The 144179-nt window shown below is 43.6% G+C and overlaps 4 protein-coding genes across 5 annotated transcripts; 2 read left to right on the top strand and 2 right to left on the bottom strand.

The window, feature by feature from the left end:
• Positions 1–61026: 61026 nt before the first annotated feature.
• LOC122395954 (DNA fragmentation factor subunit beta) lies at positions 61027–87563 on the bottom strand. 2 transcript variants are annotated; one of them, XM_043393961.1, is made up of 9 exons: positions 87496–87563; positions 87282–87410; positions 86610–86684; positions 75097–76978; positions 70597–70698; positions 67399–67528; positions 67048–67259; positions 64863–65470; positions 61027–64689 (listed from the first exon to the last, which is right to left on the bottom strand). In XM_043393961.1, exons 4-9 carry the CDS (start codon positions 75151–75153, stop codon positions 64530–64532), a joined length of 1269 nt encoding a protein of 422 aa, XP_043249896.1. In that variant the 5' UTR covers positions 75154–76978; positions 86610–86684; positions 87282–87410; positions 87496–87563; the 3' UTR covers positions 61027–64529. The 2 variants fall into 2 exon arrangements, with proteins under 2 accessions (XP_043249896.1, XP_043249895.1); XM_043393960.1 differs by lacking the exon at positions 86610–86684 and having other exon boundaries at positions 87282–87530.
• Positions 87564–91490: 3927 nt separating this feature from the next.
• Positions 91491–103572, top strand: LOC122395516 (elongation of very long chain fatty acids protein AAEL008004-like). Its single transcript, XM_043393135.1, has 4 exons — positions 91491–91896; positions 100733–100810; positions 100887–101158; positions 102470–103572. Exons 2-4 carry the CDS (start codon positions 100762–100764, stop codon positions 103001–103003), a joined length of 855 nt encoding a protein of 284 aa, XP_043249070.1. The 5' UTR covers positions 91491–91896; positions 100733–100761; the 3' UTR covers positions 103004–103572.
• A 4234-nt stretch (positions 103573–107806) lies between these two features.
• Positions 107807–118113, top strand: LOC122395889. The gene is made up of 12 exons (XM_043393801.1): positions 107807–108169; positions 108238–108428; positions 108501–108581; positions 108652–108835; positions 109451–109775; positions 113943–114140; positions 114907–115004; positions 115334–115524; positions 115618–115707; positions 115794–115850; positions 116046–116288; positions 116351–118113. The coding sequence occupies exons 1-12, from the start codon at positions 108109–108111 to the stop codon at positions 116507–116509; spliced, it is 1878 nt and encodes a 625-aa protein (XP_043249736.1). The 5' UTR covers positions 107807–108108; the 3' UTR covers positions 116510–118113.
• Positions 118114–120050: 1937 nt separating this feature from the next.
• On the bottom strand, positions 120051–135889 carry LOC122395580 (elongation of very long chain fatty acids protein AAEL008004). The gene is made up of 6 exons (XM_043393266.1): positions 135764–135889; positions 122933–123040; positions 122599–122870; positions 121976–122159; positions 121786–121901; positions 120051–120555 (listed from the first exon to the last, which is right to left on the bottom strand). The coding sequence occupies exons 2-6, from the start codon at positions 123027–123029 to the stop codon at positions 120310–120312; spliced, it is 915 nt and encodes a 304-aa protein (XP_043249201.1). The 5' UTR covers positions 123030–123040; positions 135764–135889; the 3' UTR covers positions 120051–120309.
• Between the last annotated feature and the right edge of the window lie 8290 nt (positions 135890–144179).

Here is a 144179-nt window from a genome sequence, read left to right as displayed (position 1 = left end):
CGGGCGGCGGACACATTTTTAATTAAGACAGTTTCGAGGCGTAATTAATTTTACGACGGCGCTACCTAACGACCGGTCTTCTACCTCCCACCTTTGCTCCCTCGTCTCTTCTTTTCCCCCGGTGCAACCCCCCCTCGGACGCTTTTCCGTCGATTCCGGCGCTCACCGCCAGAATCTCCACTTTCCCCGCTTTTTAATAACACTGTTTTCCGTCCCCGACGGCCGTATTATTCCTATCTTCGCAACTTTCGGGGAACACTTTGTCGCGCATCTGGACGCGCTCACGCATTGTTCCGGGCACCGATTCGCCCGGGGAAACTGTTAAGGGAGCCTGATAAATTCCGGCAAAAACGTCCGGGGAAAGAAAGTTGGGACAGATAAGAGGGAGAGAAGAAGAAGAAGGGTGGGTCGCGTATCAACCGGTTATTTTTGACTTTTTATCTCGCGCCATCTTCCAAGCGCTACAACAACGAAGAAGCAGGTCAAAGCATAAATTACGGCGATTTCTCCGCGTCCTCCACGGAGGACTCCGTACTCCGCGCCATCCATTCCCTCCGTACTCCGCCGCGCCACTTGCCAAAAATCGAAGCAAACTTTCATCCGCGCCCCCGTGGAACGTTCCCAGGGATTTATGGCCACCACAAATTATGTGTTGCTCCGAAGAAAAATGGCTTCTCACCGAGAGACGTTGGTCTCGCGAAACTTCCCTTCGCGTTGTTTGATCCGGGACGGAATTTCTGAGGACACCGGGCCATTTTCCGACGGGCGAAAACTGTCGACGAATGGCTCGATATTGCCGGATCGGAACCGTTTTTAGAAAGAATTAACGACCGCGAACGACGCTTAAATCGTCGGATTCCCTTCGGTCCATTTTACAAATCCCATCCCTGTCCAAACCACGCGAAAGGCTCTTCCACACTCAACTTCCAACGGTTTATCAACACGGCTAATGCCCGTGATGCTATTTCAGTCTGGTTTTCGTCACGCATTTAGTACAACCGCCGCACTCTCGCCCATCTCCGATTCGGTTTTACGCGCCATAGATTCCCTGCTGTATCGCACTTGTTACTTCGCTAGATTACTCGAAAGCTTTTGAAACGCTAGATCACGATCCGTTGATTGCAAAATTACATGGCTTTTCGCCGCTCGCGATTCGCAATTATCTCCTTCACAACCTGGTCATTCTTATTATTTAAATAACAGCGTCGGGGAACACCGTTTCCCGACAAACCTTTGTTTAATACTGTTCCACGAATGAAACAGTACTATTGGCCACGAGGCTCTAATTCGTGGTGTAACTAGAGCAAGCAGATGCCTATGGTCGATTGAACAATTATGTACAGCATTAGAAATCGTGACCCGAAGATACGCCAAAGGCTATCGGAACCAATGTATGAACGTTTGAGCAAATGCATCTTGTTGGAAATGCTGGGAATCAGATTTCGATAATACGATACGGAAAACAGGTGAGAATGATCGTAAATAAAAATCGAGGGTACAAAAAGTGAAAACAGATCTCGTCGGAGTAACGACGCTAGTCCGTATCTCGCAGTTTTATCTTAAACCGAAAGAAACTCGTCCTCCACGCTGTTCTACTTTATTATTCGAGAAACTTCGTCCTACTTCCATGTTCATTATTTCCGTCACCATTCGTCCCGCTAAAATCCTTAAAAATCTTGGTCTTCGCCCCGAATCAGCTTGAAATTTCGCTGTCGCGAATCTGTGCCGCGCCGCTCCTCCAGTCTTCCTACCCTATATTCGTCTCGCCATCCACCTCGGAAACTCCTCTTATCCCAGTCTCTAGTAATTTCCCTCTTCGATTATTGCAACATTGTACACGGTCTCTCGTCTTACCTCCCGCGTACAACGTGTCCAAAATTCTTGTCTCCTCGGAAAGTCTGTATCAACTCGAGGCAGGGATGCGACCCTCCTTTGTCGCCTCGTCTACGAGACTCTCAACATCGATTCCTCTTATCTCGCCGAACTCATCTAGCTCACGGTATTCTGTTTCGCAGTAGCTGCACGTTGCAGGACTCATTTTCCTCTTTTTTTTAGTTTTTAATTCGTACGTATATTTATATCGATGCACGCATTAAGTTCAACATTCTTTCGAGGAAAGTGGTTTCACTGTCGACTAACAAAGGCCGTGGATAGCGCAGTTCTCGAGAAAATATTCCCCCCGGAGGCCCCGTCGAGAGAGTGGACTATATAATAATAATACATTATAGATTAAAACGAAACACTCTGTATATGGTAGCGAGCAGCTAGCACGCGTCCCGTAAACAAACCCCGATGTTGTTCGAAGGAAAAAGTTCATCGCTTCGCCAGGGTGTTTTTAACGATTCACCCTTTGTAGTCTCCTTACGACGCGGTAACGGATTATCGTTCCCGCCCGGTGAAAATTTCAAGATAAAAAGAGGAGGAAAACCTTCCGGGGAAACCGGTGGTAGAAGCGACGGGAAGAAAGCGGGCAGAACCGCGGCTCTATATTCGCGGCGAAGTTACTGTATTATGCATAATAATCTACGAGCAGCCGCCATTGAATTAAAAACGCTGGAAGCAGCTCCGAGCAGCCGTCTACGCTGCTCCGTGCACCGAAATATATAAAGCGTATTGACGTAGACTGCGAACGATAAGATAATAAGATCAGCGTCAGCGACTGACCTGTCTGCATAATTTTAGCCGGTCGTTCACCACCGCGGCCTTCCCACCACGAGGAACCACGATTAACGGACGTTTAAGTGACCCCCGCCTACGGAGGGGACGTCAAAAAGTTTCTGCGATAAACTGGAAAAGGCTGACAACAAATACTATTACTCTTCTGTTTCGATACATTCTCCATCGATCTTCGAATTTATTTATTTCTTCGGGGTGCAAAGTTTGGGCTGTTTTTCCACACCATAGAAGACTCCCAACATCGATTTTCCCGGAGGGGTGCGTTATCCTGCAATTTTCTCCACGCTCGACTTTTTCTACTCGATCGACTTGCTTATTAGGCGATAACCGGTAGATTAATCACCCGCCCACGACAAAAATTGGTATTCCTAGTCGTAACGAGCTACACGCTAGAACCATTAACGCCCAGCCTCCACCTTCTTCCGCCTCATCCTGGACCGTTCCTGAATTGTTAACCGGTCAGGTGCAAAGATAACACCGCTATTAGTTCGATATTATTTAATATAATAAATTCGAGAAGCTTTTAATTTTAATCCTCGGAGAATGAAACATTTTACACAGATTTTATTTTTACGTATAATAAACAGTTTGTAATAATCTCGTTTTTTCGAGAACGAAAGTTACTTTCCCGCGTATATAAATTTATAAATTCCCCGGTAACCACGCGTACGCGCTGTTCTTTCGGGGGAACAACGTTACGCGGCATACCTTAACGTTCCCGGGCGTTGTATTTTTATTATTTTCGCCGCAGCTTTTACGGTCACTTTCGAATTCCGCGCGGCCGCTCGCATTTGTCTCGTAATAACCGTTAAAAGCTCTAATAGGATTTTATTTCGTTCTCCCCGTCCTAACGCGCGTCCCTCGCGTGCTTCCTGCGAAAGTGTTTTTCAACGCGGCTGCTCCCCGGAGCCGATCTTCAGTCGGAAGTTAATTACCCGGGCGCGGAAAATATCTACGAGGAAGACGCACAAGGCTTTTCCTCTTTTCTTTACGGCCAATTCGGGCGAAATAACGGCCGACGGTTAGTCGGTTTATCCGACCATTAAAGAAGACGACCTGTTAACGGACGCGCGCCTCCAGCAGCCGCTGTCCAATAAATGTCCTGCTAAACACCAGGACTCGCCTTACGTATATATTCTGTCATCCCGGCCGCGAAACATTATTATTTTCCGTCTCGGGACGATGGATAACGAAACCACGATACGATCGTCGTCGCTTTATCTCTCCCCGGGGGGAACGTCCGACTTCGACTCTCGTAAAGTTCGCGGAGACTTCGTTCTGTTTCTTCGATTGCTACCGGAAGAAACGTACAAAGCACCCAGGGGTGACTGGACAAAGAGGAAAAACATATTTCAAGAGTCCAACGAGCGAAACGTTCGCGAAACAACTCGACTCCAGAACCGTGTCGCGTATCGACTCGAAGCTTCGTAGATACGAATACGAAATTATAGTAGTCGAGAGTTTGAGTTCAATAAATACCAAAAACCAAAAGAAAAAGACGAGAAACTGTTAAAAGCGTGCGGCGATTTACGGTTCCGCGTTACCCGGAAGACGTAAACTTTTAACGGAGAACGGTAATTCCTCGCTTGAGGAGGGAAACTTGGGTCTGCCAGTTTGCTTCAACCTCCCAGCTGCTCGCGCGAATTTAACGACGAAGTCGGTTTTTTTACAATTTCAGAATTACTATGTTTATTTTCTCCCCCGCCTAGGAAACAATCTGAATTATGGATACTCGGTTTCTCGAATCTCTGGAAATTCTATCCGAAATCGCGGAATTACGGTAAGCCGTAATTTCATTTTCTACGCGATCCATGCGACAGTTTCTCTTGCAACGCAAACATAAACAGTGAACTGCACCTGCATCGTTCGCGGACCATTGGCTATAATTACCACGGTAATGCTAGATATTGATACATTTGGCGATTGCTTTGATAGCGAGGCTACGCACACATTCCCAGACCGTCGGATCCATGCATATTGCGTTGCACTTCGTGCAACAATGTTGATACAAACGAGTCAATCGCAAGTACCGCGAACGGAGAAGAAACAAAGAAACAGTCTACCGATCGCGGGGGTGGCAAATTTATCGCCGTCGGTTGCATAGAGCGACGCGGTCAATGTTTCGAGGTCTTTTTACGGCGTGGCTGAGAAATGGCAAAACGGCCGGCAGTTTATCACCGTGTTTCGCGTATAGCCGGCAGGTCGTTGCCAAGAGCGAAATGCAAGCGCCAACAGGAGCACCGAGGTCCTGCAGGATAATATTTAGTATTCCCGCGGCGTCGACTGTCGTGGCTTATAATATTTCGCGTCATATTAATATTCCAGAGGGATGCCGGCCATGCAGGCAGCGACCGGGGACGAGGGCGTCCTGGACGAGCAGGACGACCGGTGCAGCCATTGCAACTGCACAGTGCCGTACCTTCAGCGTCGACGTCGAGACGCCCGTCCTCTGAAAAATGAACGAACCCCATCGCTCGAGAGGAACGGACCGAATTCACGTCTGGTCGATCTTGAAAAGCACGAATTAAAATTCGTTTTGCCTCTTCATTGATACTCGAGGATTGAAACGAAATAAAAAATGTTGCATAGGATCGAACGTAAAGAAGATATAGTTTTGTGATGGACGGAATTCACGTCTGATCGATCTTGAAAAGCACGAATTCAAATTCGTTCTGTCTCTATATCAATACTCGAAGATTGAAAATAATTTCTGATAGGATTGGAACGAAATAAAAAATGTTGCATAGGGTCGAAAGTAGAGGTATCGTTTTGTGATAGACAAGAGACCCTGTGGAGGGAATTCGATCGGCTCGAACGAGACCGGTTAATTAGCGCCGTGTAAATAATTACACGCAAAAAGGGCAGGGACAATATTTGCCTCCTAATCCGCAATTCTTCTTTGCGCACTCGACACGCAACAAAGCTGGAATCACCAACGCGCAAACATTATCCAATCGTTAAAACAACGGATCAGTCGCTTTTACCGCGATGTGCAATAAATCGCGTCACCCCCCGGTGGGCGACGAAAACGCGAAATCCGCGGCGAGGTAACGAGCCTGGGCCGAATCAATTTGCGCCAAGTGGTTTGCAAATGAATCGCGTATCCTGGCGCAAATCGGCCGTGGCAAAGAACATCGACAGGTCCCGGAGAACGCTGGGCTGAGGGGGTGCCCCACCCCCGGCGTGATTACAACCGCTCCGTCTCAGATTATCACTGTTCCTTCCGTCCGTGTTCTGTCTGCTTCTCCTCTCGGCAAACACCTACCGCCGCGCCTCCGAGGCCCTGTTTGAACGTGTCTCGTGAACACGTGACGATAACGTAACGACGTCAGGGTGGTTTAACGGACGGGAACGACGTCTTTAACGGGGCACACCCTCCCTCCCATTGATTTTCGAACGAACCGTGAAACCCATTTTTACGTCGATTCTTTTAGAAATAAAACTGATTCTACGCGTAAAAGTAATTAAAAAATATTCTGGATACCTTCTGGTATTTGTTTTATTCGCTTGAAAGTATCATGTCCTTCAGACGGAAATTTTATCATTCGAACAACACTTTGCCCGTCTCTGATCCGAATGATGGTTGTCGCATTATCCTTCCCGGGCTATTCGAGTAGAAGGACAGAGTCCAAAAAGGGACGGGGGAAGTGCGATTCGTGTTTCGTTCCGGATTTCCTGGCGGTCCCGAGAGAAAGGTTTGCCTAACGGAGCCCCGTACTTAGCCTTTCGATGTCAGGATAAGCAAACTTGCAACAGACGGATTTTCAATTTAAAAAAGACCTCTGAGAAGTTTATTCCTTTCACGTTTTCCCACGGATAAAAATCCAAAGATATTAAGAACCCACCTGATCCAATTTATACCAATTAATATTTGTATTGACCTACGAGCATCTATCATAGAAAGCCTCCGTATTTTCAGTTCTATAACAAAAGCTCTTGAAGTGAAACAGAAAGAGAATGAGTTAAGAACGGTGTCAAATATTTTCGCGAGGTTATCGTGGAGGCTCGTAGTGGCCCGGCCGAAAGCGATCCTGACAGGAAGCACGCGAGCCGCTCGTTATTTCCCTCAATCAGCCCCTTCCTTCTTAGCATCGCAATTATCAATTCGGGATCGTGACGCGGATCTAACCGGCCGAAAATTGATTCCGTCGCGGCGTTGCGCGACGCCTTTAACGAGGGAGAACGAAGAACGCGGCGAAGACGACGGAGGACGCCGACGTCGGTTGCCCGCGACCAGAACGGAGAAAGCGAGAGAAACGTGGGCGGAGAGATTTAAAGGGAGACGAGAGCGAGGAACGGAAGGGACCGGCCTCGCGGTAGACGAAGCCATTTACGGCCACGTAAGCGGTTTCCATTGTCTATGGAGGTATAATGGAGTAATCTCGCGGTGATGCGCCGCCACCGAGGCCGATATTCAAATTACGCGCCTCTTACAAGTATATACACGGAACCGCTATACCGACCCTTCCGGTCAGGACCGTCGGCCACGGCCAGGCACCGGAATATATACACTACGGGTTGCTCGACCAGTGCCGTAACTACGAGACCGGGGGGCCTCCGCGTTTATCGACCGGTAATGCGGTGACCGGGCTAATATACAATTAGCGATATCACGGCGTAATACGAACTCCGCCGCGTCTGTGCCCGGGCTTCTGGAGTCCGAGCTATCGAGTTTCCGCGCGCGATCCAGTCACGAAACCGGCCACCGTCACCGACGTTGCGCGAAGCAAATTGTTCGGACGAATATTGCACGATACACACACTACCGCTCCAGGGGGGGAAATCGGTTCCAGGCGTTGAAACTGGAACAGCGATACGAACGTTTGCCGGCCATAATCCCCGATGAAATAACCTACGTTCGCGTGCTGTCCCCGTTCGCCATTGTTGGACGACCATATTTGTTGTTGCTCGGATTACGGTTCTCGTTCGACTGGCAACTGGCTTCCGGGGAGGCCTTTGTACTTCTTGCGCGGGCAATTTTTTTATTTCAATTGTGATCATTTCACCGGTAGAAATTGTTAGGCATAGGGTTCTACGATTAGCCGTCAGTCATACGGGAGCTTTTTTAAAAGGAAAATTTACTATCGATCTCATCGATAGATTTACTGCGTCCACGCGAAAAGAAGGCTAGTCTGTGTTTATTGGCCAATGCGTGCAGTAGAGTGGGGATGTCATCTTTTCGCGTGAACACAATAGATGACGAAAAAGCGACCCTGGACAATATTTTCTGATCTTACTACGGGAAGAAAAATCGCGCCGGTCGTTAACGAGTGTTTGTCGAAGAGAGGCGGGTATTCGATGGTTGCGGCGATGCATCATCGCACGTCCAGAGTCATAACGTGACGCGTAACACGCGGGCACATCAGTCATTTAGCCGCAAATGGAATCTGCTTCCTTCCTCTTGCAGCGTTTCCGCGCCTTGTACGCGGCATTTTGTGCGTCCGCGGTGCATTGTGCGCGCCTGTGAATGCGGTTATTCGTCCGGCGGACGAAAGGGCGAGAGAGGGCGGCGGTAACGAGCCGCCACCGACCATAGGCATGCCCCTTCCAAATTCGTAAAACCGCCCGCTACAAGCCGCGATGTTAATTGACGGCTCTAAGGGAGGAATATCAATAACGGTCAAGTCCGTTTATGAACCTGTAAATGTTGTTGCACCGCGACGGGTTCATCAGTATTAATCGCGACCCTGATACACCATCAACCCCCCGTCCCGTGATTTATGCGCCCAGAAATTTCAAGGAACCTCCACGAGAAACAGACACCATAGAAACTTTTCGAAATTGATCGTAAATACTGTAGAAATGGATGTGCCCTTGTGAATGTTTATTAATTGGTATGACTGAGGAACGTTTCGAGTGAATCTATTGCAGAGTGAACGCAGCGTGGTTTGGTAAGATCAACTGAGGTGTGAAAGAAGAATGTTAAGGACTTGAAATTATCGTGTGAATGGAGAGTGCATGAATCATATCCTAAATTGTTATTTTTAAATGAAGGCTGGGTACAGCTTATTCTAAATGGACTCACAAAGGCTGCACTGGTTAAGAGATTGAAGAATATAGGTGCTACCAAATATTATACACTATACCACTATACCAAGAGCAAACTTTTCTCATTTCGTCAATACATTAATCTACGAATAAAAATCTACCGACGACACTCCGTCTATTTGCAGTCTATCGAATTCACGGTAGTACTTTATCCTCTCTCGAAAATTGTTTCGAATTAATCTCGAAGAGGGTACGGACGCGCTGAAAGAGGAAGGTGGATCACCGAAAAGTCTCGATCGCTTATCCAGCTCATTAAGGGTAGGCCGTCGCGCGGGGCGTTTACCTAATTTAAATATTCCTCCGGTATTGGGCTCCGGAGAGTTTTCTAATTTAACCACGGGCGTCCCCTATCGATTCCCCCCTTCCCTCCCGCCGCATCTTGGGACTCGTTGGAGTCCATTAAGCCGCGGAGGAAACGCGGGCGAAGGGAGAAGACAGAAAACGCGCGGATTCGACGTCGCGAGGTGCCTTCTTCCTCGGCGAACAGTTTTCCGCAGGGGTCACGTACGCTTCTCGCGTCCTCCCGTGAAATTTTTCCGCCCCGGGAGCTTCGATTCTATCTCGCGTGCCCGGCCGTGTGAATTTTAACGCGCCGGCAAATTCTTGCTCCGGGTGAAAGTTTCGTGGGAATTTCCGGCCCGGGCTCCGTGAATGACAAGATTTCAGTTCCCCGTCGTTTCGCCCCGGGTTTCTTTTCGCGTCTCCACCCTTGCCACCACCCACCCACCCGTGACTTGTTGATCCGACAAGTCGATTTATAATCCTTTAACGCGCGACGTCATCGACGGACTCCGGAACAAGGGAGGATTTCGCCCCTCCTTTTCCCCCTGTTTTGGTAGCTTCTTCGCCACTATGCGACCGTGAAGGGTGGACCGGTTTGCAGAGGGCAACGAGAGAGCAGGTATGCGAGTTCCTGAAAAGTTTGGGTCGAGCATTTTCACCGGAATCGGTTTTGGGATCTCGAGACGATCCTGGAAATATCTTACCATCTTGCACGGTTGCATCGATCGTTCGTTGGATTTATAAAACGTTTCTTCCGTCCCGTAAAAAAGTTCGATGCATCTAGGAATGCGGAAAGTTCGTAGCCAAGGATTTTGTTGATATTTAACAGGGTCCCACGGCCATTCAATTTACGCGGCGCAAAATTGTTGATTGCCAGCGGGCATCCTAATCGCGTTAACGCGGGTTTGCGGTCGGGGCGGGGTCAAAGATCAACGCACGGCCCACAAAATAGTTTAAAAGTTCAAGAACGAAGCCACTTCGCGGAAAAAGAGTTAACGGCGACGAAGGGATTAGCTTGTCAGCGGTAGTGAAGCGATCTCATTCGACGACGAAAATTGCGAATTATATACCCCTGATACACTTTTGTTAGGAAAGCGTTATTAGTGTATTAACATGGCCGCGTTAATGATGCCGTGGTACGTACCACTTTCTATGGTCATGTAAACGTAATAACGTGCATCAACCTGGATAGAGGCCTCTCTGCCCCTCTTCGATGATTAATATCGAGCGCTGTCCGACGATAATACTGTTACACTAACGTTACAGTACCTAATTATTCCTACGGCCTCGATGGATTATTTTCTATCGAATGAATAACCCAAACGCCGTGCATTGTTAAATTGTCGCGGATCGAGCGGCCCCGCGACCGAAACCTACCCGTAGAGCCGCATGAATATCGATACCGCTATTTTACTCCTTGATGCACGGTTTACGCGAAACAAAACACCTGACCGTTCGACGGGCAAAACGCTCGGTAATTTCGATGTTACGGGGCTATAAATTAAATTGAAAATCCTCGAAATCACGGTTTACATCTCAAACACGGGGACGCGCGCGGCCATCGAGCAAAGAACCTTTAAGAGCACGCGAAAGAAATTAAGGAATTCAATTTCAAGCATCAACCGCCCCGGAACTTCTCCGAGACTCGGACTCTCAATTAATATGATTAACTTTCGCGACGGTGCTCGCGTTCTGCGACTGTTTCCCTCGCTTCGTTATACGCGTAACAGATATTGGATAAGGATAAGGTACACCCGGACCCTTTTGCGCCAGGACAGGCTGTGCCAAAGGCAAAGAGGCGAAAGAGCATCTCTGGGGGCCGATCGGAACCGAGCAAAACCTCCTAAAGCCACGCTTCCACCGAATTTCGATGCTTCTCAGACTTTGCTCGAATCAAAAACTGGGTCGAGGATAATACGCCAGCGAACTTTCCAAACAAATGTTTCGAACGCTCTTTGGGAGCATTAATGTTATCGCAAGGAGGTCTCAAAACGTGGATTAAAATATTAAGTTGATAAATTATAATATTGTTTGAATGATAATTTATGTGCAAAAGGGTTGAAGGATTGTGTGCTTTAAATTCGTTTATATAATTATACATTTGCTCCAAATACTACTTTGTTTAATCCTACAATATTATAAGAGGATTCGTAGATGCATGGTTGATCACGAGAGTTATTTTTTTAATTTTGGAAATTAGTTTGAGGGGCTCGAAGGAGAAAGTCGAACAAGTGGGAACGCGGCTATGGAGTTCTCGGACTCGCGTCTGTACGGACCCTTACACGCGATCAGACTTCATAAGCAAAGCGAGGCTCCTCCAAGTCTTCGAAAGCAAACAACCTGGCGTTTCCCCTCTTTCTCAGCCTTGCACCGTCTTTGCCCCCCCCTCGTTCGCAATCGTTCCTCTGTTAACTTCTGGTTTCTCGTGCTTCCAGCGTTCGCCCTCGGGACCCACGAATCCTTCGACCTTAAATCCTCGAACACAGATGCCGAGGGTGTAGCGGCGCACGCCCCGCCGAAAGCAAATCCTCCCCGGTATTTTATATTCACCTCAAATCATGCATATTTAATAACGGAAGCGGCTCGATCTGCTTTCCCTAAGAGTTAATCGCGCCACCGCTGTAAATATCCTCGGACGAGTCTTCGTCGTTGTCCCCTGTTTCTCGATTCTCTGGACCACCCTCGGACACCACCGATAATTTATTAGTCGCCCGAACCACCGTGGGGGGGTGTACTTTTAGTAACTACGAGCCTCGATTGCAGAGTAAACAGGAAAATATATTGCTTCGTTTATCAAAAGCTGTACAAATGAACCACTCTTTGCATTGGAATTTGAATACTCGAGCATTTCCTCTCAGATAACCCAAGCTCGAAGTCGAGTTGCAACAATCAAAGAACGAGGTGTGCGAAATTTGATCGATCTCATCAATCTGCAACTCTCGACCGAGGTGATTACGATGTTTAACGAACGATATTAAGTTTCTTCCAGGAAGAGTTGGAATGGAAATACGACGTGTAATGAATTTGTGGATATTAAAGTCTGGAGTTTATCGATAACCGTGATACCGATGTTTTCGAGCGCAGAGCATTAAGAAGTATATGTATGCAGAGAAAAACGAGCAATTCTCGATAAACGTCGAGGCTTTTGCGAATGACAAGTTCATCGTCGTTTCTCACGTGGAGCGACCGGCACAAAATTAGAGGGAAAATGTGACGTATGCCGGATGTAACGTGTCGAACTGTCATCGGGAGCACGTCTCGCTCGAACGAACCTGAAGCTCGATCTATTTGTGAAGCTTGTTCGCGCCTGTGGGGTCAGTTAGACACGGCGGCGCACAAAAGAGCCGATTCCGAGGCGCACAACTATTCCGGACAAGAAAAATGTCATCGAGCTGTTTACCGCCGACCCGTGGAAGCTTTCCAACGAAATAGCAGCTGCTCGACTTTAGTTTTCCGCCGACTGCGCGAGGATCCGACCCGAAAACGTCCTCCTTTCGGAGCTCGGATCAGCAAAATATTTACCTGCATGGGAAGCTGATAAAAAAGAAACTGGTTTGTCGATTCTATCTCTGAAATTTTCGCGCGCAACTCTGTTTTCGAACGCGAATTCACGGAAGTGGCAAGATGGCGACGAGCACACACGAGTACTAATTAACTCTTCGGTACGCTAGCGCTAAAAATTATAACGCGGTTGCTTCGAGATTTCCCTGACCTCAAACGTAACTTAGGCAAATACAAACGGCTCGCGTTCATTTTCTTTTTCACGTTTCAATTTCCCGGACTAATGCGTTCCGGGGTTTGTATATCGCTAACGAGGGAAATACGTTATACGTATTTACTGGCGTTTGAAACCTTATTTTACGATAGAACGTTTGCCTATTGACGTGCCAATCGTCCGAATTTGTTTGCGTTATCGATTTTGTTAGAAAATTAGCGACTCTGTGACGAGAGAAAATAGATTTTTCAGGTAGGTAACAGCTTTCGACTTCGATTGTATGTATTTATTTTTTCAGAAAGTTCATCGACCATTGCACTGAAAATTTGCTCGATAAATAATCCGTGAGTACAAATAGTACGTCCATGTCAAAGTTTGGTACGCGTATATAAATTTCAGCAACTATGTTTACTTTAATCGAGATGAGTTACGTCGGTGCTCCACTGGGGATTTGGCGGACCCCACAGTGTCCTTGCTGTATGTACACTGGCTCAGAAAACACTAACAGTGCATTGACAAATGTACGGTGACTTGGGCGAAAAGTATACAAAAGATCGGACGAGATATCAGGTGCTACTCATTTACTAAACTCTCTGTCGGAAACGAAAGATTCGAAGATACGCAAAATTGGTTAATTTGTCGGTTTGTTTCCTACGTTTGTGATGTTTATAGAGGATTACAGACTGTAAATTATCAATTCTACTCTGCTGTTAACGCAAATGCGTTCATACTCTACAAACGAACGCGAGCGTATCGAAAGAAATCGGCAGATGTTCCGTCGAGCATTAATTTGCATACGCAAACGGTGCAGAGGGACAACGATACGGTTTGGGTTACAGCCGCCGGAGCAAATCCTATCAGCGTTCTCACGGTCCGGATTTGACTTTGCCCAACTTACTTGCTTACTTCTATGCCCGCTTTCGTCGCGGCGAGTCGCTCAAGTTTTCTCAAAGACGACTGCGCGTCGCGGGTATCAAAGGAAGTCTCGTTTTAATGAAACCCAATTATGCGTCGAGGTTGCGAGACACGTCGGAGCGGAGTTTGCTTAAACAGACGTATCCGGGACAGCGGACGAATAATTCGTTGAACTTTGCGAGACTGATCGCGATCGGAACACGACCAGTCTCGATCCTCCTTGCCTCCTTGCCTCGAAGAAGCTTCGAATTAAAAAAAAAATAAAATTTACCACGCGGAATCTGCGACGCTCGAACGCAAAGTAGAAACGTCGTGTCCCGCGGGGAAACGGGAAACGCAGAAAAGAAATTAGAGGCGAGAGAGGCGGAAACGCGGGAACCTTTATCAGCCTCCGGAGGCGGTTGTTGGTCGGGGGGTCGAAAAGTCCGGCGGATATAAGCAATGGATAAGAAAGTATCGCGGGGGCTCTATGAAAAATGCAACGCTCGAGTTATCGTCGACGTGAATTTTTCATCGGCGCGAGTCGAGCGTCCCTCGTCGCCACCTTCCGTTTCAGCCAACCCCTTCTTTTTCCCCCCCTCCCTATCTTCCGCCTCTATTTTTTTTTTCTTTTTTTTGCTCTCAACCCGACCACTTTCTTCCGCGAGACGGGCGAACGGGAGGGAAAGTTCTTCAAGTGACCCCCGTCGACGAAGAGGGAAAACTTGGACCGGCTGTGACAAACCCCCCTTCTCCGGAGAACGCAGCCGCGCGATTTCGCGTGCCCGTGCACACGGAAACCTACTTTCCGAACTGCGATACGCCGCGCGGAAATTCCTCCATCCAGAAAGCGTCGCGAGATGGAAACGCGCGACGACGCAGCGCCCGGAAATCGCGGAAGCGTCGCTAAACTCCCGGGGTGAACAACCGGCCGCGATACGGGCAACTTTCGTCTTTTGGATTCCGGGAGAGCGAGGCATTCAGGATCAGGATCCGTTGTTTCCAATTTCGGTCGAATCCCGAGCCACTCTGTGGCCATTTTACGGAGGGGGAAATCTTCGCGAACGACGGGACTGCCTTTCAGTCGAAAGAGTTACACGCTCCACCGACTTTCGACGCAGACTGCGAAGAACGGTGCTCGGTTTCAAACTCTGGACAACTTCCGCGTTATACTTTTTCCGGGGGGGACGCGTTGGATCGACAAAATGAACACTCTTTACGTTTAATCGATGGAGGATCACCTTGGTCTAAAACGTATTCTCTATTATTAAATGCAATCTTCTCCCATTTATTAGCTTATCGATTCCTGATGCAAAAAAATTAGTTAAAAACGTCTGAATGAATTCCTCCACACGGTTGTCGTTATCGAATTTTTAAAGAATTTTGTGGGGATCGAAATAAATGGTAATCTATGCTGGTCGTTTCTGAACCCTGTTAAATTGTAACTGTCTCAATACGCTTCAGCAACTCAAAAATTGATCTGAGCTTGTCGACTGCTATTTCTGAACCGTCCAACACTCTAAAATAAGGTAATCTCAACTACAGGTCATTTGGAATTCCCGAAACAGTGTATGATCGTACCTGATCCGGCAATTACTTATGATTTGATCTAATAGAAACCGAGTCATCGTTGGAGAGTTTTTAATAAAGCGTTCATCGGGCCAGATCCGCGCGAGTTCTTTTCTTATTCGAGGTGGAGGGACACGAGAGTAAAAATACTCGGTCGGTCGGTTTAATCCCGAGACAGTCCTCGTATCTGCAGCAGTCATCAGGGTTCCATCGAAGGACCGAGGCTTTGAAGGGTGGCTTCAGCCTTTAAGCGCGAGTTCTCGCGGAAACGTCGCTCGCAAGAGACGAGCTAGATTTTTAAACGATCGTTCCCCGTCGCATTTTCGCCCAAGAAGCGCGGGAGCAGGCACTTGACTTACGTATTCAAATACCTCCTCGGAAAGAGACATTATTGCGTAAGATAATTAAACGGAGTCGCTGGAATGGATAAATTAAATCGTCTACTATTCCTCGGCCCTGTAATTAGTCGTCTACCCAAAGTGCACTGTCAAAGAACATTTCCCGTGCTCCGTTATCAGGAGACAAGCTGTTAATTAAGTGGACCGTTCACCCCCCACCCTACGTCTGTCGCTGCAGATAACACAATCCTCGGATAACGGGAACACTTTTGTACAAGTGTAAATGTTCGATGAGGTAGCCATCGCGAGGAGATTAGAAAATCCCGATGAGCGTAGCCTGCTAATGGCCGCGTTAAATGGAAGTGAGTAATTACGGAGGAAAGGAGTCGTTGTCTCGCGAATCGCGAGCGTACTTGATTCTCATTGGAAACGAGGAAACCTCGAATTTCTGGGGGTGTTAAAAAAATAAGAAACGAGGGTGGACAATCGGACCGATTTGAATATAAAGGGTGGATCGAACGGTTGATTAATTCCTCCGAAAGCGAAGATTGAATCTTGCCGAAGAAAGCACGGTGTGGGGGGACCGTTTCGTAGGATTTAATGGGTCCCGGATGCGCGCGGTAGAGGGAAAACGAAAACGCGATAGAGGGTGGAAGAGCGAGAGAGATTTGTCGCGAGCATCGGAGATTGGACGCACGAGGAGAGGTCACGGAAGCAGAGATAGGAGAGGTTCGAGAGAGGCAGATAGGAGAAATTGTACGGGGCGTGGACGGGTTATGTTATCCGTGCGTCTCGGGATGCGCGCCGACATTATTTCGTATCTTACAGGACACTTCGGGCAATGAGGACGTCCTGCCGCGTGCACGCTGCCGGAATCCATAACGAGGTCTTATCTATCTTAGTCCGGCTCCGCCTTTCTCACTTCTTCCCTTCCTCCGTCCCTTTTACTTACTGCTGCCCACCCCCCTACCAGGGTAACCGGAATGCACCCTGGATCCGACTCTACACGTATTTCCTTTTAAATTACAATCCTTGATGGAAAATTTTGCTCCGTTGTTTTGGACCCTCGAATGTTATTCTTAATAAAGAACCCGAGAATAGTAACCGGAGTTCCGAGATTAATTCATGAATAAAGGAATAGTAAAGGCGGCTGAAAGAGGGTCGGTTCCTTCCTCGAAATTTGAATTCTGTTATTCGTAACCAGCGAATCGATCTGATTTCGAAAGAAATTAATTTTTACGGAGTCGCGAGGGATAGAAAAAACCGCGTGAAAAAAGGCAGCTCGGTGTTTCGCCTGCATCGATTAACGCGGGACGCGCGATGCAGTTTGCCAACCGGGGCACCGCGTAATTGCGGGATTCAGATGCAATCTGCGCGATACGCGCGATTTACCCCCTATATTTCATCCCGGCGCGGCTTTTCTCGCGCCGATCGGCGAACAATTTTTCAAGACAAACGAGCGTCGATTACATCGCGACAAACATATTTCCGTACAAAGGATCGGACGCCATTTCTCCCCGCCGTTACAACGGTAATCTCTTTCGAAGTGGCTCCGAGAGTGGACCACGGTGACAATGAGAGAAAAGGTATGCGAAATTCGATCGCTCCATCCATGCACGAGTCTCGTTCCCGCTCGTACACGGGGTGTATTTATCTGCAAGTGAGCAATCTTTTGGGGGAGGCGATTCGGGGCGACGGAATACGACTTTGTTCGACGCGTGAAAAATACTCGAGACTATAATAAAGTCATGAAGTGCAGCAGTTATGTGACGATTATAGTTTCGAAGTTTCAAATTCGCCCCTTGAATTGTCTATCGGCGAATTATACTACTTTGAAACAATTGGACTGTGTTTGTCAACTCGGTAATTAACACAGATGCCTATAGGGAGACGTTAAAAAGAAAATAACATGTAATCTAAACCTAACACCGAGTGAGTTTCATCTGCTCTTGCATCTGAAAGTATGGCGAGCGTTTCTAGCAAGATAGAATGATCAATTTCTATCAAAAATGAAACGCTGTCTTTAACTCCTAATTAAAGTATTAACCGCAGTGAAAGTTTTAGAAGTACAGTAATCCTATTATATTCCGAATGAATATGTCTTTATGTATTTTGCATAAACCCAAAGAATAATCTACATATAACAGATTTTTTATCGGTCAAAATTAAAAAATCATGCATTTAAGGATTAAAGAATCTGTTGTATAAGTGAAAGAGAAAGATGGGCCCAACAAGTAAACTGAGATCGAGGTTCCACTTAAGGGTTGATAATCGATGGGAATTTTCTGTATGCGTATCCCTTAAAATGTGACGCGAGTGTCGGGAAAGGATAGTCGGGCAGCGAGTAATCGCGAAGGTTTGGACGATTCCGCGCCATTTCCGGCGAGTTTTAAAGCGGGGCATGCGCCGGTTGGGGAGGTTGGCTACTGTACGCGCCGCGGACCGCTAATAACAAACCTCGCAGGGTGATTACACGGCGTGATTTCGCGCAGATTGGACGAGTGATTAATTCTTGCGGACAATCCACGCCGCTGCCTCCCCGGCAGCCGCTCAGTCGACCAGAGCCCACCCGTTTTCCTCTGTTCGTCGCCGCCCTCTGTGGATTTGTCGCTCGTCCCGACCCCCGGCAAGGATATTTTAATTCCGAAGCGGCGGCGGAGCGGTTTGAAACGGTTATTAATTCGTGTGTCGAGGGTCCGAGCGTCGGGCCAGCCGGCAGCACGGGGTTCGTTCGTTCCAATGGCAAACGGGAGCAACGGAGACGGAAAGGGAGACGATGCTCGTAAAAACAACCCCATTGTTATCGCCGTCCCGTAGCTCGTTTCGCAGTGGGCGGCACTCGCGTCCAGGGAAAGAGAAAGAAACCAGAAGCAGAATTTCACTGCTCCCACGAGTTCGCGAGTTCACGTGTGCCCCCAACCCCCTCGAAAATGTAATTTTTTAAAAACAACGTTCCCAATGACTGATTTCCCCAAACGTAAACAGCGCGTTAGCAGTAACAAATATCCCACAGCGCATCGAAACGAACGTGTACGCGTTTTAGAGCGATTCTTTTAGATTGATTAACGTCGAGCCACCCCTCGAAACTGTTTTGCGACCCTTGCTTGCCGTCTCTGTCGCTCCCAGCGACCGGGAGGGGCAGTTCGTTTCGCGACGACAGACTCATCTCCGATTTTATGCCTCGTTTGAGGGCGCACCGTCTCAACCCCTGCCTCCTCCTTTGCTCCGCGCCCCTCGGGGCTGGTCGGGTCCAACCCTCGTCGCGGCACCGCCACGAAAATCACAGACCACGAGACTCGCGGCGAATGGTCTATTTGGTATTTAAATAAGCGTACGTGTACTCTCCGCGTCGTCTCGCAACCGTACGGCGCAAGTTCACCGAGCTTCTTTTCAGGGAAACCCACCAGGGGGGAGGGCTCGACCCTTGGATATTTATGAGCCGGGAAAGGGTACGGTCAATTACACCGTCGTCGGTAAATATGCTGATCCGAATGACGCGGGGCGTGCATCGGGGAAATAAAAACAATGATAAACGGGGAACGAGGGCGACCTGGCACGCGTTACGCTCGTTCCACTTGCTCGTCCACTCGTGCGTCGAGCACGACTACTTCATCCTGAGAGCAATGATACAGGAAACATTACTCGATCCCCTATGATTCCAATTTTGATAATTTATCTCTCAAGAACGATCGACGTCTTGCACTATCCATCTATTCGGTTATTAAATTTTTCGTTGAGGTATCGTCGCAAAAATAAAATAAAATGACTCGAGAATTATCCAATTTCATAAACAAGACTGAATTGGCGCACCAAACCATGTAAAATGTTCTGCACAACCTAAAATTTGCCTAATATTAATTTCTTTTTCCTGCACCCTCTAACATCATTCTGAACGTGCTATCCTCACAAAAATAAAATAAAATAACCCAGACCTAACTATCGAAAATCGAGAGTCCTATGCCCGAATAAGTCCAATGTAACATCGTTTTACAATACAAAAAAGAACGCACTATTACCTTGATATTTACTTTTAAGGCGAACTCAAAAATAATGCAAGCTATGTTCGAAACGTGTGCAAACGTGAACATAAAAAATAAGGCACGTTGGATTGTTCGAAGCTCGGAACGTTGAATACAGTTTGACGTGTCGCCGATTCCTGCCTGAAGGCAAAACCAGCATGCGTGCGCTTTTAAAACAGTTCATTGTGCGTGTCTCGTCTTTGTAACTGTTGTTTACATCTGCATTCGAAAGAGTTGATAGGAAACTCGATTCGATTACACGGGGCGTACGCACAAAAGCCAACACCGCGATGCTTATAAAACTTGCAGCGCGCGGCTAACGTGCAATTTTCACCGTCGGCGAATATTTATTTTCGAAAACGAGACGGCCAGAACACCGTCCCAGGAACGTTGATACGTCAGCCGCCTGTTAACCCTCGAATAAAAATTAATAGGATCGCGGTCGGAGCCCGGGCGATGCCTTATAGTTTATTTCACTCGTGCCAGCTTGCTGGTAGCATCTCCACTCGAGCCTGTTACGCTAACCGCGTTTCTGCCTCGAAACGAGCTTTTCCTGCCACTTTTATTCATAAGCGTGCAAAGTTTGAGAAGCTATGGCCGGCAGGAGCAACTCGCAAGGAGTTCGCCCGCGCGGCTCGTTAAAAACATACCGATGAACAGATTACGAGAGTTCAAGGGAACCTACCCCGGATCGATCTCGCATCGGGAAATGCGATTCCTTTGTTTAGAAACTTCCCCAACGTAAATTGAAACACCAATCTTTCTCCTCGAAATGCATCTGCTTTTCGAATTGTTCGTTTTTCAACCTCTGGAAATATTTTCTATACTCTTAAAGTCTTACAATGACGAATCTGTCTCGTAACAATCATAAACCTACTCGACATCGAGTTTTATATATTAAAATCAACACACTTTTACGTTCACGAAGTATTCGTAAAACAAATCTATTATTTATTCTTGTACGAATAAATTTAAACAGAATTGAGTAGTATATTTTTGAAAAATGATTTGGAATTAAATCGTACATCGAGGGGCAAAGATAAAATCGACCAAGAAAGTAAACAAGAATGAGGTTGAAGCTATAATTCGATTCCCTACGAATGTATAAACCGAAATTTGACGATTCGGTATTAAGGCGGTGCAATAAAAATTTAGTACACGATTCTAATTCGAGCACAGTTGTAAAAAGGAAGCTTCGACGGTCCTGTTTCGCCGGATAGCGTTTTTAATACCGTCGGGAAGCCTTTGTGAGAGTGCAGCATAAAACGTGTAACGTTTGTAAGGGACGCCCGTAAAAGGAGAAGATCGCGGATAAAAATATCGCCGCGGAAATCATTGGCAATCGAAACGATGGAGGAAACAACGGTCTTGCGGGGGCCCTTGATTCGCCGATTTCGCCGATAACGGAAGCCCTTGAAAATAAAGTTGCCAGCTTCTCCAGGGAGAAACGACCGAGTCAATATTGTCTTCCCGTACTAAGCTCGGTAAAGTACACCGCGATCCAGAAAGAGAGACAGTGAGAGAGAAAGAGAGAGGGGGTGTGGTGCTCGTAGGAAACTTTATATATCCCGGTGCGTAGTTGCGAACAAACTTGACAGAATTCAACAATAAGGCAAAGTTCCGTCTCTTCGCCGTTTCCTTCTTCGGTCGGCTAAAAATAAATACGACGGCCTCATCGCATCCCCGACAAAAAGGGACTCCCGTTCGATCATCCCGAGCTACGGCTTCGCGCGACCAAAAAAGAAAGATCTCTGAATCATACCGCTCCCTAAAAAGTACGACTAGAAATATTCGAACGCGTCTCACGACCGTACAGGACGACTCTAGCGACCGGGACCGGGGCCATTAACCTAAACGGAGGAATATTTATAATGGTCTCACCCTTGGAACAGAGTTATGAGTGGACCAAGAGATTAGAATCGCTCTGTATCTTTCGAAAGATGCTTCTCTGACTTCTTCGAACCGTTTCGACGTAATCTGGGCGGCTAACCATGGTTAAAAGTGTCTTCCTGTCTGTCTAATTCGGGCATGTCACGCCACGGATTAGCATTTCTTCGTTTTCTCAACAACATCCTCTGAGAGATTCAATACTCGTTGTTTATAGATCTTTGGAGTTTATTTAAAACAGAATGGAGTTCCTTACTCTTTAGTTCCAAGGACCACTTCACATTTTTAGAAAATTTAACAAGACTCCGTTTACGTTCTCGTTGGCAGTAGCTCTAACTTTTTAATTCGAGAAAGGAGCGATTTTTTTCGGCGTTGGAGCTGATCGAACGTTCGAAACTTTCTTTTAATCAGAATTTAAAGTCGAAACGCGATTGAGGTGAATCGTGTACTTTATAATAACGCGACGGAGGGCCGAGTTTGTCGCATTCTCGGTGGACGGTAATAGAAACCGGCGAGACTTTTCGGAAGTATGTAACTTTCAGTGACTCGACTATGGCCAGGATTAAAGTCTCAAGTATCCGCTGCTCGACTGTACCCGTAGACCCTGGTCCCGCGATAAAATCTAATGAGACGTCGGAGAGACTCGAGAATCCCGGCGACCAACTAAATTACAGATTCTCTGCCTTATATCTTTTTGCCCGTCTAACGTTCGACGTTCGACCTTTTATTAAGGACCAGGTTCCCAATCGATTTCTCAATTTCGCCCCCCCCTACCCCAGGGGGAATGTTACTCTCGCGACAAGATCGCCTTCTTTTACCGGGGAAATGTTAATCTGCTTGTACTGGTGTTTCGACGATCGTCTAATTTGCTCTTAGATTCATGGAAACATCTTTGACGAATTTTATCCGCCCTTTTTTCTAACATGGGATCTCGTAAAGTTTCGTTCAATAATTTTTAAACGTCTCAAAATCCGTTCTTCGTACATGTAATGACACTCGAAGAGTATAAACGCCAACCAGTGCTGTTATCTTGCGTACTAATTGAATTCCAGGTATTCGAATTGTTTACGGCCCCGTCCGTATCGACGAATACAAAAAGGTGGACGCGGGGTGGAACGGGTTAGCAATTTTTGCGTGATTTTTCGTCGGAATATTTCCGACGCTGTTACCATGCGCGTTTACGTTCCCAATTATTTCGACAATGTTGCTCCCCGTGAAATCAAACACTGTTGCTTAATATTTAATAAATTAAAATGAGGAAAGAATTCGGAGCGAGCAATGTGAAAATGAAATTTTCTAAAGATAGTCGTCATTTTTTCGAAATGTTCGACTTTAATATCAGCGAATAAATTATTTTATACGTTATGAATTTTATGTATTTATGAGACGTAGTAATATGACAAATAATATGCGAAGTGAGTGGAGAATGTATGCCATAAATTAATAGAATAATATCAATAATTTATTTTGTATAAGTAGATATATTCCGCATACATTTAGCTCGTATTTTTCACCCACGGATACGTCATAAATACGTCAAACACGCGGACTGCCGATAATTAAGTAAATGGAGACTTTGCCTCCGTCAGAGTTTGACGAGTACGAATCGAATGTTTCGAGAATTTTCAGTCGAATTCGGAAAAGAGAGATTGATATTGACAGAAATGAGTGAAATCGAATCCTGAAGCACGTTGTATGGAGTGCTGATGGTACAAAAATGAAACTATTACTGAAAAGACAATGATGTACTCCCCCTTCCTTAAAATGGCTCCAAATTCACAAAAAGGTAAATTTGAACGCAGGAAAATATACTCCAATTAATTGAGCTATGCGTTCCTAGCAAATTGCAAGGAGATTTCTTCTCAGATTGAGCTTTGCAAAATTGAGCAAAATTGAGTACCTGGACAGTAAAACTGCCCTCAGAGCGTGTGTCTAGGAAGACATTGATATCAAGCTGTGTATAGATAAAGAGTTAAAACGAAACTCAGTTCCTGAAGTTTCTTTGAAGTTCGTATTTCGCAATACGCAGCGTTTGGAGCACAGAAACGGAATCGATCCTAATGGGAATAATGGAGGAGGGGAAAAGGTTAAACGCCGAATTCTCGGATGAGACGAAGCCCGAAAAAGGATTGGCGAGGACCAACGTTTACTTGGGTAAGAGAGTCTTTTGTGAGGCGATAAGAGTCGAGGACGGAGAATACGCCCGCATGGATATATCGTTTTCCTTTGTCAAATGTTCCAACGATGCACGGCTGGCCGGCGTATCGTTCGCATTAGCCTCTTTACGATCGATTAATTCCTCGGCTGCGGAACAAAACATCTCGCCGTGTGAACGATCTATAAAGTCGCCAGCGGCGGTCTCCGTCACGGGCTTTTGTCGACACGCGCTTAGACGACAAAGCGCGCGATAAAAATACCTTCATAAAAACCGCGATCTCGCCCCGGCCGACTGGCGGCTCGATCTCGAGCTTTGCGGCTGAATTTCAGCCCGCCCGGGGAATTTCCTCGCGATCAGCTCCGACGAAACTGAATCACACGCCTGAATGTCGTCAAACGTTGGTCCGTCGAGCGACGCGTCTGTTTTCCCGCGGTGAAAACGCCGTGAAAAACGATTTAAATTAAAATTCCACGACGATCCGCCGTGAATCTTAACGGCTACAATCGCGCAACTCGTCAATCTCGATCCGTACTTAAACTTACGGAACTCGTCGATATTATTGTCGAATCTGAGCTTCGTAACGATTAGAATAAAAATACATAGTAAATTTTCATTCTTGTTGTATATACAATACATCGAATAATATTTGCCCTTTCAGTGCTTTGAAATTACCCGCCTGGACAGAGGGATTGAAAAATTATAATCAGATACACTGGAAGATGAAAATATTTGTAACAAATCTCTTGCAATTACTATTACGTTTCAAGCAACAGAAGCGATCTAATAACAATTAAATATCGATAGAAATGCTTAGAACGCCATGAATCGATAGTTGCCACCACGCGACTCGATCGTAGTAGCAAAGATGGAGGGTATGTGGCGCGTTTCGTTCGCGCGAGCCCCGCGCGAATTATCGGTGCACGTAGTCCCGCGATTCGCGAATTAACGAGGCTGGCTCACGGGCTAATGAAAACGTACAGTTAAATTAGCAGCATCGACCATTTGGGCCCCGGCCAAGCGTGTAATTTACAAGCACAATAATTCCGGCGCGAAGTTCGAGGTGGAATTACCAGAGAACGGTTCGTCTTTCTCGCCAAGGTTACGTGTGTACAAAAACGTGGTCGCTCACCGGCTCGACGATCCTGCGAGAGAATATACCCAAGGTTGATGGAACAAGACCGTCCGTCGAATCCTCCGATGGTCGATGAAAGGTAGCCAAACAAAGGTCGGGAACGTTGTACGGTAAGCACCAAGGTAAACAGACGTCGATCGTCACGTGCCACACAGAACAACGCACCACGGGAATCCTAGTCGTGCCGATTATCCTTCGCGTAATAAACAAAACACTGCGTCGGTCTCGCGGTCCCGATTAGCTCTCGACTCTCACTGAATACACGTAATCACTTTCTCGCGTTGGTTTCGAAAACTTCGCTGTCCGAGTGCAACAACTACGGTCAGTTATTTTGGCGGGTACGCGGCGCCGGCCGCGCCAGCTACGGTCGCACTACCCGGTCGCTGGATTTTTTTATCGTCGCAGCAATTATCGATCGTCGATCTGCGCGCGTGACCACGACCGTCGAGGTACGTAGGGCCCGCGGACACGCAACTCACGGGCGAAAAGTTTCGTCGTACTCGGTACGGAATGGCGGCGACCGAGAGTAGACAGACACGAGTCGGGCGAGCGCGTCAAGAGAGAGGAAAAATCGACGCGAGTGGTCGTAGGCACGAGCAGCGAACGACGAGAAGAGGTCGAGAGAGAGGAACGACCGACGGCGGCGACGGTCGCGTGGTATCGATTCGTGGCCGTGGAAAGCCGGCGAGGCAGTCGAGATAGAGAGAGCTTTTTCTTCGCGTTCCCTCCCTCTTTTCCCCTGTGTGCTCGTGTGTGTCCTCTCGCTCTTCCTCCCTCTCGCTCTTCGTTTCGAGCCTCGTGCGATGCGGTCGGCGCGCGACTCCAGCTTTGTCGCGAGCACGTCAAGTCTATTCGTACCCGAATTTCCGCGCGTCGTCGACGCGACGTTATTTACGATAGACTCGCTCTGTTGCCGTTACCGTTACCGTTACTGTTACTGTTAACTGTTACACGGACTACGAGTGCGAACAACGTGCGTACCGATGCAACGCGTACGTGCCACAGAAGACAGACGCGTCTCCCTCGAACGTCCGGGTCGGACTGAGCGCGGCGGGGCGATCCGGACACCCACGGAGGCGTTCGAGGTACCGACTACCCCCACCCGGAGGAGCCACGCTTCGGCTTTCCCAACCCTCGTCCAGCCTTCCCCTCTCCAGACCCCTACCAACCCTAGCGATGGCCTTTCGACGTTACTCGTGCCGCGAGTTTTCGAGCAATTTTACTTTCCCCGAACCGTTAATAAATATAACAGAGAGCTGATATTGCCCTCGAACTAAATTTTACACCGGCTTTTCTCGTGTTTCTTTATCTATCGAGGCGCCACGACCGGAAATACTCTAACAGACTGGTCACAAAACTCTATATTTTATATCTCTCCAGTGGTTTATTGGAAAATCGTGGCATCAAATTCGAAAAAATTGTTGACAATTACGATTGATAAATTTAAGAAACCTTAACCCACGTAGCAAATCGGATAGAACACGTTCAAGGTTTTGTTCTGCGTTGGGCAAAGTGTAATCTGATCGAATTTGCAACGATAACTTCTACGAAATAATTGCACTATGCTTCCCTTGTAATTACACGATAGCCATCGTGTAATATCTGTACAATCATAATCGTAAGTCATGATTTGGGTTAGATTTAATAACAATCTACTGCTGAATCTTGCCATATATGTATACAGGATGTTCGACCACCCCTGGGAAAAATTTTAATGAGAGATTCTTGGGGCCAAAATAAGATGAAAATCAAGAACACCAATTCGTTGATTGTGGCTTCGTTAAGAAGTTATTAACGTTTAAAGTTAATTAATTTTCGTCTTATTTTGGCCTCCAGAATCTCCCATTAATAATAATAATTGAGTAATTCCAATGCAACAGCCCAGCAGAAGTAACATTTTCTTCAATATTGGTTTTGATAGATATAGTAATGGATATCGCGATGTCTAACGTTGCTATCCGGAGAAATATTCCCACAATAACTCGACTCGAAGGTTCTCGAGCCCGTCGCTACCACCTGCACTTACCCTACTGTGTTCCTACCCTCTCTGTTCCGCTCTCGACTGCTTTTCGTTCCCTCTTCCTCCCCCTCGCGATCTCGCTTTCCCTACCTATATTTCCCTACCCTTCCGCGTTCCTCCGTCCGTCTTTTCTGTCGCTTTTCTCCCTCTTTCTCTCGCAACTACCCTCTCGAACGGTGCCGTGCGTTTTCGGAGCTGTCTATCCTCGTCCGTTACACGCCGTTCCTTCCGTCCTCTCCGTGCCACCTTTCGCCCCTACCTTCGGGGATTTTAAGGCCCGTTCAGCCGCAGTGTTGCCAATTTAGCGGGAGCGCCACTCTTGACAGTGAATCAATCTTTTTATTGATTTCGTTCGGAGCAACACCTCCTCTTCTTCCACCTGTACGCGCCTCCTATGCCCTTTGTTTCTACTGTCTCGATCTCGTGGATCGCGGATCCATGCACATAGATATCACCTAATTCTAAGGATCTGCTAAAATTTCTGCTTCTTCAACGTCTTCTTCGAGATCCCTTCTTAGGACGATGCCCAATGCCAATAATTTTTGCAACGCGATTCGATCGTACCGGAATCGAAACGATCGATGAATAGTAATTTTCGTTAAGTCTGCCCAGCCGACGTTACAGTATTTCGCTCGAACTCACCGCGAGGATCAAGTTTTGGTACATTGCCATGGCATCGTGGATCCGACGCCGACGCCGTTTCCTCCCCCCCCCAGCCCCCCTCCCCGCGGCCCTTTCTTTCTTTTTTAATACATTCTGTCACTGATATATCGCGCGTATCCGAATCGCGCGAACGGTGATTTATGCCACTCGTTGCGCAAGAAAGATCGCGGGAGTCGGTTCCCGAAGCGACTGCCGCGCGAATACATCTTGCGAACGAGGCCACCGCCGGGAACCTAAACTCACCAATCGCATAATGGATTCCCGTATATATCTGCAGGGCTTGGCCGTACGCGAGTGAATCAAGATTGAGACGAACGAACCGGGAGCTTCTCGCGTGTTCGATTGGCCGAATCGAACCTGGGCCAAGGGATGCTTCTCGCGACTTCGGGAAAACTAAAACTACGGAATCTTCACTGTCGCTGATTCGTCGTCTGGGCATCGTAAGATCAATCATTATTTACTAATTCGTACGCTTATGGAACACTCATGAGCGTTGTACGCACACAGGCAATCGATTGATTGAGTAGTCAGTACAGACTTTCAGCAGTCGACGGGTTAATTAGAGATTTACAAGTTCAAAAGAGGCTAAAATAGCAGAATTTGAAGAGTATCATAGTACTCGGTGAAGGTGCAACACAAGTTTTCAGCATCGTCGTCGAAATAATAGTTCCCCAAGTCTTTAATAGCGTCTCCCTCGAAAGTACGTTTCTCAAATTGGCGTCTGCGATAACCGATAGGACATAAACCGAATGCTATCTTGACTCCAAGTACGTTTTCTTTCGGGTCTTTTTCTGGACCCAGATCCAGGCGTGGGAAGGTTTCGAACCTTAAACAGGTTTCCAGGGGCCAGCGGTGGGGATTCGATCTTAGCGCGAGACACGAACCACCGTAAATCCATCCGACGAGACAGCTTATTTTCACGCACGATGCGTGTAACTGGCAATTAGGAGGCGGCGAGGACGTTATTATTAAACATGCAAAAAGTTTACGGTTCCCGACGCCGCCTCAAGTTTGAAAGTTTACGCGGCTCGGGGGCTACTGGAATTTTTTCCATAACATGTTTATTAATCGCGAGTTACATCGGCGCTCGGGCACGCTCAACTTTTTCCGGGGGAAGGGGCGAAGAGGAAATCCTGAAGAGGAACGTCCGCGGAAAAATCAGAACGTCGTCGTCGGAAAGAAACCGTCCAGCAAGAGGGGGGGTTTAAAAGCGAACGGCAATTCCGAGGTCAAAGGCTTCGGATAGGAGGATATCGACACGCCGTGAGAGGACTGCAGCCGATAGGGCGAAAATACATTGTACGTTCTTATGTGCTCGCCGTAACCGTACGTCCAGGCTTTCCAGCTTCCAACCGCGCCCGGCGAAATAAAAACTCGAACAACGCCGCCAGGATTGAAACGGTCTCGCAAATATCCTCGCGATATTCCCTTGTCTCTCGAGATGTCGGCTACCGCCACGCTATGTGGACCATTCCCGACATACCTGACCGCAACACACGGCCGGGGCCAGTCCCTTTTTCCGCGACCTGGGTATGCTTTGTCGAGATTTCATAAAGCCGTGGAATATTCTTAACAAATATCGGCTACCAGCCTCACCGATGCCCCGCCTCGCCAGTGCGAATTATGATTGACAAATTCCGACCGGGACGATCCACGGGAATTCTGTGCATGTTTTCTTCGCGATAAAACGAAGATATTGCCTTTCGCGAAACGATGCGACAAAATGGCGCTTTGATCCTTGGAAACCACGAGCCTACGAGCCCCCTCCGACGGACGCTTTAGAAGTTCACATGTATCGAGCACTTAAGGGGGTCTCTTTGGTATTTTTTTATAAAGAAACTGTGAAAGTTCTTGCATCGGGGTTTTGTATATATATTTAGTACTCTTTCGGTGATATTCATAAATTTTTACAGCGAGGAATAGTCAAAATTAGTGGTAGTACAGAGAAAAAAACAAAGAAAAAAAAGAATTTATGACATCTCAACTTGAGAAAACAATTTTTCTACTTCCATAGCGGTGAATCCTACCACCGATACGTGGCAGTAAAAGTGTTAAAATTGACTTGTGCAGCGTAGGGGAGTGCAGAGGATGAGACGCCATGGCTTGTTTCGGCCGATTATTCCTTCAATAAAATATCCACGGGATTTTTTTACGGAGGCAGCGTTAGGGGTATCGGTTCTCTTTCCTATCACAATTTACCGGGATCAAAAACGAATCCCGGGGACGTAGTAAAAGCAGGGAGGGCCTCTCTCGTGACGATGAAAGCCGAAAACGGTAATCCGGTCGTTCTCGTTGAAGGGCTAAAGAGGTTTTTCGCGAGTACGTGAAAACCCCGGGGTTCGAAGCAACCGGGGACACGGGTTTCCTCGTTTCTGGCACCAGCACCCCTCTCCCATAGCCTCCTTTTATCAGTTCTTCCCGAATTCGCGAATTTTAGGGGACGAGCACCCTGCTAGAACGCTAAGATATTTCACGTATTCACTATTCGCGGGAAATTTAAATCGATCCAACACAACGACGAAGTATTTCTACCTATCGGAAATACAGTCGAAGTCTAATAATATATCGTCTTGATATCGGTAGCGTATAGCGTTCGCGAAAAGTCGAGGAGCCAGCGTGGGGGCGTAGAACAACGAACCGCGCCTGTCATTATCGAGCAGAGTGTTGGAAACGGATTGTTAACCGCACGAATCGACGTTTACGAGCGGCTGTAACAGAGGCCCGAGGAAATCTCGGCGAAATAGCACGCGAAAAGGTGCTTTCGTATCTAAATGGTCCGCGAACAGAAGCGACCGGGCGAGGCTGGAGTCTCGCGCGTTGGACGGTGAAAAATTTGAAGGTTTTATCCGCAACGCGGAATGTTTAAAAACATACCGGGAATACAAATAAACATTAGGTAACAAAAAACGAGTAACGCTCGTTGAGTAGATTTTTTCGTTCGAATATTTCTGACCGCGATGGAATTTTTTCTCATGAAAAACTGATATGTATTCCAATTACATCACTTCCAATGGTTCGAGTTTCTTTCGAACGATTGTATTCACAAATTTTAAAGTCGAAATTCAGTTTTTAAAAATTTGGGGTCTTCTTTCGAACGAGAAAATAAGCGATTTAAAACACCTCTGACAGGAGTTATTCTTATTCCAAGAGTGCATTATCGAATCATTCCCAAGCTACAATGGGTCTCGCGTATGTCTGTAACGCGAGCGTTCGTTAATATTGAGTGGATCGAGGATTATTGAAAACCGATCTCGCTGCGAAACACGCCGCGGTCTTCCGTACTCGACGTGCTCCTAGAGATACTTCCTTTAGTATGAAGCTAGCACACATGTTCCTCTCATTCCATCGAACTTCGAAGACACTTGCTCTTTGTGAAACTCTATACACTGCAGTTCGTGGTTTCACTTTTCACAAAACAATTATTCAAAGGAGATCGAAGTTGTCGATACAAGGGGAAGATGGTCGTCCCAAAAAAATTATTAGGGATCAATTTCTGCGTGGAACTATATTGCAATGCTAATTCCTGATGCTCGACAATGACGAATCCTTGGTTCCGGGGTCCACGTGGAAAAGAGATCGAAGTTCTCCATACAAAGGGAAGATGAACGTCCCAAAAAAAATTGTTAGGGGTCAATTTCAGCGTGGAACTATGTTGCAATGTTAATTCCCGATGCTCGACAATGACGAATCCTTGGTTCCGGGGTCCGCGTGGTAAAGAGATCAAAGTTCTCGATACAAAGGGAAGATGAACGTCCCAAAAAAAATTGTTAGGGGTCAATTTCAGCGTGGAACTATGTTGCAATGTTAATTCCCGATGCTCGACAATGACGAATCCTTGGTTCCGGGGTCCGCGTGGTAAAGAGATCAAAGTTCTCGATACAAAGGGAAGATGAACGTCCCAAAAAAAATTGTTAGGGGTCAATTTCAGCGTGGAACTATGTTGCAATGTTAATTCCTGGGGCTAGACACAATGACGGATCCTCCTTGGTTCCGGGGGCCCGCGTGTAAAAGAGATCGAAGCTGACGCGGAGCCAGCGCAGGAAACGAAGGTTTTCGGCCGCGTTTGTTCCGGGACTGCCGCAACACGAGTTACGGATAATAACGGCGGGCTATCCAGCAGCCACCGGAGTCAAACCGCAAACCCATCGGCATACGCCGCACGTACCGTTCGTGCGCATGCATACGTGCAGGTGCGGCTGCAGTTCGCTCGACCTGCGGACGATAGAATATACTCCAACGATTCCCGTGCACGTACACGTTCGCCGATCGAAAGTTTGTGTTCCGCTATTGCCTTTGCGTTCCGCGAACCTCGCGCAAAACGGACTGCCGGAACATTCCCCACTTTCTTAATCGAAACGCTTCCCTGAAAACGGTACCTACCGATCGACTCCATCGACGGATTCATACGTTTTTCGAAACGGAACTCGAAATCGTTAGACTTTTGAATTAATTTTATTTTTTATTGGGTACGGTAGTGACTCTTAACATTAACACCCCGTGTTTGGGGTTAATGAAAGATCATATGTCAAACCTGGAGTGATATTCGTTTTAAGAATCATTACTGTGTGAATCAACACATTTTCAAATTCGATTTTCTCGTAAACGAAGCTTCAAATGAATATAGAAATAGTTGGTCGATCGAGTACTTGTGAGAGAACGTAACGCTCTGGTGGCGAGCACAGGAACTGTCACCATTTCCATTTCACCTCACGCGCATTCAAGAACCTAAAGACGCGCCCAACCCCGAGAAATTAATTAAACGAGGGATTGAAAAAATGTTTCCAGCGCATGGAGACCTGTGAATCGCTTTCACGGGAGGAGAAATGTTAAGGAGGACGCGTACCATGTAAATGAAATGTCGTGAAAAAAACACCGATGCGCGTATGCATGTATCTCGGTGCATATTTGCATGCCGGGCGTTTCGAGTGCCCGGAAACTGAGGATAGGGGCATTCAGAAACACGAATACAGAGTTCGCGTTGATAATCCCGCGCATTATAATTTAAAACCGCGACTCGTTAACGTTCAAATTCTGAATTTGATATTCGAGGGGGCCGAATGAACCTACCCGATAGTTTATTCGAAATTAGATACGGAAATTCAGCGGCTCGGTGACCTCCTTAGAATTTCTCCGTGCCCGTTCCTCAGCGGGACAGACCTTTCAACTTGGCAACCGCCATTCTATTTCTCCCCCTCTCTGCCCCCCCTGTACACGGTCGCCGCACAAATGCTTATGCACGTGCGTAAGAATTTGAATAACCCCCGACGTTCACCGAATGCGAGGAAAGTTTCCGAGGGAAGCACGCGTCTCGGTCTACGTAGAAACGGTCCGTGTGCATACGTGTCGGCATTGTATGCTCGATTCGGTTACGCGAACATACAACGCTGCGTCAAACGCCCGGGATTCGTAAAGACAGGCGCATGCACGGCCTGTATAGGTGCACGTACGCGACGAAGATTTATAGAAATACGTGTAGATTCCACGGGAAACGGTCCACGTATATTCGCCCCGGGGCTTCTCGATCGACGTCTCGAAATGGCGAAAATAATAACCGCGAATTTAAACGTGTTACGTAATTGTTAGATCGCCCTCCAAAGCGAGGAGAACGATAAATATTAGAAAAACTGAGTTATTGCATAATTGTACGGTCAGTTACGCGTAGCAATGAAATCTCAGCAGATGCATTCTCTGTGGATCGGTGGTAATATTCGTGTCCAGGGCACGCATACGTTCGCATTAACGAGGCTTCCTGGATGCAACCACGTATGCGCCGATCGACAGAGACTAAGGGGCAACGCGTCCCCGCGGGATGCATTATACATGTACGTGAACCATCCGCAGAGTTTCCACACGACGAAAGGGACACGACAGGGCAGAGGCAATTGATAAATAATATTATTTCCTTCGTTGGTACAGCCCCGGCGATACCGACGATCGATTATCCACAATTTCCGCGGATCTTCTGGAGGAAATCGCGAAGATACAATTTGCACCGTCATTGCGACCACGTATACGTTCCTGATCGGCGATTTACTCCCCGCACGGTTGCATCAAACCCTCCATTATACCTCCCTTACACATAGTGTCCCGCGTTATTCCGACCAATCTGCACCGACGTGCTCCACTTTAATACTATTCCAATCTCCATTCGCAATATACAAAATTAGTGTCCTCCAGATACACAAACTCCTGTTAGTTTTAATAAAATACTATAATTCTGCACGAGAAGGAAAATTATTTTCTCGATATTGCGTCGTGCAGTTATAAATAAAGATGCTTTCGAGACTAACAGGGAAGCTTGTGCTTTCTTCGTAACCGAATATTCCACTCCAGTTTACAAAGTCCTCGCGTATACAGCGTTTCCTCGTGTTTCTATTTGCAGAACACACCCGGCGCAATTCGATCGGAAAATTCTGGGACACCCTATCTAGATTCACGACCGACAGAGCCACCGATGGTTTCAATTTTCTATCGGTCTCGCGTCTACGAGGTGCTGGTGATCCGTTATCGCGCGATTTATTCGGAAGGATGTGTCTTCAACACTGTTTTGCCGCGCTGAAACGATTCCGATGCTCGAGGAAGGGAAGAAAACGAATTCGAGACTTTCGATATACTCGTTGTTAGTTAGAAAGGCTGAACACTAGAAAGAAATTACAGTGTCAAGCTAGGGCGTGGAATAAAATTAAATTTGGATCACACAGGGGTTGTAAATTTAAATAGTTCATCGCTGGGGAGCGAGCAAAGGAAAGGTCAAGAGGTCAAGAGGATGCTCCACCCTGGAGCAAAGTGACAATTTTCCACAGCGTGGATTAGGAATCGAGAGACACGGATTGATAATTGCACGAAAAATACAACTCCCCCGATTGCAACAACAAAGTGACGTTCGCCGAAGACGTTCGTGCATAGAATCGCGTCCGCGACGTCCCTGTGTACGTGACATAATTTTCCACGACGAGATCGTCGATGTTTATACGTCGTGTGACAGCGTGTACTATATCGCGTGTCCGTTACCGGGACGCCGATAATGGCGTTTGCGCCGGCCGTTCAAAGGGAATAAAATTGAAAAGCGTGTAACTGCGCGAAACAATGCATCCCCGTAAATATTCTCATTAACGTTACAGAGCAGCGTTTCTCCGGCGCAATTGCTCGTCCCGTTTCTCGGGTCCGGGCTGAATCGAATTATTTGCGAAATGAACCGAAATCATACACGATTGGACGACCAGCGTTGGCTCCAAACACACGATCCGAAAATTGTTTCCGCCCGAAGAGGCGCGCGTCCACGGTCGCGTTTCGATCCGGGAAACGAGCATCGTCCCCGTTTCTGAGTCCCCGAGCCCGCGGGTTTCCGCCCAGGGTTTCCCCGGACGGAACATCTTTCACCGTTACACCGTGTGTACACGAGCCCCAGTGCCCGGTGTTTGTCCAGAGCGGATGAAGCAAGCGGCCGGGCGAGTTGAAAGCGTAGCCTCCTCCTGTTTCCCTGCGCATAATAGCGAGTGTATCGTTCGCCGATTATGGCCGCTGCCAGCGGAAAAGAGAAGAACATCGTCGGCCCCTTCAGCCTGGGTAAACACAAGCGCGTATGTACACCTACGCGTAACGAGGTCGAGGATGAGGTCGTTCCGGAAGTGGTGTATTCCATTAATGGCCGCTGCAGAGAGCCGACCCACGGTCCACGGCCGGCGGGGTTCTTAACGCGCAGGAACCAGACGCGTCCCTCGTGATCTTTCAGGAGGCGAGTAAACTTCTTTGGCTGAAGGGCGAAGGTTCACCGGAGGGGCGAAAATGGCCCGGCGTACGAGCCCCGGCCACGGAAAAATTCCGGAAACGACTCTTTTCCACGAGTCGCTTGCTCCTTTGAGAACCGGGACGCCGGAAACGCCGTTCCGACTTAAACTCCGGCGCAAACCCTTGGAAAAATCGATCCTTAAAATTTAATTCTCGCGTTTGGATCTTCGCTTCGAACGCCCAAACGCTGGAGAAACGCGACAATGTTTGCATAACCGCGTTACGATAACGAACGAACCGATTTAACGGGACGCAAGCTGTCCGCTTATTATCAGCGTCTAAATGGAATACACGCCCCCGGTCGTCGACGAGTAAAATTGCTTTGGAATCCGTTTATTCTAATGTCAATTTCGCCCGCGACGTTGTTTAGTTCCGCGGCGCGGAAGGAATGGCTCCTTCGTCCGTTGTAGCCCGTCTTCCGGGCGGCGGTAAACTGCATCAGCGACCTTGAGCAGCGTGTTAATTCGCATCGTAATTCAGTCCCCTTCGACCGTCCCCCCCTCCCAGCCGCCCCTCTGTGTGCCCAGCCGCCCCCAAATTGCGAAACTTTCTTACGACACCGCGCGAGAGGAGAATTAGTTTCTCGTTAACGAAGTTCCGCGAGTCCTCCGCGCGGTACCACCCTTAAGAGGACCTCGCGCGGACGTATTTATGGCGTTGCACGCGCAGGACACGCGTGTCCTGCCCTCCACGTACCGAAACACCCGAGGGGTTCGTCGTTGCACCCTCGTCGAGGGGACGGTCCCCCTCTCTTCCACTTTTTTTCCATCCACCCCTCGGGGTCGAAGCACCGACAGGATAAGCGGTGAAAATATGGCGCTGCGCTAAACACGCTGCGTCGTTAACACCTGCTCCATCCCCGACGGAATTATCCGACGCCCTTCGACTACCCGCCGAATTCCCAGCGTTCGCGCGACACCCTCTCTGTTCACAATGGAACGCGAGAAGAACCACGCTCGTATATTTTTTTTTATCTTCCACGCCACGTTCGAAAACATCCACGCTTTCGATACGGCCCCTTCGACCCAACTATCACTTTACGAACTCACGGTCCAACCATTAGTATTGTAAATAATTATTCTGAATTCATCCATGAGTAACCCTACTATTAAAAATTCGTAAAATCCCTTGAATACAACTATCATTTTACAAGCTCTCGATTCGACCATTAGTATTGAAAATAATTATTCAAACTTCATCAAAGAGCAACCCCAGTTATAGAAATACTGAATAGAATGAGCTTTTATGAGATTAGTTAATTGGTTCATAAGTTCAAAGGTACTAATATTGTTCCAAGATACTTGCAATTATTTTTAAGTGCCATAAGCAAATAAATACGGCTTAGAGGTTTAGTCTGTTATGCCTGGACCGTACGAGCAAACATTCCTCTTCCTCGAAATGGTCTTGTTGCTTTGTTTTTTCGTCTCTTCGTGCCATTGGAGCTTCTTTAAACTATGCCGCTCTGCAGTAAATCGCGTTTAAAAATTTCGTAAGGGTCGACCAGTTCCAAGAAAGGTTTTCGACGGAATACACGACGCTTGGTTACGGGCGACCCGTTTCCTGTTTGGTAATCTAAACAGATAGACCGAAAGCAACCGTGTTCATGTTACAAGGGTGTAGTTTACGGAATGGTGCGCTTCTAATTTTCTGTAATAATTCGCGCAACTGGTAATCCGTGCACGCCCCAGATAAACGATTCCCGCGAAAGCGAGGAAGGTAATACGGATATCTCAATACAGAGGATGCGCGCGATGCACGGCGTCCAAGTGGATCGATGTCGGATTAATACGATCGTCAGCATGAATGCTAATTCCACCGGGGATCTGTTAAATTATTCGCCTAGCTGCAGTCGTAACAAACTGCTCGTTCCTTTGCCTAGCGCCGACTTAACGACACGGCTTCGGGATCGAATATTTAATTTCCTGCGTAGAGCGTGACGGGGCACGCATCCCCCGTGAAACTCCAATCGAAGAACAGGAATCGTAATTTTAAGTAACGTCGCATTTAAAAATTTTTCGACGTAAGACGTAGTGCAAACTGTAGCTGTTTTAATTAAATTGTATTTTGCAAGTTGCACGGACGCACTGGGGAAAGTCGTATCGCGGAATGGCGGTGGTTATTAAACCACAGAGAACTGTCCTTTGCGATTTTATTCTATCTTTACTTAGGACGAAGTTATAGTCTGACCCAGTTATTAAAATTACCTTGCACGGTACACCATTTACCAGCCAATCGTAAACAGCGGGCTACGTACCGATACATAAGCATTTTAGGTTAAATTATGGTTATCTGAAGCACGTATAAACGTGCCCTGCGCGCTGTTTTCATCCGACGTGTTTGTTTACCTGCACAATAAACTGTTTCTCTGCGCTTCCTTATCTTGTGCATTTTAAATTCCGGAGGGCTGATTCTCTGCTCCAAATTAAATGTCCGTACGCCTCGAATAAAGCGCGGCAGCTTTGATTTAAAACGGATGTTCTTCGAAAATTTAAGCACGTAGATGCTCGTCGAACAAACTGCAATTTTAAACTTTGCTGACGAATATAGCAATGGAGCGGAACGTTTATATTTATATAAACTGAATCCTAGATAGCGTGATGAATAATCACTCGACGATGAAGAGTGAATTTGGTTTCTCACGAAGTCCATTGTTCCTGGTGAATTTGTGGCGAGTCCGTTTCTGTTTCGGAGGAGATTGAAATTTTACCTGGTCGATGGTGGACACTGCGAAGCACACGGGGTTGGTAACGCCCTGTACCTGTACATAACGGTCCAGGGAAACCGCGCGACATCGAGAGCCAATACCCCTGTGTACCGTGAAACATGATCGTCCTGTGCACAATTAGGACGGCGGTTCGCCTTTACGTCAAGCTCCTGCGGGTATGTGCGCATCTTGTACGCTGTGTCTCGAAGGGACCCGATGGTAATCCTTAAATCGAAGGTCCACACACCCTGGATTAAAAGAGCAAACGAAAGTCTCGAAGAGAAATTTAAGTACATCAGTGAAAATATTTTTTAACACTCACGGTCAGTGATAATGCCATATGACTCATAAATTGATTATGACGAACGAGATTGTTCTAACAGGGTTAATAAACAGTGGAAATAGAATACATGTGCGGAGAGTTATCGGGTTTTATCGTAAGAACAAAGGCACGAGGCAAACAAGAGGGACAGACGCGTCGAAGAAGCAAACGTTTCCGTTTCTGGATAATTTCTGATACCGTGCAAATATCGAAGTAACTGGAGCGAAGTAAGTAGATGGACTATCGGTAACGCTATCGACGTCGCCGAGGGAGCCTGCGATCTTTGCAATACGTACGAGTCAAAGGGTTTTGCTATAGATTACCCGAACTTCTCTAACGATGTACACACAATTTCAAATTGAGAAAGTTTGCGTAAGCTTTTAGGCTACTTTACCTGGAAGTAGGTACACCGACTCGTATCAATTCGTTAACAAATCAGGCCAGGGAGTTTACGGGTCCTTATCGTCGCATTAGATTTGCGAAAGCGTCGATTATTCCAACTTTCCTCCCCCCGAAATAACAAAAGTGTTTTCTATATTACTAAACAATTAAATAGAAACTTTTTTCGGACGTAAATCATTCAATTCTATCGTCAGAATGTACAAATCTGACGGAATTAATATTCGTCCAGCTTTTTCTACGGATTTACAATGATTTTTTAGATCTGAAATCCTCGTTTCGTTTGCAGTAAATAATAATGTCTGTTGGGCTGTAGAACGACGAGAATACGCGGAACGAAAGGGACAGGATTTTTTAGCGTATCGGATGAAAAATCAACCGGCTCGACGTTCGGGCCATATCAGTTTTTCATACGGATTCCCCCCGAACCATTCAATTTTCAATTCCTCTGTCGAACGTGAAAAAAAATTCTTGTCCCTTCGGAGCCCGTAGTCTCTATTAATAACCGAACTGTCGTATTTGCATCCGCGGGAGCGCCTTTGACCGGCTCGCCCAGCCCGGATCCGACCGAACGGTTTTAGTACGTATGACTCGATGATTATTTAAATGCCGTAATACTCGCGAACGCTGCCTGTCATTCGCGTTAATTCTTCAAAGCGAAACCGAGTGCCGATGAAAAATTCACTGAACTAGCCGGGACAACCGGACTAACGACGACGTCCTGAACGGAGAATAATGAATATCTGATGGAGGACTGCATTTTCGAGAGCCCCTGGTCCTGCAATCTCGTCCCCTTTTTCCCTTTTTTTATCAACATCGCGTTTCGAAATCCCTTGGCCGACGAATTAGAACATTCCAGGATATATTAATATTATTTACGTGCTCCAAAGATCGTGTTTGGATGCAGACATTGACACTGAATCGGTCGAGTGACCATTTTTTAAATTTCTAACACACAATATTATTTTAGCGCCACTTACAATGAATTTTGCAATATTCACTTCTATTCTTATTGTTTGTGTTCTAAAAAAAATATGTGGTCTTACCTACCACGACCGGTCAATCTAATCGGTTGAATGATTTATACTTTCCTGTAAAAATATCTTCAATTTCCACTGTTTTAGAACGTATTAAAAATAGTTAAACTTCGGACGCATGCAGTTCCGAAACTGCTGCTGTTTTATTAATTATTGAGCCACTGTTAGGGGCAGTAAAGCTTCCTCTGTGAAATGGTTTTTGGTTTTTGTCGATCCGACTTTCCGTTTTCGAGATATCGTAATTCAAGTGAAGGGGTAATTTCTCAATTTCCACTGTGACCTCGCTCTCCGCCTTAGACAGGCCTATTAACGCGTATTAAAAATCATAAAACTTTAGATGCTTGTAGTTCCTAAAGTATTAGTGTTTTGTTACTTATTAAGGTATCGTTAGAAGCGGCAAAGCCTCCCCTTTAAAATGGTTTTTGGTTTTAGTCGATCGGACTTTCCGTTTTCGAGATATCGCAATTTATGTAAATTGTAATTTTTCTTAATTCGACTATCGCTGTCTCCGTCTGACGCGTCGCGCTGGACCTCTCTGTCTCGCACGTGTCTCGTGACTGTCGTGGCCCAGTGACCTAGTTACTACGGTCACGTGCGGTCAACGGCCTTGACAAGGCCGTAGTAAACAAACGCTTCGGACCCTTATATCTCCGGAACTAGCCACCGCAGCGACTTGAAACTAAAATCGCTGTATCTCCGGAACTAATAAAGCTATCGACTCGTACGAACGCTCATTTTAAAGGGCATTTCATCCCCTATCCAATGACCATATCTACCTTTAAAATTTATTTTGTCTTCTATGTTTATTTTGCAATTTACTTTGACCCTATATTTCCAAAGAAGTTTCAGCAATTCCCATCGACTAATACAGACGTTAACTGCTTCATATTGAACATTAATTTAATAGGAATGGGTATACATAAAGTGTTGGTAGATTTAGTGTAAAGTAAAACAATTTTTTTCGATCCCGTTAAGATTGTCCGTTTTTCCTAGAGTTTGGTACACGTCGTGGTCGAGCGTTGAAGCCTCGAAATAAAAATAGAGTTAAACGCGAGCCTGGCACGAGTGTCGTCGAAAGTGGTCGGTATTCCGGCCGTTCGAGTTCGCGAATTATTGTTGTTACAGAGGCATCGTTATGGAAGTCTTCCATTATTCCGAAAACGAAACATTTTCGCGTCGAGTACCGTCGGCGCTCTGGAGTACGTGCATCGTACTTCAAAACTTCAATATTCGCCCGCGGTATCGGCCTCTACGCGAAAAATACATCTGGGATCCTCGAGCGACTCGCGACTCGAACGGCCGCGATATCAAAAACATAATGCAAACCTGCTCCGGACGGTCACAGCGATTTCTCTTTCGTCGCGTTCGACCAAAAGCACCCTAACAAACGTTCTTTGCAACGATTCGGAGGCATTCGTTTATATTTAAATTGGAGTTTCTATTTCAATAGGAATCCACCTGCTCAGAGATGTAACTTCGTCGAGTAACATCAAACTACTCGAGTCCTGTAATCTCTCCGTTATATTAGGTCAAGATACTTCGGACTTAAGCTATTCCGAGCGGTATTAACGAAGCTTTCCATTTAATTTCCCTCCAGTTTTCTATCAGGCCAAGAAACACACGAAGTAAACAGAAATTATTAACAACACTAAGTTACGAATAGGGGATGACCTACTAAAATTGTAGCTCGAAAACCAGATCGAATCGACAAAATATTTTTCGCTGACGTTGCATGGAAACAACACCCGTAACGCGTGCAGCGAATTTCCCAACGCGATTTTCTCGAAAATATCCCAGGTTTTTTATTCGTTGCCATGCAAGAATCGCTTCGGACTATATTCCATATAAATAGGGAAGTTGTGGAAGAGAACGTACGAAGTCTAGCGTCGAGACAGAAGCGTATTGTTCGCCACTCTTCGGTCCATCGGGGCGTGAGGCGGACCCGGTGGGAGAAAATTAAAAAAGGCGGGTGCAAAATTCAGCGCGGCAGCCCCGCGGCACGATCGAGGAAAATTCATCGGGGAAAGTAGGACATTTGCGAGGAAAGTACGCGTCGGTGTACTTAGTCGGGTCTCGTAAATTACCAGAGGGTGGAGCGATATTACCACGGTCAGGCACACGTACCACGTACACAGCCCGGGGAAAACATCCACGTACATTTACGGGTACATGCAAACGTCCGACGGATCGTTCCTCGCGTTCTGGAAAACCGTAGAGCCCCGCACCAAACCCCTTTTTCCGTGCACGGGGGAGGGATCGCAGACAGGGCGTTTTACGGGACTCCGTTGAAGATCCCGCTACCAGAAATTATCCCAGAAACTTGGCAGGTGTCACGTAAGCTTCTCTTGAAAGGTTCGCCGCAAAGTTTGCCACAGTCTGCGCGATGCATTAGCGCTGGCATGTCAAACACGCGGTCCCGGGGCCCCCGATCCATTAGGTTCTGCTGCCCCTTTGACCTTTCCGTTTTATTCGCCCCCGTTTTTAAAAGTTAAAGGTTCATCGACGATTGTCTGTATCGGAGGCAAGCACGATCGTACAGCGAACGAGAGTCGACAATGGTCGAGGCTCGCTGGGCCAGCGGAGTCGTCTTATTTCTGAGATCGTGTTTCAAACAGGAACGAGCGATTCGTTTACGGGCGAGAACGTTGAGAAAGGGCGGAAATATAGGGTGACGCGACAGGTCGTTTCAGGTCACGCGTTGGTATACACGTGAATTCATCATGGAGTCGTGACTGGGACCGCCAGGAATGGAAAAGAACCACTCGACGTCGTATTTCTGGCTCGCGCAAAGTGCCGGGAATTAAATTTCCTGCGGTGGAAAGGCTCTCGGCGTCCGTGCTCCTGAAAAAAGGAAAAAGAACGGCGAAAAAAAAGGGAGAGAAGGGCGCAACACACACGCGAAACCCGTACGTACCGTGGAATGCCTTTGATTCGCGGCGTAAACCTTGGCGTTAACGAAGAAACCAGGACGACGCCTAGATTCGATTTCCTGAGCGAACGATAAACGACTTTCTCGCGAGCCCCGCGCGCCTCGTCGAGGGATTTTTATTAAAGGGCGCCAGGCAAAGTCCGCCAGCCCGCGATTGCTTCGAAATTCGTGCGCGCGAACCGCTCCAATCTTTTCGAGTTTCCCCGGGAAACGGTCACCCTTTCCTCTGTAATTCCCCGCCATTAACGCGCCAACCTTTGCGGCAAGTACACCGATTTTCCATACCCGCGGAAAAGCAATTTAAACCCGATATATTTGCCCTCTGCTTCGTATCGCGATCGTGGATTTATTAAAAACAAGGAGCAAACAGAAAAAAAAAAGAGTAGAGCAAAGGGAAAAATTTGCATCGCAGTTGGGAATAACCCAACAACAAGTTTCCAATCAACTTCGTGAAATCGGTGAATTTGAAAAAGCGGGGAAGTGGATTCCACGCGAACCGGTAGTCACCTAGACACATTGTTGCATGACAATGCCAGACCTCGTGCGGGCGAGATTGACCAAGGACACATTGTTGCAATTTGCCTGTGGAATTTTATGCTCCATCCTGCCCATTCATCGCCTTGCGAAATAAAAAAAAAATCACGAAGATTCGACCTGGAAAAGAGCTGTTTTTCCCATCGAGTAGACGCCCATAATTTGTTTCGAAAATCGTAAAATATTCTAAAAAAACAACTATTTGATCTGGGTAAATCTGAATATTAAATTATTACTCCACTGATGTTTATTCAGAAATTTCTCAAGAGGTATAAGTTTGTTTTCGTGCAGCTATGAATAATCCCGAATTAGGAAATTTTTCTCCGATTCCATCGAGAAACACGGAATCTCAGGGGCCTTCGAGGATCGCCGGAGGTCTCCAAGGAGGTCCCAGGATCCGCTGCCAGTAACGAGCCCGCGAAAGTTTGGGGGTGTCGAAAACGCGTATTTGCCAGCGTCTGTTTCCCCTCGGCTTTTCTTTGCTCCCGCGTCGCTAAGAGACCCGGGTTTCTCCCGGAACTCGACGAAGGAGAAACTAACTGCGTTGCACGCGAGAACGGGGTCAAGGCTCGCGGCTTTTCCTCTTTGCCGCGCTTGTGCCGGCTTTGATCCTGCGCGAACCGCCCCGCTCGACTCCGTGTCACGCCGCAAGGAAAAATCTCAAATTCCGATCGGCGATGAAAGATTCATGAAAACGGTCGCGTGGCGTCCCGAATGGAACAGGGCGCAGTTACTGCTATCCACGATGGCCGTCGCCTGGGCTGAGTAAATTTTGGTTTATGTAACAAAGCGTCGACCGGCAGTGTCCGAAAGCCACGGAAACCGGGTACGCTTTATGTGTACCCAACGGGGCCGACCTCGTTCCTGTTTTCACGGCTTCGATCGTCCCGGGGCGCCGCTTATAAAACCCTGAGCCTCCGCCAAAGGCTCGTCTACATTGGCCGGAGAAAAAGAGGACAAGCCGAACACCGGGCTTCCGGTAATTGCAACGTCTCATCGATCAGCTTCCGGCTGAAACGCGACACCCTCCAAGATCCACTTGTTTCCCTTTGTACGAATCCCTCGATATTTGTCCGTCCCTCTTCATCATTTTCCGGCCTGTTTACTCAATTTTAAACTCGTCCTTCGTCAAACTGGTACCGTTGGGTCATTCACGACCCCTTGATATTTTTTAGAAAGAGCACCTGTGCATTTAATATCGTTGAAACGTTGCTATTTTTAAAATATTCCTCATTCCGTTCTTTCCATTTAATAGCATCACGTCGTCGTACGTTCTTATACATGTTGCCATTAAATGTAAAGAAAGGAATAGGGGAAATTTTTAAAATAGCAACGCTTCAACAATATTAAATGTACAGGTACATTCCTTTCTTTACATTTAATGGCAACATGTATAAGAACGTACTACGACGTGTTGCTATTAAATGTAAAGAATGAGGGATGTTTTCAGAAAGTATTAGTACCAGTATCGACCAATTATCTCTCTGCATTTTCTTCGTTTTTCCAGTTTATTCCGACGATGTTGAGTGAACTACGAGTAAGATTAATTACTCGCGGACCCCGCAGTTATCACACGCAGTTATTATTTACGCGTTACATCGGAAGATAGAGAGTCTCGTTAGTCGGAAGTAGCAAGGGTCGAGCGCGCAGTAGATGAAGCGTCTGACCAAGAAACGGAGGGCTCGAAGGTCGGGAGTTCGGTTTCCTGTCCACGTAAAATATTTTCCATTCGACGAGACAGAATGACAAAAGAAAGACTGGCTAGACACGAATTTCAATCGTCGAATCGTAAGGAATTCTCGCGATGGAAAGTAGCTTGTAAGCCGCCGTAATTTCGACCACCGGGGCCATGGAGGGACACCCAATATTTTTGAACGAGTTAAACGACCTTCGGAACTGTTCGTAAAAATCGGATTCCATTCGTTCGTCGAGGCAATAAATTCCTGGATCAACGTTCCGCTAGACTGTCCGATAAGAGGCAGCGAACTTTTAAGCTCGCGCGAGATGGATTTTCGTAGAACGGGATGGCATGGAAAACGCTATTGTGCTTCGAGCATGGCGCCCACCCCCCGCGCTGCCCCCCAAACCCCTCCCGTTTAACGTTGAATTAGCCGATTGGGAAACACTCGACATCGACAGCCGATAATTATTGGAAATAACGACGCTCCCGCGCCGCATCGTTGATCGTTACAATCGCTGATTGTTTCGCGACCGTTTTATTATTTCGTTGTGTGTATCGTCGCGGCAGGCTGGCCGTACAGCACGTTAACCTGATTTCGAAGCAATCACGATTGTCCCTGTATTTCGTATGCAGAGGCCCGCCGGGGGAGGAACGAACAAAGTCAGAGGTTCGCGACCTTTCCAATTCCGCGGGAAGCCATTTTGACTTGTCCACCCTCCAAGGAAAACTTCAGATAAGTTACAAAAATATTTTATTTCGATACGAATAATTTAAATCGATTCTTTCGTCTCTGATATTAATTCAATTTCTCGCTGATGGCCGTGCGATTTAAAAAATATTTTATTTGTTCGATACGGGCGCGGGATCGTTTCGCGTTTAAACTTTGTCGGTCGACTGCATTTACGGAAAATCGTAAAATGGAATTCGGGTTAAGTGCGCCTGCCACGCGTTCACTACTGATTATCCCTCTTGTTCGACTAATAATTACACCTGCCGCGGCGTGTCGTTACATTTACTTCGCGTCGCGGTTCGGCCGCAGCGTTAACGCGATTTTCCTCGAAAATTACAATCACGGCGTACGTAGAGGAACAATTACGAGCACGGTAACCGGCTTCGAACGAATCGAGCTCGTGAACCACCGTTCCCAGCGCCGAATCTCGGTGTACTTTGGCGTTCGTTTCGTTGCATTATCTTCGCAGATACTCGATCGTTTCTAACCCCTCGACTGCGTAATCGAAACGTAAAGAAAATCCACGTTTGATCCAACGGTGGATACCGTTTATTTGCATGGGCGAGCATTCGATCAATTCGTGACAGAGACGATCAACGTTCTGCCCGAATCATACTCGAGGATTCATAGAAATATAAATTAGTTCCTTTAAAATTATTCACAACCATTCCATATTTTTATACTTCCATAAAGCAAAAGGAAATAATAGATTGTTAATTGAAATTATCTTTCTCTCCACCTTCGTCGATGTTCACTATTACTGCATCTACAATCACGTTTCAGGATTTCATTTGACTCATAATTCCGTCATTTGTATTCCCTACAGTTTTCTATGATATTATTTAACGTTAAATTTTCCCCAGATCGAGGCAACGAATGCAAAGTTTGGTTTCTGAATTCGAAAACATTTTATAGAGCCGAATTCGAGAATGACGTACATAGCAAACAGACAATTATTCGTTGCCGTAGTGCGCGAAAAAGGGAAAACATTTTCGAAAAATGCAGCTCCATTTTCCCCGGATGGGAACTTCCGGCGCATTTGCGACGGCCTGATAACGAAAATAGAGCAATCAAAAGATTACTCGCATCCCCCGACACGAAACTCGAAATACAGACTGATTCGCGCGAGTGGAGCGGATTATGGCTGCTTTCTAAGCGAGAATCGGAAAACAATACTTCGGAGAGGAATATCGCGTGGTTCGTTAGAGTCCAATTTTCCTCGATCCTGTTCTTTTCTAACCCCCGATGCTCCTCTATAATCCACTGGGCAGTTTATGCAAGTGCTTGTTTCGTGTCAATTATACTTGAAAGCGATCAAAGTCCATTTATCTTTATTTGGGCATACGAAAGGTTTCATATTAAGCACAAATTAATTTTTAAAACTAGATCGAGTTCTTTAAAAGCACTATCCTGGAACGTTTTATATCGAAATGAAATGTTTTTTCACTTACGCGTGAGTAAATGCCGAGCAAATATTGAATATGTTAGTAAAACGATGCATGACTAATAAAACCAGCCTTCATTCGTGAAAGTTGAACCAGATGCACGTATATTGGATTAGGTTGTAAAACGGCCTCATTCGCTGATCCACGCCCATTCATCCTGCACGACATAACTCTTTTGTATATTTTTCTATTTCGTTTATATTTGGTAAATAAAACCATTGCATAAAATAAAATAAAAATACGTATATAGATTACGCGACTGCGTAAGCTCGTAGCTTACAGAGGCCATGACTGCTGCCATATTTACTTATTTTTGAATTCCAGATTCCACGCGGCAACAAATCAATAGGATACACTTTGATTGGATTTTGATATCTTTTTTTTCAATTTTGATAATTCAAACGTGTTTTTACTTCTCGCTATCGTGATCGAGGTTTCCCAGAAACGTAATATTAATTAATACTTCTTTCTTTCTCTTTGTCTCCCCCTTGAAGACTCGGAACTCCTCGAAACTTCTTCGCGGATAAAACCAACATGTTTCCTGAACATTGCTTGCTGAAACTCCATTTTTTTAAACAGCGGAGTCGCACCAATTTCATAATGAACCGCTCACTTCTCTCGCGTACTCCGCACACCGTTTAATCTTCTCGAGTTTGCCTGTTCGTAAATCTTTCGACGACGTTTCTACTTTCTATTTTTATCTGCTTCGTCGCACTTCCCCAGACGTTTATATAACTAAAATTGTAAACTTTATGCAGACTACGAGTTATCACGTTTATTTATTTTAGTTTTAATTAAAATTATAATTTCTCTGACTAGAAAAGAGTCATTGTTCGTTGGAACGGCCGGGGGTGAGCATGATCGCGATTATCGACACGAAGAATATTGTAAACGTGCAGACTACGGTTGTGCATTCGACGTGGTCCAATGTTTGGCGTCTTTCCACCGTTTGCAAACGATCGCCATGAACACGCGGGCCCCCGTGTACGTGATTTTGGCCAGCTTTTTCGAGCCCTTTCAAAACCGAGCGGAACATTAATTGTCCAGCTTTATCGTAACAACGCAACAGCGTTATCCTCGGTGTACCATCGTTTCGTAATTTCGGGGAAATCGCCCACCCCTGTTCCGACGATGTTTTTCGAATCAAGTACGCGATCGCAAATACCAAATATCCCTTAGTTCTTAGAACAAGCCTAGATCAACCTGACTATTTTATTCGACCAAAACTAAAATACAAATTAGTTATTCATTTCGTCTGTTCAGCGCCACCGATAGAAATCGAATTAATCAACTTTTCATGCCCCTCGAAGCAATTATCTATTTCGACTACGTTTCTAATCTCTCAGCCGGATATCGAGTAATCTATAAATCGTAAATTTTGTGAAAACAGGAAGCAGCAGATACCGTCGCAGCGCCAGAATTATATTTACAACAGCCGTTAAAAATTCACGGGCCCCAGAGAGACGGCGGTATAATTCTTTCCTATTATTCGAATATTTCTTCTGGCCGCGAGTGTCTGTGTCCCTTGGCGCGTACAACACCGATAATTGAACACTCGTCCCGTCCTCGATTGTAGTTCGTTTAAAACCGTTTCGCGACGCGGAGCAATTTTAATCATGCACTTTCAACGCCCGTGCACTCTGCCGCACTCGGCCGATCCTGCTCGGTTCCGTCGCGTTTCACAGACGCCGTCGTTCATTATCCGCCATTCAAGGCTCCTGGACGTCGATCATTTTTGCCGCAAAGCGCGCGTTAAACGCGAAATTACGCGTTTCAAAAATATCGATCGCCCCGCAAAGGGGACGAAAATGCAGACTATTATTGCGCCGAGCCTTTTCGAGGTGAAAAACGTTAGATCACCATTTTCTGCCATTTGTGACGTAGTCAGAAGATGAATATATGCTTTCTAACAGAATAATACAAAGAATTATTGTATGTTCGCGAGAAGTTGGCTAGTGGGACGGCACTTTGCTCGCCCCGCCTATTCACCAGGGTGGGGGACCAATCAGACCCGCTAGCCAACTTCTCGCGAGCCCACACTACATACTTGCAACGAAGGTTAACACTTGGGTTAGCTAAAACAATTTCTCTAATTGTAAAAAATCTAGAAACTCGAGGTTAAAGTCGATTGCCAAAACACTGGTAACCTCCAGTTTTACCGGGGGTTGGACTCGAAGGGTGTCATGGCCGTTTGGTAGAAATTAACTCCGGCGATAAAGACGAGGACGGTGGCAAAATAAAAAGGAGAGGGGGAAAGAGTAAAGGGTGGAATGCGTCTCGCGTTACAAAGAAGACTGGCTCGCTCGAGGGGCGCTTTACCGTCGCCGTGCCGGGGGGCTTTAAGTCTGCTCGGAAGACCGGAAAATCGGAGCCAGCTAGCGAAATTTCGCGCTGTCCCCGTCGGCGACGACGACAACGCTCATTCAGCGTCGCTTGTGTATATACCTGTAGATAAATTCGTCGGGCGAGAACACGCGGGGGCGGTTTCCTACCTGCTGGAAGAAGGTGAGAGGATCTCGGGGTTCTGGTAGGGGCGGTCGAATAAGGGGGCGAGAATGGAAAAGTGGAAGGGACACGAGAGTTATCGCGAATGGCGCACCCTCGCACAAAAGACCCTTAGTGCGCAGAGCGCGCGGTACTTCAGTTTACTAATGAACCCAGCTGGGGGGTGCGCCACTCGAGGGAAGCACTTTTACTTCTGTCGGTCTGTCTGCCGCCAGACAGACGGACAGACAGTTTACAATTGTCGTTCTTCGCTGGCTCCGTCACGGATTCTTTGACGCGACCGGGGCGAGTCCCGGAACTGCAACGACAGGAATTCGAGGATCGACGGCACCCTTCGACCCCCGACAGAGCTCGTGGATCTCGCGAAAGGAACGAGGAAGGGCCCTCGTGATAGTCGAGAGCTATCGGAGGCCGAGGGTGAACGCGACAATGATTCTTCTTAATTATCGGCCTCCGCGCGAAACTTCCCTCGCGATAAATCATCCTGGGACGAAGAGGCTGTGTTTGCATCGGTTCGATAGCTTTCTCGCCTCCGAGGGGAAAGAATTTACGGATTTGTTTCCACGGGAGTTCAGAGGGTTAACGTCGGACCGTCCATAGGGCGTTCGTTTGCCGAAAGGATTTGTTTTGGATGGGAGAGAACAGTCTTCTTTTAATTTTGGCTACTCCATTCGCGATGCAACTGTTTAGGAAACATTCATTCGGAATATCGAACCTGGAATATCCCTTTGAACGAGCCTCGTGTCCAAAAAATTCGAAGCTCGTAAATAAGCGAGCCCTTAGTTCGAATAAATAAATATAAAAAGAAATACGACCGCGGGTAGGTGAAATTTATAAAAAAAAATTCGAATTTAACGTCTATTTAAACAAAGCCACCAGCGATGATTTTGCGACCCGGGGGATGGACGAACGAAATTTATTAAATCACAAATAACTGGCGTGGAATTGTAAAATATGAACCCCGGGACCTCGATCGAGCTGATCGACGGGCAAGGACGCGGAAATAATTGGTGACAAACATGTCCGGCGCGATTGTTTTCCGCGATATTTCGCGGTTAAAAATCAACGGGAAAATCGCGCGCAATTTCGCCCCGAACGGCGTAAAGACAGTCTGCGAAAGGGTTAGATTGCAATTGATGAATTTCGCGCGGCGCAACCGGGCTCGTATAAATTGCTCTTATTGCCTCCATAAATTTCCTTTGTGTAAGAGAGAATGAGACGCGCTCATCAAGTTTCGACTAAATTCATGGAAATTGCGAACGAGGCGAGGAGACGGGATAGGGAGAGCGAAAGGGAACGAGCACTTCTTCCTTACAAGCGTTGCCTCTGGTGAAAAACGGATACCCAGGGCGAATGGCGTTCGTTTCCAGTCGCCGAAAAAGATTGGCCAACTTCTGGCAACCATCGCCTTTCGTCAAACATTTACTTCTGAAAAAATTGCAAGCCTTATTTTAAGAAAGTCAAATATTTATGAATATCTTTCGGCAGAAATTAAGTCAGACTATCGATATTATACAAACCCTCTTCTCGATCGAAGGATTGATACTCTTTTAACTCATTTTCTGATAGAATTGCCTATCCTGAGTGAAATTTGTAAAATTTCGGATTTAATGGTGCAAAGGGTTCGTTGGAGCGGTCGATGGAACCGTTCTCCAGCAATGGCGGCCGACGCAGGGGACGTTGTCGCGTCGGTGGCGTAAAAATTCGAGCGGCTTCGGGCGATTCTTGCGTTCCGTTCGCGGAACTTTTATTCGAAAGCACGGTAGACGCGTTTAACGAGATCATAAGGACGAGAGAGAAGGACGTAACGCGTAGAGATGAGGTCGCTTCGTTACTGTCGGCCCGGAGACAGCGACGGCTGAAATAAAAAATGCCGAAGTAACGAGGGAAGCGTTCATGTAATCGTCGAGCTAGTTGACTGAAAAGCAACCACACGGTTCCTCGCTACCGTTTAATTGCTCGCACTTTTCCACTCCAGGGTCTCGCCGTGAAAAACTGTGCGATGTAGAAGTTACGAGCGCATAGACCTCGACTCGCTACATCCCCGGGTATTTTATACGAACGAGAAATACCCCGTCGACCCCTCCCGCCACGACCTCGTTCATTATAACCGGAGCACAGTGTTTTCGACGAATCTTCCCCCGGACCGTTCGAAACTTTTAATCCATCCCTCTACGAGACACCCGAGAAATCTATATTTCGAGTAAAATAAAGCTTCCCAAAGCGGGGGGGACCCGACTCCGACGAAAGGTAGATTAATTAAAAAGAAACCAAGTCCGTATCTTTGCTGGCCTCTAAGAGAGCAGCTTGTAAAACATACCTGGAACTGAAAGTCCCGGACCTGGCTTGTCATCGCCGACAATAATTAATTAGAAAACACGTTGGTGGGTGAAACGCGGTCGGGGACGAGAGCCAGGGGCTGCAGAGACGCGCGAGAGCGCCCGGAATTACGTTCTGAATTATGCGCCCGGGCTAATGCTGTGCAATAAGACGTTTAAATCGTAATTGCGACCAGCTGAATCCCTTGTAATTGACTGTCTGTGCGATTTGGTATCCGTGTAACTGCGTGCTCGGCATGGAGGACGAAAGATGGCTGGGAGACGGGGGATAAAGATTTGAAAGAGGAGAAGGGAATGACGCGAAGGGTGGAAGGGACAGATGCAACGCGAGTTCTAATAGGTAAATTTACCGCGAGAAGTTCGGCCGCGATATCTTTCTTCCTGGCGGGCGGAGGACCGGAATACGTAATTCATGTTCGACGATAGAGACCAAGATGCGGATAAAGAGTCAGGGTTCAACGTTGGACGCGGAGAAAATGGCGGATTAGCTGTAGAAAATGTTTCCGAGGAATCATCCTTGAATTATAAATTTATGAATACGGCGGCTCTAAAGCGAGTCTTCTATCGAATAACACCTGGTCTATATAGAAATCTAATTTATAGACACTCTTGATGAAGTAGTTTCCAGCGAAATTAATATCAATGTGAATATAGAATTCTCTGTGAAAGCTTGCTCGAGGAAAATAGAAACTTTAATTGGGAAATTAGATGAAACGAGAGAAATCGAATCGGATTGCAATGGCCGCGCGAAGACGACGCATGGATTTCCTAGAGCTTCGTATCTAATTTTGTAGAAAAAACAAAGGATCTAACGGTATCGTTCTAGGTCCACCCTCTTTCGTCACGTTTCTCGTTTCCCTCGAACCGAATGCGCGCCGGAGTTTTCCGCGCTTGTTCTATTTCGCTAATCGAAATAACAGTAGCATTTTAATCCGATGAAAACGGTCCCCGGTGTTATTTCTGGCCCGTGACTCGATCGTGAAACTTGATTAAAATCGACGCGAGGGACGACGCCGTGTTTCAAGATTTTTGCGCGCGATACACTCCGCAACAAAATTAAAAGAGCACTCTGTAGTCTGGGGAAAAGGGGGGACCACCAAGTTCTGTGATCTTGTTAAAAACAAACGTGCATTTCGTAGATTGAAACTTCGGCTTTCGAATACCGTCGAACATTTCGAAACGTTTCAAGTTCAAAAAGATATTTCCAGCAACCCCCTATCGATATAATAAACTTCCGGGCCCGTGCAGCGACACTGTCTAGCGAAATGTTTTTCGCAGAGGCGGAAAAAGTGTTGGGCGAAATCGGAATGTGGGAAATTTGCGAAACACGGGGAACAAAGTACGAAATGAACGCGGAATGCGTGGAACGCGGATATCCCTTTGATCAAGGTTGAGAAAACAATTTTTTCGTAGTACGTTCGCAAACTCAATCCCGACGCTTTGACTCCGAGTAAATCGTTGTTAAAAATTAAACGTTCCCCGAATTTATTAAACGACCCTTCTAACCAGCGTAACTAATAATTTAGCCAGGATCGCGACAGTGCCGGGAAACGCCGCGGATGATGTTTTAACAAAAAGAGAAGAAACCTCTTAGCTCGTCGAGCGCGTTTATCCGCATCGACGCAAAGGCGGCATGCATAATGCAGTTAAATCTCTGTCGCTTTGTCAGCCGCCAAGCATCGAAATCGCACGACCGAATGTTAATAAAATCAATCCAGTTCCTGTTGCCGGTGAAACTCGCCAGCTGCTGGAGGAGCTCGAGCGTTCGTTCGACACCTACACCCGCGCCACGGAGATCCGCCTTTGAAATTCATCCGGTCGATGAAAATCAGAGGAACGATAAAGAGGGTCCGCTAACGAACGCGTTCGTTTCAAGCAGTCGTCGAGACAGGTGAACGGAACAGGGTGTCCAATTAACTCGGGCGGAAACGACGCCGATCGAATCCGTGGCTCGTCCGTCTTTCAAACCGAGGACGAAATTAACACCGACGGGGAAAGGAAACGCGATCCCGGGGAAAATGAAATTTACGGAGAACGGGACGCGTTATGTGTGACGCGATAACCGCCCCGTCGACAGGTGGTATCCGTGGGGCGTGGGGAGGAACGACATCGACAACAAGACGGATAAAGGAATTCGGAAATATGACGCTTCGCCCGAGCGCGTGAATAACCAACGGATACAAATTTTCGCGTCGCGACTCGTTCACCTGATCGTCCCTCGAGAGGAACGCTTTGTGCTTTGGACAGAGAACTCTCTGACGAAATCACTGTCGACCATCGAAAAAAGAAACCCCCTCACTTGCAAACCGTGCGACAAAGTGTCGATACCGTGTGCCAGTTTTTCCAAAAGAAGATCCTGAAAGGATCCAGGTGCACGGACGAGGTATACGAGTTTCGTGGCCCAATGTGAATGTATTTCGTTGAAATTTATTTATGAAGTAGAGCTCATAGATATCTACAAGAAAGTATTAGTCATTTCCGTAGAGCGTCGAACAAATTTTTTAAGAAAAATCGACAAGGGGTAGGTGCCTAAATTTTCAGCGAAAAAAAAATTTCAAATCGTTTAAAAAAAATTATTTTCTGTTACGGGGGTCAATTACAATTATTTTTGGTGAACAGATATACCATCGAAATCCTACCCACTTTCAAGAAATAAATTCGAGTAGGTGTGGAATTTTTCCGGCGAAAAAAAAATTTTAAATCGTTCCAAAAAAATTATTTTCAGTTGCGGGGGTTGATTACAATCATTTTCGGTCGATAGACATACCACCGAATTCCTACTCACTTTCGAGAAAAAAATTAATTACCGAAAATACGATGTCTGACCATATATTGATTGATTCCCCTGAAAAAATCACAATTGCTGAACGGATTAGAGGATTGTAATGTTTCGAAAGGTAAACAACGCGTATTTTAGCGAAGAATATGTAGAGATTCTATGAGTGTAAGTGACAATAAGATTTTACGTAGTATTAAGTTATAAAAGATATATGACTGACCCTAGGATTAAGGTTTAACGACGTAAAATCGGTCCACCGGAAACCGCGAAACGAGAAAACTGCCCCCTCCTCCGTTCGATGAATGCGTTTCAGATGGAACGTCCAGACAACGCTCGCATATTTCAAGGGAGAGCCCTACTAATGAGTTATAACGAGTTGGTGAGGTATGTGGATTTTAAAAATCGTGACAGAGTCCTTTGATAAAACCGCGCGGTCTGATTGCTACGTAGGTAATATTAATGATGTGCTGGGAGTAAGACAAACGATCATCGCGGGTCACTCCCAGGTCACAGACGCTATCGATTCGCAGTGAGTTGTACATTGTCAAGCATATACGTAGGGGCGTATAATTATTTCACGATTACGAGACAGCTTCATAGCGTGACACTTGGAAGTATTAGGGTTACTGTTGCATTCACGCCCGGGACACGAAGTTACTTAAATCTGATTATAACACGTGAGAGTCGTTACCCCACCATTCGCACACGATTTGCAATCATCGGTACACTGGAAGAATTCAACGCCGAAAAAAAGTATCGCGCGTGTCGTTAACGGGCGATTATAAAGTTTCAGACTTTACTAATATCGTCGCTAATGCGTGCTATAAGTGCTTAACGATGATTGATAAGCGATTCTTTGTGCGTGTGGCTCGATCGTAATCGAAGAAATAAATTACCTTCATCTTCGAACGCGTGCGAAATCCAGCCAAGTGCGGAAACGTGTACCTGGAATGAATTCGATGAATCATTTTAAGCACCCGCCGCGACAGGTGTATTTCGGTGATTCGTACCGTGCTATATGCGACGCTACAAAGCCCTGTTTGTTGAAAGGATTACCAGAACACAGATGTGGCGGTAACTTAGCAACAAGACGAAATTGGACGCGCGTTTACATTGACTTATTCGATCGCCTCTGAGCCCTCGGTCCATCCCCGAAATGGATCTTGCGCGTTATGGCGCAGATTTCCCAAACGTTAGATAAAAACAGTTTCGTATAACCACTTTAACTCTAAAATGAAATTATGCAAGACGCACACCGTTCGCTTCGAATTTTATTTTTCTTCCCATTTTCGCGAGACGAATCGACCGACCCCGTAAGCTTTTGCCATGAGTAATGGCATCATTCTTGAACAATTTAACTCTTTTCATTAAGGAGGTATCCCCATTCGTTAACGGGAGAAGGAAGCGTTCTTCATTGGGTTTTTTGCACGGAAACTTTAAGCGCGAATAATTAACAATTTTAATATTAAACTGGGCGGTATATCTCACGCGTTTTGGACCTGATGCAGTTCACGATTTACGATACAGCATGATCGAATATTCCTGCAAAATTAAAGCCGGATAATATTTTATCGTGATCCTGAAACGTAATTCTCGGGCCATTTGACACCCGCCGGATCGTTAGATCGCCCAAACGCTGTGTCAAATATTAGCCCGAGCGGGCTGCCGATGTCTCCGCGAAATACGATCGAGTGCAGCGGCTAATTGGAGACAATATCGAGACAACTATCGCGAGCTACGCTATTATTCCAGCGTCACCGTTGATACCGTGAATTATCTCGCGTCCGATGGCGGTTCCTGCAACGATCCATTACGCGGGACCGAAATCGGACGTTGCAGCGTATCCGCGCGAAGGGCGCTCAACGCGGCAATAAAATCTGATTCGACGAGTGCTGCAGGAACAATACGGAAACGACCGTGCCTTCAGGTACGATCGTTAATCCCGGGGGTGGCGATACGAAAATTCCTCTTCCTCGGTGCCACGGCCGTTTCTACGCGTAGCGGATCTCGAATTTCGAAAGTTTTACACGCGTAGTAGTAACGGCAGCCCGCGCGGCGCCTGGCCGAGGCATCGAGAGGCCATCGTCGCGAAATTAAACGATAAATCAGTAAATCGTTTCGCAGGGAAGTGATTAGTGCCGGCAGTAAAGTCGCCGAGGTGGGGGGAGGGCGTCGGAAAACCGGCTTGAATTCCACCCCCGCGGCGCAGCCACGCGCTCTCCTCTTTCGCCTACCGTCGTCCTTAATCTCCAGGCTGTTGCCGTCCCGAGGACTTCCTCCTCTCGCGCGCCCAAACATCGTTTCTTCTTTCCTTTTGCAACCTGGCCTCTCTCGCGACTCGATAACGCCTCGTCGATCTTGCAATTTTGACGAAGTCGGTTCTAAAATCATCAGCGTCGTTTAAAAAATGTAAAATAACACTTCTAGCTTCTATTTTACATGATAGAACATTCGATTTGGAATTCGATAACGCCTGGTCTTGGAATTTTTGCGAAATCGATCCTGAAATTATCAGCGTCTTTTTATGGACTAAAATCAGAGTTCTAGCTTTTGTTCTGCTTGGTAGAATGTTAGAAGATCGACGGCTTATGGGGTATGGTGGGAGCGTATGTTTGAGGTGGAATGATGCCTACTTACGAGGTTAGCCGTTACGGTTCGTATTTAGAACCGGAAGATATATGTGGCGAGGTCCTCCCCCAATAAAGTCTGACATTGTAGAATGACCTCAGCAGGGAGCGCTTAATGGCGGGGCGGTAAGGCTGTAATTTTCGAAGGGCAAGCTCTTGGAGTCGGTGCTTCGTCTTGTATCGATTTTCGGCTTGTTACGATTGGCAACATATTGCGGGGTAATTTTCGGTACAAGGGTCAGCCATGGAGGATCGCTCGACCGCGAAAATCCACCGACTCGTGAAAGGAAAATTCGTCCTCGTTACGATCGTCCGAGTTCTGGGTGGTCCAACGACAGCTGACGCTCCCTGCTACCAACTAAATATAAAAAAAAATATTTACGAAAGCAAAGCATATGTGAATTCTTAAAAACGTACACTTCTACCTAATTTATCTTGTGAAAGTATTAATCAGGAAAGATTTTTATTAATGGAGGGTGGTTGGGATTCGGTTAGGGCGGGACTCCATTCCCAGCAACCACCACGTGGTGGGTCCTGGGTAATATTATTTAGCGTTTAATTAATAATCACATCACTCTTAGCTCGGGCAATGCAATTATTAATTAAAAGCTAAATGATATGAGCAAATTGGCTGCGATACTCTTTGCATATGTTATCATAGATATAGAGCTTCTTCGTTAGTTTTGATTCTCATTGATTCATCGACGATTCTAGAGTATTGTCACAGACGAGGTGTACGATGTATTTTTTCAGCCCTTTTTCTAAGGTCTCGAAACCCCATTACCATAGTCAACTCACTCAGTGAATAGTTTCTCAACTGACCGCCATCCATGAGAAGAGGACGCTAAAATCACCTCCGAATTGTTGGTATGGCAGTCATATTGGACCACGAAAGTCCGTAAGGTGTACTTGTACACCTCGTCTATGGTACAAGTAGACCTCACACCTTACGGACTTTCGTGGTCCAAGTTGGCTGTCATACCGCCCTCAAAATTCAAAGATGATCAAAGAAATATTGAGTATTTACAACCCCACAGAAAACAGATACTTTATTTAGAGATATGAGAAGATCTAGATATATCAAGCGATATTAAATAATAAGGTTTAATCTCGATCTGCGTTCCTGTTTCCCTCCCCCGGTTACGGCTCGAATTTATTTGATGTACAGGGGCAAAGGACCTCTTAGTTTAATTAAATTTAACGAAGAAATTACTCAAGGTTTTAAATTATGACGAGGCGTCCGATAAACCCCGTAGATGAAAACTCCGTCTACCTGAGATAACCGTCGGGTCCGGGACGTTGTTCGGAAAAGTTGCGTAGGTGTCGGTGAACGAAAGGAACGAGAGGCAGCCGTTTAATCTCTGTCCTTTCATTCGTGTTAATCTCCCTTCCGCGTCGTGACCTTTCCGCCGCCAGTCAGTCACCGAAAACCGTCGGGGGGGCCGACGAAAACCGCGAAAATTGAAAATAATCTCGATTGTCGCGCATAAAAGGGACGAGGGGACGACCGCGAGTGCTCGACGAAGTTTCAGCTTCATTCAGACTGCTCAGTGAATTCGAAATTGACCCATTATCGTGCCGCTCCGTTGCGCAAAAGAGCGCGTCTGTCGCTGCTACGTCGTCGGCGTAATTCCATTTCTCATAGAGGGTCCAGCGGCCCGGAAAAAACTCGGATGTTTCGAAAAAAACGAACGCGTTACGGGATTTTTCGAGCCATCGAGATACCGCTCTTAATATCCATTAATCGGGGGGAAATGGATTCCCGAAATAGACGGTCGTAAATAAATATTTTTACAGAGGGAAAGTCAGTTTATCATCGTAGAACTGATGAACGAGGGGTCCGAATTCTGTAACGTCGATCTATCGTTATAAATTTAAAAAATCTGCCTTCTATTTACTCGATGCAGAGTATCTTTTCCACTGTCAATCGAATAATGCTTTTTCTCGTGGCAATTTGGAACACGGGAAGCATTACGAGATTGAAAACGAGGGCGCTTTATACGGTCCGGAGTCCCGTCTTTTAAGGGTTAAAATTTAAGAGCAACAAGGAACGGCGAACGTTGGAACTTCCGTCAACTCCGGGACGTAATTACGATTAATTATCGGGCCGCCAATGAGAGCGGGAAAGGAAAAGCACGCAGCCCGACGCTCACCAGGAGTAGTAAAATAGCAACGGGCGCGCGAAACTTGAACAATTGCGTTGTTAATGGAGGTTTCGCGACGTCATTCGCGAAAACTTCGCAAGACGCAGTCGATACCAAAGGACAGGGGGAGGCGTAAGAACGGGAACGAAAGGGGAGGGAAGAAAGGAAACCCGGTAAGAAAGGAACCTTTTAAACGCAATTAAATTAAACGACACCGGGTCGGACGGTTCTTATGTTGTAATCGTCCCTTTAATTGCGCTCGTAATTAACCGGCCCGTAATTGATTTACGCGAACGTGCGTATCGGGTACGAGCAACGGGCGCCATTTAAATCCACGATCGGGTAAAAATATGAAATTCATTCCGTTTAATCGAGCTGGCGCCGCGAAACCTCCGCCCGGACGGGTTAATGAAATTACATTGCTCCTTTACATTGTTACAATTACATTGTCAGTTCGCCTCGGCATAAATTCTCGCGAACCGCATACCTTTCGTCCTGCAATTGCGAGCCGTTTAATTATCGTTCGCGCAGAAATTTCTGCGAACGTAATTGAAAAAACCACCGGGACCGACGACGAAATGTTTATCATTCGCGCGTTCCGAACGAATTTCGAATATCTCGTCGCAGGGGGAATGTTACTTCGGGTAAATATTCATGGGAGGCGATAAATCGACTCGATCGCTGGCTCTGGAAAATTTTACGTTCGATGGTAGATCGTTTCCGAACGGAATCGCGAGCCTCGATCTTTCGACAGAGCACAGCCTCGATTGTTGATGGATTATTAAAGAAATTTTCAGTTTCCATTGTTTGCAATAATCGAGGTTTTACCGTGCAATATTTTCTTGTAAATTCGAATTCAGATATCAAAAAGAAATTGGATTGCAATATTGCCCCGCGAGTTTGTAGAATTTTCAAATCTGGTTAGAAATAGCTCGAGAAGTCAACGTATGTTGCAGTATTGCAATTTCAGAATATAATTTGCGGATTACAGTTCCATATAGATTTTTGAATCTCTTTTTAACCTCGTTCCGCGGACTGGCAAGCTTAATGAAAGGATCGAAATTCGTGTATCGCTGGCGCGATCATAACGCAAATTCGTAGTCAAAGAATTCCAATGAACCTATCAAGTTTTGTACTCTGACAAACGAGCTGTTCTTTCCGAAATATCTGTTCCCGTTGTTTTGTTGTTGATACAACAATTTTGTCATTACGATATCGTTCTAGATTTGTTAGCCATCCGGAGACCCAACCTTACCCGTGTCGAAGTTACTAGAGTTTTCTGCTTTCTGTTTTATTCGACTCAGGGCGTGGACTAATTAGCTGGTAATTAACTGGACTACACTCTCGTGGCCAGTCAAAAAGTCTCCGTGCGTCTTGTGCACGCTGCTCCGACGAGTTATAATTTTCATTAAGTCCTTTGCAAGGAAACCCCATTTTTATATGTTTCCTCGGGATCCTATTACCATCGAAATAAATATCTCGCTATTATTAGGGAATAAAATGTTGAAAACTGCGAGACGCGTCGAAATTCTTTGCAACTATCTTTTAACACGACGCTGATTCTCACTGAATTCGATACCTCGATAACTGCAAAGAGTTTCTCGCACTAAACGAGGCATTACTGGGAAAGGACGAAAGAAATTACGACTCGTGTCTCTCTTCTCACTTGTTCTCTCTTTTTCCCCACTCGCACGTACCTAAAATATATATTTTGCCTAAAGTAGATCTACACAGTCGTTTTACATTGAAAAATAACTATGCTTACAAGTAGCCTACGAGGAAGTATTGCACTTTATTTTTCTGCAGTTTCGCCTAACCGCGCCGAATCCGCGGATTCTTTGGAACGCGATATTTCACAAAAATATTCCCCTATTTTTCATTTACCGTTTTTTCGAGTAATATCACGATGCTGAACAGGTATCTTTTGATATCGTTGCTCTCCGACGCGACGAACTTTCACCGTTTCGTCCCGCGCGATCAACTTTTTGATTTCACGCCAATTTCTGGAAATAGCTGAAAGTGCAAACGGATTGTAAACGTGGTTAGCCGTGTAGGATTAAAGTAATTCGAAGCTGTGCGCAGAAATCAATGCGTTTATATACCTTCGGTCGCGAGGTTTCGACGATGGAAGTGCTGCCAACTACCTCGCGAAAACGAACATGTGTACCACCGCTGATAAAACTGGGATTTCTCCTAGAACGATCGACGAACGATACTGGCACGAACTCGAAACGTTCACAGAATTCTGCCACTCGAAGATCCGCCGTGTTCGAATCGTGCCAGTACTTTCATCGAAACGCGTTTGTTGTTAGCTCGCGACGAATAATTTTCATTGCTCCGAGCACGACGATCTTCTTCGTGCACACACCTTCTATAACGATTCGTGGGGACTCCGTGGATCATTGGTGGCTGAGAAGAATACTCAAGATTCGCAAAATTGTGCAATCAATGGGGAAATTACGCGTTTATAATTGAAGCTTCTAATTTTTAAATTATATTTCTGTGAGTCTTGTTGTCAGAATAGTTTTGACGATTACATTCGATCGATACGATACTGTCTACAGTGTCACAGAATTTCTAATGTCCATTAGAGCAAAGCGGATTGATGGGACGAGAAGCCTCGCGTTTTCTGCGCTGCTGCAAACAGAATCGTTTAAACCAATTCCTGTCGCGGAGAGTTCCCAGCCAGAATTGGGCGAATTTAGTTTTTCAGGGCCGGATAAAAATTTCAGATCCATTTCGAGGCCTGCTTCTGTCAGAATTCAAACGAACGAGCTGAAGTTTTTATTTCAACGTCGAGGGAAGATAATTCGTCTAAATTCGATCTCAGCCAACAATGGTGCACGTGATTTCGATAGTAAAACCGAGACTCCGCGTAGCTTTCAGCGAATTCGTAGCCACAGAACCGCACCAAATAATCGTCGACCATTTAAGCAAGAAACGGACACGCGATGTGGTTAGCATCACGAGTTTCAGTCTGCGTCGACACGCGCAAGCATAATCGAACTGAACGTCGCATACTCAACTGAACCTCCCAAGGGTTCTCTTGGACGAGACACTCGTCGATCGGCGACTTGTGCTTTTAAGTTCTTTTATTTTTTAAATTGAACGCCTAAATCACGAGTGGTCTCGCCTAAAAATTCCCCAAAATTCACCGATCCGTCTTCCTTATTTGTCTTCGTCGTCGATGGTAATCCAGGTTTTGTAAAAAGTGAGTCGAATTGGAGACGGTACGATCCATGGCGACGCACCTTTCGAGCGTCACCATGGATCGAACGCGGGCCAGTCGAAATTATATCAAAAGGAGAATTATCAAAAAGAGACCATTCGAATCGAGTCCTTCCGTCAGATTTTCTCTACACCTGAGAAGCACCGCTTCAGGTATATCGCGTAAGTCTCTAAAACGTCATATAATCTTTTTGTATATATAGGTGTGTATATCTCTGTATATATTTATCGTTCATGTGTACGTAAACGCAAAATACGACGGTTGTCTCGCCACGAGTCAACGTTTGTGGCTGATCGAACGAGTATTGTAAGACAAGGTGGCCATTTTGTGCTTCGAATTCTATGCTATATTTAAGACAGAATTAGGTGGACTGTGTAAATCATAGTAAACGTGATTATAATTCTTATTCGTTAGATATTAATTACAACCTTGATAAAACGCCACCGTTCGACCTCGTTAAAACGTAATCGTCCTCATATGATTTTTTTCTTTCTTACAACTGTGTACCTAATTATTGCAATTAAAGCAACTATGCATATGGTTATCTATAACCTTCTTCCACAGTTTTAATCTAATTCTTCACGGAATCTGAATGGCGTCGTATTTATTTTTCTGTGGGATCACCTTTCAATATTCGTTCGATAGATCGATTTAGTATATCGACCTTTCACAAATTCATCTGAATGTCTTGATCATTATTGACTGACTCGTGACGAGTTCCAACCGACTCATCCTGCGCACATATGTACGTATATATGTATGTATATACGTCTTTTCTAAATTCAATAACGAATATGTATATGTATATATATTTATGTATATATGTATATATCAGAACTTTGGTTTTGTCATCGGTCGACCAGTCGGATCAAAAATATTCGAAAGATACTCGACTCTACGGAGTACGCTTTCTAATGATAAACACTAACCCGTCCTAAAGTCCAGGCCGTCGGTCGGGTGCGGCCATTTTGTTGCTAGTTCAACGAAAAAATGTGCAACAAATACCTGCCGACGAGCTCTCGCGGCTCGTCGTCGATAAACTCTCTGAGATCCGCGATCATTCCGTTGCGCCGAACCCTGTACACCAGATTCAGATTTTTGCGCCGAAGGAGAGATACGTCGTTCCGGTTGCTATTTTTTATTTTTAGTTTTCTTATTTACTTTATAACAACGATCGGATAAATACTGTTTTTTTTCAAAAATATGTCAAAAAACGTCACACTCGGACATCCTAGTTAGTCTTTGACCTCGTACAGTGATCTGTTTCTCGATTTAGTTGGGAGCGACGGTACAGCCGTTGCTCTTTGGTGCAAGGATCATCGAAAAAGTTTGTGCTTGGACTTCCCTACGGCAGGCATATTGAAACAATTATTTCTATTCGAATGTAAATTAGTTTCTAAAGATTTCGATCTTCGAGTTTTCTCGTTACAGAAATTATCTAGATGAGAACTTTGAATAATACAAACTAGTCAGAGGATCGATCATCGTTTGAAATACTGAGCTAAAAATTAGCTGACTGAAATATTTTCAAAATTGAAAAGAGTTGAATTGTTAATTACATCACGGAGAATGAAATCTAATGGGGGCCATAAGATTTGACACGCCTGCCTTCTAATTATAATTCGCTATCGGTGCAGCTTGCTGGAGAGTGTTAAACGTAGACACGACTATTGAACATTCATCGATATATAATATATTACGAATAGAAAATTACGACAGTTGCAATGTGTAAGAAAGATGAAAGAGACCTTGTATTGCTTTTTACTACGTGGCGCAACGGAATCACTGCCGGATGCGACATTAACAAACGTTTAAATCTATAAACTATCCAACAGCGTTAAATAGATACACGTTCTCGTAACGAAGAGTTACGGTTTACAATCAGATCAGGTTCTTCTACGGATAATCAGCCCCCCCCGTACGCGGTAACGTCTAATTATTTGTGCGAGCCCTTGTCGTGGCACACGATGTGGACCAGCCTGAGGTTCTTCAATGTAAACAGATTGTCATAAATTTCGAGAATGTCCTCCTCCCGGGCTACTCCTTCCGCAGACAGTTGCAGGAGCTGTGGCACCAGGGTTCTGGACCTCTCGATTCTAAACACAATACAAACTCCAATTAAAATTTCACCCTCTAAGATCTTCAAAATAAACTTATATAATCACAGGCCAAGGGTTTTTAAATTTCTCATTTCAGAGATCCGCAGAATCCTTCGAGAGAAAATTCATAACTTCAAAAATTATTTAGTCTCTCCCTTGAATATTCTTACTTGTGATCGAAGTTCCACGTGGAGAACAGGATCAGATCCTCCCTCGATCTATAAGGGTTGATCTTGTGCCTCTGCCCGTAGGCGCAGACGTCCGCGTTCCAGACGCCGCCGCATCGAAACTCTCCCTTGCGGTCGCAGATAGCAACGCAGGACTCCCATTCTTTCGTCCGGATTCTGTAAGGACAACTGTCCTCGTCCTCCTGCTCCTCCCTCCCGTCGTCCAACTCCGTTCTAGAGGAAACTTTCGAGTTTCTCTCAGCAGGCTTCTTGCTGGCGCCGTCCACGCATGATTGCTCGCTCGTCCCGAACAGCCGGAAGTACGCGCTGTCGTCGAGTCGATCGAGCCTGCACGGGCAATGCTCGTAGCAAATAGACGAGTCCTGTTCGTCGAAGGCCTCCATCGAGCGAACCTTCGCCCTGCTCCTGTCGAAATAGTAACCGAAATAGTGGTCCTCCTTCAGCTGCAGCTTGAAGAACGCTATGGCGTAGAGCAGCTGCTTCCTGGCTTTGTGGTCGTTGGCGAACGTCTCCGACGATTTAATCTGATCGATCGTCTTGTAGAGATAGCCGCGTATCCTGTCCTGGCACCTGCGGTGCATGTACGCCTCCTGGGGAATTTTTGTTTCGTAAATAGTGTGTAGTAACTTATGAAATAAGGGTTTCTTGATATATTGTCGATTGAAAGCATTGGAAGCGTGTTTTCATGAAACTTATTGCATAAAAACTGAACTATCAAAGCTATTATGAGAAGTTATTGAAGAAAGAAGAAAGTCTCGACGATTTCTCATTTGTTAGCTGATGCAAGTAGCAGAGACTTGTTTGGGGAAACACAGGTATAAATACGGTACAGTTAATCGAAATAGGTCAATAGATTTCGTTTCGCGTGTAATTGGCATGCGATCAGCGCGGGACGCGGCTATTGTTTTGGGCAAATCGCCAATCGAATTGCCGTTTATTGTGTCGGTACAATACCGAGTGGTTCGATGATTCGCTAGTCCACCGGGCGATAATTCAAACCGATTTAGTTTCCTGTTTGTCCCCGCGTCGAACCGTCGGGACTAATAAAACAAAATCGAGGTTCGCGCGAGATCCTCGGATTCCAAAGGGAGAAGTAGGTGGAACGATGTTGATCGTAAAGAAGAAAGAAGGTCAAAGGCGGATATCAGTATGAAAGGGTAGGCGGGCGTATATTACCGGGGAAAGCTGGCTAGTTGATCCTGGCCTTAGACTCGAGGATATTCGGTATTAGGAAGGAAGATATATCGAGGAGAAGGTTAGGTGTGGAGCCTTGCGGGAAACAGGGATTTCCTGATGGTGATGAAAGGATTGTGGCGGTGATCGAAAGATATCCGTTATATTCACCGTGTCTTGCAGATTATATCCAGCATTATTCGCGCCGGAGAAATGATATTGCGTCGTAGAAACGATCTTACGGACCACGGGTTTAATGAAACCCCGTAGATGGATATTACGCGACGGTGCTCGTAGGCTATAAATAAAATATTAATCTACGTATTGAAAAGCTTTGAGAAGAAATGTTTCTCGATTCAGAGTCTAAAATTAAATCAAATATCCTTTATTTTAAAGAAATAAAAATCGTTCTAATATGATTTGGTCCGTTCTTGCGCAACGAGGATTTTCGAGGTGCACGCGACAAAAACGGAAACGCACGCGAACCCGAGACAGAGATAACGATCTTAATTAATTATTCCGTGGAACCGTTAGATCCGGGAGCCGAGATTCCGGAGCTGAAACTTGACGCGCGATAAATGGCAAGCTGGCGGAATTAAAGTGGAGGCGTTGTAACATTAATTAGCCCCGGCGATATTGGACGTTGCAGGGGCAAATTCTCTCCCGACAAATTGCATTATACTCTCGACCTTCAGTGCCTTATTATATCTAGAGTGATTCGCTATAGACGACGTACTCGGAGTTTCAGTCGGAAGAACCGAACTTCACTTTTACTTGCGATTATAAGTAATCTGTTTCATTTTGGTGCTCTTCTGTTTTGCTAATCTTCTACTAATGTGTCTTATAGAGGCTCATAGGGCTTGATCATTTATTATGCAATCGATTCGAGTGTTTAATGATTCGTGTATGAATGGTTGGCTGGATGAAGGTTTCTACGAAATTGTTCGAATAATGGAGCAGCGAAAGCAATTCCCAAATGGGGGAGGGAACTCACTTTGGTCGTGTAGTTGGTCTCCAATCCGTGGAACCACTCCGGATGCTCGTCCCTCGCGGTGAGCGTCGTCTTGGAGTCGTCGTTGTTCAGCACGTTATTCAGAACGGCGACCTTCGCCTTAAGGTTTTCCGTGAGGAACTCGGACGCCTTGTCGCCGGCAGTCAGGAAATCGATGTTCACGCGCCTCAAGGTGTCGTACAGGAGATCCGCGTCTGCAAGCAATCGTCACACTCTCTGAATTTCAGTATCTGGGTAAAAGTTTCTAGGATGCTCGATAATGTCTCGAACAATCGTCGAATTACTTCTCAAAGCTTATAGGGAAATATTAAATCCAGTCAAATTTACACTAACCGCTCAACACTTTTTCCCCAGGTTTCTGGACAATGAGCGTCGTCTGAGGTTCCAGCGTGTAAAAGTACTCCTCGTCGATCAGCGATCCATCGAGCAGGAAGACGTTGACTTCAGCGAGGTCATGTGTCACCTGAAAGCATGAAAAAGCTGGTCAGATCAGCTCGATCGTTTTAAACCCACATCCATTTTTAGTTACGAGTGGCTAACTATCATCAATTAGCGCAGTGTAATTTTTATTTGAATTAAAAAAATTTTTAATTATTAAAAAAATCTAGCATTCAAAGGGTTGATAAAATCTTTATTAAAATGCTCGAAAATGAAAGGAGAAAAAATTTGGAAGAACTGCACCCACTTTCAGTTCCTAGTGCCTAATGTGATTTTTATTTGGAGATTGCAACATATAAAAATATTCCAACTCCCTATTAAAAAATCTAGTATGCAAAGGGTTGGTAGAGTTTATATTTCTGAATATATTAATTAAAATTTGGAAGTGTGGGATCGTTCCGTGTGCTTGGATGGTTCTGTAACATGGCGTCCCACGCGCCCTCAACATATCGCGTCTCGCCACGCGCGCATAACTGCAATCAATTCCTTGGGATCGCGCTCGTGCGCCAGATAGGGCGCCACGGCGGCCGAGTAACGAATCGAAAGGGAGAAATCGAAAAATCTTGGCTCCTCTCGGGAGGGTTGGCCGCTGGTTTGGCTCTAGGTCCGGAAGACGGTCGACCTTGACATTGAGGGTGCTCCTTGCCCGTGGCCCGGCTGGTTCGATAGAGCTGTACGCTGCAGGCGACTACAATCTGGCCCCAAGGTCGCCCCGCAACCGGATTAACCTAGCCGCGAAACGTTTGCAACTAACGCCTCGCGTAAACCTTAATCCCCTCTCCGTGTCCGTGTCCGTCTTTTCTACTTGCTGGTAATTAGACCAACGGGCCGCTTCCGCCATCGCGATCGAGAGTACGGTAATCTACTTTGGAAATTGCGGTTATTCGAAACGTTCGTTTACTGGATCCACTCCGCGGAGATTCTTTGGAGGTCGCTGGAATCCCGGAAGTGGCGCGAGAAAATCGTCTCGAGACGGTAATTGCGCTCGAATACTATGAATAAACATGGAACGTTTTTGTGTTGCTATATTACTGTGTACCGTCGATCGTACTAATTAATTCTCGGGATGTTTGAATACCTACAAGGTACTTAACGGAGAAATGGAGCCATTTTTTTAGTCTTTTAAATGAGTATTGCAACGATGACGATGGCTGTTGAATGAAAAAGAGGCTGTAAGTGGCCTCAGGGATAAAAAATCTCGATGCGAGTCCCGGCAGGATTTATCCATTTGTTAAATAATCGTTCGTTGGGGAGTCTGGTTACCGAAATGGGTCGGTGCACCGCCATTCATATATCACAGCGACGTTCGGTGGAATTTCTTTCAATAATTCATCGGATTGGTCAAAAAATTGACAGAAGGGCGAGCTTTTATTAATCCCCCGTTAAAGGAGGTCTGGGAAATTGTCTGCTAATTTATAGAAATAAAATTAGAGGAATATTTTTCATTGTTTTCTGTTTGCTATCGATCGCTGAGGTGGGTCTCAGATGTTAGGATACATCCTGTATATTTCTGCGTCAAACTTGTTATTCTCCCACGCTCGAGGAAAAGTGTCTCTCGCGAAATTGGGTGGGCGTCAAATGTATTGCACGGCAGTTTGCAATAAAACTTTCGGATAGGTATAATTTTCACAGAACTTTGCGACACTTTCATATTATTCTCGTTGACCTGTCTTCGTTATTCTGGTCTCGTAAAAACCAAAGATTTCTGGTCGCTATTCGGAGTCGTCTAATGCAATTTTCATTTTGCAAAATGAACACGTCGCGCGACAAATCGGAGGAAACAAAGAGGATATGCACATATTTCACGCTCGCGGGTCGATGAATCGGACATGTATTACGTTATCGCCGAACCGCGTTCGTTTCCAACGAATCTTTCCAATATTTGTTCATTACTAACGTTTAATTGATTTACTTTCAGATTGGAAACGACTCGTGAAATTACATTTCGCTGGGAACAATCTTTCGTTGGGATTCCCGAACGTAACGCGACACGAAATCCATTTATTTCTATCTTGTGCATTGTGTTTACAATTGCATCGATTGCACCAATCATATTTCAATAATAATTGGAATTTTAGCTGGCATAAGTATAGTGAACTCTTCCTAATGTTAATTGAAAATTCCAATTACGTAGTTTTGCATTTACGAAAGACTAAATCGATTAAATAATATGAATTTTATTTATTTCTCCGCGTCAAATCCACGATTCGCTTAAGCCTTTGAACGTATCCGCGTGTCCGTCTATTTTATTTTTCATTTCGATTAATATTCGCTCGAAACCATCTCTCCCACGGTTCCAGGTGGATTACTTTGAGCAATCCGACATTTTATTTTTTACAATTTCCGCGTGGTTTTTCTCTTTCGACTCGATTTCCAACGGATTGTTTCCATTTTAAAAGCCAATATTCGATACTGCTTTAACTTTAATTCCCACCAGTGCGGTAAACGCACTCTTTCCACCGTTAAAAATAACCGCAACAGCAGAGGCATAGTAAATAAACTATTCCAGCAACTCATCTCAAAAACAGAGCCTTGGATTGCAAAATTCTAAAGACTTTTTCTCTAAGATTCTCTCGGAAACGTCTTCCGTGATCATCCAAAAATAAAAAGGTCGATTTGCACCGACGATTCGAACCCGAATAATTTAATTAACGAAGTTACGAAGTTTCCGTTTTCGATTTGGAGGGAAACAAAACGGTCGGTACGCGGAACAAGAGGGTCGTAAAACGCGGCTGGAGGGTGAATGGGGAAGGAGCAGAGGTCTTTACTAATTTTCGCGTACGCGATGAGTTTGGCCTGTTTCGGTGGATCGCCCGGAACGAAATCCCCGATACGGCGACAACGAAACGGCCGGGGCGTTACAATTCTCCTGGAGTCGCTCGCTATGGATCAGCTGCGAGGCATTTATGACCCAGTTTCTGCCGGTAACTTTTATTATAACATGTAAAAGCGACGTCGGGCCGCGATACGGTTTTCATCCCGACGTCGAACGAATCGCTAGGAAATACTTGGCCGCCGTTGGGGAACCGGACGGGGGGATCGATCGATTAAGCACACGCCGCGAGCGACGATCGATACATGCTCGATACTCACGTTCAGTTTCGCGCAGGCCTTCCGTTTCAGTTCCTGGAGGCTCCTGCAGGCGACGCCGAACTTTCGCGTGCGGTTCACGTCGGTGACCTTGTAACCCTTCAACTGGAAAACAATACAATTTATTGATAGAACAACGCCCACTGCTCCCCCTCGGCCATTAAATCGCGCAAATTTCCTTAACTCGTTGGTCGTTAGACTTTATTTTATGGCGAATTTTAATTCTCACGAAAATACAGAATGCACTATGCAAAAGTATAAGAAATACAAATCATTGTATTTTGGGGTTGAACCATCCCCCTACTTTGTGTCTGAGATTTCCTTTAGACGTTGATAATTAGACTTTATGGGGAATTTTAATTCTCAAAGAGCTACAGAATGAGTTGAGACAACCCTCTACAAAGCTCCCACTTTATTAATTCTATGAATTTGTATAAAGATTCGTAGTCTATTTATTACTATGGTTAGTTTCACGCTAGATTTTGAATGAAACCAGTTATATCGAGAAATATTGAAGCACATTGCGTGGATTAAATTCGATAAAAATTGCTCAAAAAACAATATTCATAATTTTTGTATTACCAACGCGAGCTTGAGAATGGAAAATGAGAGGTAATTGCAATTTATTTTGAACCTACAATCGTACCGAATTATTGAATAGTTGAAGTTCTGAGAAACTCTGCAGACTGTTTACAAAGGAGGATATCGAGAACCTGTAATGGAAGAAGCAGAGTTCCTGTCTCCGCCCACGCATCGGGTGTCAATTAATTGTAATTATCTATTATACAGTTCTGTGTGTGCTTTCCTTCTGTTTGTCTCGATATTCACGCGAGCACAGCTTCCATGTTTCACGCTAGTTTAACAACAATATCTTGAAAATTAAATTGACACCTTCTCGACACATTGGAACTATAGAAATCGTTAGTGAACGCTTTAAATTCGCGGAGAAATAAAATTCGTTATACTTAACAAATGCAACGAATTATTCCCCGTCGCGGCATTAGCGAAAAATAAATTTTGCATACCGTCGTCGTAGAATTTAACGCCCACGGATTACCATTTAATTAAACGTTCGCCGGAGAGAACATTTTGCCAATAGAATGGCACGTGGAACAGACAGTTTCATTAACGCAAAACTAACTGACTTTTATGCTGCATAAATGCTCGTATCGCGTTCGCGAAATTCTGTCCGGGGCTGCAACGTCGATTAAAAGTCTTCGTTTCCGCCGGAGTTCCGGTTACTTAAAGTTGAAGTTCTGTTTCTCGTGAAAGAACGCGTGGACCTCACCGAAAGAGCTGCAATTATTACAGAGTTTCTTACGATTTTAAATCTCTAAATTATTTCTGGAATCATTTAGTATCTCTTCTGGATCTGAGACTAACATTTAAGAAAAATAAAAGAAAAATGTTAGGGTACAATAATCGTGTAACTAATTATAATAAATATCGTACAGAAAGAAAGGAACTTGAAATAATAATCGAGTTTTCTAAAATATTTCTGGAATCATTTAGTATCACTTCTGGATCTAAGATTAATATTTAAGAAAAAATTATCCCAGAACTCTCGAATTTGTCGAATTAGAATAAATATCACACAGAAAGAAAGTAACTTGATTCAAGCAAGCTTCGTCGAAAGAATTTCGGAAAGATGGAGCGTCTGGTCGTTGAAGGGTTAACAGTCGTGCGTGAAAGTAAATATTAAAGGCCGTGAAAGGAAAGTTAGAGGTCAAGTACGAATTGAAGATGATCCGAGGAAAAGGGAATACGCTCGAATGGGAAGCTAGCTTAACGAAGTCGAGCAAATTCTCCGACGTCTCCCGTATGACTCGATAAGCGACGGCACGAATAGGATTGGAGGCAGATTAGCGGACGCATAATTGGCCCGATAATGTTCAAGGTCGTCTGAGCGAAAAGCCGCGTGTCACAGTTTCTCCGGGACTGACCCACATTACAATCGTCGACGTTTAATCGCGATCGCCTGGAAACGCAAAAACACCGGGGCTCGAAAATCGTCGAGTTTGTGCGCCCACGGTTGCACAAATTTCGCCGACCATGCACGCTTCTCACGTGACACTCGATCATACGAAGAAACCACGCGAAGCGGAAAGACATTAGGGTAGATTATAATGGCGAACAAAAAATCTCTGTCGAAAGAAGAACCTGGATAAGTTTCCTATCTCTCATTATTGATAAAAGAATTATAAAATTAAATTCATCAAACTCGAAATGATCGAGAATATCCGAATTGTGCGGTAATGTTGAATTAATGGTGTATATCACGTTTTGTCCCGATTAAAATAAATAGAGCAATGTTTATACCGTTGGCGGAAGCAATTAATATAAATGACGCCCGTAAACATTGCGACTGTTAAATTATAACAATCGAGTGCTCGTGGTATACAATTTTGTTTTAAACGTTTTCGCGATACATACTACTCGTAATAAGTCCACCTAGGCGTGCAATTAAAAACTGCTTTTTTTCTTTACTTTCAATACGAAATCTCATTGTAACCACTGCAACCAGGAAATCGTGGTCCTCGATTAAACCTTAATATCTTCATCGTGTAATACAACTGTGCAAAAAGACGTGGTACAGTTGAACGTTGTTTCAAACCAAAACTCAAAGTAACATACTCAAGTATACGTTATAAAATTGAACTTTTTGATCTCAAGATACTTTGTTATCGTTTATTAGATAGATTGGTCCCCGGTAAATTTCGATACAGATATGGATATTAATTATAAATCATTTCGAATTCCAAATTTGTGAGTTAAAAATGAAGTTTTCTTTGTGTACAGAGCAGAAGTTTATGTTCAACGATCGTAACGATATTTTGGCCGTCGAATATGCAGAATTATCGTTCGACTCGCTATCGGGAAAGATTCGTTCCGGTCGGAGCACGCGTTCCAGCAATATTTTCCGCGATGCCGGGCAAATTAATCTTATTTCCCCCGGCGACAAATTCTATTTGGTGTCGAACACCGATAATAGCGACTGCCATAAGCGAGCCAATAAAAAGGCAAACTTTATAGACTGTCGTCGGTCGAGCGTCTGCAATTAGCGATTTTAATGGAAGATACTCTCACTAAAATGTGTCTCGATATAGCTGCGATTAAATAAGACGAGATTGAATAAATTCTGACGAAGTATAGAGCAGTTCCGCGTAGCATAGATCGATCTAAACACGTTCTTAATGATCGGTACGTTCAATTTTCAAGAAAAGAGAAACGGAATATTTAATCTATGAATCATAAGCAGTGAGTGTATCCGTCGACTGTTATTCTGTTTCTAATTAACGCACAGTTATGATTCATCACCATGCACGTTCCTGTGACAATTTTAAACAGATCTCATTGCAAACAAAAGTATTACGAGATAATGTGCAAATCAATTGCGTTGTTCAAGGTTTGATAAACATGTTCGAGTAATTTTATCTGCGCCACGGCGTAAACAGCGTTGATAATTTTTGAAGGAAAAAGAATTATTCGACCAACGTGATTCAAACTCGGCGACCTCGAGCATACGAACTCCCGCTATCATCCGCGCCACGGCCATTTCAATGAAAGAAAGTGACAATGATTGATAGACATAGTACAGAATTCAGACTGCACAGTGCATAGAATCTACGTAAACTTCAGTATTTGTGTGTTTGATATCATGGATCTATTATTACTAATATTTTACGTATAATCAATTTGGAGTTTGTAAATTTTCCCTCGTTCGTACAGACGTAACAATGTTTTCGAAACATTTACGAGCCCCGTTTTACACAAACATAGTGACTTTCTACAACCCACCCCCATCGAAGCAGTCTGTCACGAGATCCTCTTGTTGGGTACACGTCGACAATGAGTTTTACTCCATTGTCGAGCCGCCTGTTGACTACAGAGCCGTGCTTAACAGATCTGGGTTAAGTTCACTTTTATCTTTTTGCCACGGTCGTTTTTACGGGGAAATAATCCCTCGCGAAATTTATTCGGCTCTGCACGTGACACCGCGCGATGTCCCTGTCTTTTCCAAGACTTTTGCCTATGTACACCTGAGGGGGAGAAGCTTGGACAAACACAAATATCACGGTCGCCGATAACGGGGAGGGGGACACGATATTTGAAAACACACTGTCCTTAGGGGACGAACTCGATTGAATTCTCAAACATTCCCGACCTACGGAGAAGCAAAATGCAATCGAGAGCTTCAAAAAATAAGGAAAAATGAAATAAGCACGGAGAATCACGGAAGAGTTGAATAAATGGCTTCTTTAATGTGGATGGAATTAAATTAAATATTATCTAGACCACAAATATTTTAATTTTTAACTATTCACCATTCAATAAAAATGCAATTCACAAGACCAAGTATGTCCTTCAAAAGAGTACCGATTTCCGGTTCGACCACCCATGTTTGTTAACGATAATCACTATACTCCACGGAGCGTGGTTCCGACGCGACAAAGCTAGCGAATGGAAAAGGAACGGTGGCCACGCGAGCGATTCTTTGTTTACCTCGGTTCTGGCCGGTGTCTCGGTCAGCCGTCGAAAGCAGCCGACGATCAGCGACATGATCAAGAGGCGGTGGGCCCGTGGGTCCTGGGTCGGGCCGTAGTGAGCGCGAGTGGGCCGAGGCGTAGGAGGAAGGCGGACGTCGCGTTAACAGCTGTGCCGGAGAACCAGCGGACCCCGACCTCTTCTTTCTTCGACCCTGACAGTGGGGACGCTTATCGGTCGGCGGACGGAAGGGGGACTGGACGCGTACGCCGGGAACAGACGTGAAGAGACCAACCGTGGACGGGCGGAGTGGGAGAGGCGGACACAGTGCAACGAGGCGAAGGAGAAACCAAGGCGGAAACCGAGAGCAGGAAGCACGACGGAGCAACTGTTGCAGCGGCGAGTGAACCGGATCCTGCTGGACGGGAGTCGCGAGCGCGCCTGCACCGACGGAACTTAGGGAGAAAGGGACGAGAAAGGGCGCGCGGGCAGAAGTAAAGAGCGGCACTACAGTCGCCGGATCGCGGGGAAGGAATGACGCGACGAGACGAGCCTCGTACCGGAGAATGCACCGGGAAATGCGCCTGCGAGCCGCCAGCCAATCCTCCCACGATCCTCCGCCTAGATGGCGCCACCGAACGGTCTCACTGCCGCATTAACGTCCCACGGACACCCTGCGCCCGTCGTTCGACCAGCCTCGCCTTTCCACGTTTTACCCTTTTTCCTCGTTCGCCCACGGTTCGCGAAATTACGCAGGCACGATTCACCCGCTCGACGATCCTATCGGAATTTTTATCCCGGATTCACGGCACGAGTTCGCCTGGCCGTGATTTATGGGCGATAAACTCGTCGGGATTAGCGATTACGTCCGCGCTGCGTTAGCTAATGGTCGAGTTTCTATCACTATTTTGAATCTTTGGTTCAGTCTACATCGAATCTACATCGTTAGGTTTCAGTTTTCGAAATAAGTATAGGAGTCTCGAGAATGCATAGACATCTGACAATAGATACAGAATTTACATGGCATTTAGGGTAAACATACGAATAAGTCTTGAATTATTTAATATTGACCCTTTGTACTCGACTGTCCTTTGAAGGGACATCCAGTAAAGAATTTAAATGTACACTCTTCTTGTATCAAAGTGATACACAAGCGGGGAATGTAAACAAAATGTTTACTTGAATATTTACTATCTATTTCGTAGGAAAGTGTGTTTGCAAAGGATTAATATCTGGTTAGTCCTCCTTTGACATCGATACAGTGTTCCAGCCAACTTTCCATACTCTATACAAGTTTCTCTGTTGTTGTTTTTTCAATGCCATATCGTTTAGCTTCTGATTTATTTCGTGTGCGTCTCTTTTGCATGCGAAAGAAATAAAATTGGTTTTACCCTCTTTAAGAAGAAGGTGGTGGGCAGTGGCCCTGATTACTGGAGCAGAGGCCACGTAGCTGGATTTGGAGCTGCCTGTGTCGGAAGATCCTTTCCTGGTCCTGTCGAAGCCTTCTGACGAGTCCTTTCCTGTCCTTAAACGGTGATGTTTATACCAAGACGGATCCGTAGCGAAAGAGAGCCGGTCAACGCGAGGTTTCGCTAGGCCGGTCGCGCCCCACCACCAAACCACGCGTATTGGGCAAAGGCGAGTTTATACGCGCACGTTACACGTTATTTTGTTCTTTAACATTCCCTTGGACCTCACGTCATCATTTCTGAGTTTTCTGAAAATTTCAGCCCCATAGATGTCTTACGGGATTTATGTCAGGACTCTGTACGGGGAGTTTATAGCGTGTACGATCTTATTTTGGCCTCTAGAATCTCCCATTAATATTTTGTCCAAAGTTGATCGAACACCCTGTATACGATTCCTTTAGAATTCCAGCTGCATGCTTAGGATCGTTGTCCTGTTGAAATAGAAATTATCCAGTTGTTTTAGAAAATTCAGATATTTAGAATTAAAGATATAATTTGAGATATAAAACATCGATGAATGCTTCGAATTTGAAACGAAACACTACTGTTTTGGTCTTGTATACCTTCCTCAATTGTTAGACTCTTGTGGTATCGTAGCCTAACGGAATAACCTTCGATGTTGCAGGATATGTAAGTAAACAACATTCCAGCGCGCCGTAAAGACGACATTTATCACAGTATTCTTGTACCAGTCCGTGGCAAGATGACGGAGAATTCTTACTTACTAAAATTCATGCAAACTTTTATAACGCTTTTTGCAATACGGAAGAAAGGAAACCCCGGAATTTTCACACGCTACGATAAGTTGAAAGCGAGGCAAGAATATTCATCGAATTGAAATTGTGTATTTATTGCTGGGCGATTAAAAACTAATTCGACTTTCGAATCAATTGTAATCCCGTTTGACCCAGATCGTTGCAATTAAATTATTTGAATTCTTTTCGTCGCTCCGAGCGTGTGAAAACGTAACATTAATACATCGAATGAAAATCAGTGTTTATTTAAATTTTATTCAAAATATTTCACGAACGATTTTTACCCAATATTTATTGCAGACCTTTCCCAGCAATTATTCCATATTATCCCTTTCCTTTGTGTCGAAAGATACTAATAACAAGTGACTGTTTACGTAAATGATATATCGGAATAATGATAAAGTTTAGGTGGTATGTTAAAAACGAGGGTAAATACGAGAGCATCTATTTCTTCCTTAATTAAATTCGCTGTACACTTGCTCCGTACACCCCGTCGCTGAAAGCTCTCGCTAAACGCTCTAAACTGTAGCTGAAAGCTCAGGTCGCTTTATTGTCTGCAGCTTTGCTCCGTACTGCTCCCCCGCGGCATCCTGACCGCCCTTAGGAACACTCGACTTAACCACCCACGCGCGGAAACGCACACACTCGCGGACGTCGTTCAACCACCCTGGTACGCCGATGGATTCCTTCAATCTCTATTTCTGAATACTCTAATCAGATCTTCCCCCGTCTACGCGAACTGTATTTCCTCATCGACGTTCCACTTCCCAGTTTCGTCGCGGAATTTATCGTGGTAAACAATCAGCGAGAGTGGAGAACTTAAAAAATTCAAAATTTGAAATATTTAAATATCCCACCCTTAGAAATAAAAATAATAGATCTCTATATGGTCAAGAGAAGGAGTGGATACAAGTACAGATTCGTAGTAATAAACGAGAACCTAAGCAAAATAGGTCCAAGTATAGAAACCTTTGCATATTATTTTACAGTCCATTAAAAAGCTGTGTTTTTAAAGATTTATTCTATCGCGGAGGTCTGATAGCTTCATTGGATGTCGAGAGCTTTTCGTTATTCGCGAATTAGGTTAACAACAGAGATCAAAACATTCTCGTTCGAGTGCGTTTCGACAAAATGGAGCGCGATTTCACGTGGCTCTAGTCCTCCGGCATCGCATTTGGTCCTGAGCTTACCAGCTGCCTCGACACAATGTATTATTCGCGTACTAATAATATAATTATTTATTCTATAACGTCGATACGTTCGTAACATTTAGCCGACTCATATTTTATTCGTGGATCCGCAATTATCCAATACGCTCAATAATTGCGTGCGTGTTTAATTAAACGTTTCCCAAGAACGAGTATTTCTAATTTAATAATTTACGGAATATTAATCGTGGCCGTTTATTCTGACAGTTCTGTATTAGCGTTTCGTCAAACTCTTGGCGTAATTAAATTTATTGCCAATGCAATTTCCCGAATGTTGTTCGCAGATTAAAGTAATTTTTAATTCTGTAAATAAAATTCGCGTGTACCGGTATTTGTAATTTAATATTTTACACTCGGAAATTTAAGGTCCGTTCGTTCTGATCGTCCCACATAGATAGAATAGATAACTGTAAAATGGAGGTTGTTTCGTGTAGCTACATCAGTAGATAAGGAACATAATCGACGTCTACCAGACAAAAGAACCTTTCAAAGGATACACGGACGCCTCTCGAGCACAAGTTCGTGCAAGAAACGAGTGCCCATTGGCGGCGGACTAATCAAAAATATACTCTGTACGAAGGAATTTAGGGGAAGTTAGTTAGGGGAAAGAAAGCAGAGATCGAAAATAAATTAAAATCCGTAATTTTCGAAACTTTTATCCGGAACAATGCTGTAAAGGAGTAGCGACAACGGGGAATGGAGTTTTTCGAGACCAACTTCGCTATCGTTACCATATTCAGAGAGTGCAGGCACTCAACGAAAATTACTTTCCTTCGAGAGTTAACTTTTGTACTTGCAGCAAATGTCTATCGACGACCAACATTCTTTGCCCGTTGTACAATTTGCCAACGAAGCTGGAATTCGCCAAAAATGGCATAGTCAATTGTCGCGGCGACGTAGAAAATGCTATTCTTCGGCGAAATTACCGCTATTCGATGCAAATGCATAGGCACGAGGTGATCTAATCGAACTATTGGAAAAAGTTAATTTACAATGTGTAGCCATTAGTTGTCTATAATATAATACTATATTAATAAAGAACGATGAACCTTAAGCAGGATATAAAAAAAATGTAAACATTCAAACCGGAGTCGAAGATTTACCATTTTGCAGTCTGAGTTTTTGAACTATGTATAAGCAGTTAAAATTTTTTGCATGTATTAAAGCGCGACCAGCTGACTGGAATACAAATGACGCCAGGAGTGACATCAGTAAACCACAGCTGCTCATATCGCGATGACAAAGCCTCAGATTGCGAAATAAACAGGATTTTTTGACTTCCTTTTCTCAAGCGTACAAGCAAACAAACTACTACGTGAGAAGACGCTGAAAATTATTACGATTTTCATCGATGCCCCCCACAGTATTTATTTTAATATCGAATCCTCGTGTCGTCGAACGTAATTATCACCTGCATCGAGCCGAATGGAGCAATCACGTTCGTTGCAGAACAGAATTTGATCGATTCGACATCGAGCGTCCTCGCCTTCGATTTAACGGTCGGATCGCCGCCTCGCTTTATACATTTTAACCTTGTTGCTTTTGAAGGCTACGATGTCTATTATTGAGCTTGCGTTGCGAATGCTATCTAGGGCGCACAATGTACCGATTCATGCAGAAAAATTATACGATACCACCCTAGTCGATCGCAGATTGCATCAAGGTCTCGTTCAACGTCGAGCCCCCCCGCGTTCCACGCCTCGGTTTGTTCGAACCCCATCGAGATACGTTTAGGAACGTCAGCCTCCATTTTATAAGCGTCGACACTATTGTCGAACGAATTTTCGGAATCCATCGCGCGCATAAAAATATAATAATGCAAATAAATTCGATTCAAATCGGAAGGTCGAGTACCTTGAACGATAAAGTCAGGGCTGACTGTTAAAGATTGAAGTGCAACTTATTGTGACGTATCATGGTAATCGCGATAACAGTGTTATACTATCTAAATGATATATGCACGAAGGTTAACGATAAATAAAAATTTTCCACGGTACCGATTGTTCGAAGGCAAATCGATGTCCGTGGACTTTTTCGTAATTAGTCTTCTCGGATCTCATTGACTTTTAAACTGAATTTGCGGTTCCAGGGGATAATTTATTTTTTTTACCATTATTTCTCGAACGCTCGCGAATATTGTTTCCCACGTTGGTCGGCGAGCGTCCTTTGTATCGAAAAAAAAAATTTCGCCGCGAGACGTAAACCTGTTATTTATGATCGAAACATAGGGGGACGGATTGAATCCAACGGGTGTACGTTGCATTAACGGATATTTATTTATACTGTTCTTTTTTGGATCCCTAAAAATTGAAAATTAGCAATGATTTTTGGGGGGAAAAGTACATGGTAATTATTTAATATTCAAATAAAATTTTATTCATTTCTGAACACAGCAAGAATGGAACGCTATTTCCTAACGTTTCCAAGTTGTCATATAACTTGCCTGTCAAAAGAAGGCAAATCAAATTTTGCAGCTCCCTTTATGACCCCCTTTATGGATTTGCCAGAAGAATTGCATGACCTTAAAATCACGTTTACCTCGACTCTTTCCTCTGCAAAACGTCTCCAGTATAAAAGAATGCTGCGTCTAGAGCCTTAAGTTTTATTAATCGACAGTCTGCTGACATTAAAAGACCTTCGAAACTTTACACGCCATTTTGAGTATGCATTTGATTTTTATATCAAATGCATACTCAATTAATAAAAATTATATAAAATTTTTATTGAACGAGTAACCAGCAAACTCTTTAAAAAGTTTGAATAGTTAAATCTTGGTTCTATTCCGGGCCATTCGCTGCAACTTTCCGGTGCATACGTGTTGGTCGACTAGTTATTACGAAATCACATACCATTTATAAACATTTTCCTTTCATTTTTCTTTTCAGAAGTATGTTAACCCATTTTTTTAACAATTTATGCGGTGGCAATGCAAGCTAGAAAGTTTTATCATTATCACAGTATCTTCGTAGGAGTATTATCGATGGTTTGGCGAAGTTTTCACTATGAAATTAAACGCGAATGAGATTTTATCCGAACGAAATCCTGTTTAGATTCGTTTTCATCGCGGGGAACCCGCGAATCGATTAATGTCGGTCTCATAAACATATAAGGAAAAATGTAAATAATTTTATATCGTTCTAGCTCGCTCGCTGTTAGTATACCCCCCTAACTTTCCGTCTGTACCATTCACTTTGGTCGTTCGCGCGTAGCTGGGTCACCGCACGAAATAGAATTCAATTACAGCCCTCTGTTTGTCATCTGGCAGATCCGATTGTTCGCCATTAAACGAAGGAATACTGTACTATATTTGTTGATTCTTTTTGCGTCGAAGTTGGTTCAATTTTTTATAATATTCTCACTTTTAATAGTATGCTCTAACACGAAGCAAGCAGCTAAAGTTATGCATTTAGGTACAGTCGTTACTCGTGACTCATTGGGATTGTATTCATAAACAAGTAAATTCTATGTAATTTGTTGACTTATTTTTTCCCATTTGCTCGTATCGCGATCTCTAATCACCGATAACAAGGCTGAAGGAATTTTCGCGATATTGCAATCCTTAATTACAATATTCTGATCACTGCTAATGCTCGTTCGTAAGCAGTTATCGCCGCGGATATAGTTCACCTCATCGTTGATACAATTATTATTACGTGGTTATCTTATATATTTAAAAATAAACAGAAGTGTTAGAAATATTAATAATTTGTAGAATTATTACGGGACTGCCAACTTTCGAGGTTTCGATGTCCTATTTTTAGGACGTGGCTAGGAACAGGAACCGCGAAAAAAGGAAAAGTTCTCGAAAGTTTCGAATGCACCCTTGAAACGGATATGTTGTGGACCCGAACGAGACTTCGAGGAAGGCTTCTTTCGGCCAATGAAATATCGTGTATGCAAATCGGCTGCGAAAATCTTTTTTTAAATGTAACAAAACTTCGACGTCAGGATCGTGATTTATTCTTAGTCAATGCGGATGTATCTTTGTCCTTGATCACTGTTAGTCCTCTCCTTTTTTAAATACAGCATAATATTTTGTATTCGATCCCCCATTAACCGAACACCAACTATTCTGAAATATCTCTCCCGCTATTCAAACATTTTGTCTATAGCAGTTAATACTAATTTTGATCTCTGTGAGGCTGACCGCAGAAACAAGACCGTAGTCCGTTTTCTTTTATATTGATTCTGGTTTAAGAAAAAAACTAAAAAGAATCGATGTAATCTAGGACAATCTGCTCTGCAATACAATGTGTTTACTATTCAAGTGCCCTAGATCACTATCTCGCAAGCATTAGAACTAAACACATATCTACTTATAATTACAGGTTGCATGTACAGTATGAGTAACGGAAGAATGTAGAACCGAGTAGAAGGAAAAAAATGAAATTTTATCGAAGGTTTCAAACGTGGCGAAAGAGCCGGCGGTTTACAATAATTTCCACGGTGCCCAGAATATAAACAAGACGTGTAAAAACTGTTGGTGGCCGTTCTTGGACGATATAAAATCCGGAAAGCAGCTCGTTCGGGAAGGCCACGAGCTGCACTTACGCCGCGAAAACGTATGTAATCGGGAATACGCGGCTTCACGTAATTGTATAATTAAATGGACAGCCTACGGGGACATAACGGAACCACGGTTTCAAGTACGCGTATCACAATTGTCGTACATGCATTTTTCAAAGTGTAAAGTACATAACAAGGTTATTTTTACAAGAGGTAATAATATAGAATTTAGAGACACTAAAATACTTGTACTATAGAAAAATAAAATATTCCACATCGTTGAAATTCGTTGATAGGCTCGTTGTTGTTAATAACTGCCTATAATTTACGTTTTGTGATTGGAAACGCGCGTGGGAGTGGTAGGACCGTCGAAATTCTGACGTTTCGTGTCCCAAAGAAATGTCGCCCCCTTATTGGACGCCCACCGCGATACCAATTACTATGTTCGATGTCAACGGATTACCTTGAGTTCGATTCCTCTGCGAGGCATCGTCTGGACTGGCAACTCATTGTTAACGGCCGCGAACCACGCAATTAGAGAGATCATTAGTGTAAACAGCGACAGTCGCGACGATGGACGATGCTGATTCCGAGTTCGACGATCGAACGTACTACCTGTTCGAGCGAATTATCGATCGAACTTTATTGGGCGATATTAGAATGACTATTCGATGAAAATTTTCCTTTGTTTACCTTTTCTTTAAGGTATCATTTTTACGATCGAATGAAAAGCATCGTGGCTCGATGTCACGATCAGTGATATTAGCGATGCTAATGAGCCGTACAGTGCTTTTAAATTATGTGGATTTTTTAAATCGCAAGAACATCCACCGGATAGAGGCAAGCAATCTGTTTGCTTGGTTTTGCGTTGGTAATATTAATGACGAGCTGAAATAAGACAAACGATCCGCGCAGTTCATTCTTAGGTTACAGACGCTTATTGATGGTAAAGAGTCATTATCGAGCACGTAAGATTTCATCATTATTTGACCATTAAGTACCTCATTACGTTGCAGAGAAGTATTAAAGTTGAATTTGTTATATTCACGTCGGGACAGGAACTCTGAGAAGACAAATAATGCAGGAAAGATAATATTGTCTAAGAATACTTAAACACGCATGCATCCAAAGACTTAAACTTTGACTCAAATGTCAGCTGTTTTCCTCGATATTAATTTCTCCTATTTATCGTAACACGTTTAAGACACGCACAAGGTCATAATTGCCCGAATAATTTCGTGATCGACCGTGTGTGCTTGATCACAGCTTCTATAGATCTGTTAGATAAAAGAAATCTGTGATTCGAAGATAAAATCTGTGATGCAACTCGTGTTAGAATTTTCTCCAGAATCTTGGGAAAGGTTTTTACGAACTGGTCCGCAGATATTCATGAGCGATTTATTATGGAATTTAATTATGGTTACTATCTTATAGAGATGTCTGGGGGCCAGCCATCGGCTCGAATGTAGTGCTGTTACGTGTTCGCTCGAGACTTTTGCATATCGAATCCATTATCTCGCTTGTACCCTCCCGAATGTTTGCGTCCTTCGCCCATATCCATCCCAAACCTTCGATCATGCTCCAACGATTTCACTAGAAAGATCCGTTTGCTCGATGACCGATTCGTTTGACCGTTCGATTCAAAGGTTTCGGATGCGTCAAAGTCCAGTACGTTTCATCAGAAGCACCTTTTGTGGAATTTATCACGATTTATCTTAACCTCGTTATTTTATTTCAAATGGAAATTAGGCACTCGTCGAGTCGAAAGCTTGGAAATGACCGGAGTGCTTAAGCAAATAAAATTTGAAGCTTATATTTTTCATCTGTGGGCTTTAATCTTCGTTTCGACACGCTTATATTCTAATTCTCAAACTTATCAGTAATTTAGGAGATTTAAAAGAAAGGTACGTGATTATTTTAATAGTGTTTATGGCCTGTGACGCGAATAGAATGCTCTCGACCGGATGTACGTTGAGTGTCGTTTCTGTTGAACTTGCGACAAACACGTCCAGATTGAATTGGCAATAGCTCGTCGTTTATAATTGCACTCATTTCCGGCGATAACGACTCTCTTCTTTGTTGCGTGTATTGTTTACGGAGTCTCGCGCTCTAATTAGACGGGAGGAAGCTACGCAACGTGCATTTGCAATTTCAACGATTGCTAGACGCGTGTCATCGTTGCGTAATCATCGTTTTGCACAGGGATCAATGTTCGTTTACGACTTTCAGCAATCATCGACGAGATATCGCGAAACAAAGAGACAGAACCTGTTCCTTCTTCTCTTGGATGTTGCAAAGCTGTCCATTTTCTTTCCGAAACAACAAACAAACCCTAATTAAAAACTTCTCTGGTCCGCCGAGAACAGAAGAAAAGCTAACATTATATTTCAGACTTGACTCTTTTGTAATATAAAAGTATTGATCTTGGATTCTAGCAATTTTTCTTGCGAAGTAACAAACTCGGAATTCTATAATTTATCATCCACGCGTGTCTCAATTTTAATTGATGGTTTTTAAATATAGGCAGTAACGTTGCAAATAAATTTCTCGAAAAATTCGATATTTTAAATCGCCAACAGCATCTTGTTCCACGTTTGTGGTCATCGACGATAATTCCGGAGCAGTGGACTCGTGTCTGTTTTTTTATAAAAGTAATTTTTATGGGTGAGGGAAAGCCCGCTCGCGTGCGTTCCGTTTCACACGCGAGCGTGCATCATCGACGCCGATAAACGACTTTCCAATAGACGAAAATATTCTGCTTATAATTATTCCCGGCCTTCCCACGAGTCATTCGATCTTGAAACTGATTAAGTTTACTCCTAGCCGCCATACGAATAGGAAAATACGTTCCTGTCGATTTCGTCACAATTTCCAGCATCGAGGACAACATTTCTACAGACTCCCTTTCTTCGAAACGATTATACTTTTACCGAAATTCTTAGAATTGTTTCAGCCTTGAGGGGGCCTGCGGAGAATTTTTGATTTATTAATTTTCAATTTTACACATTCCTTAACGCCGTTTACAGGCCCCGCTATGAGTATAAAATATATTTGACAGATCGATTGGATATTTTTAATATCGGAGAATAAATATAGTTTTCGATAAAACGCTAGGTAAATCGTTTCACGTTTACCATCGAGTAGCTGGAAAAGTATAAACGTAAAAAGTATAATTATGAATATAAAATATATTTTACAGGTCGATTGAATATTTTTAATATTGGAGAATAAATATAGTTTTCGATAAAACGCTAGGTAAATCGTTTCACGTTTACCACCGAGCAGCTGGAAAAGTATAAACAAATATTTACGGTTGAATCACGCCGAGGATACTTTCGGTGATGTCAATACAAACTAATCGATGTTATGGTCTCTTATAAATGAGATAATGGGGAACTAGTCGAATGCATTATGCAAACATCTTTTGGACCAGGGAATTTCAAATTTCAAAGTCTGCGAGAACAACATTTTCTATACTGTGATCTCGCGAAGCGTTAAAATTACTAGAATCGAGTAGGTTGAAATTACTAGAAACCGATCTCGTTGCACGACAATATGATCACACATTGGGCAAGAAGATTAAGAAAACTTACGAAATTAGATGAAATTTCATTCCAGCTGGGACACCGCTCTGCTCGTTCGACAATGATATTTGTAAAATTGGCGACCTATAAACAATATTTCGATATAGGTACAAAGTTCTCCAAAGATTTTAATCATCGAAGAGCCATATGCATCGTTTTAACAATTTTAATCGCGAGTTAAAAATAGTATCAATTCTCTTGCTCGAGAAAAGAAACAGTCGATTGTTGCTTAAGGGAAAAGGTTGGGTCAATGGTCAGTTGGATTATAGTGAACGGAAGGTGCTCGATGCTACCAGCGCGTTTCATCATCGAGTTTCTCGTCGCTGTCGATTAAACGAGTGTCGATACGTTCGACTCAAATGACACGACGCAACGATGCAGAATTTTTACCGAAATCGACAGCCAAGCGTTGCTCGTCTGATCAGTGACGGGTCCAATCCAGACTTGCACTTCGTCAAACGAGACGAGACAGTAAACAAAAGCAAACGTCGATATTAAAACAGTCGATGAACAAAGACTACGAACTATCTGCTGTTTGACAAAGTATGAATGCAAACCATCTCAAATAATAAAGTTTCTCAACACCACCATAATACAATACATCTACAAATACACTAAAATATCAGCACGTAAAGGCCAATCATTTATAAAATTTTAGTGAAATTAATTTAGTGTACTTACTCGGTATTAATACGTCGCCCTTGCAACTCTCTCAGGCATACTATGATTTAGATCAATTGTCTGCAGTTGTATCTTGTAACATTTTCGACATTTTTGCCAGATTATTTGAAAGAGTCTCTCGTCTAATGTCTAGACACAGTAAGAACGACAGAAGCAATGATAACAAGAAAATTACGAAGAAGAAAATTAGAAAGGCTATTAGAATGACGATTACCGAGTGCTGTTCACTCGAAGACTGAGGCGGATATAAACTGACGATGAAAATTGTGCGTATGATCATTGTTTATTCATTCTATATAGGAAGTGAAATTCATTGTTTCGATGCATAGATATCGATAGATAATCATCAGTGTGAATGATAAGGGGTTAATCGAAACAGTCATGCGATCGCATCCACTTGTTATTCAAAGGCGTTGATTGCACGCAATAATTCTAAGGTTTACGGTAATTAACATATTTTAATTAAGGTTGACGAGTCGACCTTACGTGAATTTCTTGAACAATCGAGAAATGGCGAGAAAAGTTTATACAACCACGTGCCGTATTTCATTATTTTTGCATTCCGGTAATTTTTAATCGCCGACGAATAATTGATCTCGCGATACTTTTTGCATACAATGTAGGTTATTTATTTTTCATTGTGGAAAATTAAAAAATCGTTTTCACATCGATTCTTAAGATTGGAAGTCTTTATTCATGACTGCATATTACAGCAGAATAATCGAACAGTCGTCGAAATTATTTCACTACCGTTTTAGTCTGCTACCGTAGTTGTTATTACATATTATAAAATATTGTGCATATTGAAATGGGTCGTTTGTTTTTCATGGCTCGAAAACATTTAAAATAAAATTCAAGCGTAACCTAATCCTATGCAATTATGTTTTTTATTAGCATCTTTGCCGAGCAGTTAATAGCCATTAAGAAAAGTGGAACAAGATAAAGGCTCTAGCGCCACGTTTAACTGCGATATAAGTTAGACACTATGAAGTAATTGCGTTCGATAAAATCACTTTTAATTGCCAAGATAAACAGTCGCGAAACTGAGCTTGAACTTGATAGACGAAGGGGCAATAAAACACTTTCCTCGTGCATGGTTGTTGAACGTTAATCGATTATTAAGCGATTTTTATATTTAGCTCGTGTTTACTCCGCGGATGATACACAGGAAGCTGTGCACTCTTCTCTCGTCTATTGATGTTTGCTTATTGTAAAATCTCGGAATAATGAATTAATTTGACGTAATTTTCAATTTAAAAAAATTATTTCCACAGAACGACACGTTCTAGGATTTCTTTATTATGTTGAGACATTAAATCTGTCACGAGGTCACGATGCATATATGGCATTTGGTAGAATGACACTGAAAACGTCATATTCTACAAATTAGGTATCATCAATGTCGTTTCACCAATTAGGAGATTTTACTCTCTAGAACAAATTATAAACTATTACTCTAGTCCAGTAAAAATTTCTTCGCAATCGTCACTGCACCCCCCTCCCCGTACAATTTAACCTAACTCAACTTGTCCTTGGCTCGAACGAAATTATCGTGTTTCGAGGCCCCGCCTACGTATCCCATAAATATTTAACTTTAGTTATACAGTCGAATATATTGTGTCGAATATTAGTTCGCCATTGTTCCGATTCTATGGGTAGAAATTAGCCACAGGCTCGTAAAACGTATCAACTGCATAATCGTCTGAAAATAAACTTTCTGTTTTCAATATCGAAGTGTCATACAATGTAATAATTAGAAAGTACCAGCCGTGTGTCAGTGAGTGACACTTCAAGTTGTACATCAACGAAACTACCACCCTCGAAGTCAAATATTTACCGAACACTCCTTTTATTCATAGAATCATAATTTCTAATTAAAGTAATTTACAAGTGATGCGTTGGAATGTATTGTAATATATTCTATGTGTTAATTCTCGTGCGGCGATTATGTTGGCTGTCATTTAGGAGACACCGGTACTGGATCAATGGCGTAGAACAGCATAACCTTCGAACGACTATGAATAACAAAATTTATGTTGACGAGATGTAACGTCCCGGACCGCGTAGGATTTCGTAAGATCGTTTTAATCATGACAAATCATGACAAATTCTATACGATTCTTTCCTATCTAATTTCTGCGCGTCTATGGATATAATCATCAAAACCAACATTGCAAAATTAATTCAGCATTAAGGTTATTCCCACTGTTGATTAATTCAATAGGAAACAGCAATAAAATAACTCTGCGTCTGGGTGTTTTTTCTTACTCGTATTTGTAGTTCACACTTGATACGACTGACATAAATTTCAAAATCAATAGAATCGTGGCAAAAACAGTGTCCATACATAACTCATTACACTATTTTCCGCTTAGATAATTAAAATCGATTAGGACTGCAACTGGATCAAAGACATCGTTCGAACAACCCTAAATTTTCAAGCAAGATTATAGACATTCGTCGGACAAGCAAGCTTATAAATCATAATAACAATTCGAATGTGTTTAACTCCATATAAAAGGCGCGTGCAATACCAGCAATTATTCATAATGGCAGCGTAATTGGAATTTAGACGTACAAGCGTTTCTTAAGTTAATAACTTCCATACTGAAAGGTTGCAAGGTATCTGTCAGTTCGTTAAAAAATAATAAATGTACAGCTCGTAGGTTTATTGAAAACTTGTTCGAAGATTAGTCGTTGTACTATGTGTTGTTTTTTTTTTTTTCTTTTATTACTACGTATGTATATAAAATTGCGCTTATTATGTATTTAGAAAGTACTACCGCACGGTTATTTTATTACCTTGAATAACTTTACTTGTCTGACAACATACATCGCCGGTAGCTGGTCATTAGAAACATTGCAACTGTATTCCAGCAGAGTCGGATAACGAGAGAAAAAAACCGTCACATCTTTCTTTCGCTAATCGCTCGCGTTCATTAATAACCAACACTCGTAACGAATCTTGTAACGTCCAAGAACAAACATTAATAAATTTTTTATCGTCCCGGGGAGGCATAATGCTTCTCTCAACGGAGTCGTTTGAATAATTACGAGAGACACTGTAAACGAACCTGCGTAATTTACGATCGACGATGGTTAACACGATTATCCGATAGAATTCCATGTCGCGAAAAATCTTCGCGAAAGACACGATCGCCTGGACCCTGACGGAAAATCGATGAAAACCGGTTTCGTATTAGTGATTAATACCGTTAAGAGCGTAATAATAAATGCGTTTCGAAAGGCTCCAAATAAATTCGTGGAAAACGTACGAGCTGCGACGATCCGGTTTCGAGAATAATTGCGTTTCCGTTCTCACCATAATGCGAAGAGGCTTCGTGCATCTTAGTTTTCTCTCCATCTGCATGCAAAATGTAAACACTGTTCGTCAGTATTATTTTGCATACATGCATGTTCGAGAACCGGGGCTCGTAAAACGCAGTATAGGACAAAGAATCATTTCATTCGAGTAAAATTGATCTTTTGATTGAATTTTTTTATCCAAAATCGATCGCAACGATGGGGATATAGACCGTCTGGGAATTTTATTTTTCACCGTTTCTTGGAACAGGAGAAAGATTCAGAGACCCCAGAGATATTCCTCTGCTTTAAATTTTGGAAATAAAGTTTTCTGTTAATCTCAACGATAGGTGTATAGATCATTTGAGAATTTTATTTTTCACGATTTCTTGGAACAGGAGAAAGATTCGGAGGCACCAGAGATATTCTGAACTATGTGTCTATGGTCTGAGACTGGGGTTCGTTAAATTTTGGAAATAAAGTTTTGTGTTGATCGTAAAGATGGGTGTATAGATCACTTGAGAATTTTATTTTTCGCGATTTCTTGAAACAAAATAAAGATTGGGAGGCACTAGAGGTATTCTGAACGATGTATCTATGGTCTGAGACTAAGATTCATTAAATTTTGGAAATAAAATTTGATGTCGATCGTAAGGATGGGTGTATAAATCACTTGAGAATTTTATTTTTCGCGATTTCTTGAAACAAAAGAAAGATTCGGAGACTCCAGAGATATTCTGAACGATGTGTCTATGGTCTGAGACTGTCAGCTAAGGTTCGCTGAGGTTTTCAAATACTTTGTTTGGATATTTGGTCTAGTTGGAGCGGTGTCGCGGGTTTGTGGACGGTTGACTCGGTGGAAGTCGCGATCGTGGCTGGTTTGGAAAGGATATAAGACTAGGACTGTCCAGCTTTGTGCTGTCAGACAGCGGTGGATAACGTTCGCGGGCAAGCTGAAAGGGAGAGAGAACCTTGCCACCGGCGCGGCGTCCATCAGTGGTGCGTGTCGAGAGACGGACTCAGTCTCTCAACAACCATACCGACAGTAGTTTCCTCGCGGTCGCGACCACACGACGATCAATCTTCCGCGGATCCACTGAGCGCTCGGTTCCAATCTCAAATTCGACTCGAACACATCCAACGATCCACGTTCGAGTTCGTCATTCCATCCCCTAACGAGCCACCGCGATTTTCGCCCTCGAGGACTGGATACACGCTGGTGGTGGATCGTACCGACCGGTTGGATCGTCGCGTGGATCGTTAACGAAGGATCCCTCCATCCCCAACCATCAACGGATTTTTCGTTTCAGAGGTCAGTGGTAATTGCGATCTATCTTTGCCTCCACGGTTCCGTATCTCCGGGGGGTGGTGATCTCGTTAACGATGTCGTTGGAAAAACTCACGCGGGGTGCTCTTTGTTCGATCTCTGCGACGAATTTCACGACCGTTGTCGTTCGACAGGCAATAAGAACCGCGGCCAGATTTGCCCCGAATAAATTAAACGACCGTTCGCATTAGACGCGTTGCAAAATAACGAGAGATTAGTGCAAGAGGTGTAGAATGTGAGCGGGAATACGAAATCGCTCGGTCACCGCTTGTTTGGCCGCGGCTATGCGCTTAATACGCCTTCTCGATCGAGGAAAAAGAAACGATCGCGGAGTAAAACGACGATCTACCGAAATTTCCGCTTCGAACACGCCGGAGGATCAACGACATCACAGAGATCGAAACATGGGGAAACTCGAGGTTCCGTCGAATCGATTTTAATTTAAAAACGTAGATTTGTTTAATTTAATTTAATTTTTATTTTTTAAATCTGACCAGAAGGTCGGCAAATTCGAGATCCTGATTCCGCGATAGGCAAAATCGTTTGTGGACCGATCGATGACGAAACGGACTCCTTCGAAGACTCGAATTTTTAATCGCGAGGTTTCGGGTTTACCGGTTCGTGGAAGGTATTTTTATTCGCGGGAACGTTTCCAATAAGTAATTAAAGAACGATACTCATCAGGCAGGCGTCGACCGTGGAATTTATTGCCGGAATAAAATTAATCTTTAATGTCTCCGCTCGGCGAACGATCCTCCCGATCGGGAAGTGATTCCTCCGCACGAGCGGAAATCCCACGGTGACGACACAAAAATATTGACGCGGAGAAACGTCGAGACGATCGTCGAACGTTTTCGTTTTCGGTGCAGAGCTAAAGTGGCTGTTCGAGGACGCTCGAAACTCCCGAGAGTTCAGAGTTCGAGCGCTCCGGTGACCCGAAAGAAATTTCTCGTCGTTACGGGTTCAGATTTTTTCCACTCGAGCACTGAAAGCACTCGAACAGTTTTTCCCCTCCCCGTAAACGCGACAAACAGTGGATCGGGGAATTTTAAACCTCCGTCGCGTTGGACGTTGAAAGAAAGCTCTGAATTTTCCTGCCAACGAAACGTTTCGAAAAACTTTGAACGATCGAGAAACTATGACACGGTGTCAGCTCGTATATGGGTCGAAGGTGAACATTTCGATCACTTCCTGCGAAGGCAAACTGCACGCTGCTAAAGTACAAAAATGGCTGAGTACCCGGGCAAGGTCGACACCTCTTTGTGGAAACGTTTTACATTGTGTCCTCGATCGACCGTGATTTCACGCGTTAAAGTACAGATCCTGGTCAAAAAGTAGAAAAAAAATATTTATAAGTAGGGTAAACTTGTCTTACTATAAACAGTATCGACTCCTTATTCGCGAAATGAAACATCCGATTCGAAGAGGTTATAAATATTTAAATATTCGATTTGTTGACTTACCTTGATCAAGCGCTTCCAATATCCTGTAGGCATTTATATTTAACTTACATTTTGCAACCGCTTCGTTCTACGTGCAACTTATTACATTGCGTGGGGTTACTTTTTAGAGCAGAATTTTGTACCGTCGAAATTGCGAATTCATTTGGTCAGAATAATTACCGCGTGTATTACGAAACGATACAAAAGTACGTTTTTGGGGGAATACTAACACTACTGAGTGAGTTGGTAAAATTAACGAAATTAATAAATAGAGAATTTTAAAAACTCTCAATGAGAAATCGATCGTCATTTTGGGGGCCAAGTTTTCCTAGGCGTTATCTAGATTTTCCTACACATTTGTATATCTGAATGACATCCTAAGTAACCGGGCGAATGTCGTATAAATCGCGATCGGGTGAAAAACAGGAATTGCAGGCAGTTGCGCGTGGATTTCTGCCGCTTGAAACGGTTTAACTGCACTCACGGTCATGGCGCCTGGCCGCCCTTCGTCCATAAAACTGCAAGAAAGTAAAATGCGATCGAAAGGGAGAGCGACGACGTTTCCTTCGAACGCTCTTACGCGATCGATCGCGCAACCTCGTCTATGTTCCCGTTGTTCGTTCCATCGGCGAAGGCGAAACGTTGTAATTGCATTACTCTGGTGCACACGGAATGTCGTTCCTCTTTTTTTTTTTTCCTCCCTCCGACTACAGCTTCAAAGGCACGAAACGTTTTTGAAATTTTACACTAGGTGATCCGCGTAAAGCGTCAGAGGGAGTTTGGGTTGGATACTCGCGAACTGTTCCGTTCTGTAGCGATGAAATTCTTTTTTACACCAGGGCGTTGAAAAAATAACACGTAGATTCGAGAAAATAATTCCTCTGACGTTTTTATTTTTTTCAAGACTTTTTTAAATTATTGATTTCTTATAGTCTACGGTGTCTGCTGGAATTTGTTGAAATTATCAAGTTTTCGTGACGTCGAAACTTAGTATCGATAGAGTCGCTGACGTAAAATACAACGATCATGAAGGGAGTCTATGATTTCATCGGTATTTGTGATTTATGGGACAGGCTGAACGGACGATCGAATTGCTAATAGCTCGATACATCACCGGCAACGTAACGTTTCGAAATGATTTTTTCAAGGTTGCCGGTACAAGGAAAGGTTAATGTCACACGTGCAGCTTTCAAATACCATCGTACGTTACACAGATGAGGGAATTGAACTCTTCGAATCTCAGAATTAACCATCAGGATCGATCTCTCGAACGAATTGCTTGAATCAGATTCAGGCAAAATGGTATCAACCCTTGGCCTGTGTCTTGTACTCTCAAAACGTAATCGTGGGGCATTTCAACCCCTCAAAGTAAAACAAAAATCAGTTTCAATTTTATATACAAAATAAATTCAATCTCTGTCCTGTCGAAGTACCCCACGATATCAGTTAAGGGTTGAAATAAATAGAAGCTGTGTTTCTCGATTCCCTGTGCTCCTCAAGTGTCGTGCAAGCTTGTAGTTCGTAATTTCTATTTTAAATACGCTTGAAAAGAAATAATAAAAGACTTTTTGATTTATCCTGACACGAGGAATATCTCAACACCGAAAAAGAAAAATCTGAGGTCCATAAATGTCGCGTATAACGGTACCGATAATTCATTCTATCGGCTCCACGGCTCGTTAAATCAGTTATCCGGGGAATAAACAATGCTCCGACGAGGACGTTTGAATCGCAACCTGCCATAGAAACTCCTTCGTGCGCCTCGATCGAATTCCCAAACCTGAATTATCGAACAATTTTCAATTTATGGGACGCGAGTGTGTGTTCAAAGTGCAACAACATGGGACCGGTTCGCTGCACTTTCCAGCGACTCCTTGCTCAAGGATCCGCGTGGGGGTTTATCGTCGACCGATCTATCGAGCACCGAAAGACGATGTCGCTAGAAATTTCACCTGCCTTGAACCCTGACGACGGTACCAACCTTCCTTCTTTTCCTCGGCAGCTACGGTCGATGGCATTCCGAGCGTTGTTTACGCGTGGATTTCACATCGATCTCAATACCATTGGCGATCTATCGAGGCCTGCAGCCGCGTCCACGTGGACGTCTCGTTGCGTTACGGTCCATCTATGACGAAAACGACAGAGAACCGTTTGATCGTCCCCTTTCAGAAAAACCAGCCGACGTGGCTGGCGCGCGCGTAAACGTCTTAGGGAGACTGGCGTGTACCCAATAATCTTAATAACAGCGCGATAGCAGGCGGAACGATCAATCCTCGATCGAGCTTGCCACACGCGACCGCGCGGTTTGACAGCTCGTTATCATCGAATTAAGCGCAGCCATACTTCGTCCCTGAAGAACAAGGTGCGTGCACAGCCGATAGAGATCGCAGATAAATTCCGTTGCGACATTCCTAATTCGTTGTGCCCTGCAGACGTGTTATTACGCTCCTGTTTGCGTCGCGATCCTTTACCTATGCTGTCTCGAAAAATACTCGATCTTTCGGAATTTCTTTTTAAACGCTACTGCTCGGTGAACCGTTAGCGCCTGTTCGTTCTCACGCTGGAAACGATTAAATAGTATACAGATTTAAAGTTCATCGGTGCTACCCCAGCAATGCTTATAGCATTATTTGACACAAAGGAAAATAGATAAAATTGTTGAGTTGTTGAGTTGTTTTCTTTATTTCAGAAGATGAGGGAGTTAATTAACTATTGTGAATTTTTATTCTCCCCCAAATTTGAGCCGTTTGCATTTAATTTTCCTCTTCTCTTTCACTGTATTTCATTTCCAACGTTTCACGAGGATCCAATTAACTTTTCGGAGAGTGTTTTTATCAGAACGTTTCCAGGATCTCGTAGGTGAAATTCTCTTTAACCGTATTACACATTACGACGAGCTATTTGTCCCGTACCTCGACACGGTTATAACCGATTACAGAAACCGCCGCGTGGCGAATTGGGCAATCGTTTTACTTTCCAAAGAAATTACGAGTTGCCAAATGTGAAAATCGCGTTTGGACAACTTTCTACCATTACTGGTTCGCACGCGTCGGGAACTGTCTCAGAGACGGTGCATCGCGCAAAAACCACGCACACGCGGCTGCGGGGAATTACCTTAGGCTGTTTTAAAAGCGATTAGGTCGGTGCACGTGGATACTTGAACGTTGCATCAGTAATTCGAACAAAATAACGAAAGTATGAAATACGACGAGTCTCTTTGGAAATGGCAGATCTCCCATAAATGGCAGGTTTCATTGACATATGCATTCTCAACGATGGCATCGAGTATTACTCAGTGTCTCAGTCCAGGGGACTATAACCTCCTTGGCTCGAAGGCCATGCACGTGTTCTACCTCCTTTTTCCTTATGGGTCGCGAGATAAAAAGAAACGTTTGCTTCGAATACTACAAAGAGTCCCGTCTTCGTGATATTCAAGCTCTAGAATATTTCTAAATATTTAATACCGCTGAAAATTAAGCTGAAAGACCCAGGGAAAAATTCTGTTGTTCAACTTTCGTCTAGTCCGCTCCGAGAGTCTCTAGAATTTTGATTTCTTTTTGTCCGCGTAGTCGCGTACATACGAATGATCCTATTATGCATAATTCTTCGCCTTTATCAACGAAAAGGTTCAACTTCTGGGAGAGTTGTACCAAAAGGACCCCCAGAGGAAATTGCTTCGCGTCAATTAGACACCGGTGGTTACTTCCAGCCCGTTAACCCTGGGGTGGCGATGCTCCAGGGTGCAGAACACGTTCCTGGCCTTCCAAGCGAGGAGGGTTGTAACTCTCTAAGCTTCTGCTTTCTCCACGAAGTCTTCAGTCACCTGCTGTTCCTATTTAGAATCGTTTCCTTATTACAAAATCAATTTTCCCTATCATATCGTCAACGTTTTCATCATCGCCTCGTTCCAATCTGACACAGCATCTTCACGGAGTGGCGAAACCACCGTATTCCGATTGAATAGCTTCTAAAACATCTTACGGTAATTCCATATCGTTGTATTCGTACAGTTGCGCGACTCGAAATCATCAAGAACACTTTCCATGTCACGATTCCACGTCCGTATACTGGTTCCAAAGTGCGTTTCACATACTCTTGAGCAATTTATAATTTTTTTTTTCGACTAATCGCGCTCAGCCACGAAAGGAACAGCTCATCGTGACACGCAACATCGATGGACGAGGATTTCAGATTACTATCGGTCGTGGGGGAGCCTAGCAGTCGATCATGCACTCTGGTGAGAGACAACTTGTTCGAGGAGGTTCGTTTATAATCCAATAACTCAATTTTTGAGAATATTCTGAAATCTACCCCTTCGTTAACAAAGACTCTTTTCACCTGATTTTTGAATGATCAATCACCTCAGTTTTCCCATTGAAATTGCACGTTTAATACGCTTTAATAGTTTGACTTCTTCTCACCTAATTTTTCAATGGTTATCGTTCAATTTCAAATTTCCATTTGATTCTCATCTTCCCCATTGGAGTTGCAAGTCAAGTACGCTTTAATGGAAGAGTTTTACGAGCGACTGTACCCCGTGTAGCGTTTTACAGTGACCATACGAGATCCAGTGAGTGTTGACGTGTTCCAAGGATGTGGACGAGGTCGTCAGCGGGCCTCTAAAGTCTGGGGAAACCCCTGAGCGCGAGGGCAACGTTCCTCCAACGGGGACAATGCGGCGAATCCTTCTTGGAGGGACGCACGAGTAAACAAAAAATTGATCAGACCGGTCAGGTACCTTGCTCGAGCGGCCAGTCTGAGAAAAAGGGCCGCAGAAGAAGAAAGAGTCACGCATTAACGATCCCGTTCACCTTGGTTCGGAGCTAGTAGCCACCGACGAGGTTTCTGGCTCTTTTCCAACCGGTGCTCCGCAAGTTTCGGAGTCGAGTTGCATCCCCTCGATCCCGATCGACCATTCGTTACTGTATTTCTCCGCCACGGTGACGAAAGTCCTTTAATATCGCAATTAACCTCCTCCCGTTGTGGGCATCCAGCAACCCGTCGTCCTTTCGTCAAAGCAGACCTGGAATTTATGACAAATCCCGTTATTCAGAGCTTCGTTCCTCGTTTCTTACAATAGGAATTATATCTCAGCGCGATGACAGAAGTGGGATGTTGCTGCAATTTATGGTTTATAAGATCCACGGTTTGAATTCGTGCCACGTTTTATGCTAGCAGTAACGAACTTGACGCGAATACGTGATGCGACCTAAGAACAACGCTACGGCCATTCTTAACACGTTTTGTACAATATTTGTGGGGCTCATTAGACAAGAAATCGTATAAATCAATTCCTGGTGCATCGCAGGGACCCCAAAACATCAAATTATCTTCGTGTCTTTCCTTTAACGAGTTGTCGTTGGACGAATCTTTCACGAACTTGAAGCACTAAATAGAAATTTTGAAACAGTGACCTACTGCAGGACAAAACGCACTCGAACCTCGTTAATCAAAGGATAACGATTTCTGATCGTGTTACTTGGCCAATCAAGCGTTGCACAAAGGTTCGTCGAAATTGCTGTTCATTCTCGAATTGTATTTCGATCGAAAACAATACAGTGTTTGTTACACGATACAAAATTGTTTATTGAAACGGTGACGTTTGAAAGAAATTTGCAAAAAAAATAATGGCAGGCGTAGAAGACTGTTACTCAATGTATTTGGCAAAAAAATGAATAATCAACGAGGCCTGGACAGAACCAGCGTTCAAATTCCAGGTTTCTGAAAGGGTTAAACACGCTCGTCGTAGACTTCTTAGAACGAATTGCGTTAACTGACGTTTCGCAATGTGACAGCTGCCCAGTCGATCGCGGCGACAAGGATTTTAGAATCTCGACCAGAGGAAAAAATTCCGGGTTACAATAATCGCCGCGACTGATTGCTCGCTGGCCGTAATTGGCCGTGCAATTAGGAGATGGCGATAATTATTCGGACCCGTTACCGCGCTCGAGGACGCGGCTCGATGATCCTACGACACCTCGTCGCCACCATTTTACGCTTCCTTGAACGAGGCTCGCGGAATCCCGATGATTCACGCGCGATCCAGTTTCGACGGAAATCCCCTTTGAATCGCGCGCGCTGAAGAACCGATCTCTCGACGCGGCGAGACGCCCTTCGCGACTCGATTCGAATCGACAAACCGCTTGCACAAGATCGGGAAAAAATAATTATTTAATTTTGCAGCTTTAAACAGACCTTAATTCAATTTAAAAAAATATTTTTCTACCATCTTCTATTTAATTCTGGAAAAGAATTTACCGAGTCAAGTTTTGATATCGAGAAACGAGAAAATTATTCCCATTCATGACAAGCGCTTGAAGCGTTGACCATTTTCAGTAATACATTTAACAAATCGATGTCGCAAGCGCTGCTTGTAACGTACGAGGAGTTACTCGATTACATGCACGTTGCCACATATCCTCTGGCAGATTTCTTTTTCCAATTTCCTCCGCAGGAAAGAAATGCACCGAAAATGGTCAACGTTGGTCGAACGAGGATGAATCAATTTTTATCGAGAACCAGCGACTGTACACGAAAAGAAGGGTGCTTATAATTTGAAAGTGCAATTGTAAAAAGGAAGTAGAATGATCAGAAATAGGGTAGAATTAAGACCATATTTCATGTTTATTTACCATCGTGTCGTCATCCCCAACGCAGAGGCAATTACGGCGATCCTTTAATGGCGGTTTCCTCGAACTGTTTCCTCGGTGCACGCAGTTAGGTTTACTCCGACGCTGTTCATCCAAGGCGAGCACCGACGAACGGCGTTCGACAGTCTCCAGGGACGACCGCGTTCCGATCACTGGCTATAGGCAAACAGGAAATTACGTACCGACGACCTGAAACAATGATGTATTTTTTTTATCCGTCGCCGAGACAGAATATGAATATTCCCCGCCGGTCGGGTAACGAATGCAAATCTGCGACCGGCACTCGATATATTTTACGATGCATCGAGTACAAATGACTCCGAACATTCGCAATACAACGATGAATACGAAACACAGGTGAACGTGAATATTCCCAGTGCCACGAGACACAATATTCCAGTTTTTCCTCGTCGATTATGCCAAGAACTGAATACATACATTAAGCAGTTTAGATGCATTTCAATTACAAAATTGATTCCAATGTATCTCGTGTCTGCGCGCGATCGAAGGCGCCCGGAATCGGTTACAATTGTCGATGCAAATGCGTTTTATCGATTAATTTGTCCCTCGTTTGCATTAAGAAATATTTTACTCCACCCGGAGGTAACATTCTAATTGCTATTTCTTCACACAATCTGTCCAAGCAGACACCCGGGATTAAAAATAAATCTGAATACATTTCGTTGATTTTGGACAATCTAAACTACAAGTTAGACACTTTGTTCGCAGATTGGCCCGTTTGGGAATAGTCGTGGACAATGTCGGGAGTCATGGAGTGGTACAAGGACGTGATGTACAACAGAAATGGTAACGGGACGCCATTGGTAAATCGAGTCTGGAGAATACGTCGCGTGGTCTGTGACGAAGTTATCTTGTCTTCCAGATCCAAGGACCACCGATTGGTTCTTGATGTCGGGGCCCGGTCCGTTGTTCATGATCGTCGTCAGCTACATCTACTTCAGCATATCCGCCGGGCCAAGGTACATGAGGGACAAGAAACCGTACGATCTGAGGAACGTAATGATCGTTTACAATTTTATACAAGTGCTGGCCAGCATATACATCGTCTACGAGGGTCTGGTTGCCGGCTGGCTGATGGACTACGACTTCAAATGCCAACCAGTCGACTATTCGAACAACCCCAAGGCTCTCAGGGTACGATCAGGGCCGAAAGAATTTTCAAAAATACCTTAAATATTTACAACGCGACAGCCACGGAAAGTCTGTGTTTCAAATATTCAAGAACAATCCATTCCTCGCCTCGTTCTTTTCATTCACCTCGCTGTTCAACGACTGCTTCCCAGTTCAGCTTATTTTATGACGACTCCCATTTCCCTGAAGTAGTTAGAATAATAATGTCCTCAACGATAATTCCACCCATGCCGTATTTCCCAGTAAAACTGTGACCTTAATCAAGTCGAAACAGCTCTCTTCCTAACGTCAGTATCGGGTGATTCCATAAAAGAAGCTAAAAACAGGGTGATTATCAATTTTCTCTTGAAATTAAATTTATATCAAGTTCCACGCCTTAAATACGAGAACGAGCCAAAATAAAAATGCTTCCTCGTCAAACGCTGTCCACGGATTTAAATAACAAGATAGCAATAATACTTCGCAAAAAAGGTAAGATTAAAGGATTATTGCACGATAAAGGAAATTGCGTAACGACTAGTAATTTATGTGAAGCACGGGAAAAACTTCCACGCGACTGTACAACTACGAAGACTATAAACGAAGAGACGGAGACTTTAACGATTCGTAAAGTAGTTTCGTATTGTACGGAATGTGAAATCAAGGAGGCCACTAAATGATTTTCATTGCTCACGAAACTATTACTAGCAGCTCATTAGCAAACGAAGACGTAAAAGTTAACGACAGGGATGTCCACAGAAAATCAAACCCTGGTCATGCTAATGAAGCCATTACTCTAAACACTGTTATCAAACATAAATGACTCGCAGCGTCTTCAAAAGTCACGCGAACTTTCGCGTGAAAATTCCTGTAAAAATTTCCGTGCAAAACTGGAGCACAATTTTGATAAAAAAAAAAAAACGTTTCGAAAATACTTTCCATTCGGTTCCACGTATAATTTGATCGCCGCACGAGCGTTGCAGAATTTCTGGATAAATTTACATATAGAAGAGTATTGCCCGGTGACTTCAATTTACCGCGAGTTAATTGGTATAGCGCTCTGTCCAACGTTTTATCGCCATCTGTTTCCGCGCTACACTCTAATATCTCTATGCAAATCGATTACGTATATCGCGTCAACAATTATGGATCCTTGATTCAACTTTTCACAATTTTCAGACCTCGTCCATCGAGCATCCTATTCCACCTGCAAAAAAATAAAGATTCCCCGCTTATTCAAAATAGAATAAAAATTTGATACCAGTTTTCTCGACACAGAAAATACAACTGCCAAGAATGCCCGTTTTCTAACTTCGACGTGACTACAACTTGCAGATGAATCGCGGCACGCACTTCTACTTCATCTGCAAGTTGGTGGAGCTCCTGGACACGGTGTTCTTCGTACTACGGAAGAAGAATGGTCAAATCAGCGGTCTCCACGTCTACCACCACGCATTAATGCCGGTTTGCGGCTGGATCGGTTGCAGATTTTTACCAAACGGTCACGGGACTCTTCTGGGTGTCATAAACGCGTTCATCCACGTGATCATGTACACCTACTACATGCTTTCCTCGATGGGACCTCACATGAGCAAGTACCTCTGGTGGAAGAAGCACCTGACGTCCCTGCAGCTGATCCAGTTCAGCATCATCTTCTGCCACAGCGTCCAGGTGCTGTTCAACGGGTGCAACTATCCAAAAGTGATCGCCTGCCTCCTCTGTCTGAACTCTCTGGTCTTCATCTACATGTTCGGATCGTTTTACGTGGAGTCTTACATCAAACCTCGCAGACGAAACAGCAAGGCCGCTGGCGGCGACTGCTCCACCCAGATCGTCAGCAACGGCAAGGTTAAGAACAAATCGGAATGAGACGGGATCGATCGACGAAAACGTCCTCCAAGGGCATGGAGGCTCTCCTCCATAGAGTGTTTTTTTTATCGACCGTGGACCACCCTGGCAAGGGGAGGAACATGTTCATTAGCTGTTAATGGTTGTGTAACGCAGAGAGACGCATTTCGAAGATCAGTTTCGAAATAATCGTTTTCAAAGGACAGGGTAGACTGGACCGTTTCAGAGGTCCGTTCGTGATAGTAAAACGGACGCTTCGGGTTATAAGAAACATATTTTGTACTTGTCGTCCATCTTTTTTAATCGGTTTGGAAGGATGCGTGTAGCCATCGTGTCTCGGGAGGGTAAAATCTTCGACTTTCAGAGTGCATAGAGTGATTTAGAATAGTTTGAGAGCGTTTAATCGGAACAGAATACAAAAAAAAATACTGAAGAGGCGAATGAAAGTATAAAGAGAGGTAGAGTTAAAACGCTACGAAATAAAATCATTGTGAGATAAAATATATAAGTGAACGTTACAAAAATAAAAGTATGAGAATATGTATATATATAAGTTATTTAAACGTAATAAAAATCGATTACGAAGGATAGTGTTAATTTTGTTTATTTTTAAAGACGCCTGTCTTGTACTTTTACGATGCTCACGTTAAAGCAAACGTACGCTACGTATATTGAGACACTATTTATATAGTTTTCTCGTGCATTTGTAACTTTCGTCACTGATGTTTTCAACGAGGATCGAGTTAAAAGCGTTCGAAATTCCCGCCGTATCACGAACGATCGAGAACGCGACGAGGGCTTCGACAGGAAACACGAAATCGATCGCGAATGGTAACGGTTGATTCGAGGCGTCGATAACGAAGGAATCGATCGTCTGACGATCGATCTTGGCATTCGATCCCATCGAAAGTATTGCTCATCGGTTGGTAAAACAGAAAAAAATCATTCCATCGTCGAATCTGTGTGGGTTTCTTTTTCCGTACTAAATACAAGGTGGAATGAAATTCGTTGTGGCTAATATAGATGAATTCTACACCTTTGGATCGTTAAAAATAATTGATCTTAACCATGAGATATAGAACCATCTCGATTAATTCTGGATACTAGTTAAGCTCATGTGCCAGCCGATAAACAAGTAAACGATAACGCTGCTAACTATACTTGAAATATAAAAATTACCGAACAATAATAAAACCTTCCTATCCAAAGGTGCAAAATTCTTCACGATAAAACGTTTTTTGCCCTTCCAGTATATGAAAATGATCGTCAACGGCGTTCGTGGATCCAACAATTAGACGCTGGACATTTTTGTACGAAGCTACGTAATACATGTACATGCATTTATTGTTTGTTGAGTTATGTGTTTGAGTTACAACACGTTGGAGGAGAATTCTGTTACGAAGTTGCAGGGACAGTGTGCTTACCAGCAACTAAATAGACCGTTCAACTTCTGAAAGTATTCCGAATTTGGGTTAATACATAAACGATTTAAATGTTTCTCAATAAAAATGGAATATTTTTACATACATATACTTTCGATAATTTTGTTGGTTCCTTCGGCTAGACAATTGGACTCATATCCATATTAATGGTATGCGAGCTACATATACCTATGGCCTGCATTGCGTTTCTATACCGCTCGAAGTATAAATAAATCTAAATTAAATTACCGTGGACTGTAGGAACCGCGGAGAATCGAATTTTCAAAACTGGAAGACCTCTTCCTCCACTATAATCAAAGACTCTGTACGCCATTTTGAAATTTTATCATCACGCGTTAGATTTGAATTATTTTTTTTTAATTTTTCCAGGAGTTCGACAACATCTATGTAATATACTTTAAAGAAATCCCTCTTCCTAGTCCATTATGCGATCAACCCTCGTCTCTGTTAAATACCATCAGCATACAAATTTATTTACAGTAATTTAATTATGATACCCAGCCTCGGATTGTTTCAAACTGATTTCCCGATTTGCAATTTGTACTCCAACTGTTTTCTATAAATTACGAATAAATTTTAAGAAACACAACGCTTACGAGGGTTACAAATTTTATTTCGAGACTGGAGGAGCAGCGCAGAGTTGATTAGTAAGAGTTTTCCTCGAAAGGATCTGGTTTCTTTCCCCGACGGCGACGCAAAGTTCGCGAAAAAAACACGCGGACGTTCAATGCCATAGTAAATCATCGATTATTCACCGATCTACATTCTTTGTCGTCAAAGGGCACGACCGTGAGACCCGGGGGACCTCTTCATCCGCTTCATGCTAAAAATGCCACTCGTCGTTATTGACGTTACCGTCCATGGAAATTAAACGCGATGCACGCCATCCGCGTCAACAGGCATCAGTTTGACTGATGCGAGAGAAATCGCTGGAAAAACGACGAGATCGATCGAGAAAGGGCCGTGGTCGAGTGATCGACGAGACAATAGAGATCAAAGGATTCACCGGTGCTATGAATTTACGGCTGTACGACGATCCTAACGATTCCCAATGATTCTCAACGAATTCTAAGGACGAACACAAATAAAAGCTTGACCTTTAATCAAGGTCAGGGCAGTGCATTTTCCATGTACACGTAATTAGCAAACGAATCGGATAAATTATGATTGAAGGCCAGTAAAAAGCTGACCGAATGTTATAACATATTAATTTTAGAGAAAACTTACGTTTCCCCCGTGAATCAATCGTTAATACCAAAAAGTGCTGAAATAAAACAGAAACAATATTTATAAGAATGGATCCAGATTTGGGGTGGTTGTGGGTTAGAAAAACTTACATTTCTTTAGTGAGGATCACTGGTTTTATATTAGTTTTTTTTTGAGAGTTAAAATTGATGCGATCGAATATCTTTCGCCAGCTTTGCTGTGCTTTGTTTCACCGTACGATCGATAGTACGTAAAATACGATTACGTACTTAGCAATGGAAAAATGCTAACGTTTCGTCTGGGTTTTGTTTATGCGCCTTGGCCCCGATTCCAGAAGTTCTTAGACTCGAAGACAATGGCAACAGGGGAAAAATATCATTAATTTCAAAACGAAACGCTATCTTTTGCTCGCTTCGAACGTTCCGTCGTCCGTCGTCTTCCAATTACGCAATGTTTTCGCCGATCCTCGTCGACGAAAACGAAACGTTCCAAACGAGCAACGCTGTTGATATTCTCACGGCAACGATTGACTTTAGGTCAGTCATTCCCGAACCGATTTTGCAAGCAACCACCATATTTTGCCTTTGCGTCAATACTGTTTCGCAATTCGTAAAAAATAGAATGCACATTTTACCATTTACGCGCATCCTCAGTTTTCGGAATTTAAACATCGGTCTGTTGACAGTAGAAAAGCAAAGACATAAAAAGCTATGACGTACGACGTTCGTAAAATAGATTACTCTTTACCCTGGAACACTATCTACGATCTAGGCAATTTAATCGATGATTTATTTGACGATGAAAACAATTAAAACGACGAGAATAAATACTCTCGATCATTTTGACAGTTGAATTTGGTAAAATTTTATTCTTAATTTGATCCTATATTTGATATTTAGAATAATGAAAAATATATATTAAAAGGAGAGGAGAAAGATATTATAGTAAACAGTATTAGAATCCGGATTCTATTATTTTTCGTCGAACGAGCAATAATGTTACGTGCAAGCGGATTACACGGTCAACGACTTTAATTATTGTATGCAAATTTCAACGTCGTTCGAACAACATATCCAGAAGGTGTTCGGTCGTTGCTCGGCCAGGTCAATGAAATAAGTAGATATTTAAACGAGTGGATATCAATGATGTTACAGATAGAAAGTACGGACCAAGGAACAAAAGATGATCGAGCAAGAAATGCAAAGTTGCAAAGCAATCGCTTTACCAATTCCATACCGGATGTTTAGCACAACAGTGACAATTATAAGTGAAAAATAACAGTGAAAATGTAGAAATATTCAATAATTCCAGCTGTGTATCTATTACTATGAAAATATTTTTTCATTGCAAACAATGTTGCAATTCTCCGTTCTTTCGAAGACTTAGAAAACGAAGGTATTTAATAATCAAATGAGCAGTATTGAACTAAAAATAGCAATATTTAGGCACCGAATATTTTTGTAAAAGCATCGAAGGACTGTTCTATTCGATACCTGTTCAAATTTGGCGCCAGCGAGACGCGTCGCCATTTTGACTGCCGCGTGAACTCCTCGACGCTTTCAAAGTGAAATGCATTCCTTTGCATGTGCATTCGATGTATATTTTACACCGTCAGCGTGTCGTAAACCAGCACAGGCGAATAACTATTTATTTCATATTTTTGTCGATCATTAAACGGCAGAAAGGTAAATTTAATTTATTTGAAAAAGCTTATATTATTTACAACTGCTTTCTTCAAAATTAATAAAATCTCTGCATCGAAGGCACACTGCATTGTGAGCTCCTGCAAGGGTAATTTTCTCATCCCGCAAAGTATAGTAAAGTGACCTGCAGTTTGAGAATAAATATACGTTTCGAATACGTTTCTCGTAAAGACGACGCGCTAACGAATCGTCAGAAATGATGCAACGAGAATTATTCAATTTCCTGCGTTAAATGACATACGAAACGTTTGCGTCTGTCTTGTCAGCGCGACGGTTCCTCCGATCGCGTAGGGCCGGATCGGTAACGGTGGCGCGGTTTAACCTTGGCTAAGGTTACTTAAGGTCGTACACCCTTGGACGGAAGAGGGTCAACGAAGTTGGACCTCGCGGACAGGCGAGTTCCACAGCGAAGCGCGCACGTAGCCCCGACGCTAATTAAAATATAATAGCTGTCCGATTCAATACACCATTTTTAAACGGGGGAAAAAAGTTTGTCAGTCTGCTTCGATTTTCCAGGCGGTTTGGTTGGAGAACGGAGGCCTGTGTCGACCGAGGCTCCGCCGGATGCGACCGATCCCGAGGACCCCTTGGACGTTGGAAAGACTCCTGTCTTCGTTTCTGATTTCTCTCTACTGTTTATCGATGACGAAAAACGCTCGATAGAACCGACGCTTAGGATCTCTTTATCCCTCTTCTCGCGGGGTCATTTCACCGGACGAGGATTATCGTTTGACGAGTGCTATCATCCACAGACTTCCGTGCCCTTTTACCAATCATGGCGACGTTGATAAGACGCATCTACGAGGCGTACTGTTACGTGAACGACGAACTCTCAGGTACCGATCCGCTGAATTATTCGATCAACGAGCGAATTCTAGCGGACGTTTCTCTCTGTTCCTCAAAGATCGTAGGACCCAGGACTTCTTCCTCATCGGTTCACCATGGGCCTGCCTTGGCATAATAGGCTTCTACTTGTACTTCGTACAGGATCTAGGGCCCACGCTCATGGAGAAGAGGAAACCCTTCGAACTGAAGAGGATCATGCAGATATACAACCTCGTTCAGATCATGTGTTGCTCGTACGTGCTATACAAGGTAACGTTTGATTCTTTACGACGAATTTGAACACGATTCTCGACGAGAACTAGCCGAACTGGAACGTTGCAGGCGTTGATCATGATATGGATAATCAAGTACAACATAGTCTGCGAGCCAGTCGATTACTCCTACACGCCAAACGCGATCGAGGTAAATACACACGGATTTATTTCGACGTTCCCTCGAATAGTACACTAACCGCGTATCGCGTGACACCCAGGTATCCAGGACGGTGTGGTTATACTTCATAATTAAGATCTTCGACCTCCTGGACACGGTGTTCTTCGTTCTGCGAAAGAAACAGAACCAGGTCTCGTTCCTACACGTCTATCACCACTCGGGGATGGTTTTCGGTACCTGGGCGACCACCAAATTTATGGCTGGAGGACACCACATATTCTTAGGTGAAGGCTAGACTCTTGAGATACGAATTTTAACACGCTCTGGACGTTAATTGTTAGCTTCGAAAATCAAATAAGCGATAGATAATCAATCTAGGCGAAATTGAGGTCTATGGCTTTTGGGTGAATAACAAATCTTAGTAACTGTAAATATTCTCAATGATTGATCCCCTTGGCTCAAAATCAAAGCCTGATAAGATCGAAGCATTGTAGTTATTTTCTGTCAGGGCTGGGGAAAATTTAAAACATATTTGCATAAGTAAATACTCGTATTGAAATATAGAAAACAGTGAACTAAGAATTTTAAGAACCAAACATATTTCACAATTGTCACTCGCTATCTTCTATTCTATTCTATTAAAGAAATGTGTCTGAATGCAGACGTCTTCTAAAATATGAACTTGAAGGTCATAAACCTCTTATTTGCAATACTATTAGCTGCAATATCGTTATTCCAAATACTATACCGTGGAATATTATTTCCACGCGTAGCTACACACACGAGAAAACAAAAATATTTACATTCTATTTACTATATTTCCCATAGCGCTGTTCTCTATATACTCTGTACTTTCCAAAGTGTCTCTCAACTTTCTGGTAACGAGTTCGATGTCACAGGTACGCTGAACTGTTTCGTCCACGTGATAATGTACAGCTACTACCTGGCGACGTCCATGGGGATAGGGAAGCCCTGGTGGAAGAAGCACATCACCCAGCTGCAGTTGGCTCAGTTCTTCCTGTTGCTGATCCACTACGTGACGCTGGTCGTGGTGGACGACTGTGGATTCCCGAAATGGACGTCCGCCGTGCTGATACCCCAGAATCTATTCATGATGGTCCTATTCGGCGATTTCTACTACAAAACGTACATCAAGAAACCGATCTCGAAGGTCTCGCAGAACGGTTTCGCGTCGGAAGGGACGAACGGGAACCTAAAAAGCCAGTAAATCACCCCATGGAACGACAGGTGTTCTATTACCGTCATCCCCTCGCAGGTTTCGCGATCGTTCGAGGAACTCGGTGCCCAAATTCTTTCCAAGAGACAGAAACCAGTATCGACGCTGCACAACTCGTAGACAACGAACGCCAACGGAGGCCAACGCGACGCAAATCGAACGATCTGAGCTTCGTTCGGACTGGGAAAAGAAAAATTGCACAGTCCGGATGAAAATCACTGGACTTCGGTTTTATTTTGCTTCCAAATTGTATCAGAGTCCTTTTCATTTCAGGGATCAAATTGTTTCCACGGGGGATCGATTGCACAGTTCTTGCAAGTATCCCTAACGCAAATCGACGCTTGGCCGCCGTTTCGCGATTCGAAAATACTGTTAAACGCATTCGTTGTGGTTCGAATATAGACTGCACGATAGAAAGCTCATGGATCCTTTCCTACGGGTCTCATCCTTGTATTTAAGTTCGTTCATCATGTTTCGCCACTTACGCACGATTCTTATTCTCTGCGTTCGAGAGACATAAAAAGTAAAACGGACGTAATGCTCGTTCCGGAACGAGGACCTCTTCGTTAATTATTGTACGTCTGTTTGTTTGAAAAATAAATGATACCTTACCAACGATCCAATATCACATAAATGTAAACACGAACACTGCAACCGTCGCATTTGTAAAATTCATAGCTCTTTTTAGGCCTGGACGCTAATGAATTGTTTTCAAGCATTCTTTTAACGAGTTCTAAAGTATATTGGGATCAGCCTTTCGGGATGGCCTACTTGTCCGTCGGTTTAACGGACCACAAGGCGGAAAAAACACTCGGAGGACCACTTTTAGCGGCATGTGCCGTTATGTTTCCTCGCGTCTAAGAACGATGATGGAATTTCGGTTTCACTTCTAGGCTCCGAAATCGCGTCCCGTTCATCTCCCACGGATCGTGTACCAGCCATGATCGAAACGTGTTCTTTATAAGCACACAACGTCGGAAGAAAACGGGGCCAAACTTCGGATACTTGTCCTACTCGAAAAAGGTTTGCTGTTTTCTATTCTAAATTACGCCTCGACTATAAATCAGATTTAAGATTTTCAGTAATAAAAATAGTCCTTTTAATTATAACACAGTTTATACGCGGAATGATTCATTTAGAGGAAAGTCGAGCCCAGAAAGGATTTTCTAATCGCGATTTTTTTAAATAAATAATTTCTTTATTCGATTTTCTCTTGGAATGATCGTAATGGAGATTAATTCGTCGACGAAGGCATAATGATCGCGCACAAGAATAGAAATGACACGCGAGCGTTGCTGCAACGGTTAAAGGCTTCGCTCTAAACGGGTTGCATAAGTAACAATAATGTTGATAAAAGCGTCGTTTCCCCGCTTAATGTCACAGCTTCCGGTTGCTCCCGGATCCACGCGATCGTTGCCGTTTTTGATTGACCGCCGAGGCCAGGAATTCCCCGATTCTGCGACACTCGATCCCACGCGACTCGCTCGAATTAAACATTAGACACGCATTATGTATAACAGTTACATTAGAAAGCGTCGCGGCGGCGTAACGAATTCCGTTCGGCGAGTTTCTTAACGATCTGTACAAAGTATGATCGCGATCCTCCCAACGGATGCAAGGTTTTAAAAACCAAAACGTGTATAGGCTGGTCGACAAGCATTTTCGATCTAATTTAATATAAAATGCTAAAGAATAGTACTTCTGATTTCTGTGGCTGTAAATGTAAATTCCCTTAAGCAGGGAATTGGAAGCTCATGAAAATATTGATAAGCTTTTTAAGATAATAAATTGAAATGTTTTGTGCAGAAAAAAATTCTTTAAAATGCATCGCATAGAATATAGTTTGCAAGTTTGTAATTACACAGAGCAGATGATTTTTTATTCTGTTCACCTTTGAATAAAAGACTCGTAATTTACCGAAAAAAATTGCGAGACACGTTGTGTAAAAAGTGGTAAATCACAGTCGAGAAATAAATAATCTCTCGATCGGTTGACAATAAGGGATAAAAAATAATAATTATCTCAATCGTTTCTATGAAAAAAGTCATTAATGAATCACTGACTTGGAGCGAGAATAATAATTTGAAGTCTGAGGAAGTAAATTTAAATCGTTGATGACCTAGTACTCGAAACTGAAAACATTTTAGTCGCGAGAGTAATTTTTCATCCTGTAACGTTGCGAGTCGATTATAATTTATTTTGAGCCACAATAGTTTGGACCTTGTCGGAAAATCTCGGTCAAGGAACAGAAACACGTCGCGAAAACCATATACATTTTGGCCTACTACTTGCTGAACTTCTCCACGCCTTCGCGTTGACTTCCATCGCGGCAAGTCCGTTAGAAGGGGCCTCTAAAAAGCCTGTATGTTTGAAAAGCGACCGGGAACAGTACTTGTTATTAGTCGTTAACAATCGCCCCGGAGGAACGTTCTGGTTCGCGGTTTACGATACCCTGTAATTACTCGCGAAATACAATTGATTTACGGCCAAGTGAATTCGAAAAACCTGGACACAGTTAAATTGTAAATGTAGTAGACCAGTCGGCCGTCCCACTTTTGTCTTTACTGCTCTAACTGTGTTTTGGAACGAGATCCGCGCGAGAAGAAACGCTCTGTGCCACCTGTGAGGGGGGAAAAAAACATTCGATTTCGTGGATGTGCTCGTGCAATTTCAATTTTCAGTTTTGATGGATGATTTTAATTTCAAGCGTACGGCAAGATGGACGTCGTTGAGCTAGCATCGGCAATTATTTGACTACAATCAAGATATCAAATATTTAGCCGTGAAATCACGAGATCTCTTCGACGAGCGTCACTGTTTCACGTCTCTAAAGAGTTTAACGGGGCAAACAAGTTCACGCTCGAATCCTCTTTGTCGTCTCTTTATTCCGGTCAAATAAGCCGTCCACGGATTTCGCAAATATTTGACTGCATCGTTGGCAAATACTTCACACGTTACGACTATTCTTCATTCGGTCTTTATTCGTTTTAGCGAATGTATCGCGTCCACATTAGAATCGGGATGAAATGTCCCTCCCCACACCGCGTTTTACGTTTACTAATAACCCGGAACCAAAGATAACACTTAGACTTAGTGTCTTTCTATCACGCGTGTGATAGAAGTAGAAGATAGATGAAGTCCAAAAAACACTGACTTCTAGAACCATAATTTGAATACGAAATGTATAAAAAGTTCTTCGAGATATGCATCCAAATGAAAATCGAAGTTTTTGTACAGCAAATGGTATTCATAACATCTGAAAAGAACTACGTGTTATTCAAATGTATATAATTCATTCAAAACTTGATTTATTCAAATTTGCAAAGAAAACAATATTACCATTTCTTAAAAGAATAATATTACTATGTTAACTTCGATAAATTATCGCGAAGTCAGTACGGGAAAGTCGAACTCTCAGCGTATTTCTTCACTAGGTCAGCGTGACCGTAGATTCGCTTCGTTTTAGATTAAATTTCATTTAACGACGCATTGTGAGACTCTCGAGATCTCCAATCGGGAACTACAGCATCGAAAAAACTGGCGATATTTCCAGTTAACCGATATCACGGTTTCAGCAAGCTGCCTTATCGTCGATAGAATTGCAGTTTCTACTGACCTTAATGAAGCCAGCTGCTTGTGAAACGACGCTCTGCGAACGTTCTCGAGGGTGATTTGCATATGAAATAAGTCACCGGGCCCCGGTGTAGCTTCTGCGATCGCGGAACGTTCGGTTCTGTAATTCCTGGTTTCCGTTTCGTTCGATTTGTCGCGATCGGGTACGCGCGAACAAACGAGACCATCGCGCGTTACAAAACGTTTCAACATCTCCTCTAGTTGTGACGTTGCATCACGCGTAACGTCCGTTCAATGAAATCAGGAACGCGAACCGTAATCGCCCGGTCAGTCTTCGTTCGCGCTTCGAGCCTCGAGCTACGATCTTCTCGTCGCGATTTCGATCTGTTCCTCTATTCTTTTAATTAGAATGCACCACGATAGGTGATAACGTAGCTTTATCGTGCCCGTCGAAGCCATAGTAAAAATATCATCAGCGTTTCACGGCTTCATCTTCCGCGACCTAATCCTGCATCCTCATCCCTTCCTCTTTCTTCAGTCCCCAGTCGAGCGGCGGAAGTCACGATTTGACAACGAGCGAGATTCGAGTGGTGGGGCCAGCGGACGAAGATCGAGGCTCTGCTCCTATTAGTGGCTACCTTCGTCGCTGGATCATCAGTTTTTGGTTCGCGGTCTCTCTTTCATCATCATCCTCCGCGGATCGCCCGGAACTGGACAGGGAAGCGACTTCGATGCGGTAGCGTTCCGAGAACCAAACGATTCCTGCTGGTGGAGCTAAGGTAACCTCTGCATTCTGTTCCAAGGCTTTCTTCGTCGACTTTGATTAGTATGCCGCGCGGGACAATCGAGGAATCACGTTCGAGCGTTGGACCAAGCATCGCCAGTGACGGAAACGCGACACTTCGTACAGTAACGTCCGTAACGTCACCGATTATCAAGCTTTTTCTCGAAAAAAATGAACAAAGCTGATTCGTAAACGGTGGTTTAAAAAGTTCGTTGATCGATTTTAATTCATACAGGAATTTACGAGTGAAACGTGTTGTCAATTCCGGGTGGGTGCTCCAAGGGGATAGAAAAGAAATTTATAAATATTTTATCAACGTCTATATATTATATATTAACGAGACGGCGTATTCGAGTTTTTTACAATGATAATGCAAAGTGTAATATTCGAGTCGAACATCGATATAAGTAGAAACAGTGAGTAATGAACAGACCAGCCAAATCGTAGTCGCCTAAAAATGGGGTAGAATTTACAAAAATAATGAAATCATCCATGCAAATATTTTGTTTGCCAGCTAAAAGATGACTCAACGAATTATATTTGTAAAGACTAAAGAAACTGAAAAAAAATTAAGAAAAATCGAGAAATAAAGGAAGCGTGAAAGACATTCGTTCCTCTTCACGCACGACACATGGTAGACGAGCATACTTTTCAGCTTCCTAAAATTACTTCACGTTGGAAGGAGACGTTTCTCAAAATTGAAGGGTGTCTAATATTTCAGTATCTTTTTCTCGCAAGGAAACAATTTGTCTTCGTTTCAGTGTTCGTTCTGAAAGCGTGCGTGTGAAATCCGTCGACATGGCGAGCCTGATTCGCCTGGTTGTCAGCAACTACAGGGAAATGTTGGAGATCAATAAAGGTAATCGCCTGAACGCTGCGCGAAATCGTTTGACAGAAATCGATCGCGCGAATCGAATTTCTTCTTTGCGGGTCGCCTTCTTCGACACGCTCGCGTTAATAGAATACTTCGCCGGTAACGCGATCTCAGAATGCGTGTCCTTTTCACGAATTTTCTATAGCGCGCCGGGAGATGTCTTCTTTGAAATACTAAACTACGTATACCACCAAAGAAATTCAAACGATATTCGTTCTCTTGTAGAAAATCGCCGTAAATTTGCAACAATTCAGTCGAGTATATAATTTTGACTGCTTCGATAAGTCGTCGGAATGAAAGGAATTATTTTTCAGTAATTATGGTGGACACCTGGCCAATGATGGCGTCCCCCGGGCCCATGTTGTGCATCGTTGGGTCCTACCTGGCCTTTGTATTGAAAATTGGACCGAAAATGATGGAAAAGAGGCCACCCTTCCAGTTGAACGCCCTGCTGATCGCTTACAACGCTTTCCAAGTGGCCTTCAGCATCTGGTTGACTCTCAGGGTAATCGGAGACACTAAAAGGCCGATCTAAAACGTTCAGTAACCTTTGATTCCTATTCCAATTGTTAAAAAATCGTGGTTTCTTCCTTTCTAGGCAGGGGAGCCAGGCTTGGCGCGGGTGATGCTATCGAGCCAATGCAGCAATCCTAATCGAACACCCACGGACATACATCTACACACAGCTGTATGTTACCAACTGAACAACTAAAGCAACGACCAAAGAGAGATAATTAAATCAGATATTTACTATTCTCCTCCTAATTTTAACAGATATCGTCTACAGCCTGGTGGTACTTCATCGCGAAGATCACCGAGCTTCTGGACACGGTGAGTCTATCTTTATTTATTTACCGATTGCATTGAAAGTTTGTGCACCGGTAGACTTCAATATCCTCTGCGTCAGAGCGGACGGTGTATCTTGGCACGATCGTTTCTTAGAAACGTGCAAGAGGCGTTCGAGTTTCTTTCGAAAAATGTCCGTCGTGAAACGAACACCGATCGAAACGAATTCTTTTGTCCAAGGTGTTCTTTGTGCTCCGAAAGAAGCAAAATCAGGTCACCTTCCTGCACGTGTACCACCACGCGCTCACCGCTGTCTTCTCCTGGTGCTACCTGAAATTCCTGCCCGGCGAGCAGGGCGCCATGATCGGTTTCTTGAATTCCTTCGTCCATATCGTCATGTACTCGTACTACTTAATAGCAGCCCTGGGTCCAAACTACAGGAAATACTTATGGTGGAAGAAATACATGACTTGGATCCAACTGGTAAACACTCGGATTTAATACTTTGCGACCACAAGTTAATTTTCGCTATCGTTCGTCGACAGATTCAATTCGTTATGATGCTGGGGTACCTGACGATGACTCTCGCGATGGACTGCAAGGTCCCCAAAGCGCTCACCTACTTCTTCATGGCGAACGTGGTGATCTTCATCTACCTGTTCAGCGACTTCTACAGGAAGGCGTACAAGAAGAAGAGCGTCTAACGCATCGACGCGCGTTCTAACGCCAATGACTTAACGGTCAAAGAGAAAACAGGTGGCAGAGGACAGAAATGGAAGTCGTAATGGGGGCACAGTGCGTCGACGTGGACCTGGGAACGTTGCACCGGTGACCAGTGATCGAATTTATGTTTTGGAAACGTACGTGACGTTTCGAAGATTGCTCTTCCTGTGGAGAAATTCGCTCCTTAGAATCTGTAACAGCCTTCTATCAGCTTTCAATCGACCTCCACATTCGTAAAGAAGAAAGAATCGAGCTTTGATGAAGCGTTTAACCCCTTGCGCTATTCTGAAATTCGGAAGAAGCCGTGCCTAACCCATACGCCCGAATGGTCGGAACAAGCCCTAATATCGAAACTTGAAACACGATATGTCGATCGACGGAATATCGATATTTACGAGTTCGACTCGTGATATTCATGTTTTGACAAAATGTCGATTACAAGTCAGACACGTGTTATTCACATTTGATGTGAAATTGAATAACGAGCTTGACTCGTGAAAATAGTGCAACGGGTTAAGAAATAATTCAGTCAGAATAACAAGCAGTGCATATACGATTAACTTCCTTGGCTGTCGACGAATTTATAATTTACAGAATCATGCACTGCATTTATGAATTTTTCTATCTTCAGGGACGAAGTTTACATAAATTTTTAATCGAACAGCGAAGAGGTCAATGAACAATGCAGGTCGAGGCTGATCCAGATTTTCGGGAGTATCGATTCTCGAAGTGATTTTAGGTTGACGTCAGAGATTCGAATTCTGGCCCCGTTCGGGGAAATCGGTTTCACTGTTTCTCGAGACGAAGTAACGGGTTCGTGGAGCGAACTAGGCCAATAGGTCCACGGTCGAAGGCGTCGTCGGGGAGCGGCTGACAACGGAGCCTTGACCAAGCCCAAATAGCCCGGGGCACTCGCTTTTGGCTCAAGTGGGCTACGACCCGACGAAGAAAGCGAAGAGGCGGCCGTTCCATCGCGGAAGTCGCCATCAGCTACCCAGAGAAACGAGAAACGGTAATCGCTTTTTCCACGTCGAACGAGCCAGCTCTAAACTATAACACACCCGTGCAAGTTTGCAAAACCTAAATTCTGATTTACGAGAAGTGCAGCTGTGCGGCAGCAATACATCGATCCGGAGAACCGTTAACTGCAATAATATTGCAAAGTCCCGTACGGAGGCTGTAAAGATTGTCCCCGAGCGACGTTTACGACGTGAAAGTAATCCTTTTAATGTGCAACGTGAAATTTCGACCTGTGGAATTGAGAAGTAGATAGACGGTGGTATCGTGAATCTTACAAAATTATTATTTAACGCGAATGATATTGGGAAGCGAGTCACTTTGTGCCAATCGGTCTCGAACTCGATCGATCTCGTCGATCCGCTCGAAAACTCGAACGCCTTCGTCGATCGCGTGATTTCTTTGATTTTTGAGCGAATCGACGAACATTTTTTTTTTATCAATTCGGTACATCTGTCACGTTTGACGGTGTTCGATACGATTGGGATCGCTGCCGTCGATCGTGACACGTGCGAGAATTTTGCGTATTTATAAAGAATTAACGGGGGTACCATTAAGATATGTAAATGCATGGTTTTATTTATTGAAATTCTTCCGAATGGATTAAAATACGTATTGCTTCACCCCCCTCCCTCCTGTCTTTTTAACCGTTTTCTAGGGGCAAGCAAATATGTTTTAAGAATCTTGGAAAAAGAGATTGTTTACCAATAATCGTACACTTTATTCTGCGCTACGTTATACATGTCGTCTGATATAATACAAAGGGATACCGCGATACATAATGGTGTCTTCGCTTCGATCGACAAACCGGGAATCTTTGGCAAAAAGCATAGCTTTTGGAAAGAGAGACGGTTCTCACTCGTGACCAGGCAATCAGGCAGAGACTATCTCTATTTACACACCAAGTTCGAGTAACTAATAGATTCCATAATTTAATTTACACCGTATTCTATTCATAACTTACTAATACATAAAATTAGCATTTGCCCAGCAGTGGATGCAGAAGACAATGGTGAAAAAATGTTCGAAAATCCCACCCTTGAAATTCTTAAACAAAAGTAGAAATATTAATGCTTTGATGATTTTTCGTTTATTATAGAACAAGGAATAGAAATTATTCTTTGCAGAACATTTCAAGAACGAGGGACGTGTTTTTCGAGGAGACTCGAGTCGAAAGGATTCGATATCGTCGAAGCTTAAAGCCATTATTCATTCGACTCGATTATCGTCGTTCTCATTAATGCTAACGAATTTTCTTTGTTATTTTGATTCTTACTTCCGTGAAATTCGTCGTGCATGATTTCTACCTGTTAACGACGCGTCCAATTGTTTAACGCTCGCCCGTAAGTAATCGTGTCCCGTTGATTACCATTTGTTGAAAAACAGCAAGAAAGCTTAGACACACGTGGGTGCGCGGAATGAATGCCCTCGTTCATGCTAATTGCACCCATTTGCAATTGTAATGTACGACTTCTTTCAGTTGAAAATCGTTGGACGAACCGCGCGAAAAAAGACTTTTTACGCAACGTTTTTTCGCTCTATGAAATTTCACGCTCCGCGGAGAGACAAATCGATCCTGAAAGGGAACTGTCGTAAATTATCGATGAAAAGTGGAATCTTCGTGACGAAATATTAGAAGCGAAGTTCAACGAACGAGCAAAATTTTATTCCAATATATGAATATTCTTTTCATGAAAGTTTCGCTTCCTTCTTTTTTTTTTATTTTAATATGAGGTTCTGTTCGCCCAACGTAAATTATAATTTTACGTTATAGTTCAAATTGAAATGACGGTTCGTCTAAATTATTCTCGAAGCTTTTCCTGTACAATGATCACGGATAAAATACTATGCTTAACGAGTCAATTTTGACTAAGTTTTTCCAGTTACCCGGAGACCGAGTAACGAAGAATTTGGTAGCATCGTCGTATCGTTTGAGCGCTATCTTAAAAGTAACGCCATTGCTCGGACAACCTTGATTGCAGGTTCGAAATTTGCAACGGTCCTAAAGACTACGAAAGCTCGAACTTTCCGTCCCCGAACACTGTACAATCGCTATACACGTGTGGTCTCAAGCGACATAAAACCTAAAGACTCGCGGGGAACGTTCGCGAAATACCCCCCTTCCTCCTCCACTTTGATAAAATATTGTGGATTTGCAGAGTCGTAAAAAATGAGGGACTAGCGGTGGTAGCTTAAATTTAAGGAATGAACTTACACTTTTAAAAGTTCAGCCTTATGGTACTTCCAAGGAAGTATTTTAAGCAAATTAAAAATAAATAATTAGACTGTCTATCAAAATGAAATTAGCACAGTATGTCAACCTTCCAACAATTTTACATAAAATTACATAAAATTTATTCGAAAATCTTCCTCGTATCCTCAATACGTAGTTTTCAAGATTATACCAAAGGTGAAACTGTGATCTCATTCCTCGAACTCAAGTTACAAAGAAGCTATCCCTTATTTTTGGCAACCCTGCAAATCTTCCAGGAAGGGGGTAAGACGCTGATGTTCCTCGACCTATAAAAAACGATTGACCCTCGTGAGCAAATACGTCTCAACGCTTACTGTTCACCACCAGGGTGCTGTCCATTCGATACTCCTGAATAGGGGATCAGAAAAACTCGTCAAAGATTTCAATTGTCGTGGCACGATCGTACTTTCCGTTCCGTACAGTCTATCGAATGCATTTTCTTTTCCACGCGTTGAACGGAAAACCAATGGCAACTCGCGAGCATCCTGTCTTGTTCCATCCGGTTCCAGGCTAATCCGCCTTCCCCTTTCCGTTCTGCGCGTTCCCGTTCGTCATTTGCTTCGGGATCCCGTTCTCGTTGCCCTCTTTCGACCTCGCCTTCTTCTCGCCACGCTTGTAAGCGTTGGTGTAGAAATCAGCGAAGAGGAAGTAAAAGAACATCACGTTGGGGAGGATCAGGATCAACGACCATTTCGGGTAATTACAGTCGTAGAACAGCAATTGGCAGCTGTGCAGGAACGCCAGGCAAAATTGACCCTGGTGGACAGGAAAAAATATCTTTTGATTATTCCATATCAACCAAACATTTAAAATTTCTAACACACAGTATTGTTTTAGCGCCGTTTAACTTCACGACTTCTCTTATAGTATACGTACAACGAGTTTTACAATATTCACTTCCATTCTTATTCTTTATTTTCTGAGAAAAATATGTAGTCTGCCTTGCCTATCACGACCGGTCAGATCGGTTGCATGATTTATAGTGTTTAGTAAAAAAACTGGACAAAATTCTGGTTAGCTTCCGACGTAGATAGGAAATATATGTATAGCAAAGTTAAAAGCAAACAATTTTCAGTATCCACTGTCTTAGAATAGTCTAACAACGCGTATTAAAAATCATAAAACTTTAGACGCGTGCAGTTCCGAAACTACTAGTGCTATATTAATTTTCGAGGCGCCGTTAGAAGCGGCAAGGCTTCCCCTTTAAAATGGCTTTTCGTTTTTGACGATCCGACTTTCCGTTTTCGAGATATCGTAATTTATGTAAAAGGTAATTCTTGTAAAGGCCTATTAACGGGTATCAAAAATCATAAAACTTTAGATGCGTGTAATTCCTAAAGTATTAGTGTTTTGTTAATTATTAAGGTATCGTTAGCAGCGGCAAAGCCTCCCCTTTAAAATGGCTTTTCGTTTTTGACGATCCGACTTTCCGTTCTCGAGATATCGTAATTTATGTAAAAGGTAATTTTTCTTAATTCGACTATCTCTGTCTCCGTCTGGCGCGTCGCGTCGTACCTCTTTGTCGCACGTGAGTCGTGACCGAGTGACCTAGTTTCGGGCGTAGTATTTCCAAGAATTTACTACGCACTGTTTACTACTGGCGCGCGCGCGAGTTCATTGATCTCAATGAAACTTCGGACCCTTATATCTCCGTAACTAGCCACCGCGTCGACTTGAAATTAAAATCGCTATATCTCCGGAACTAATAAAGCTATCGACTCGTACAAACGCTCATTTTAAAGGGCATTTCATCCTCTACCTAATGACCATATCAGCTATTATAATTTTTGCTATCTTCTATGTTTATTTTGACATTTACTTTGACCCTATGCACCCAAAGAAGTTTCAGTAATTTCTACTGATCGTACAACTAGTATACGATAAAACTGGACCATTAAATGAACCAGGGATGGCTCTGATTCTCAGACACAGAATGAATTACGTAATTAGGGGAAGAAACGAGTAACGTTTACTGTTGATCAGTACCATTTGAAGCGTCGTGATGTACTTCTTCCACCACAGGTACTTCTGGTACTGAGGTAGTAGAGCAGCTAGCAGATAATACGTGTACATGATGATGTGCACGAAACTGTTGATGACACCTTAAAAAAAAAATAATACATATGAAACTCAGAATATTTCTGTAAATTAGAAATGTTAGAAATATAAATCGTACCTATAAAGATGCCATGACCTCCTGGATAGTATTTGGTCGCGCCCCAAGAAACCATTGGCATCACGGTATGGTGGTAGAGATGGAGGAACGTGATTTGGCTATCTTTCTTCCGGAGGACGAAGAATACCGTGTCCAGGAGCTCGGAAATCTTCGCCAGAAAGTAAACGTAGACGCCTCTGGCAACCTGCAACATGCATTTTCATCGCAATCCTCTGCAGAAACCAAATAGTTTACGCACGCGAGGCACCTTGCGCAATGCCAGAAAAAAAACATCCACGTTCTCGGCGTTAAAATAGCAACTGTGCGAATAATCGTACGTGGCCCAGTTATCGAACGCTTGGAATTACTTTTCTTGAATGATAACATAAACTTCCAGACTTCCCTACTCGTTACTAAACCGAAGGAATGTTATAAAATTCTATTTCTTGGGTCAAACCACGCACAAAATTTCTGGAGTCCGATTATTGGAACACTGTATTACCATTCGTTTCAAATATACGTACAACAGAGTGAATTAATACTAATATTATCAATGTATCGAACAAAGTATGCTGCTTTTCCTACCGAACGTCGAGTGAACACAATAAAGAGATGAAAGTGCAAAAAATAAAAATCAGAAATACTCTGAGCGCTTCCGGCGAAGTGGAGAAGTCGACAGATTGGCACTTCCAGTTGTAGTTTCTGAGCCAGGCCCCGTCCAGGCCCTCGTAGAACAGCCAACAGCTGAGCAGGACTTGCAAGAAGTTGTAGACGACGAGAATGTTTTTTAACTGGTACGGTTTCCGGTGTTCCATTTGCCGCGGTCCCCACGACAGACAGAAGTACAGGTAGCCGATCAGAAGAGTGGCACCGGGCACTGGCGATCGTATAAGGAACCAGTCTTTCGTTCGCGGATCTGGGGAAATATAAGTAATCGTAACAAACAAAGAAAGATCCATAAATCGAGTGATCTCTTACCGGAAAGATCGTGGAAGACGTGGTCGTAGAACCGAACGACCGAGTTGTTGTAGATGTTCGACATCCTGTCGATCGGAAGCACGCTGCTCGCATTCATCGGGAAGTCGACTGAAACAAATTAAATTTCCTTGTTTAACCCCTTCGACGCTGATTTATTTTATCATAGTACCGTTTAAAATATTTTTTTAAATTTATCTACTTCGCGAAGGCTCGCAAACAGGGTACAGTAATCGCGATTAGATGGATCGTAAGAAATAGAAGATCACGAAACGCGTCGAGAGCAATTAGAAAAGCGGGAACGCGGTTTAATGGAAACAATTAACGCCCTCGTGGAAACGTCTATCAAGTTCTGTTTTTCCCGGGCAATTTGTTCGTTCCGTTGCATGTGGATTGCACAACGACCGTGATCGACGGATTGCTCAAATCCACATTCACGGTTGAAATCTGTGTATGAACCGGTTCCGATTCCATTTCAAACTATTCGGCAAGCAGTGGAAAAGAAGTGAAAGAAACGCTGTCGAGGTTTCGTAGTCGTTAATGACAGGGTTTAATTGGCTTGGTCAATAACAATGTTACGTTATACGAAGGAATCCCGGCGCTTTTTCTCCGCCCTTTCTTTATCCCTAAGTCGACAATTAGCTTCGTAAATCTCTGGACAAAAGGGGCACAAGGTCGATAGAAACGTCCATTTTTCTTCATGCTGCAAGTACCTTTGGAGAAAAGTGACGTTTCACCACGTGGCGTGCTAACTTTTTATCGCGTTCTAAATTGACTGCTGTCGAAATGAAAGAGTCGATTATGGAGCTATCGTTTCAAAGATACAGTTATAAATGTACCTTTAATTATTTATTTCGAAGCCTGTGTTAATCTCCAAGAGAGAATTAATCGTATTGTTATTTTTAAAATCATTTTTACCCTGTCCATAGAAGGCCTCTGAACTATTAAAATTCTTAAGCGGCAAAGAGTTAAGCGAAGCTCGTAAAATATTGTTCGACGTTAACTTTACAACGAATCGTAAAATCACGGTCTATCCTCGAGATGCAAGTGGAACAGAACGCCCGTAAAGACAAACTCTGGTGAATATTATGCTAATAATGGCGTCTCGAGCAAGGCCACTTCGCGGCCGTCGCGGAATCTTTCGATTTTTATAGCAAATCATCGAAAAAGATTTTATACGAACCTCCTCGCATCATTTCAGTAGAGAAGTGCCATTTTCAATGCAGAAGAAAGTTCTTAAAAAGTAATTTTATAATCAGTTTTTCTTACTGGTATATTGAAATAGAATCCCGATTGCTTGAAACGCTATCAGGTCGCGGACTTTTCACCATCGAGTGGGAGAAGAGAAAGAAAAAGTAGAACTGGCACAATTACGGTGATCGGTTAATCGATCGCGTGAGGGATCAACGACGACTCGATACAAAGCCCGCAATTAAAGGAACCAACCGAGCATCTCGATGCCCAGTTAAGCTCAGAAGCTACAAGCATTGGAAGTTGTTCAGAAACAAACGTACAAATATTGAGAGAACAGTAAAATGAAATTTTGTTCGTGAATCGACGGTTAACGAAAACGTAAAACACGTTTCACAGACGCGTAAGCACTAAATCGCAGTAAACCATGAACGATAAACGAAGAAATCAGGAGAACTCGAAGTGATAAAATCGGAACCTAGTTTTCAGTGTTACTGCCTGGTTGTATTTTAGCATTGAAAAACGATATGACCGAGTTACGGTTGATGCGAGAGAGATTTCGTACGGGCAAGCTAATCAATGAAAATGATTAATTCGTAACGAATGGGTGATGTCTTCGTGACACCTTTTCTCTAGAACACTCGGTATTAAAACAGAAAACATGGCGAAGTCTGTCGAGAAACTTCACGATTCAAAGTAGGCCTCTGATAGTTTCAAGAGATATGATTTACAGAAAAAATATTTATTCTAAGAGGGAACAAGCGAGTTTCATTTTGCAAATTCGTGAAAAAGAAGAACGACTGGAACGAACATAAAAAAAACAGAATTTGATCGTTTCCATACGCATACTTGACAAATTAATAGTTTCGAACGTCCGCTTTCGTTAACCTAAATTTGCTGGTTTTTTTGGACGGTTTATGACACGTACCGTTCGTTTCCATTTTGCGATTTTCTCGCAACACTGTTCGTTTACGAGCCGTGCCACTTTGTTGCTTCGTAAATGGGCCTATTTTGTTTTTCTAAATCAGTATGCAATTCCCGTGATCTCTTAAAATATTGGTTGAATTTTTTCCACCTGATGATTTATGGTATTTTATCAGTCGGTGTTCAACGACTGAATCGCTATGTGTGGATCTGTTACAATTTCTAGCATCCTTTCTCTGATAATATCCTATCACGAGCTTCCGTTTTCGGGGGAAAAATTTCTGCATTGAATTATTGATATGTTACGTTTTATTATCGATAATTAGTCTGGATTATGCAACGAGCCAGAATTACGACGAACGTGTACGAGCTATTATCGTGTAATTCTTCGTGCACTGGTGAACAAAAAAAGTACTAATTGCACTAAGACGCCTGGCAATTATATTCAAAGTTGCGGATCTGATTAGCGATTGTTACCATCGAGGGAAGTAAAAACGATCTCGTTAATTCTGTGAAACAATGTTTCGTTTTAATGTACATTTTAATGGTTCTAAAGGTAGAAATAAATCAAGTAGTACCACTCCCTCTAATGTCAGACGACAAGTAGTGCCGCTCCCTCGATGATCAGACAACAATTATTTCAGAAATAGCACCAAATATTCGAAACAATTCTCTTTTATTACACATTTATTTCTATATATCCACTGATAATAAATAAATATACGCTTGGTTCACCTATCGATCAGTGTCGACGTGGATCACACTCGAACAACGTACGATCCTCCGCGTGGTATCCATAATTGACGCGGAGAAATCGCAATCAGCCGAGAGATTGTTCCAAATTTGTAACACAGAAAATGAGGGTTCAGGGGTCATCCGTCTCTACGCAACCTCATCGTTCGTTTCTCTCGCAAGTGTTCCTCACGACGGCATTCAGAATCCACGCCGAACGATCGCTAATAAATTGTCGTTACAAAACCGAGAATTCTCTCAACCACAAGCATACATCTTTGCGTCTTAGGTGTTGCACATACGTCGTATAAAAAAATTTTTATGATCGAGTAAGCACTGCGTAGGAATATTAGCATTCTTTTAGTCTCTGACCCTTTTACGCCTTGCTAATAAAAATACTACTCGGGTCACAGCAAGCAATTAACATTTTGAATTTAACAAATTAATTTATGACCACTCCTGGTATTTTTTTTCTCGAAAATGCGTAAGAATTCAAGGTTATGTCTGTTCACCAAAAATGATTGCAATTGACCCCCACAACCGAAAATAATTTTTCCAGAACGATTTGAAATTTTTTCTTTTTCAAGGGAATCAGGGTAGCCATGGTCAGACATTGTATTCGGTAAAGAATTTTTTTCTCGAAAATGCGCAGGAATTCGGAGGTATGTCTATTGACCAAAAATTATTGTAATTGACCACCCTAGTTGAAAATAATTTTTTTTAGAATGATTTAAAATTTTTTAATTTCGTCGATATCGAAGTCCAACTACCTCGTAACTGATAGTTTCTTGTCGATGGTAGCTTCGAGATAATGCTATCGTTTCCATCGACTGCAATTCATTAAATCGATTGGGAGGAAAAGAGAGGGCGACCGATCGACGATCTAGCGCAGATAAATCACTGATGGCGAGATTCCTTCCAATGCGTCGCGATGTCAAATAGTCATCTCTCCGAGTCGATTATTGAGTCGCTAGATCAAACATAATTGCATCGTTTCTGCCGCGTATCTCTCAATTAATCTCGATTACTTGCGTGAACGAAGCATTAGTGTAACGGACAAATTGGATACTAAGTAATGGCAACCTGTGTCCATCCAGTGATTATTAGATACCTTATCAAGATTCAATTTTTTAGGTGTTATCGTACTTTTCGTTGCATAATATTATCTTGTAATTTTACCTTCGATACTAATTTTAAGGAGACAATTTCCCATCACTCTTTACGATGAAAATAATGAATATAATTTACTTTATATAATTTGGATCGTTCTCTCTTATTCAACATACCAACATTTTAGTTTCTAATTGTCGTTATCACTTCCGATCTACAAAGCAATTTGTTTCAATGTAATTACTTGGTTTCGTAACTTCGATCTTAACCTTATGTAAGTTTAATACTGCTTTCTAAAGGTTGTTCGCCTACGCTTCTACTGTAAAGAGTTAACAAATATTATGTTTATAATATTGTTGTAGTAAAGAGTGCCAGTTCTTTCTCGATCATTTGAAAAATTGTTCTCTTCTTCGTTATTGATCCTAGAAGAATGTTCTCCTCGATCATAACGGAATCGAAAGAACCGTGGTTCGAAAATTCGCGGTCACGAAGCCAAAGAGTCTATGAAATGAAAGTGCGTGTAACCGCAATTGGCGCGATTCACCTTTCCCTCGTGTGTTTCTCGTTTTCGCGCACGGAAACTGTGCCAATCGCCAGTCAGCTGATTTTACGTACGCAAAAGGCTAACGTGTTCCTGTGTATCTATGTATTCTCGTACGATATTCAATTTTTTAACGACGAAAAATAAGGAGCAGCTCAAGCAAGACTGTTCGATCGAATAAACGTTACGAAAAAATCGTTGCACGGAGTTTCTATTATCCGTGAAAAAAAGTCCGCAGATCTCTGGATCGGACGCAACGTTTGTCATCGTGCTCGATTACGTTTCGTGGATCAATCCGCGCGTAATACCGCGGACATTTAGATCACGTAGAACAATCATTTACCATTTCTGCCTTGCAACGACGACGTTTTACGACCCGTTCGCTATTTATCTTTACGAGAATTTCGTAACCTTGTTGCTTGAATGACGGAATAACAGGCTATTGCAGTTTCACGATCGTCGACCAACGATGATGGACCGTTCGAGCGTTGCGACTGAATTTTCAATTTTAAATTCATAATTTACAAGATAGATGTAGTTTGTCTTTGGTAACTGGGTGCTAAAATTTCCCATTTTTATTTCATTTAGAAGACAGTTTTCAAAGTCAAGGCAATATTTTCTTGCTCACAGCCGATGACAGGCAAGTATTTGCTACCGTGGAATCGATTATTCACGGCGTCGTTGATCGTTACTAATCGACCAGCGCAATTCGAAACATGCATCAATCCTGACAGGACGACCATCGCTGTTTCGTTCCGCCGATCGAACACTCGCATGACAATCGCGATCTTTCGTTCGACCGATCCCATAAATCTCGCTGGTGTCGTCCAGCAGCGACAAAACGAGCCACCGTGTATGTAAACGACTCGCTGTGTGCAGGCTCGTAACGTCGCACGAAAGTAAACAGCTTCTGCCTTGCAACTGGCCGTTCGCGCTCGTTACATCCGAGCATAAATTACCCCAAGCATGAACCAAAACACACAGACCGATCCTGCAAACTGCAACATGCTCAACTCTTCTTTAAACGACGCTGATACACTCTCAAACCTGTAATGGAGATCTTCGTGATATCATTTTCTCAATCGCCTTCGAGTTTCCTCTTTATGGACATCTAGATTTTATTATTGGGTGAAGAAAAACACGAAGTGGAGCGACTTCTTCCTATTACACGCTAGGGCGAGCAATTCGATTATCTGTGCGACTTTTTACGCGATCTGGACGCCATAAGAACGTGACAGTGCGTTCTTCGGACTTAAAATTCTGACGTCGTTGAACTTTGAAGTGTGCCACGAAAACGAAACGAGAACTTCCGGGTCGAGTGTTACAAGCAATTGACAATTACCTACGTGGTATCATTGATAGAAAATTTTTTATGCGTTAATTGTTTGGAAAATTCCGAGAGACTATTACGAAAAAATTTTACTCGAACAAATAATGATTTCTGTTGCAACAGAAGACTCTGGACGAGGCCTGCTGCATCTAAACGTATAGTCGAGGACTCAAGCATCCGTGTACGTGATTATAGGAATCATTGGGATGTTTGGAACCGTTAGGAGCTCGAGAAACAGTTTCTGGTCGATCAATCGTCGCGTCATTCCTGGACAGACTTCTTCCACGCTTTCTTCTTGGCAGCCATTTTCCCGATGATACGAGCCGGCCTTTGGTTCACGTGTGAGGGAGCCCGGACTCACGCGATCGCGTGCATTCACCGCGATCAACGGATCATCCACTGCCATTGGCAGTGAGGAAGTGGCGTACTTCGCAGCGATCCGCTAGAAAACCGATTGTTACGCAACCGATCCGGTATAGGCTGCGTTCGATGACCGATACATGGCAGACGATCGAGAAAGCAGGAAGAGAACTCGCCAGACTTTGATTTATGTAGAATTTGGCCAGACAGACGTGGATCGAGGAAAATTAACTCTTCTTCGCAACGTACGCCATATTGGTTCCGAAGAAGCGTGATATTTTTCCAAACCGAGGATGAAAGTCGAACCGATTTGCGATTGGAAATGTGTCACGATTTATTGCAGAGTTGGAAATTCCATTTACAGAGTGAATAGAGTCTTCTACATTTCTTCGCGATTGAATTTGTTTGAATGGATAAATTCAGCGGATCGATGCCTCCTAAAAGTGTCGATTGCTATTTCTGTTTTCGCTTTCACGCTCTCAGAAGCTCCGGTCGAGCATTACGTTAAACGACGCAGAAGTGAAATTCTCTTATTTTACATCAATCTGTATCGTTCATTCCGTCGATGCAACTGAGTTTAATCGACAGGAACGATGAATCGTGGCAAAAGCGATTTTTCAGCGGCGTGAAACGAGCCTCGACCGGAAACGAGTACGTTCACCGATCTTTGAAACGCTCGTGCGTTATAGAATAAAGGTGCTACCTGTATTTAAACGACCGTACTAAACAGAAAACAGGAAATCGAACGTGCAACAAGACAAAGTGGAATATTTAAATATTAAAGAGCGATTCGTCGGGACCATTCGTCTTCCATCGAATTACGACCTGAGACAATTGCGTGGACCAGCGTGTATATTGAGTCACGTTTTGCAATCTAACTTAAAACGTTTGTATAATATCGTCCTGGAGCCTCGAGGCTCGATGGTCAATCTGTGGTAGACATTAATTTCCTCCGTATAATGTCCACCGCTTAAACCGGGGGATCGTCTTTCCCGACTTTCTTTCTAATTAAGATTACATTGTCTGAGAAATTGTCCATCGTGAGAAAATGTTTCGTTTCGACCATTAACCGAGCGTTTTAAAAGAACGATTACTCGCATGAATTTCATTTATTCGTAGGGAAACATTGTTTCTTGTCTTTCGTTTCCAGTTGGGAAATGTGTTGCAAGTTCACGGCGATTTTAATCGTCCAAAAGCTCGCATGGATCCCTAGAAATGCAAAGTAAGAGCGAGAGAATTATAATACTTAGCGTGCGTTTGTATTACGGGTCGCGTAATAATTAACGTTCGTTGGAAAGTGTGAAATGTGAAATCAGAAGACGATACTTGTTAAATGTTCCGCCCAGCGGTGGGCCCTGTTTCGTGGTTACAAAATTAATATAATTATTGAGAATGTTTCAACGATCTATAATTGATCGAACGAAAGAGGCTTAAATTTCCTTATTCATAGGACGCAAGTCAACGTGAACAAGACCTTACTTGCAATTCAAACGATCTCCGTTTTTCCTGCTATTGTACGCCCAAAATCAGACGAATAAATTACTACGTAATTACAACGTTTTCGTCAGCGGAATGAATTAATTCTCGAGGAGAACCACTCGCCAAACTCGCGTTCAAAGATCACGCGAGTCACGGGATCTCGATCGAGAAGTTTCGAACGCGAAGCATTCGTTAAGAGGAAAATGCAATCGATACAATAATTAATACTGATACGTAGAGTCCTAGAAAAGAACGCACAGATCGAAAGTTTGGTAGATAAAGTATTGCACCACCTTGTACATTAATGAATTAAAAAATGTTCGAGTTAAACAATAAGTGATAGAATCTGTAGATCTATCAGATGTCCCTGTATGAAATTTTCTCGGTTAATTTTACAGTTATTGCTTTTCTTGTGGTCCCATTTGGGCACATTACGCAATAGGGCAGGGGTCAGTAAGGCCCGTGGCCCACATCTGGCCCACTGCGTAGTATCGTGAGGCCCGCGAGGCAAGAGTGACTCTTAATTCAATTTCACGCCACGGAGAGACGACTTCGAGGATTCGTTCGACCTTCTGGCCAAATCTCGATAGTTGTTCGTGTGAATAGCCGCGATGTCTAAATGCAGTGACGACTCTTGTCCTAAATTATTTAAATAAACACGATGCAGCGCGTGTTTTATCGAAATATGGTAATGGCGACACGGAAAACCACTACGAAGCAACCTTGTCGATGGACGTTTATTCATTTTAAATTTGCGAAATTCTTCGAGCCTGGAATACTATTTTTCCTTTCTTTTTTAAGGAAGATTTTCTATCCATTTTGTCTGCAAAATTTCAACAAAAATCAAATTATTCGTTGTATATGACTGGATGAAAGTTTACAATATTACGGTTTGATTACGAGATCAGAGCCGTGTGTTTACTCGTATGCTCGTAATTTCATATGATGTATGTGTGCAATTTGTTCTCCCATAAATTGCGTAATAAAACAGCTAAATAAAACAAATAAACATCAAGCGGCAAGCTTTCCGGAAAGGAAAACCTTCTGCAAGAAGAAAGTGCTCTGCAGTTTTTATTCCTGAATAAAGAATCAATTCCTGATTGCATTACAAATTTTTCCGCATACCATGTAACACGTACTATCGAACAATACACGCGGGAGTAATTGCAACGGAAAAAACAATTTCTCACGAAATGGAACGTTATTAACTGCACACGATCGGATAAAAACTCTATGTAACCCATAATTATTTACAGTCGTGATCTAAAACGTTCTTTTCCAGGTAGAAAACCGTTTTTAAAAACTTTGTGACGCAATTATCTTTGACTCGTACACTTCTTTACGCAAAACTGCAGGTGTTTGTCTCTCTAAGCAGATCTTCCGCGAGAGTCGTATTAGGTCAGATGTCGTAGTCAACCTTCGTAAGGAAAAATTACTGAAAGCTGTCCACATTCTACTCACTCGTCGTACCACATTCCCCTCAATCCGTAACTGTTGTTTCTTCCCCCTTGTAATAGAAATTGCGTGACAATATGAAACCGGATGTTCAGTCCAGAACAACAACATCATCGGACTAAAATTCTCACTTCCGAAAATAACGCGATCTCTGTGTAAAATTGCTATTAATTCGAATTGACGGAAATGTGGATTTAATGAATCTTCACGTTCACACGATCCGGTTAAAAAGATTTCGACACCGTAGAGAAATTGGACGAGGCGCGAATGAAAAAAAATAGAAAATTAACGGGAGGCTCTCGATTAGGGGGCATTGACCTTTCAAAACGAGGCGCTCTTTTACTTTCCCGCTTGCGTAATACTTGGGAAGCTTCCTGCGCGTTCCACGGCGACCTTGGTGGAATTTTCTTTGCTCTTTTCGCCATTCTGGTAACGAGGATCGGAAGAAGCCGCGACGAGGCGATTCGCGAGGCCGCCTAACGAGATGGAAAGTGGTTTCTTCGGGTCACTGTCTCTCTTACCTTCGCCGTAGCAGCGGCACAACCGCCTTTCCGGCCGGGACGCGGAAATTCTTGGGCCGCTGTTTCGCGCCGCTGAGAATCGCGCTCGAGATCGAGAGACTGGCGGAACCGATCTCTAACGACTATGTAATGTGGATGGCGTTATCGAAACGTAAATTCTGAGCCAGACTGGAAAAACGAAAGCGTTTACGCGCTTGACAAATCGATCTATGCCATGACGGAACACTAACGAGTCGGAATTTTTTTAAAATAAATGTTATTCGCTCTGGTAAGATCCTCCTTTCGTAAATAACCTAGAAACTGTTTTCTTTCTAATTACGAGCATGTAACACAGTGGAGGTTGGCGTTTAGTTCCGGAAACCTGGCTGTGTGCTACAAAGCTGTTCTTTGGATTTACTTTAAACTAGGCAGCAATAATGAAGGGTTTTAGATAACGATGGTAACTCTATTATGTATTAGCGTATGTAGTGTATTATATAAAGTTTTAAATAAAACTGAGAAAGTAAAATTCTCAGAAGTAATCCCTCGTCAAGCGTTTATGTATCCCATATCCTCGTCCACGGATCATTTCGCGCCAAACTGATCACTTTTCTACTCGATACCAGGAATTTCGTGCGAACATGTTCCACGTGAAAGCAGAGGGGGAGGATAGTTAGTTAAGTTATCATTTTGTTACTTTCTCTGCGCGCCGGTGATATAATGACGACCAACGCTACCGTTACAGAACGGTTAACGGTTCTACTCAGCTTCGATCCTAATTTCTGAACCGAGACGCTCCTTTCCCCGATTTTTTATCGGTTCAAGGACGACGATGAATTCGAAATTCCTGCACAGAGCCTCTTTTGATCACGAATGCACTTGCAATCGAAATTGCTCGAACGGAAAGAAGCAAACGTTGGAAATTCTCGAGTTGAACTTGATCCCTACTGTTAAGGTCTGTGCATTCGTTATCGTTGACCGCGATGCTACGCCAATGACGCGCCACGGACAGGTTAGAGTGAAATTGCGATTGCAGTACGGCTCGCAATTAGATTTCTAGTTCGATCGCTGGTCGTTCACCCGTGGAACCGATTGCTTCTCGCAGCAGAAATATCCCAGCGACTTCCTACTAAACTTGCTACCATGTTACGCGGCTTTCGAAAGTTTTAAATTCACTCCGAGCGAAAGAAATTTTCCGCAACCTTGCGTTATCTCACAGTCCACCTCGAGATCGATACAATGTCTAAAATAACATTTATTCGCGAGTTCGAATTACGCAACGATGTCATGGAAAAATATACTCCGTGCTCGCTGATTATATAAACGTTGTTGCTTTCCAGAATTCGCAGCTGATAGTACGGGCAGCGAAAGTTGTAGGTGAATTGTACGCAACTGGATCTGCGAGGTACGCCACTGCATCAATCAACGTTAGGGATACTCGAAAAGCAAACATCCCCATACGTTTTGTTACGTCTCTTTGGCGCGAGACAGCTGTGCAATTAATAATCCATTTGAGTTTAGACGGACTAGTTCCGAGAAGAAAGTCTCGATGAAATTTCTCCGGATGAAATGAGTTTGGTGCGGCTTAAAAAACGAGTAGGTGAAATTTGATCGTTTAGATTTTTGGTTTTGGATTTTTTTCATGATTAATAATATTTATGTAGTTTATAGATTTCTAAGAGTGGTATAGTTTCTCTTTCCCACGGAGTCCCCACATTAAACCAAATGTATTGCATCAAGAAAGAAAGATCAACCCCCAATGGGACAGCGTGTCCACATTCCTATCATTCCCTTTATTCTTTACAAGAACATCTGTTCTACTATAAATCGTCGTATTTATACAATTCAACTATCCAAGTATTCACGAAGCAACGCGGAAGACTTCGAGGCGAATTAATCGCGTGATTGTAAGAATTAATACAGCGCTGGCAAAAAAATCTCGATCACGAATCTTCTTCGTAAATATCGAATATTAAATCCAATGAAAATGCAGTCTGTCCGTTGCGAAACACGTCGTCCCATTTTTTTTTTATTTTCGTTTAATTGATCTCGTGTTGGTGTTTGGTATCGTTTTCGTCGCACGAAAGTCTCCAGGCCGATTAAATCGGTCTCGTAACGAAAACAGAAAGAATACGAAAATTTCAATTTCCTGCTTGGGTAACTCGTTCGTAACCAGGGACGCGATCGTTGCGTAATCGTTCGTTCGCCTACACAGATTCGATTTTACAGGAAACGCGATCGGGACGCGCGAGCGGGAACAATACCGAGCAAGTTCACGGGGGTTAACAGGCCTGTTCTTCTGCCAGCTGATACGAATTTCGTGGTAACGGGATTCTAGCTGGTTCTCAGCGAATAAAATGTGCCAGAAGAACCGGTTGACAGGGTCTCAGCGGGGACCGTAGGGAACCGTGTCAACCTATACCGTGGCTAGGGAGAAAGACCGGTTGCAGTGGTGCAGCAGGAAACGCGGGGACTGAATGGAACACCTTGCAAGGACGCTTCCGCTCAGCAGATGAGAAGATTGATCGGGGTTAGGTTAACGACAACCGCTGGAAAATTGTTTCCCGGCTCCGCGGAAAGCTCCGTGAAATTTCAATCCTTTCAGGAAACGTATTCATCATCGCGACGGTAGAAAGTTATTGTATAAGCTGAACCTTATAAGATCGAGGCTGAAGTACCACCCGCTCCTAAATCTTACCAGAAAACAAGATTTCACGATCGTCTATTATGTCATTGCATCGCTTTTAAATCAGTCGCGTTAGGCATTCAAGAAAATTAGAGCGATTTGAAGAGGTTGGAAACCTGGGTCTGAGAGCTCTTGTCTAACCCTTACTCTCATGTGTAATGTGTCCATTGGAGTTTAGATGCACTCTAACCCAGAACCGTCGCTTTTAAGTGATCAGAGTCGAGAATTGGAGTTCAATCGGTTGCTATGTAACAACTCCAATGTCCTCCACAGCCAAAAATTTAATAGAGATTCTTGGGAACAAAATTACATTGTTTTATACCAACTACAATACTGCCTCTCTTCTTGCAACAGAGAAGAGACTTTGTTCTGGGGGCTGATAGAACGAGAACAGGTGGCTGAAAAGTTGAAAGAACGTAGACAATTACTGTTGCAAGTATCCGTAACGCAGATCGATGCAAGAAGCGAGGCAATAGTGCACGGAGCAGCGATCACGAGGGATACAGAATGGCGATTACCATCTTACCGAGAAGTATTTAGCTCGCAGAAAATCGCACGACGATCCAAATCAAGCCTGTACCCCCGATCGACAATAAGATCCTCCCAAACGGATCTACGACTCCTGCGTGGTTGGTGATCGAATAATCGTTCCGCGATCCTGGACACCACTGTCACGCGACCGGTCGCGATCAGCGATTTCCCGTGGAAAATTGATTTTATTTTCCGTGGATTTAGGGAAACACGCTCGCGAATCCTCGATCTCGCGCGACCCGACGTTTCTGACTGACTGAGATGCCTGATCGCGCCACAACTCCGTTACTTTCTACGTACAGGTAGTAGGAAAAGGTGCAAGAAGTGGGGTAATCAAATGATAACTCGCGATACGGGAATTGGTGGGGCGACAAGTGCATGTTTCGGGTGAATTTGGGACAACCCCCCTTGCACCATTTCCGTCCATTGAGATTATTACGAATTTCAGAAGATATAAACTTAGAAACAGAGGGTTAAACGAGTATTTGAGAACTTGGTTCGTTTTCAGTAACAAATAACAACTTGACAAAAACTTAGCTAAATATTTGTCCCCGTCTGACATAATAATTGATTATTTTTCCTGCTCGAATATCTAGGGAATCGGATAGAAATGTAAAGAATTCCCGAACCAGTAATTAGAGCGACAACAGTTTCTAAAATAAATTTTCCACTTTCATATTTCGCCAAAGCAACAGAGGCATTTCCTGTATGGAAATTTTTTGAATAATTCTGAATGTTCGAACGGAAGGAAACACCCTGTTTTTTTTCGTAAATAACTTGTTTGGGAGACAACGAAGGACGCCCATCGACGATGATAACCGGAAGCTGACGTTTCTGGCCGGGTTGCAGGCACTTCGCCTCGACGATTCTGCAAACGAAGACGCGCGGTAACGTTGTAATATTACGCCACGGGTAATTTATAGTAATCTAAAGCGGCAACTGAGTGGAAACCAGCGAATAGTTACGAAGAAGTTTAAGCTTGCGTTTATCGCGAATGAATACTTTGGAAGACATTGTATCGAAGTATCCACCAGCGAATATCGTACTTCCTTGGACGCAAACCTGATCGAGATTGGTCTATCCGATGGCAATTTCTGCCAGGAATGTATTACTTTCCCGGCTGTTATTAAATACCAGTATTTTCCTCCTCGGGAACCATGGCGGGCGATTAAGGTTTGCATTTTTTTGAGACGTCCGTTATAAAACGAAATGGATCGAGTGGCCAGCGATAGGAAGCCGTTAGAGTGGATCGAACTTGAGGAAAACGAACCTGAAATAATGAGTGTGAAGAATCTCTGATGCAATGACAGCAACGGCGAAAGTACGATACGGGAAGTGTCCGTCTATTAAATCCTGAAGCAATCCATCCAGCATCACCATTTACTATGTAGCTACCATTGATTTACGGTAACGTTATCTGCCAAGATTACGTCACATACACTTGAGAAAGTTGTATAATGAACCTGCATCATTTCGACTTTCCCTCTCTTTCCATACCTCGTGTAAACAGTCCTCAAAGTTAATGCACTCGCACGTTTCGAGGAAATTAATCGATCGAAAAAAATAAATTACAATTTATGTAATTATGTAATATTACATATTACTATGTAAATAAAGAAACGAATCGTTTAATGTGATCTTCTTGGAAAATCAACTCGATCCTAATCTTCTCCTGGCCGAATATATTATTTTTAAAATTGCTCTTTAGAGGACAAACGTGGAAGAAAAATTCAATAAGGTTCGATCATGAGATAGGAGATCTTTGATCGAAGAACCAGACTGCTCCATGGTCGAACGTCTAGCAAATGTCACCCTCGGACCTTGAAGATCTATACGATCGTTATTCACTTTTTTTTTTTATCGTTGGAGGATCTCCCGAAAGAAGTTGTCCTTCCATAAAATTGAAAAGAAGAGATACTAAAGAATATCGAATAACGTTGAAAATAGCGTTCGAATACTACTAATATCGATATCTGGAATATCAAGATTTCTTCTTCCTTTCGTTCGACACTTCAATTTGCCTCTCTTTCACGTCAAAGTTCCCAACTTTTCCAAGATGGCGAGCCATAGAAACGCACTCCGCTTTTACCTTTTCACGATTGCACCTGAAAAAGAAAAAAACTCGTTGCAAAACGTGCCGACGGTCGATTTCGAAACGAAATTGTTTTCTTTCGGGAGTATTCGGGTTTCTTGCCTGTCGTCTATCTGATTGGAGGCAACGGTTGCTTTTACCAGCGTTCGCGCGCTTTTACGGCCGATGAGCAGCGAAAACGGGTCGTCGTGGAAAAGTGGAATGATCTAAATAACCCGAAGTGGAGTTAACAAATCGTGGAACAGATTCTGGAGCCAAAAGAAAAATGTACTTTCCTCTCTCACCCGATGAATTAAAATCCCAAAGGAAGCTTCCTCCCAGAACAAACTCCAAACGTCCATCTTAATTTATCGTACGATCCGTTTACACCTCGAGCCACTAATCCTTTTGCTGCGTTTATGGTTGCAGGTGGCTGAGACCACTTAACCTGCCTACGATATTTGCCATTACACTCGTTAGACGAACACCAAGGAATTTCACGAGCACCAGCGAGCATAGAACTTTAGTGCCCTCGTGAGTCGTTAGTTAGGCAAACAATCCACCAGATCGTTGGTCGATATCGAGATTGGCCAAGATAGCCATTTACTTGGAGGATCCCGCAGTTATGCTATCGCGCGTACGTAGCCACCGTTTTCTTAGTTGTTTGAACGGGTGTTGCAATTTCTTTGTCGTCGACTTTTCGTCTCGCCGCGGAGAATCGCGTTTAGCAAGAGGCTTCCAGCTGCCTCCGACGATCGGCTCTCGATTTTGCAATCCGCTGACAACCCAACGGCTATTGCAAATACGCGCTCGCGCCTGCGCCGTAACTCCAATTAATATTAGTAATCGCGTAGAAAGGAGTCGCGACTGACGAAAGACGCGAGGACGCGCAATTTCTTGCTCCATTTTATTTACAACGTGCCGAGATGCAATGGAATGCATATAGTATCATTTTGGAAAAAATAGGAATTTGGATTTCGTTTCATTTATGTGGATCGAAGCGTAAAATTTAAATTCTATAACTCGATAATGAGTTAATGATTTAGTAGAGTGCTGAGTATTGTAATTTACTTGAACGGATATGGTCGACTGGCTTCGAGACCTCCAACGCCTCAAAAGTGTCTCGTTTCTCGTTTGCATTAGCATATCTTGGGAATAGATCTCTCGATCTGCATATCAGCATAAACATTGCACTGGATTGGATCGCGACCAGGACCACGAGTCTACGGTTACAATGGGGGTTCTCGGAAATTGGGAATATCGATCGAAATTTTCCATTTTCCGACGACCGTGCCCAGATCGTGGTATTAGAAATTCTCGAAAGGTATTCGCTGCAGGTGTGCAGCGGCTGGAAATGTCAAAAAGTCAACGTTTGCGTAGTCCGTTGCGTCCCCGCGATAGGATTTACGAGGCTCACGACATATCGCGACAGAGCCGGCGATATGTCGCTCTGGCATTCGCGAAGCAACCCGTAGCCTAGACCCGTGGACCCGCGATATAAACTTGCAAACGCGTGGAATCTCTAAACACGCCAAACGAAGTGCAAAGATAAATCCGAAGGACGTCGAAAACATTGACGCGTGCACGATAATTTTTCGACCCGATGACATAACGCGTGTTTATACTGTCAACAGAGTTCTAGTACCCTCCGAGCGATCGACGAACGCCTCCTTTTCGAATTATTACAGAACAGTAACAGAAAATCGTTAATGGCGTCGATAGAAGATTTCCAAACGACGATGTGTACACTGTTAACGTTAATTTTTAGCTCAAACGCTAACGTAACGTCGTTCTAAACGATCCGTGTAAAAATTGAATTAGAAATTAAAAAGGGAGGAAGGATCCAATTAGACGGACGATTAAGTCCACGCTCCTCTGGAAATCCATGCGACGTGAATGGATAATAGTGGGGCGAATTGACGAGTCGGTTTGTCACGCGACATTGAGTAATTTGTTTACGAGGAACTGGTTAACGCGAAATTACTAACTGGTTTTTTGCCGTTTCCTACGCGTTCTTCCGAGAGTGGATAAAAAAGCCACGCGGGTACAATAAACAACGATTAATTCTGTAAAATGACCGAGCAACAAATTTATGAAATAAAAAGAAGACGCGTCGCTCGGCGAAAATGTAAATGTTCAACGTCTCGTCGTAACTTTGTTTTCATGCACTGTTCACGGCGACAATTATACTCGATACTTTTCTAAGGACTAAAAAAGTTTCAAATTTAAGTTTACGAGACTCTTACAATGGGGTTTATCGAAATATTTTAAATGAAATTGAAATTTTCTGCTAGCTTTGATAGTTGAAATAAATTATTTCTTGCAAGTCTCTGTCTCTCAAGTGTTAATAAGGAATGATAAGATTCCCTCCGGTGCAGAGAACTGAATTATGAGGTAGTAGCTCACTGCAGGCAGCGAAGGCGAGATGGTTGCAGTTCGACAGGCGCTTTAGCGTCGTAGAATAGACCGGACATTCAACAGAACTTTCTGTTTTACGACTAGTGGGGCTTTCAAAGACTCCTTACCATTTTCCTGTCACGGCCAACGTTATCGATTCTGCAACAAGAGTGTAGCGCTTCTAGTGGTAGGATACAAAACAAACTTCTTCAGAAAATATTCTACAGAAAAACTGGACTCTCTTTTTTAAAATTCGACAAATACCATAGAAAAGAGTTCTAAATAATTTATATCAAACAAATATTGTCTCTAAATATTTAACGAATAACAGAAATCTAATATCTCATTCTCTCAGATCAACGGACTTTGCAAACATTATACTCGAACTTTGACATACGTAACCATCGTAGAATACATTAGAAGTGTTGCTGTAACCTACGATACGAGATAGACGTAGAATCATAGCGTCAGGAACAAGGACGAACAAGATCTATAAATTTTTATGGCGGAATCGAGTCGTAAATCTCATCCCTGTCCTTTTTCCTTCCTACGGAAGACCCGCGACGGATTTCCATTGTGTCCAGCCGCGTTATGCGTTTCAAACTGCTGGAATTTGCGTGTTCTTTGCACAACTAAATCTTGATTACAGTCCAGCGTCGACACATCGTCGCAGAAGAGTTCGTGCGAGAACTACAAAAGAGATGGATAAAATTCCGCGAATAAATAAAAATACGTGTGATCCCCATTAGGTAGAATCTGCCAATTAAGTGGAATCCTTTTCTTCGACGACCTGTTTCAGCGACACGGTATCCATCAAGCTCCGTCGATATATCGTCAACTTTCGATCGCGTACTCCGAACTGTGTCGATAAAACTCATTCTGAAAACTCCTAAAAAGCGTCGAAGATTGACAAGCACGATTGCAAAATGTCAGAGCGAAAATTTATATCGAGAAATGGTCGCTCGACTTGACCCGATCAATTAATTCCGTGCTGTTTTCAATCATCGAGTGTAACGAGACCCTCACTTACTAGACTGTTTCCACCGTTCGTACATCTTTCTATGACAGCAAACAATGAGTGTTTTACGCGATCGTATAATTATGGTCTCGGTCTCTTCCCCTAACGTGTCGCCGGGTACTTATCGCGATAAAATACCTGTTTTTAGACTTGAAAACGATAAACAGTGATTAGTTCGATCGATGAAGTGGACTTCTCTAAAACTAGATGGATCTTAAATCGTCAGGATTTTAATCAGATTATTAGAAATATTTTGTTTGAGAAGTAGCGAGAAAGCTTGATATCGAACTGTAAATAAAAAGAATTCTAACGTTGTGGTTGCAGCGGCAAGTTTCCGGATAGCAAGCTGACCGCTTCCACCGAACAGCCGCTACCAAGAACGGAATTACTCCGATGCTCGTTGAAATCGATTAACGTTAATTGCCACAGATCCGATAGAAAACAGTCCGAGAATGAAATCTGTAGCAAGAACGCGTAAATAGAGCAGTGAATCTAACGATCTTTCGTACCAATTAGTACGCCTCTCAGCGCAGATTCAAAATTATCGAGATTGGTGTGCTTAATTTCGTCGACCCACTTCGTCGACGCATTCAAATCTGCTTGTACCGTTAATTCGGTAAAAGTTACTTACTTCTAGCGTTGTTTGACACCCACGGGCGCACTGTCTCGTCCATTTCGCCTTTGGGAGAAAAGGAGCGGCACAATTAAACGAAAAGAAAAGATTCCGACGTCCGCTGACCAAATGACAAACGCGACCACGGAAGAAGTCTCGTTTGAACGATGTGTCTGGCAGTAATAAGACCAGGGAATTCAGGACAACGCGACTTTTCACCTAATTTCTACGCGACAACGTGGTTAGAAGTTAAAGAAACTGCTGTTCGAGATTTTTTTCCCAGTGGAAGCGTTTATTTCGATCGATCGGGCGACGTGAACTCGAGCAACTGTCCAATGGACCGTTTCTCGATCGTTTCGTCCGAAATATGTGGCCATGGAGAAGTGAACGTCCGTTGATCCCATTACCGAATTCATTTCAAGGAACGGCGCAACGTCCAAGGTGCTCGAGGTCTCGTAAACATGGCCGAAACATCGATCCTGCATGGCGGAAGGCGTAGTTTCTTCGCCTTGTACGATGAATCCGTTTAAATTCCTCGAAAACTCCTGAGGCCACTTTCTGATGAACATTACGAATTACGAAACACAGCGTCCGAACAGTGATACCGAATGGAGCAAAACCTGAACGATGGGCGAAGGTCAGTTTTCGGTCTTCGGCCTCGAACGTTTTAGCCTAGTCACGAAATTTCTAACCCTATGACGAACGACTCTCGACAATCGTGTACATCACTGGACTCGTTTACGTTTTGTAATAGATCTAATCGTGCGTTTGTTGACCTTAACATCGTGTTTGGTTTGTCCAGAGAGCTGGGTAACGCGATATTTCTCATTTGAATCTTCGCTGGTGCGTGACATCGATGTTTTGACACTTTATGTCATTTTATGTAAATTATTAGACTTGATTTTATATCAGATAGCGTGTGAAAAATTGAATGGAAAACGTTTTGTACGTTTCTGTGAACGAGGAAGACAGGTTTGACTTCTTCAACGGAGCAGTTATTTAAAATTGTTATTAAATAGTTTTTATTTCGATGAAACAGGTATTAGTAAAATAATTCATGGTTCTTAATATTTTCTAACTTTGCCACTTTCGATTAATAACCGACGAGCATGATTTATGAAACCGGTTGTTCAAATACTACCTCAGAACGCTATAAAAAGGCACACAACGAATTAATTTGTTCTTGGTAAAAGGTTAAACATCCGATGATAGGCGTTTCAAAGATCACGCTACAATTTCCAATATGATTTGCATACAAATTACTATAAAACAGAAAAAGTTATCAAAATATCTCCTCTAATGTATTTGGGGAACGATTCTCTTTCTCGTTTTTCAATTTACAAACAAAAATTGGTATAATTGAATTCGTCTCGCCCCCCACCGTCGATCCGTGGAAAAAAAATTATGCTGTGTGCCATTAAGAGAAATGCGAGTGACCTTGACACGATTTCGACGCCGCCACCTTCGTTCTCGCACGCTCAAATATCTCCGCAGTAGCCCCCTAACATTGTGAAAGTAATCTTCATCGAACAGATGCAGTTTTCCAGGAATATAATATCAAAATTAGCTAATTTTCAGACGAATACGTTCGATTTTAATCAAATAAAATTGCTACGATTTTCAATAGCAATGCAGATCTTAGCGAAATGATCGATATCTTAATTAACGGTAATCTTCTACCGAACATTGTACCACTTTAGAACTCGTTTCGACCGGTATCGAATTTTTAAAATGCAGAACGATCATTGAGTGAGACAGATACAAATCGATCGTGATATAATTAGATGCGAATTAATATACAGGAAACTTCGAACTAGTGGAAAATTCAATGGATTTTGTTATTTTTGGCGGAAATATTGTTCAAATACGAATTGCAACGGAACGAAGATGGAGATTTGTAACGCGTAACACGTTATGATCGTATATCTTTTCAATTGATTGGCCAATTAATCAATCCGGAACGAGAGACGAAGTGCCTGGAATCTACAACGAATTCGCTATCGGACGCGGTGATTTCAATGCGCGATGGAGTGGTGATTTCAATGCGCGATGGAGTGGTGATTTCAATGCGCGATAGAGCAGGGAGACGCGTAGTTTGGCTCATTCTACTTGCGTTCTTTCCAATCTGGCTCATTCATTACTAAAGAATCATTCGCGAGAATTCCTGACAGAAAATGAACTTGAATTTTAAATCAATGAATTAAATTATTACAAAAATCTTGAGGCTTATATTTGATTTTACAATCGAAAGATTGCTTAATTGAAAGTTCATACATTATAATAATTGGACACTGTTCATATACGAGCTACGA

The sequence above is a fragment of the Colletes gigas genome, unplaced genomic scaffold (genome assembly GCF_013123115.1).
Source record: "Colletes gigas isolate AHSC1104 unplaced genomic scaffold, ASM1312311v1 Colletes_gigas_Sc00006, whole genome shotgun sequence".
Lineage (NCBI taxonomy): Eukaryota > Metazoa > Arthropoda > Insecta > Hymenoptera > Colletidae > Colletes > Colletes gigas.
The sequence above is the reverse complement of the archived record's forward strand: the minus strand, read 5'-3'. Positions and strand labels throughout refer to the sequence as shown.

Bases quoted from the DNA above. Each gene is read 5' to 3' on its own strand.
- LOC122395954 (XM_043393961.1), bottom strand. From the start codon at position 75,153: ATGTCGCTGATCGTCGGCTGCTTTCGACGGCTGACCGAGACACCGGCC. The intron at 70,699-75,096 runs GTAAACAAAGAA...ATTGTTTTCCAG, and splicing joins AGACACCGGCCAGAACCGAG to TTGAAGGGTTACAAGGTCAC. The intron at 65,471-67,047 runs GTGAGTTCCCTC...AAAATTCCCCAG, and splicing joins AGACCAACTACACGACCAAA to GAGGCGTACATGCACCGCAG.
- LOC122395516 (XM_043393135.1), top strand. From the start codon at position 100,762: ATGTCGGGAGTCATGGAGTGGTACAAGGACGTGATGTACAACAGAAAT. The intron at 100,811-100,886 runs GTAACGGGACGC...CTTGTCTTCCAG, and splicing joins CGTGATGTACAACAGAAATG to ATCCAAGGACCACCGATTGG. The intron at 101,159-102,469 runs GTACGATCAGGG...TACAACTTGCAG, and splicing joins ACAACCCCAAGGCTCTCAGG to ATGAATCGCGGCACGCACTT.
- LOC122395889 (XM_043393801.1), top strand. From the start codon at position 108,109: ATGGCGACGTTGATAAGACGCATCTACGAGGCGTACTGTTACGTGAAC. The intron at 108,836-109,450 runs GTGAAGGCTAGA...TCGATGTCACAG, and splicing joins AGGACACCACATATTCTTAG to GTACGCTGAACTGTTTCGTC. The intron at 115,005-115,333 runs GTAATCGCCTGA...ATTATTTTTCAG, and splicing joins AATGTTGGAGATCAATAAAG to TAATTATGGTGGACACCTGG.
- LOC122395580 (XM_043393266.1), bottom strand. From the start codon at position 123,029: ATGAATGCGAGCAGCGTGCTTCCGATCGACAGGATGTCGAACATCTAC. The intron at 122,871-122,932 runs GTAAGAGATCAC...ATATTTCCCCAG, and splicing joins CGTCTTCCACGATCTTTCCG to ATCCGCGAACGAAAGACTGG. The intron at 120,556-121,785 runs GTACTGATCAAC...CCTGTCCACCAG, and splicing joins ACATCACGACGCTTCAAATG to GGTCAATTTTGCCTGGCGTT.